The sequence below is a fragment of the Pholcus phalangioides genome, unplaced genomic scaffold, assembly GCF_987345545.1.
Source record: "Pholcus phalangioides strain wild (caught in Gottingen) unplaced genomic scaffold, Ppha-v1.0 ptg000006l_1, whole genome shotgun sequence".
Classification (NCBI taxonomy): domain Eukaryota; kingdom Metazoa; phylum Arthropoda; class Arachnida; order Araneae; family Pholcidae; genus Pholcus; species Pholcus phalangioides.
Window position 1 is genome coordinate 1,225,621 of NW_028301599.1, and position 144,179 is coordinate 1,369,799.

The 144,179-nt window shown below is 36.9% G+C and overlaps 5 protein-coding genes across 5 annotated transcripts; 2 read left to right on the forward strand and 3 right to left on the reverse strand.

Moving 5' to 3' along the window:
• Positions 1-370: 370 nt before the first annotated feature.
• Positions 371-26,412, reverse strand: LOC149085647 (uncharacterized). The gene is made up of 6 exons (XM_089232452.1): positions 26,232-26,412; positions 18,787-18,995; positions 15,190-15,276; positions 11,367-11,444; positions 5,571-5,684; positions 371-790 (listed from the first exon to the last, which is right to left on the reverse strand). The coding sequence occupies exons 1-6, from the start codon at positions 26,295-26,297 to the stop codon at positions 583-585; spliced, it is 762 nt and encodes a 253-aa protein (XP_089088578.1). The 5' UTR covers positions 26,298-26,412; the 3' UTR covers positions 371-582.
• Positions 26,413-33,671: 7,259 nt separating this feature from the next.
• On the forward strand, positions 33,672-52,894 carry LOC149085648 (putative oligoribonuclease). Its single transcript, XM_089232453.1, has 6 exons — positions 33,672-33,843; positions 38,919-39,002; positions 42,983-43,060; positions 46,417-46,637; positions 50,273-50,326; positions 52,548-52,894. Exons 1-6 carry the CDS (start codon positions 33,742-33,744, stop codon positions 52,645-52,647), a joined length of 639 nt encoding a protein of 212 aa, XP_089088579.1. The 5' UTR covers positions 33,672-33,741; the 3' UTR covers positions 52,648-52,894.
• A 3,559-nt stretch (positions 52,895-56,453) lies between these two features.
• Positions 56,454-96,134, forward strand: LOC149085649 (uncharacterized). The gene is made up of 10 exons (XM_089232454.1): positions 56,454-56,708; positions 59,275-59,559; positions 62,146-62,243; positions 67,491-67,522; positions 70,877-70,924; positions 76,822-77,011; positions 80,636-80,857; positions 84,265-84,357; positions 85,929-86,005; positions 95,069-96,134. The coding sequence occupies exons 2-10, from the start codon at positions 59,313-59,315 to the stop codon at positions 95,760-95,762; spliced, it is 1,701 nt and encodes a 566-aa protein (XP_089088580.1). The 5' UTR covers positions 56,454-56,708; positions 59,275-59,312; the 3' UTR covers positions 95,763-96,134.
• A 9,663-nt stretch (positions 96,135-105,797) lies between these two features.
• On the reverse strand, positions 105,798-111,806 carry Ilk (integrin linked kinase). Its single transcript, XM_089232456.1, has 9 exons — positions 111,508-111,806; positions 109,762-110,023; positions 109,521-109,617; positions 109,303-109,383; positions 108,495-108,580; positions 107,463-107,694; positions 107,127-107,348; positions 106,719-106,849; positions 105,798-106,515 (listed from the first exon to the last, which is right to left on the reverse strand). Exons 1-9 carry the CDS (start codon positions 111,594-111,596, stop codon positions 106,369-106,371), a joined length of 1,347 nt encoding a protein of 448 aa, XP_089088582.1. The 5' UTR covers positions 111,597-111,806; the 3' UTR covers positions 105,798-106,368.
• A 10,619-nt stretch (positions 111,807-122,425) lies between these two features.
• Nnp-1 (Ribosomal RNA processing protein 1 homolog Nnp-1) lies at positions 122,426-140,651 on the reverse strand. Its single transcript, XM_089232457.1, has 8 exons — positions 140,469-140,651; positions 138,261-138,340; positions 134,016-134,159; positions 130,978-131,172; positions 130,711-130,775; positions 128,449-128,545; positions 126,933-127,030; positions 122,426-122,735 (listed from the first exon to the last, which is right to left on the reverse strand). Exons 1-8 carry the CDS (start codon positions 140,605-140,607, stop codon positions 122,513-122,515), a joined length of 1,041 nt encoding a protein of 346 aa, XP_089088583.1. The 5' UTR covers positions 140,608-140,651; the 3' UTR covers positions 122,426-122,512.
• Positions 140,652-144,179: the final 3,528 nt, after the last annotated feature.

The following is a 144,179-nucleotide window of genomic DNA, read 5'->3' on the forward strand; positions in this document are numbered from 1 at the left end:
ATTTTAGAAATTTCTGTATTACAATATGGCAGAACTCTGGAAAATTAACTTGTAATAAAGCAACTTATTTAAAAAGGTAAAATCTGCATTGCAAAAAATTTTCACACAGCAACTTTTCTAAGAATTGCAGACAGTATACAATCTTTTAACAGAAAACCAGTTTAAGACATCTGATACAAACTATATAAAAATTACTCATGTTTAAGAATCACAGCAGTATTAACAGATCTGAATATATTTATTAAAATACACAAACTTTACACATTCAACAAAAATCTGTTATTGAAAATTCCACATTCAATTATGATCTATAATTGAATTTTTTAACCATATATTTCAATTTTCATACTAAAAAACAAAATTCTCACAGTGACATTTTAAATGCATAATTTTATTGATTTGAAGAGAAAAAAAACTAGCATACAAATATAACAAGATCAGAGAATGTGATCACAAAAATTGAAAGAAAGAAATCTTCAAATCAATAGTTTTAAAACTTTACAGTATAAAAAAATACCCCTGACATAAAGAACAACTGCATTACACACCATTTCACGAAATAGTTTTCTATAGGTTTTATAGCTAACATTCATGGCGACTTTTCTTTTGTCGAGAGCGAGATCTAGAAGTTTGTATACCACATTTGGAAGATGAAGATGACCTACGGCCATATATTTTCTTTATTTCTCGTCTTGTCTGTTCATAATCACTAGAACTAGAGGTGGGGCTGGATGATAAGCTCGAACTATCACTAGAACTGGAGCTGCTAGATGAGCTTCGTCTTACATTTCTGAAAATATAATGAATGCATCTCCATTACTGCAATATCTACTACATAACTTCAGCTAGTGATAAAGATCTACATGCCTATAGTGTGTTTGTGGTTAAGTTTGCAGTGAAAAGAAGGATAGAGAAAGTATAGTCCCTTTTTATATGAAAGGCTGTTAAAAAGCATAACACTGAAAATTTATAGGTCTATGATTTTGGAAAAAAAAATTTAAAAACTTTGTTTAAAACCAGTGGATTAAATTTAAAACTGATTAATCTGAAAAAAATATTCGTTACAAATGTGCAAAAAACAACTGCACCCACAGTATGTGTCTATATCCCCAAAAAATTACATGTTTGTATCTTGTCACTTTCTCCAGTCAAAAAAAAATTAAGCCATGATATGGGTATTCACTTTTGAGTTATAGATTCAAAAGAACCCCCAATCCATTATGTACTTTGTTATGGGGTTTCAATGAATTTAGATGCTCACTCATTCATTGCAGAAAGCCTTTCTGTCAACATAAATAATGCCACTAAAACCTCTAGATGAGGTATCTGTTTCTTGAATGTCAAGGGAGTTTGAGAAAGGCCAATCAGAGGTCTGTTTTGGATGTATTTTTTTCTCGTTATCAAGTTTGTGGTAGTAGTGTGGCATTGAAAGCAAGCAGATCATTCCTCCACAGCCAGGGAGAACATTAGTAATCAACCATTATCGGCCAAATATTAAATATCACTGCTGGCCTTTCAAAAACAATTTTTACAGTAAAAATTACCATGATAAAACCACAACTGTTCTCTAAGCTTTGACCAAATGGCACTAAAACCAATAGAGCACACATGGAATATATTCACTATTTGGGGCAAATGAGTGACATGTTCCATCTAAAATATTGTCAAAAAATATATACGTCATGCTAAAAAAAGTTTTTTTAATAGCTCTTCACTAACTTCTAATTCATCTATTCCCGCAAAAAAAATGGTTTTGAAAATTCTATTTTAATTTCCAAAAGTATCAATCACAGAAATTTTTATGAATTTTTCTTTTAGCTTTTTCATGTGAAGAATGTTTTTCTCTATGAGCTTTGCAAGAATCAGCACATTATATGAGGCTTTTGTTATAGCAATGAGTGCTGTGTAGTTTCGTCATAGTTTTCCCTTCACCGAAAACTTAATGAAAAAACCTATAGAAAAATTTTACAAAAGCTGAAAAAAACATTTAATTTCAAATAAAAAAGATCCTAACAATAATTTAATTAATCCTAATTTTAAGTTTTCACCACTTGTATACAATAATATCTAAGTTATTATTATCATAGATTACTATTGTGGTATAAAATATATATAGAATAACAAGTTTTATAATTAAAATTCACAAGACGTGTTACATGAAAATAAACCATTTTATTTTCTACATAAGTTACACAGTAGTAAATCTATGGCAACACATAATCCAATAATGGTCACTATCTGTGTATCTCCCCAGAAGAAAAGAACACCTTTATAGCAGTAGAGGGGTGATTATGCTAAAGAAACCTTTATTAACTGGTGTTATACCAAACTCCAGCTAGTTTCCTTGACCCTTACAGCAACAATTTTACGAGATATCTCGTCTAACTTGATGCTTTTTATTTCAGCAATTACAACAAAGACTTCACCTTAAAAATTTCATTATAAAGGCAATAATAAGCCCAAATACCAGCCTTGTGATTTTTTAAAACTAAAATATGTTTTCCATTCTCCCTCCAACCTGTCAAGTCATCTGTCATTGAATAATTATTGGAGGAGTCACCCTTCTTTCAGTATGACAATACAAGGAGAGAAAATGTGTTTTCCTTTCCTTTCAGGAGAGTGTAAATAATAGAAAACATCAGAATTTTTTCTTCTCTGAATTGAGTGGGAAAGCACTTATCAGGAGAAAATCAGAAAAATATTCTAGAAAAAAGTTGAGGGATTTCCATTATGGCAGTTATGATTTGCCCCAAAGTAGAATATGCCAAAATCTGTGACATACGTCGCAGAACAATCTGAAAAAATGTGGTAATTTTCTATTGCAGAACATTTCCAGGCAGCTAAGGGTTTGTTGCAGAACAATGCAATGCTTTGGAGATGATGCGGATTAGTGAAATTTTAAAACTACTTGAAGGGCTAAGGCTCAATTATATTTACTTTACTAGCTATTCGACAGCGAGCACTGAGCAAACATTCAATTACCCATAACTAGTAAAATCACATCATTTTCTTTTTTTATTGTCCTCTTTCTCTTTTGATGCGAGCCAAAGCAAGTAGAAAGCAACCACACCGATATTGCACTTGGGCAAGACCTGTGAGTTTGAGCCCTTTCATATGCCAATAATACAAAAAACAGCAATATTGGGACCCTGAAAATATGCGGGCCTTGAGTACATGCCCCATTCACCCATGCGAGAAACACTGCACCCTCAAAAATGCCAGCGGGTAGTTAGGGCCTATGCCAGAAATTCAAAGAACGTGACACATGAAGAAACATTTTTTTAAATTTCAGCTTCACGTTACAAATTTTATAAAAGAATTTTTACACAACTTTTTTATGAAACTTGAAAAATGTAACCTTGACATGAAAGATGTTTCTCTTGAAAATGAACTTTTTTTTTTGTGGGGGGGGGGTTAAATTCCAGAGAGAGAATAATCCTTGTTTAAAAAAATTTACCCCTCATATTCCTGAAAAATCAAAATACTTTAAATCTGTGTCAGTAGTCTGAGTTGGAGATGGGACCAAGACCTCCTCTCAGAATTTCTGAAAACTCTGAATATCTAGAAAATGACTGAGGGGGAGGACATTGTATTCCTATATTTATTTTATGGTAACTACGTATGTATAAGGAAAAAATTTACAATAAAAGTAGTAACAAAATACAAGGTCCATGATTAGGCTACCCGGTTCGTCGCTGGTAAAAATCTACCATTCCTGTTGTGGATTTTACCGATACGGGTATTTTCATTTAATGAAATACAGAAATAGTTTTAACTGTTTTTTCTTTGTTCTTAATTAATTATCGATTAGGGCTCTAGCCTGGGACCCAATATGAAAGGGTTTTTTTACCCTACAAACTTACTATGGAGGAGCTTGTGAAAACTTCTGGCCAGGGGGTCCATCAAAGCTGCATTAAGAGTGGCTTTTACTTTCAAACCACTATGGGGTCTACTGTAGACCTCAGCCCAGGAATCAAGATCCCCAAACTGAAATTGCTCACTTTTATGGGGGGGGGGGGGGGGGGGGGAAGAAATAAAACACTCTTGCGAAAAAATTGAAACACAGGTTTTGATAAGTAATTCAAAAAATTTCTAGCACCTTGGATTATCTGGAACCTCAAACTTTCAAGTCTTGAATTATCAAGATCTTCTGTAACCTTTTTTTCCTGCTGCTATTATTTTTACCTGTCCCATTTCTTTGACCATTTCAGTTTTTAGTACAGACAATGATTTACCAAAATCTTAATCTAACAAATGTGACTTGTGTTCAGAGCACACATTAAAAAAGTTCATTGTAGCTAAATAACCAACATATGCAGGCTCTGACAATTCAATGCCATACAGTGGAATCCTGTTATAATGAGCTCCAACGGACTGAAGAAATCACTTCGTTATAACAAAATTTCATTATAAAGGAATTTCCAATTTTGACATTTGTTTAAAAAATTTTGTTGTAGCAGAATCTGATTATAAGGGGGAAATTTTTTGTTTTAGATAATAAAAAGAATGAAGTTAAATTTCAAAAATAACAAATCAAGTAGGCATTGAATTTTCTGGATAAGTTTCACTTATTTAACATATTTGAAGCAAATCTAATTTTTTGTGTGCAAGTATTGTGGAAGCCGAGAAAACAAATTTCCTCAAGTATATGCATGCACAAACGTGTGCAATGCTTGAAATATTTTGCATCCAACAGCACATTGTATGTCACATGCAAATTCTTGTCTTTACTCATATGAGTAAACTGATAACTATCACATTTCAGGAATGAGTTTTCTGAAACCATGTATGTTTCTGGTAAATGTCTGGAACAAATGTCCTGTAAAGACAGCTGTATCCACATCTCGAAAATTTGAGAAAGTCCAGTCTTTTTCCATGATCCTATATGACTATGTTTGCCTTTGAAATTCCAACTTGGTCCTATTTTTCAAAAATGTTGAAAGAGCAGACAGATGTGTTTATCTTCTCCAGCATCAACTTGAGAAATGATCTTAAGTTTTTCTTTAATTAAAAACTATTTCCTTCCGAAGCCATTCATTTTGAAACAAGAAATATGGAACATTCCGAATGCTTACCACAGATTTTAGTTCTTCTCACCCCCCCCCCCCCCCACAAGCCATAGAAAAACAACCTTATTTCCCAACAATTCAGCAAGTGAATTATTCTCTAAAACTGATTTTAAGTGATCATTTTTGAAACGTTATGTACACTTTCGTTGATTTTCAGAAGCTTTATGAATTTGTTATATATTGTCTATATAAACTTATTGAAGGAATTAGAAAAGTTTTTGTTACAATGAGATTTTTTCAAAAGCAGTATTCATCAAAACTGGATTCGACTGTACATACATACTATTACTTGCATCACACCACTGTGCGAATTACAATCAAACTTACTCTGATGCAACCTCAAAGTGTATCTCAAGATTAATATTTTGAGTTGCTTTCCAAAAATTAGGTTTGAGTTTAGAATTAAATTTTAGGAAATATTAAACGTGAACTTGATCAGAGATTGTTAAGTTTACTTCAAAATTACAAAAAATTTTGACTGTGAGAAAGGGAAAATCTCACCTTCTTGATCGGCTTTGGTTATCCGAGTACGAGGAAGAAATAGATGATGAAGGCGATGAAGAACATGTTCTCGGTGCGTCAGGATATAGTTTTCTATAACCACTATGGTCCCACCTTTAACAGATTACAAAAACAATACTTGCAATCGGATCAATTCACAATGTAAATTTAAACACAAGTTACTTCATTTGACAATAACAGCAGAGCTTCACAAATTGAAAAAATATTTAGGCGCCAGCTAAATTTCTTAGGAGCCAAGCATGGTTTTTGCTTAAAAAAGATTCTAAATAATAGGATTTTTTACTTTCCTGGGATATAACAACTTTTTTTCATGTTAAAAGATAAATTATGATGAATCAGACATTTTTTTTCCATCCAGACTCCAATTCTGCAACCACATGCAGAAAATTTTAGGGTCCAATACAGATTTGTCAAGTTCTGGTAACAGTCTGTTAATATGAACATGTTTGGCGATAGAATCATGCGAAGAATCACAAATACAGTGAAATCTTGATAACATGATACTCTACTACTACTACTAAACCAGACATGTACCTCGTCTATATTCCTCTGCGGAACCAATTCTAACGAATTGGTACATGTTGGAGTGTATGTGTAGTGAAACCTGGCGTGAAGCTTGTTTCTGTGTAATGCTGCCATCTGCCACCAGTTTTTCTACATAGAGTGAAGTGTAATGATTGAATGATTTATCATTGTAGGCCTGTTGCTCTCCATAGTGAGACTTTTTAATGGGGAGATCGACTCGAAGTTGGGAACCACAGGAAACCAACTTCAGGATAACATGATACTCTGCAGACCAAGTGAAAATATCACTGTAGAGCAGCAGTTCTCAACTTTTTTGACTCACAGAGCCCCTTTTTTTTTTTTAAATAAATAACGTGATCTTCACGTATTCCCAAGGGATCAGCATGATCCATCCAGGGAATTTGTTAGTGTTAGTAGACATCCATGCCAAACCGGGATTCGAACCCAGACTTGCACAGTGAGAAGCTAGTTCCCTAACCACTCGACTGCCTTACTTTTCAGTATATAATTTCTGTGGCGGAGCCCTTTCTGCATATAATTTTTATGGCTGACCCCTGTAGACCTCTTTTTTTTTTTATTCATCTACCAAATTTACTGATTTATTTTATTTTCCTCGAGTTGCCGCGGAACACAGGTTGAGAACCGCTGCTGTAGAGGGATTATCATTATATCAAGATGCAGTAGTTTAATTTAACAGGAATTTCCAAACAAATGTAAAAAAATATATCTTTGTAGAGGGATTCATCGTTATATAAAGTGTCATTGTAGTGAGGTTCTGATATATATGTTACTGCCAAAGTACAAAATCTACCACTCATGGGCGGAGATGGGGGGGGCATTGCCCCCCCAGTGTTAAAGGTGGAGTTGAATGATCTAATGTATATATGAATTGACATCATCTTGCCCCCCCCCCCCCAGCAATAATGACCATGCCCCCCAGACTTCCAAGTCTATCTCCTATGCTACCACTATGTAAAATGCTTAGTTTTGGGCAAGGTACGAAATAAAGGTTTTTAACATTATCAAACATGTAATTAATGTATAACTGATGATTGATCTTGTTACACAAATGTTAATCTGCTTATCAATTGTGATACTGTGTTTTATCTGAACGCACACACTATCATACTTTGCCATAGCATATGAAACTCATCACAGAGAGCATCAAGCCTACAACAGTACAAATATTCAGGCATTCACCTCATAGTTTGAAAGATAGATGGCATCACTAAAAATTCACACAAAACACTACATGCCCCCCTTCCAGACTGTTAAGTACACATGCACACTTCGAGCACAACTCATTTGGTAGTAAAATGCCCACAGCAATGGGCAGAGTTAAACATAAACAGGGGTGGGAAGTGACTAAGTCCACTTTGGAGCAGCAAGATTCAGGATTCGGAGCAGTTTTGGAGCAGCAAATATGGGATTCGGAGCAGATATTTATAAATTGGAACAGTGAAATTAACAAGAATATTTTCGTTAACCCTCAACCCTTTTCAAAATAAAACTGCACTGTCTTTTGATATCAAACATCTTTTCGTCAGATTGATTTTTGTTTTTGGTGTTTTAGGCTTTTGACACCTTGTTTGAAAGAGCAGCGGTCATAAAATTTTTTGCACCCGCCTATTTAAGATGATTTTGCTTACTTACTGAGGGCACTATTTGCTGCCTTGAACAGCAGCACTTCAAATGAGCTAAAACATTTTTATAAGTTTTCAATTTTTTTATACTTGAAAAGATTTTGTTGCAAAATGGGAGAGAATTTCGGAAGAATCAACACGATGTTTGGCGATTCAGCACTCATTATCTGGCGAGATTGGCGATCTGACACTCGTTATTTGGCGATATTGACGATTTAACGCTCGTTATTCGCCAAAGTTTCTAAACTAACATTCGTAATTCGGCGGACATGCGCTTTTTACTCCCGGAATGAAATTTTTTTTCACGAAACATCGGGATTTAACACAATGACGATCGACTACAGTAATTTCTGTTACTTCCAGTGGCGACTTTTTTTTTTAAACGGAAACACTCGCATTTGCACTTTGACGCTGAAAGACATTGCAAACCATCTTCAGTTCGACGATCGCGGATGAGGGGCCGATAATTTAAGGCGGTAGTTTAGATATAGTGGAATAAAACACGCTCTTCTCGGAAAGAATCGTTTCGTAGCTAGCTGGAGCAAAAAAAATTTTTCGTCCTTTCCGAAATTCCGGGCATACTGAAGCAAAATTCGCTATTTGGCGCAGAAAAATACGAAAATACGCTATTGGAGCAGGATGGCGCAAGATATTAGTTTTGGCGCAATTGGCGCAGAGTTCCCACCCCTGCATAAATATAGTACGTAACATCCTGCTCAGTTTGGTGATTTTTTAATGAATAGTATGACAGTAATTTAGCAAAATGAGTGAAATGCTTTAATTCAGGCTACTTTCCCCTATATCACACCATCTCATATACAGTGATACCTCGGCTAACAAAGATAATTCGTTCTGGAGGTTTCTATGGAAAATCATTTAATTTGTTCCAGGTGCTGCACAAAATTTAAAGATATATTTTTTAAACACTAAATAATAGTATAAAAAGACAAAAACTTATCGAAGGGTAAAATGAACAACTTCAAAATTGGATGAATGAGAATTTATGGGAAATGAAATATACTGAAGATTTTTTTATATTTTTACATTATGTACACAACAAGCACTGAAATTTGTTTTATTTAGTCACTAAAGCTGATGTTGAATCAACCTAGTCAAGTTCCTAGGTGTCGCCATCCATTTGTGATTTAAACATCTCATTTGTGTCTCTGTAAAACCTGTCAGTTTCAACACCTCTACATCCTGGAAACCTCCCTACATAGGACAGTTTTGAATGGAACTGACCATGTAACTGGTTCCATTAATCCTATAACATAGTGAGTCCACAATACAGTACCTTAATATCTTGGGCAACTCCCTAACTTGGACAGATTTTAATGGAACAATAGATGTTCGACTTAGACAGGTTTTACTGCAGATGGAAAAGATAAGCTCCTAGAATGTCCAGACCACTGAGATGCTAAAAGTCTTGCCCTGAAAGAACATGTGATCTGAAAACATTGATTTTTTTTTAAACCCTTAGATCATAGTTTTCCAACTTTTTTTGTCCCATTGCCCCCTTCTTCAGAAATTTTTTTCTCCCATCGCCCCCCAACGCAATCTAACCCACAGGATCCTATGTTAAACCCGTAGCTTCTACCGCTCCCTTGGAACATTCCATTGCCCCCCCCCCAGGGGGCGTTAATGCCCACGTTGGGAATCACTGCCTTAGATGCACAAACTGGGTAATTTTTGTCCAAAGAAAAATAGGTCCCTTGGAAGATCATATCATTTTATTCAGTTGTGTGTAGTTTATGTGTTGTGTGTGTGTGTTTTTTTTGTTTTGTTTTGCTGTTATGCAGGGTTTTCACTCAAAAAATTATACAAAATTTGATGGGGGGCTAACCCCCCCCCCCCCCCAGACAACATAATAATCTTCTTTTTTTTAAATAAAATAAAACATTCATAGAATTATTTCGGTATCTAAAAAGATTGACTCAAGCCAAAGAAGAATGACAGAAACGACTTGGTAACAAAAACAATTTTTGGCCAAAACAGTGAGCTAGCAACGACACATAATTTTTTTCTGTCTCTCCTCATAATATATATCACATTCTTTTTTGGAGTCTGTCAACTATCTTTGATAATACACAGCAAATTATGAAGACATGTACGTTTTTACGAATGACGCTATTTCGAGACCACTTTCAAAAGCGCAGTGCAAAATGTGTAAATTGCTACAAGGTCCAATATAAATAGATCAAGGTGAACCGGACAGTTTTACTGTGCACTGTCTATCTTTTTATTTAAGGGATTTGTTCACATTTTACTGTTCAATACCATGATTGTTTTTGATAAATGATGCACTTTCATTTCTAGCTCTTTGCTGAGCTTTTTAAACATTGTTTATGGCTCTGCTTGCCCTAAAAATTCAAAAGACAATCGAATGCTATTGAGTAGCATCAGAATCACGCCAAACCTAGAAGAGCCTATGTATTCAACTGCTTTGTTATGCAAACTATTGTTTCACCTATACTCAAAATGTGCACCATAATTTTGAATGATGAATGTTAGTTATTATCCAAGACTATGAAGTAGTAAATACAAAATTATTTTCCCATCCAGACAGAAGTTTTTAATCACTACTCTACTTGTTCAACCCCCAAACTAAGCAAAAGAAAAATTAATAAACCAAATGGTCCACATATATCCCCTCCAAATAACTTGAAAAATTATACAATTTTTGCTTTGGCAGAATCATTAATTGTAATCTACTATATTTGTGTTATTTGATTCAGCAATATATAATGATTTCCTCCTCAATTAACATCAACTACAAAAATTTTGTTGATAGGATTTGGTAAAAAAAAGTAAGACAAGTGGGAGCACTGGTTGCGTCTTTGTATTGTATTCATATGTGTGAAGATGATAATAAAATGTTGATTTATGAAAAAAAAGATATCTTTTAGCATAGGAGTGAAGAAAGACATTACATCTAAAGGTTGAAAAGGCATTTTCTATTAGCTGAATTTTTCACATTTTACATGAAATGGTTCAAAACTTTCAGACAGAGAAGTGGAGGTACATCTAGAAAAATTTTTCGAGTTAGACATGAGTTAATCTGGCTCAAGTTATAGCAATTTTGATAATGGCATACGCTTGCTGTTTTATTTTAGCACATGCATTCATATCATTAGCCGAGGCAGAAAGACCTGTTAGCTGAAAAATTCGTAAGCCAAGTCATTTGTTAGGCAAGGTATCAATGCATAATACTTGCTGTGCGTATTAGATATGTATGTACACAGTACAAAACCCTGAATAAACATTACCCCTGGGAACATTCTTTGAAATGTTCCCACACACACACACAGCATCTATTTACCATAAACATTAAGGGGTTGTTAGCAACATTTTTGTCTTATTAAGCATCTATATTTCACTGTTCCCAAAAACATTTGAATATAAAAAATAATTTCCTTATTAATATATAAAAATAAAATTATTACTCAGAAAACTGACATCAGCTAGCAGAGTTCTGAATATATATCAGATTCTACTTATACTTCATAATAAGTTGAGTTCAAATGAATAAATGAATATTTTTTCCTCATATTAAAATTCTAACAACATGATAGATTGTATTGACTTCAAAAAAATAAAAATCCCTTACCTGTCTACATCAGAACGATTTTTCTTTCGCTTTTTTTGTGATGGTGGAGATCTGGATCTAGTCATTTGCTTCTTTTTGCTGGAACAAAAATTGAAGAAATGATCAAATAAGAAGTGTTTTACGCAATAGTTTGGCGAAATTATTATTTGAAAAACAATAAATTTGTGTTTCCAAATATTTGAATGACAAAATCCTTCAATCACGCTTGAATTTGCACATTGAAGTAGAACTCTATTATACTTTGGATATGTGCAAACATGGTTTGTCCAATATCATATAATCTGATACGACGAACAAGAATTCTCAGATTGTTTCTATGATACAGTAGATTCTCACTAATCTGGCACACATAAGACTATAACAGTTATGGTTTAAATAACAGTCATGATGTTCTTGTTGCCCCAACCAAGCAATCAGCTATAGGGGATTTGTTTGTTCGAGTTGTTAAGTAAAATATTCTTTATTTTACTAGTGAAATTTTTTCACCTTTATTACCATCAGAAGGGAAAATTTCAGATTTTGATGGTACCGTGAAAAATAATTATCACAGAGAAAACTGATGCTGGTTAACAAAATATTTCAAAAAATGAGAGAGTGTTAATCGAGGCTCTACTGTAATTATACAAACTTCTCTTAAGCATGCAGTGACATATTTTTTACTCTCATACCAACAAGTATCCCATCTGAAAACGCCAAATGCAAAAACTAGAGTACCGCTGAGCCAAATTCTGATTTTACTGCATATACAAAAAAAATATATATATATATATTTTATATAAACTAGTCAGGATAAAAATAGAAAAATGCTATCTGCCTGTTTGGTCAAAGTGTATGGGCACCTACAAATATTTATATGTGATTTCTGAATTCTGGTCTGCATACATTGAAAAACTGGACCCAACCCAATTCATGTCTCAGAGAGATATGGAAAAGGCCTCAAAGAATGGGTGTATCCGGAAATCATATTGATTTTTTGAAAAACAACAAATCTTGAATAGAGGAGTAAGGGGTCATTCAAGTATTATGTCATCATCAATGGGGTTCCGATATGCTGACGATTGATGACAAGGGAGAAGGTTTAGATGATGCTTACGTCATCAACCACCCTTTATGAAAATATGAAATATTCTTAATGCCATAATGTGCACCAAAAACTCACGTGACTTGTGTATGTGACACAAGCCAACGTGAGTGATCTGAAAATGCACCATGGAGCATTTAAATGCTCTGGAATTGTGCCACAGATCACTTAAGCGATCTGTAAATGTGCTGCATAGTTCATTTTTACAAAATTAGGTTTGAGGGGGCAGGCCACATTTGGTCCGCAGGCTTAGAGGGCGGGTCACAATGAATTTTTAAAAAGACATTTTGAGTAGTTTTTTAGTTTAGGATGGTTTAAAATTAATTATGCGCTCATAAAGTACATCAAAGAAGTTCGGTGGCTTTAATTAACCATTTTTTGAAGCAGAAATAGGCAGATAAATAACTTGGAAGTTCAAGAAGGAAAAAAAATTGAAACACCTAACGCCCATCAAAAAAGAAAAAAAAAACCTATACATTTGTTTCTTTCATAATTTGTACAGGAAGTTGCCATAATGGTTTTCTATGGATTTTTGTCCCTCAAAAAAAAGAGGACGATATCACATGATCTAAAAAGCCTCATTGAAGAAAACCGAGCAGAGCCGGGTATTATAGCTAGTTGATTATAACAACATAAAGGTATTTTCTTTTGGAATTGCAATTTAAAAAAATATATTATTTGCATTAAAAAATAAATTTTTGGTCGTCGAGGAGGGAGGCTCAAGCCCCTATGCCCCCACCCCTCGTATGTCTCTGATCCCACCAATATGCGTTAGGAGGCAGGGGTCAGAGCCGATGACGAAATTTTGCAGAGACAAGGGGGGAGGTCAGTTTTGCTGATGGGGAGGACAGGGCCGAAACTAGACAGGTGCACCAGACAGGACCCACCTGGAAGGGAAACCCAAAATGGGCCAGACGGGGCCTAAATTCAAATTCTTGCCCGGGGTAGAGAAATGGATAGCTAGGGGCAAAAGGGTAAAAAATGGCTAAAAATTTGTGACGCGTAATACTTGAACGCCACCCTAAACAATAGCACCCATGTAATGCACATGAAGTTCTGATGAAATCTAGAATCCTAGATTCGTCTTTAAACACGTCTGTGTAGTTAGTCCCATGTATAGTCCCAAAATGGGCCAGAAAAAATCATACACAACACTAAATACGCACTCAGACTGTTAGGTACACATACTTACACTTCCGGCACAACTCACTAAGTAGTAAATTGCCCATGGCGATAGACCTGAGTTGTGCTCGGCTTCAAAAAAAAAAGTTAGTCCCATGTGTTTGGTCATGTGTCCATTCATGTTGAGACGTCTGTATCAAGCATCCATGCAATCATCTCAAGAGTGTCTTGTCTGATTTACTAGACTAAGCAGTACTATTTTTTTAGTGCAGCCACCGCGACTTCTTTATCAAAGGACAACAGCATCAGACAACTTTTAAGTTTCAGACGTGTTTCACAAAGGCTCTTTTTCAATATGCCATATCATGTTTTTTTAGTAAATCCCAGAGCGCCACCCGACAAACCAGTCACGACCCAGGCTCTGTCCCTCCAGGGATATAAGCCTTTTACCCTTGCGGGTTGGATCGCGCTGGGGAGCCAGAGCGCCACCCAGCACGTCTTTACTGGCATCCCAAAAAGGACAGTCATTTGGGGGGGGGGTGCTTTTGTAAAAGATGATCTCCCCATCTTTTACAAAAGCTTAAAAAATACAATAGAAATGGACAAACAAGGTTAAGTACAGTATGGTCTTTGTAAATTATGTTCTTTTCCCCCTTCCTGGAAAAAGTTAAAATGATGGGCCTGATCCCGAGGATTCTGAAGAATATAAGATCAAGATTTTAACACTGGAGAATATTTTGAAGTCTAGATGATTTGCATTTGGCATTTTTACTGTGCACAGACATTGTCTATGACAATTTTTACATTATGTCAGGAGTTCTCAGACTTTTTCCACTCGTGTAGCATCCCTTTTCCCTATTTAAGGCTTATCCGCAGCTCCCTAGAGTTGTTTAACAAAGAATCTCTTCAAAAAATCTTATCATTATGTGACATTACATTTGAAAAATTTGTGGGAGCTTTGATTTTATAAAGATTTCTCGATTCCGCATGGTTATTCTGATGTTCTGACTTTTTATGCCTCGAGCTGTTTTTATCGTGAAGGGTTGCAGACAATTAAATTATGTGCCGATGCTTATGTATTTTGGAGAGAAGCAGCAGTTCAAATTTTTTCTTTAATTCTGATTTTCCAGGACTTCAGTCAGGTTTCAAGGTAGCAGCGATTGATGCACAGAGTTGGCTATAATTTTTTTGTAGAGAATCAAATGAGTCTCTAATGTTGGCTAATATGACCATTTGGTAATATTAACTAACATCGTGGATACAACACAATCTTACTGTGTTGAAAGATGAAAGTCAAGAAATTAATGCACAATTAAACCCTGATTTAATTCCATTTATTCCACAGAATTCTGGCATTATAGCAAGTTTGGCATTGAACCATGGTTTTGCATGTGTAAGACCTGGAAATTGAAGATTTGTTCAATGAAAATTTCTGGCGCTAAGCAGGTTTGGCATGACATCAGGGAATACTATAGCAGGGTTCGACTAACTTGTTAGTGTTTTACTCAAGGTGGCCAATTTATTTATATTATAAACATGTGTATATGCATAGGAGCCTAGTGGCAAATATGTATAACAATCTAATTACAAAAAAGTAGGAACATTTAGAATCATGGTTACCTTTTTTTCTTTGGCACTTTTTGCATAGGCTTTTCACAATCATATTTGATGTTGGGGTAGAGCTCTTCAAAACCACTGTGGTCCCATCTGGAAGAAAATTGCGTAAACTGCTAACCTATCTATATAATTGATTTAACAAAACTGATTATAGCCAATAGAGTTAATAAATAAATTTAAGTTGCTCTCAATCAATGTTAATAACTGCAAACATTGAATAATGACGATTCCTAACATAGGGAAGTAAATGTCACTCATCCATTTTGGAGCTTTCAGTTTTGGAACAGAAATTTTGAAAATGGAGCAGGATCTGGAATTTAAGGAGTAATTTTTCCCTAAAATGCTGAAAGTGTTGCCAAAAATGGTTAGAACAGATAATTCTAAATAAATTTCCTTCACAAATAAATTAAAAAGGCCATTTAAAATTTTTCTGAAGTATCTGTCACTGCTAAAACATACAATATATATTGACAAAACCAATTATTTAACTTTTTTCAAAACGTGCACATGCATGCTGAAAGCCAAAGCGAGAATTTATGCTCCTACCCCCCTTTTCCGCGACAACATAAAATAGCACAATAAAAAAATCACTCAAAATTTCATTTAAATACAACGACCCTCCCCTATACACACTGGAAGCTAGAAGCTCAGGCCACATAAGCTCCACCTCCACCAAGCAACTTTGAGAGAAAGCCGAACGAATTTAAAATAATTCATTAACATTTAAATGCAATCTATCTCTGCATATACCCTTTTAGCAGAATTGTTAAAAAACTTTTTTTGAAAAAAATTAATTCTATTAATGCTATTAGTTAATGCCATAGTTTTTTTTGTTTAAATATAAGCATTAACATTAAAAACAATAGAATTTCTGAAAAATTCTTTTAATTTATTATATAATTACTAAAAATAAAATGTTTATAATTTAATTAACACTATATATTCTCATGTTAATTAATCTACAAATATTTCTTCTATTTAAAAAAAAAACACATTTTTAAATTTAATTATTTTTTGCTTAACTCAATGAATTACTTTGTGTTTGAATATTGTTAATGTTATAATTAACCATATAATATAAAGATGTTTTTTCCAGTTACGTTCAGTATGCTTAATTAGGAAGCTGTTTTGCAAAAACTGTGATAAAAATATATTGAATATAATGTATTTAATGAAGCATAAATGATGCAGATTAATTGGCGATGATTTGCAATATATACAATTTTAGATTACAACTAAAGTTCTCATTTCAAAACACTAGAAAAAAGAACCATTGTCAGAATGACTTGAAAATTTACATGAAATTCCTAAAGCAATGGAATTTTCTATGGCAAAGGGGAAAATACTTAAAAATTTAAAATTAATGACACTGTATTCGTCCAACACGTGGAAAATGTACTCCCACAATGGAAACGATAGCTAGTCAGGCCAAAATGATAACCTAATAATTAGCATTGCATGATTTCTGGGAAACATCACAAAAAAAGGAAGTAATTGAACAAATAACTACTACTTATTCAAGAAATATTAAATGTGTTTTCCACCGTATTCTGGCTACGAGATGAAAGCACAAAAATGCTTGTTCAACAACAGATCAGAGTATGCCATGGTCATGATGTGGATTTGCTTGCACTTCACTAAAGTTTGCAATCCAACCACTGTTTATATGTTCATAGTATTTTGTGGTACCCCCCCCCCCCAAGCCAGAATTTACAAGGTGTCAGGTGAACTGGTGGCCGATCAGGTGTCGTGTCATCCTGTTATTGTTAAAATGGTTCTTCAGCAGCTGCTTTGCTGGTATTGCAATGTGCATCTTGATAAAAGTGCTATCCACACACTGATGCTGTTGAAGTGCCGAAATGATGTGGTTGTACAAAATAGATTGTACTGCTGGTCAAGAGTACAGCATCATCTACTTACAATTTTTTCACTACTTGCACCTTTTTTTCTTTTGTTTTGCCAAATAAATTTCCATTGCTTCAGGAGTATCCAGGCAAATTTTCAAGTGATTCTGACCAGTAGTTCTTATTGCATAGTTTTAGAATCAAAACTTTAATTCTAATCACCCAGTATATAGCTGATTATTTTTCATAAATCTGTTACTGCTATACAGTAGAACCTTGATAGAGGATCAGAATGTAGCCAAAGGTAAGAAAATGTGGTACGAATGAGAAATTTTGGCTTCTGTATAGCTTTAAATAACTAAGAAACTTTATATGAAAAACAAAATATATATATATATATATATATATATATATATATATATATATATATATATATTTCCCCCCCCCTTCTATATATTCAGGCCACTTTTACGAGGCTTTTTGGAAAAAACCACTTGTACCATCTAATACCATTTAAAGATGTACCATCAGAATGTACTCAAGAATACAAAATGTGGTAAAAATTAAAAATTTTGGCTAACAATTAACCAATATGATATTTTTAAAAGAAATAAAATTATATTTAGACCACTTTCATCTGATTTTTTGAAAAAAACCAAACTGGTTTCTGTCATAATCACACTCATTTTAATCACACATTTTTTTTAAAAAAAGCCACTTTGCTAAAAGTTTTAACGGTTTTAACTTAAAACCAAGGTTTAAACGACACAAGCCTGCATTTCAGGTTGTACTTTTGGTCGTCTAGCAACCCTAGACCAAAGCCATAGCATGCCTTCTTGGGGCCCTCCTTGAAAGGGTTATGAAAGATTATTATGCAAAATAAGTGTACATTTTCTGTTCCCCATTCAGTTCAGGGCTTCCGGAAAGTGCCTTGTTTGCACCAGTCTAGTTATAGCCTGCCTAGACCCTCCCTACCAATGTTTTTATCATATCAGAGTTCTTTTGGCATCTATGACGAAACATTCAAAACAAGCTCCGTGGACACACCTGCTGAAAATGCATCTTGCGCATGAAAATCTCCTGAACACACCACGGATCTGTATTAACCTGGGTTCATACTGGCCTTGTTGTGTTGCAAAGCATTACGATGTGTAGCAATGGTAGGCTCAAATCAGAGCAGAAGAGTCTACAACAACATTAAATGGAGAGAGGTGTGAGTGATTGAGCACCTTGTTCCACACAGAGCACCTTCTAGTACCTGAATGACCATTGTGCCAAACAGCAATCTGTGTCAGAAGAACACCGTCCAAATAGAATGTACATGAATAAGCCAATTTCTTTGCAGACTGCATTATTTCTTATGCCGCAAACAGACACATAAGATCAAAGCTGGGTAAAATAAAAGAAATTAGAGGGACTGTTGCTTACAAGAACCGAAATCATTGTGTGTGTGTGAAGTTGTCTCTCAATACTGGTGTCCCCTTCTCAAAGCACTCAATCGACACTGTATTAATAACACGTGGTACATCCTATCCATATTGTTGAAATTTTAAACACTTCGATCATATCTCCAGACAGTAATGGCATATTAATGTGCCACCACTATCAATTTTTTCAACATGTTCACAACATTGAGTCTCACTTCATAGCTCAAGCATCGTGTATCAAGAGCCCGACAAATAGCACTCAATTTGAACTCTTACTACTTGAAAAATAGTTAAATAGTTAGACAAAGAGAAAAGGCATCAAACGTTACTTTTCTAGAGCTTCAGCTTTAGATTTTGCTTTCTCAAGCTTTGCAATCTGCTTTTCCCTCATCTTTTTTTTTTGTTTTTGTTGTTCTCGCTTTCTTTTTTCAGCATGGTGCTTGCAAAGATGGCGTTTTCGTATTACGTCATCAGACACCATCATTGTGAGCCCTTTTTCTAACTCGAACTGCCGCCATGTCAGCTTTTCTTCCTGTATCTGTGATGAATGAACATAAAAAAATTTAAAAAGGAAAATAATCTTTCAAGCTAATAAAGTAGGCTATCAATAAATTTAATATAAAACAATCATTGTTTACTCATTAAATCTAATAATTGCTTACACTGTGGACCAAATTTCTTTTTAGAACCAAAATTTTTCTTTAACCCTTTCAGTTCCGATGGCACTTTAAAATATCACTAACTTTTAACCCCGTAACAGCCCTTACATAAGCTGTAATACCTTACATGTTGGGAGTTAGGATTTTGAAGAATGAAAGCTGTATAACTACTTTAAAATTACCAGATCACAGCAAAAAATGTGGAACTGTTTTTCAAATATGACGAAGATTTATGAATAAAGATTCACTTTCGCGGTCATCATTGTAAGCAGTTATAATTGCAAATTTGCACAGGCATATTACTAAGGAAAAAGTTGAGGTGAACACATAATTTTTTCTTTCCATTTTCCAAACTCATTATGTCCATGTTTCAGTACATGTCACCATTTTTGTAAAACAATATCTATGTTTCAAATACCAAGGAATTTTGTTATACTTATTACTTTACTGACCATGTGACAGTGTCATACAACAACTCATATTGAAATATAATTTGAATGCAAGGTTTTTTTTCAGAACTAGTAAATAAAATCTTGATACAGTGAAGCCTGTGTATAATGATGCTGTCTATAACAATAAACTTGCCTATAACAATATTTTCTTTGGTCCTGGTAGAATTCTTATTTAATAACAAATAGAGCTAATTTTCAAACTGTCTACAACGATAACATGTCTATAAACAATATTTCTTTTAGGTCCCTGCGGTATTGTTATAGAAAGATTTCACTGTAGAAATATACCCTGTATATTAAAAGAATATCAATAAGGATTGTCGTTGCATCTGCAAACTATCATCACAGTGCACCACCAGATTTATACTGTTCTTGATATATTTTGCAAATCCAAGCTTTTATGTGTTTGCGACCAAAAATGTTTATAGTAGATTAATTAGAGATGTGAGGTGAGAATACTCTCAGAGAACTGGATTAAATAATTTTTTCAATCTAAAAATTGAAAACTTTTCTCCTGAATGTAAAAATTGGAGAATAATCGAGAATATTCATTTTTCTTTTAAATAATTTAAATTTTTTACTAATATTGTTTATATTGTCAAATATAAATCAGTTTTCATTGCCTGAAACATTTACAACAAAACAATTTTTGGTATAATCACCCCCGATGACAACTTTTTAGTTCGAGAATATTCTCAGAATATTCTCCAGGTCATGATGAGAGCTTTTAAAAGTTTGGTTATAAAGATTTTGATTATAAAGAGTGTTTTTGGTTATAAGACTTTTGGTTATAAAGGGTTTGGTTATAAAGAGAAACCATTAAATTAAAAAATTATTTTAAAATTAGATAAATTTTCAGAAATAAGTTCACAACACAAAAGAAATTAAATCAAAGTTGATTGATGAAGGAAGCAATTACACAATCACTTTCATTCTAAGAAGATACAGAACTGTCGTTTTTTTCAATGCACAATACACTTAAATTCTGCATCACTCCCTTTTTTTTTAAAGTTGTGTAATTCAGCCCTGTTGGTTTAATTTTCTTGCTTTCAAACTTTAATATTGTGGTCTACAAACTTCAATATACCCATCTTCTTGACTGGAAGAGAGACAGGGACAGAGAATATTCTTGAGAATATCCTCTCAATGGACTACTATTATAAATTACTAAAGAATATTCTTATCAAAAATAATTATTATACAAAAATAATAATTATTATTTTCAAGTTATTTATTGAGATTATTTATTATAATACATGTTATTACATATATTCTTGATAATACTCTTTGGAAAGATTTCAGTAACTGAAGAATATTCTCATCGAGGAGAGAATATTCTCTGGAAGGACTATTATTAATAACTTCACAATAATTCTTATTATTTTCTATAAGAATATTCCCCAGTAATTTATGAAAGTAGTCCTTCCAGAGAATATTCTCAAGGATATTATATGTAACTATATTATAAATAAGAGGAGAATATTCTCATCAAGAACTTATAAGAACATTCTGAAGTTATTTATAGGCCTAATAATAGAGAGTCCTAGCAGAGAATATTCTCAAATATTCTCCTCGAAAGATCATTCTCGAGAATTTTACATCTCTAAGATTAATTAATAAAATTCAATTGGATGTTTCACCTCGATGAAAGTGCTTCGTGCATTAAACTATTGTATATTACACCCCCACAAAGTTTTCCCCTTAGAAATATATGCTACAAATTATGATTTCTTTTGAAATGAATAAATATTGCTGCAACTGCATTATTCAGCATATTTGAATTTGTAATTTTCATTTTTATCATAAGTAAGCTAGTGATGAAGGTACTTTAACCGCTTGCCTGACGTGCCCAAGTCAGACAAAGGTATCCACCTCTTCCCGAAGTTATGCCTGGACACAGTAACTTTTTACGCCTCTGTTTCTGATTTGCCTCTGTGCTTTCTTCCATCAGAAAGTTTTTTTTTTTTACTCATTAGGTGTCTATAGCATACTTCACACCAACGACAGTAGGTGAAAACTTTTATAACTGTATATTTTCAAATGTCAATAGTATGTATTCAAATGTTTCAAATGTCTTAGTATGTCAATTTCTCTTTCGTCATTACATTCTCAAAATTTAAAAAAAAAAGACATTTTCTGCGCAGCATAACATTTAAAAACAGGCAGACAATTGGTTAAAAGCATCACATCCATTTTTTTTAAATTAGTTAGTATACAGTAGACTAATTTTTAGAGAAAAAAAAATATTTTTGATTTTTTAGTTAGAACTAAAACAACCTTTCACGAAATTAACATGATACAGTAGACTCTTGCTAATCCAGCACATATCAGACCAGGCTGTGCCGGATTAGTGGAACTTAATTGAAAAAGCCCACTTAAAGAACTTCTGCGCACAGACTTGAAGTGACATCTTCCTCTTCTAAGCTCGAATGAAACCTGCTTAAAAATGCAGAATTGCTGGACAGGCCGGATTGGCGTGGCTAGATTATCGAGAGTCTACTGTAATTATTATTATTTTCATAATGTGGTACTGAAAAGGTTAAAGCTCTCAAGCAATCTATCCCAAATCAGTTCCACATTGCACCATGTCTTTTTAATCATCTAAGGAAAACAGGAATATGCAAATTGAATGGGCCAATGCTTTTATTCACTAAATGTTTTAGCGATCGATGAGGTTAATCACAACTTTCAATCACAATGTATTAAAATCGATCTGAGGAAGAAAAGGGGTTGTCACCTATAGCTCATACGTAAATCAGGGCTTCACAAATCTGGAAAAAAAAAAATTGATGACAACCAGAAATTTCTTAGCCAAGCACAATTTTTTCGACAAAAATAATCATTTTCCTAAACTTTTAAAGTCAAAAACTTTTGTGTTGTGACTCCTCAGATTCCAATTGAGTAAAAAAAATTGAGCGCCAGGACTTTCTAAATTGCCATGGTGACTTAGCACCTGGGATTTGGCAAGCCCTGACACGAGTTGAACAATAATAATTTTCTATGAAGGTCAAACATGAACACTGTGAACACCATTCGCATTGAATGAAGTAAATCACATTTTTAGCACTGTTTATCAGCGCTATAAAAAAATACATCCTCACAGCTATCAATGTAGAATGCCCAATTGAAGTAGAAATCTATTTGGTTAAACGCCACTGGTAAACCAGGATCAAAAAGTCATTGATTCAGAAAATTTTCATAAGTGAATCACAACCTGACATAATATTACAAATGGAAGTATTATATAAGAAATACCAAAAAATCATTCTTTCACTTGCAAAATGTGAGTGCCGATTTGAGCAAAGAAAGTAACTGTAGGAATTTTTGTGCGAGTCGATAAAAACACATTTTTCACTTTTCCACTCTGCTCATCTTTGCGTGAGGGATTTTATATTAGAATAATTTTGTAGAGAGAGGATTTGAAACTGACTAGTGTGTTATCAAATTAGATATAATATCAAGTGCAATATGCAAAAACATGAAAATATTGCGAGAGCTTTACAATGTTGAGGTGGGAGGCTCGAACCCAATATTTCTATAGGTATTATTTAGATAATGGCAAATATTGAGTGGGCTCAGGCTTAAGAATCCGATACAAGTTTACGCTTATGATAATTTGACATTAAAGAGTTCACAAGAAGTTCATTTTAGGCTACTTGCTTACCTGCAAGTGCATCTCGTACACATTCCTCTGTAGAAATAGAACAGGGTATTGGTCTACACTTCCCTTGGCGACTTCTTCCCGAGGATAAGTCTCCACGGCCGACATAATAGTGCTGGAATGCCATATCTTTTTCACATTTTCAAGGAATTATCGATTCCAGGTGATGCCAGTTCCACAGGATTTTCAAATTTCTAGAACAATCAATTCCAGATGGTGCCAGCACTAGTTCCGCCAAACAGGTTACTGCTTCTGCATCTTTTTGTTATTTGAAACAATCGTCATTCCATTTCATTTCATTCTTCCACGCCCAGATTATTTTCTTCTCCCATCAACGGGCATTGTTCTATTTGTTATCATTTCTTGTTATCACTTTTATGCTCAATCAATTTATTATTTAAAAGAAAGTCAGGTTTTATTTTTCTATGCATCAAGTATTTATTTATACAACAGGAAAAAATATTGTTTATTTATTCAAGAGTCTTGATACCTTATGTTGTGTTGACGTTTAGCCTTCAGGGTCATTGCGTGCCTTCCCGGGATGCCGGGCAGACTTTTCTAGAAGAGGACCCTCCTTGAAAATGTTATTATGACAAATGAGAGGGAAATTTTTATGGGGATCCTGGGGCAGTGCCCCGGCTGCCCCAGCCTAGTTATTGCCCAGTTTTTCCATCATTATGTTTTCTATGCTGGAGATTTTTTTTCTCACCATCCGTAGCATCCGACGACCTTGGCGATTTTTTTGTCAGGCCATGGGATGTGTTTGGCACTGAAAAAATAAGTCTAAAAAAATCAAGTGGTGACCAATATCCCAGCTGTTCTGTGGAATTTCTAACAAATCAAAACAAGCCGGAATGTTTGTTGCGAGTGCTGTGTGGTCCTAAATATATTTATGTTGTCAGAGTTGTGCTTGCTTCATGTTTTTACTGGTGCTTTGCCATCCAGCTTCCATATTTTGAAGTGAAGATGGTGAATGCTTGAATTTTCATGCTATGTAAGTACCGTGATGGAAAACTGTTTGCTCTATTTCTCAAATGGAAGACCAGATCGCAATCGTGCCTCAAAGTTGGAAAACCACTTGAAAACCAACTTCTGCCGACCACCACTATGCCAGCAACAGAGTTACAAACCTGGATCTTCACGAAAGGAGTCCAGCACGATGCCCACTGGGGCCAGGCATAGAGTTACCAGATTTGAGAAATGAGAAGGCCTGCATCCTTATTAACATCACTTTTCTCAAATTTCACAACAGATGGCTCCATTATTCTGACCAGTAAAACCGGCCCCAACAATAATTTTTACCAACTAAAAGAAAAACAGAAAAAATTCTGGGAATTTTGAAGGCTATTGGTCAGTAGGGGAAAAAAACACAAAACACTCATAGCAATGAAGAAATTTTTGCATCAAAGTGAAAAAAGAAGAAAACAGAAGGACAAAAAAGAAGGGGAAAAAAATAATTCCAGAAACCTTAAAAGAAGGACAAAAGCGCGAATTTTCCGAAACATAGGACACTTGAAATAACATAAAAAAAAGGAGGACATCTAGCCAGGCACGGCACCCACAAGGGTGATGCTGACAGGGCCCCCAGGACAACTACAATCATTTTTCATACTAAAAATTCACTGTAGAAGGACCCATGAAAAGTCATTTTGGGGACCCACTAAATATTCTGGCCATGTGGCCAGGAGTTTATTAGACCTTTCCATTTCTGATGATTATTGATTATATCACTCTCTGTTATTCATACGAATGTTTCAACAACTGCAAAGGTGAATACAGTAAAGATGATGCAAAAATTCCAAAAAGGAAATTTGACTGCCTCTGCGGGGAATCAAACCAATGTCATCTCGAATGCCAATTAAGCTGCTGTACCACTATAGAAGCAATGAACTTCTTTTCTTTGGGCTTGTTTGCACTGAACTGAACCATAAATGGACAGTTAAGCCTAACTCAGCACACACACCAACTCCAGCTATATCACATGCAATTTACTGCCGTTAATGAGTTGAATTGGAAATTAAAGTGCCATCTATAATTGTCACCTCAAGCTCATTCGAGAAAATATCTCGTTATCTATATTCTTCCCCAGATTTCAACCTGAAACCTGACGGCAAGCTTTGTGGCGGTAGATGAACATATTATTGTACACCCACACTGAGTTGACCTCTGGCTACATCATGAAACGTTCCGCAACGAGTGATTCCATTTATCTTCTTTCAGTAAAAAAAGTCGCAAGGAAATTAGAGCAGGTGGATATTTGCCATTCGTGTCTTTTGCACTATTTTAGCAATTTTTTTCTTTCCATTTCCCATCATTTCCCCTTCTTGGAAAATTAACCCTCATTTCACGCGTCAATGTCAGAGGCCAACTCATTAGGGCATACAATACCATTGCATTGAAACAATACAATGGTCATTATACAAATGGTTATTATACAATGGGGTCAAACAGGTCACAACAGCACTGCTCACATACTGACATTTGCCACCACATGGTGATTTATCACCTGGCGTGTGAGAGAACGTGGATTCAAATTCCTGTAAATGCAGTCACATTTTCTTTCCCGCATTCATCTTCACATCAGCCAGTTGATACCTTTGTAGCTTGTCAACAAAAACTAAATGAACACATTGTACAAATTAATATTCACTGAACAAATTAATATTGAATTAAAGATTTCACACTTGCCAAATTTTATATATATAATTTATACCAGAGGCTGAGCTATTAAAACATGGATTATTGTCCGGGTTTGATTCTATATCATAAATGATACTAATTTGTTTATACTTTGATACATTGCGCATGTTACGGTAAATGGTTATTATACATTGATAATAACCAGATTTTTTCGGTAGTTATGCAAAATAACCGAACGTTTTGGCCGGTTATTATGGATAATAACCAGATTTATCACATTTATCATAACATATATACGAAGCAAATTACTTTCAGTGAAGCATATGGAAAGTGTTTAGGTACACAAACAAATAAAAACTTACTCTGTTATGGAAGTTAACTGTATTAATAGACTTCTTCAAGAGCTCTTTCCCTGCATATGAAACCATATTATCGACGAAATATCACTGCATGGTCGTTACACACGCAATTGTCCACTCTTATTTCACAACATTCAGGACACCACTGATCCCACTGTCCGGAATATTTCACGGAGCCCTAGGCAAGCTAAGCAAACAGACGATGAAACTTACGATTTTTTTTAATAGCGAAATTCACCTGCTGGCTCATTTACGATAAAATAGTACTGATGATTGTCTGGAAATGAAATTGCGAAGAAGTCAAAGGCGTCTCGTCATGCTTTGCCGCGGAAGTCAAAGCTGCATTAAGAGAACTTTCAAGCGGCTTTGCGCGGAAGTAACGGGCGACGCAATTTTCGCGTCATTCCTTGTTCAGCAGCGGTTGAATAAGGGCAAGAGTTTCAAGCGGCTTTGAGTGAGGGCGTATCGATGTTTGTTTTTTCACAACGTGTTAATATTGAGCCCAGTTGTTTTTCCCTATTATTGCTATCCTGGCATATCAGTTCGTTATGTATATGTGCTTATGATAGGGCAACCACTCAATCCATATAATTTGTAATTTATTTCATGCTTTTCTCTCAAAATCTTCCTTCAAATATATGAGTCGAGAGCTGTTCCCGGTCTAGGGGTTCAGGCAGTGTTTTAGTGAAAATCATGCTTCTGTAATGTGTTCTGTGTAAAAATGGTAATTCAGTGTCCTCCTGATACAGTCCGTGAGAAACCAATACTCTCAAGGGAGTCTCCATTAAAGTGGTGATTCTCAACCTTTTTGGAAGCCTGCGGAATGGTTGATTTTTTCCCCTTAGTGGAAGGCCCAAAGTGGTTGAAGAATTTCTTTATCCAGCTTTGAGAAGGCCTGGTACATGACTAATGGAAAATGAATGAGGGGAAAAATTAAACTGATTTGTGGTTTGGCATTTGAGAAACACTGAATTATAAGACAACGAACCGGTTGTAGGACGCCCGGGACAGACTTTTCCTTAAGGCCCCTCTTAAAAAGATATTATATTAGGCAAAACAAATGTAAACTTTTGTTGACCGTCCCCTATCATTCGGGTCGGGCCCAGGCACAATGCCCTGATTACCCCATCCTAGTTATGGCCCTCCTCCTGGCTTGCAACTGTCCTTGATCATTAAGACTTCAAATGTACAAAGAATTCTAAAATTATATCCTTTCCAATTGAAGAGTTATTGCTTCCGAAGCAGTAGTTCTTAACGTAGGCGGAGATTGACTTGGAAGTCTGGGGGGGGCAAGGTCATTATTGCTGGGGGGGGGCACGATGATGATGATGTCAATTCATCTATACATATATACATTAGATCAGTCGACTCCACGTTTGACTCTGGGGGGGGGGGGCACCCCCCCGTATCCTCGCCCATGGTTCTTAAGTAGTTTTAGGGGATTTGAAATGGAAAAAAATTATGATACAGTAAAACTATGATTAACCGTAAGTTTTTGTTATCCGTCATTGTCTAAAAAAATGCATGGGTACCAACAAACAAGAACCTTTTAAATTGTCCACAGATTACTTTTACACCCATCTGTGAAAAGCTGGAAGTGATCAATTGTTGGTGGCGGAGAAGTTCAGCTTTATCTGGCGTGCCACAAACCCATCACTAACCAGCAGGAGCGGCTCATGAAGGAGGTGTAATTCAAACAAACGATACGTGTTATTGAAAAAGCTATTGTTTTCAGAATTAGACAATCGATCAGAAGAGAATTTGTAGATTTATTCATTGGTAATTATATAATGATCCTAACTTAATTGTATGTCATAGATTTATTACATATGGTTAAATTTCATATGTTAAATTCTCAGTGTTGATTGGTTTCTTTACCAGCAGATAATAAAGGTGAAAGAACTCAGTTATAAGCTGGTGAATAAACGTTTATCTTAATGAACTTTTGGATTGAACATGTTTTTAGAAATAAATTATCGGATTCACACAGGGATACCAGTAGATGGGGGAGACCCAGTTACATTCAAAAAATATCCAGATTTTGACAATAACCTAGAGACCTGGGTAAATCGGAGTAGTGTGGCATCTGTGTCTTTAGTATGCCGATTTGTCTTTTATCCCAAGCTGTTGTCAAGCTATGCAGTCAAAGATCTAAAACTGTCTACTGAAGAGAGAGAGAGAGAGTTGTGTTATTTCTTAGTATATTTTCGTGTTTTCTCATTTTACACAGGGGGTAATGCACATATTTTGAAGCATGACTGGTGATATTTCTCAACAATCTACGGATGACATTTCAAAGAGGATAGTATGGATGGATTCGGAAGCATGAGTGTTATGTTGTCGTTTTTACATCATACATATATATAAGTATGTATGATGTAAACGTATATATATGTATGTATGATGTAAACGTATATATATGTATGATGTAAACGTATATATATGTATGATGTAAACGTATATATATGTATGATGTAAACGTATATATATGTATGATGTAAACGTATATATATGTATGATGTAAACGTATATATATGTATGATGTAAACGTATATATATGTATGATGTAAACGTATATATATGTATGATGTAAACGTATATATATGTATGATGTAAACGTATATATATGTATGATGTAAACGTATATATATGTATGATGTAAACGTATATATATGTATGATATATATAGCTTGGAGACTCAGAAGAAACGGATTAAAAAGTTTGAATCATTTTCTATTGTAAATTTCCGTAAGCTATTCATTTTGCATGAAAGTATAAGAATTTTTTTTCTCTAAAATGCACGGATTTTTGGGGGTCGGCTTATGCACGGGTTTTCAATTTATTACTGTTTTGATGGTCCTGAAGTGGGGGGGGGGGGGTTGTCGGCGTATATACGGTATATATATACCATTTATAGTGTATTTTCTAAAGCCAGGGGAGCCCCCTCCCCTCTCAAATGACGGGCCTGGCTAAGAAGTTTTTAAGAAATTCATTGTGACCCAATATGCTTTAAGCCATATATGCTCAACCCATGGCTATCTGGGTTATCTGATGTGGCCAGCCACTTCAAATCTAATTTTGTAAAAATTAACCAAGTGGCACATTTATAGATTACTTCAGTGACGTACAGCACATTTACATATCATTTAAATGACCTATGGCACATTTACATATCATTTAAATGACCTATGGCACATTTACATATCACTTGAGTGACCCACTGCACAGTTCCAGAACACTTAAGCAGTGTGCGGCACATTTATAGATCCCTTAAGTGACGGACACAGTTTTAGAGCACTTGAGCAGCCTGAAGTATAGTTCTACATCACTTAAGTTACCCGCGGCTTATTCCCAGATTAATTAGCTGATCCGCAGCATATTTACGCGAATCATTTGATTGATGCTCTGCATAGTTCTAGAGCACTAAGTGGCCGAACGCATTTCCAGATCGCTAAAAAGATTTGTGAAACATTTAGAGATCACTAATGTGACTCTATAGAGGACTCTTTAATAGGTTGAATATTAGTTCAGGTGCCCATATAGAAATGTTTTTCTTGTTTTTGGAACTCTGTAAAGATACCATTAAGAATTTTGTATTTTTAAAAAAGGTAGTTGACGGGGTAAGCATCTTCAACCCCCCCCCCCCCCCCGCTTGTCATCAAAAGTCAGCAAATCAGATCCCCTTCCCTATCGATGCTCATGCAATACTTGAATGACCCATAGATGGACATTTACAGACAAGACAGAACACCTAACACAGGGATGGCCAACCTGTGACATGCCATGATATCAGGAGTGGCACATGAATGGTTTTCAATATCAAGGAATGTCTATTTCATTTTTCAAAGAAATTATCTCCAACTTTTAAACAATCTTTTTCTTATGAATGATGGTCTTGTAGGCTGCCAAACTTGTACTTAAACATAAGCCTATGGTCGACGCTCTAATAATAACCTACTAAATAGCTGATGACTTTCTATTAAATGTGTTTCCGTTCAGTTTTTCATCATCAGGTATTTTTGCTGGACGTCCAGTGTGTATGATATTTGGGATCGGCCACATGCATTGTATAATACATTAAAATTGTAAATCCATAAATTTCTTGGGGGCATAAGCCCTCTTACAAAGTAGGGATGGGACAAAGTGATTTGACCCAATGTTCTGCAGCCAAATATCAATTTTCTTAAAATTTCCACAGTTATAAATAAAATTGGCATTTTTAAAAATAAAAAATTATAAAAAATTTTCAAATAAAATTATTGGTTATTTCAAATGATTGATATTTAATTTTAATTATTCAATTTATTATTGAAATAAATATTTAAAAAACTGGTAACTGAAAAATTTTAATTGCCATGATACTGACAATCAAATTCAATGATATATTGTATTTTAATAGTAGTGATATCTTGGCTAATTGAGGTGATCATTCCAGAATCATGTCTGTTAGAAAAAATGTGATTTCCCTTAGTGTTCTATGGAAAATTATTTGACTCATTCCCGCTTCTACCTAAAATTTAAAAATAAGTGTTTTTAAAACAAGGAATGCTATAAAAAAGATGAAAACTGATTGAAGGCTAAAATGAACATCTTGAAAATTGGATAAATGAGAATATTCAGGAAGATGAGAGACACCGCAGACTTTTTAATTCACGTTATGTACACAACCAACACCAGTTATATTCTATTAAAGCTCGTTTGACACAACCCAATCAAGTTCATAAGTGCCTCCATCTATTTGTGATTTGGTCAGCTCATTTCTGTCTGACACTTGCAGATGGAAAAGAAAATCTTTCAAAATTTCCAGATTGTTCAGCATAAGAATGAATTCTCTGGAAACATAGGCTACCTTTTTTTTCAATACATTTTATATTTTGGCTGAATCTTTCATTTTATATGAAATGGTTAGAAGAATTTCAGAAAGAAATGTAGGTACATCTGAGAAGAGCTTCAAAGGTGGATATGAGTTAATTGGGCTCTAGTTACAGTAATTCTGACGATGATTGGTGCGAAAATTCAGCTCATGACATGGCCATGTTATGTTAGTGCAAGGGCGTAGCCGGGGGGGGGGGACTTGGGGGTCTGGTCCCCCCCCCCCCCGAAATGTGAGAAAATGACCGAAAAAAGGGAAAAAGATGGCCAAATCTATTGTTCTGTCACTTTGGTTCCCCCCCCCCCGAAGTGAAAGTGGTCCCCCCCCCCCCCCCGAACGAAATTTCTGGTTACGCCCCTGTGTTAGTGTGTGCATTCATATCATTGAAAATGTTCGTAAGCTGAATCCGTAAATAATGGTTAATAAGTCGTAAAATTTACAACTTATTTTTTTCTACTGCAGATGTTCTTTGCCCCTTTCAGTAGCTCGATACATATTTCTTGTCTAGGTACATCCTTCAGTTTGTGAACTTATGTAATTCATGTTCAATTCCACATTATTGCAGTAGGGTTCTATTTTCAGTTCCATGTTTTACTTAGAAATTCACCTTGACCTAACCTCTTTCACAGAAAGGTATTTACATCCCACAATAAAATATTAATTATAAAAGTAATAATATAAGTGATTTAATGATTTACAAAAGGCATTTCTTTATCACTGCCATCTACTAGGTGATCAAAAAAGCAAAAATTGAATAATTGGAGAAGCATAGATAATGCAGTTCACACGGAGAAAAGATTTTATTTAGTTACAAAAATCTTCATTGTTTACTTGTTACATTTATTGCAAGCAGGTGACAATGACGTCAAATGAATGTTTAATGTTTATAGCTTCATGTGTTAGTAACAAATGTAACTATTTTGGCAATATAATTTCTCATCATTAAAGAAATTCCCTTCCTTTAGTGAGGAAACATCAAGTTCTCACCTGCATACAATTCATGTTGCACAAATGATTGTTTTTTACTTCATTTTTTTTTATCAGGTTTTTGTTTGTAGTATCCAAATTGTTTTCTAGGTTAAGAGTGTTTTTGTATGTTATATCCACTGTGCATGCTTTAAGCGGGTATGTAATTAGAGTTAAAAATACATTGAAGTGAATGGCTGATTACAAATTAGTTTGTTATATACATTGTGTATGTTATATTTAGAGCTCGGATTTTTATGCCCTGAAGATGAAACATCATTGCTGATAGGTTAAAAAAAAACCTGAATTTACCGATCAGCAACGATGTTTCATCTTTAGGGGCAATGAATGAATGAATCATCCATCTTAACTGAACCCCAAAACTTTACTCCAACTCCCAATCCCATCTCGTCTGTAATCACCACAAAATTTGTTAATTGCGACAGTACCCAATTGTCCGGAGAAAATACGTTGCAAAAATTTTGTGTGTTTTTTTTTTTACACAAAATAAAGTGTTCCAGACTGCCATGAAGCTGGGCTGGAAGAGATCTCTTCAACGGGATAAGTCCAGTGACAAAGTTCTGGAGTTCATTCTCATTCATCTTTAAGGACATAAACATCTGAGCCCTAGTTACATCACTTGACTGTATGTAGGCTACATGCAGAACCTGAATTGTTTCTATCAAATTTATTACTCGGAAATAAAAACAATTGAGGAGTGCTGTCACCTGTCTTGAGTAAAGAGTGGATCTAAGCAGTGATGGTAACCTCGTCAAGCAAAATTTCCCGTTTGACTAAATTTTTCCCACACATTCCGAAAATTGTGCTGCCATCTATTGGTGGAAGTATGTAATCAAGTATTTTACACTAGAAAAGCATTGTTTTGCATTTACTTATTTTTTTTCAAAAAAAATTCTTTTGTTTGCTGAACATTCAAAATTTCCCACAAACGCCAAGAAATTTCCCAAGTTGACCAATTTTGGCCAATTTTTCCCACGAATATGGGAAATTTCCCAGGAGTTACCATCACTGGCTCTAAGCATAGGACCAATGGGGGAAAGATCGCCCCTCCCAAGAGCCAGAAAAAAGTTGTCCGCAAATCCGGGCTTTGAAATGCACACTTTTATCATTCAGGGGGAAATTTTTTGGCCGCGTAAAAGGGGGTCCATTAGCTGGGGTTCTACTGGATAAGCTGACCATATTCGCGCGAGGAAAATGCGGGGACTGCCATTTATCGGTAAAATGATGCCAAAAGTAAGAAAAGTTGTCAACTCGTGCTAAAACCATATAAAAGTCGCCAATCGGGGAAAATGAAGGGTTTCTGCAAATTACAATGAATTGAAAAAAAAGACAAATGTGTGTGACGAATTTCCTTATTTTTGTAATCATGATTATCATAACATAAATTCTAAGTTAGGGAGATAATTTTTTTTATCGTTGATTTGAAGAAAAAGGCCAAGTTGAAAATATGTGGAAGACGGAATTTTTTTTTTTTGAGGAAGTTGAAACATCCCAAAAACGCGGGACGTATGGTCATCGCAAACTATTTTCTTATTTACGATGAAATTTTGAGATAGGTCTGATTGTCGGAAAAACCTGTCGAGGTCAAAGTCGTCTCATCCAAGCTTTAATAGGTCGACGCAACTTTGGCGGCCAAAATTAAGTAATCGCTGAATGTTACGAAATCACATGCGGTTGTTGACACTGCCGTTAATCAATATATTTCGAAGCATGGCTAGTGACATTTCAAAGAGGATAGTGTGGATGGATTTAGAAGTATGAATGTTATTCTGTATATATTTTTTTTACATTTTACGTTGTACTTCTAATGAATTCCAACTTCATTTTATTTCATGGCTATTCATTATAGCATTTTGAGCGACAATTCCGGAACTTGTTTATAACACTAGTGGTCATACCCATGGAGGAAAGAATAACAGGTGGTGACACGACCAGCGCGTCCGTTTAGAAAGCATGGAGAATCAGGGTTGCCAGATGAAGCCAGTGATCGTGCTATTGAATGCGGTATTCACCGACATGGTTTAAACCTGTAGTTACAATTTTTGGATAAGAGATCAATATAGATTGGTTAGAAACCTCAATTTAACCAATCCGTGTCGATCTCTCATCAAAAAATTGTGACTATAGCTTAAACCATGTCGGTGAATACCGCCCTAAAGGGACCAAGTAAGCCCAAACAAACCGTGGCTTCCCATGCTTTCCTATGAGAAACATCCCCGTTTTTAAAAATCATTTAAAAATTTACTATTCACTTTAGGAACTCTATTTTTTTCCCCTCAAATTATATGGATATCATTTATACAACTGAACGAGAGCTTTTACAATTTTAGTTATTTATTTCCGAATATTAACTCCAACAACATGGAACCTTTTGCAAAAGTAACCAAAATTTACCCATATCTTGTGCCAAAAAATTTCTTCTCGGCATTTTAATTTAAAAAAAAATTATGCCAAAGCATGTAACACCTCAGTGCTGAGAGAAAGACAATGTTTAAAGACACTTCAACAAGCGGTGTTTGAAAAAATCTATTTTTTTTTTGCGAAAAATGTTATATATAGTCAAACCTCGTTAGTGCGTCACCCAGTTAACACGTCACTCTGCTTATCAGGTCACTTTTTGGAACTCCATCGGCACAGCTATGGCTTACTCCATTTAACGAGTCACTCCAATTAATAAGTCATATTTTTGCTCTCCGAAGAGTGACTCATTAACGAGGTTTGACGTTATATACAAAACCAGGGTTGGCAGGTTTTTGACACATGGCAATTTTTGACGGTTTAAACTGTCACGTCAAACCCCCCCCCCCCCCCCTTCGTCAGAAACCTTTGTCAAAAACAGTCGAAAACCTCAAATATTGCTTTTCGATATAAAAATTCCCATTGGAAATGCACATTGTTGCATGTAATGTTTAAAGTGACTATGTTATACAAAGAATAAATATTTAATATGATTCTAAAATAATTGCCTACTCTCTACAAAATTATTTTGCACAATATATATATATATATATTTTCTTATAAAATATGCAATTTGAATAAAGCATAGCATAAACACGAAAGGGAAAACTATGAAATGATTTGACATTCTCTAATTCACAATGATTCTTGACCTTCCAAAATTTCTTCAACTGCTTATATATGTGTGCATTGATATAAACCATCTGCTGTACTCGTTTTACAGCAGATAAGAGTTTAAAAAAAGGTTTATCACATCATATATGTATGGTGATTTCTGTTATTAAATTATCTAGATAACCACTGATACTTAAAACAATACTCTTGTTGGCATAACATTGAAATATATCTAGCGATCAACATACTAAATTGTAGGATTAAAATGTCATTTAATTTGGCAATGCTAGCTTGTCAAACTTAGTTTATTCTTTCTTTTGCACTGTGATATGGTACATTTACTAGTATTTATAATGCATTAGTTTTCCAATTGAAGCTGTATTCAAACATGCAAAACAAATGCTTTGGGTATCAAGTCTTGTCAGCTCTGCTTTGGTTGAAAATACTCTTTAAAGCTCTGTGAATTTATACACCCTGATCTAAGAAATTTTTAGGTGAAAATAAATTAGTTTAATTAGTGCATTAACAGATGCTGCATGAGAATTTTTATGTGGAATAAAATTTTGGGCAGATCATAAAATTTAAAATATCAAAATTGGTATTTTTCCTCAGTAATTATAATTCTGAATATAAAATCCTTTAATCTAAATAAAAGTAAGTGTTTTGTTATTTAATATATCTATCAAGTTAACAAAAACTATTTGACATCATTGACAGTAAGATTTTGATAGTTTTAATACAGAGTTAGTTTCTGGGGTCCAAAAACATAATCCTGATGCTCTATTATACATATTTTGAATAAGCAGTTCTATTCCACTTAGCAAATTGAACACAGGTAATGAGTACCTTAGATAAATAAACCATAAAATTATATTTTATATGTTCTAGACTCATGTTGAAATATTCAAAATTGCAAATTATAATTAATATTTTGTTTTAATTATTGTAATAAATTAATGTTTAAAAATGAAACATTGTAATATGCCAAAAAGTAGGTTTTTCATCATGTTGTACACCTATTGTGTTCAAAACATTATCAAAAGGCATTCATTTAGGTTTTTGACAGTTTAAACCAGTTTTTGACGTCGAAAACCCAACCCTGTGCAAAACATTAGCATATATAATGCCTTTCAGCTGATTATATTAAAATATTGTAGAAATATTTCCATTCCAGGCAAAAACTTGAACACAGACAATTTTAGATTTAAAATTCAATTCAAAACTGTTTTTTGTCAAATTTTCGTACACATACCACTTCAAAAGCAAAGTAATTGGTACAAAATGAAGAGGAAAAAAAAACAGTCCAAGTGATTTTCCTAAATTCTATAGGCCAGAGAGATGACTTATCACGGCTCGTAAAAAAAGTTTTTTATTTTTTAATATTTTTTTTCTCAATACCACATCTGCATAGTGGTATATTCGGATGGACGACATATATTACCAGTAATATGTATTCAAGAATATGAGAGTGGAACAGAAGAAGGGTGGCAAAATTTGTACAGCCTATAGGCAGCAAAACCATAAATACACGGGTGGACGGCGCTCGAGCGCTTCCAGTACTTTGAGGCACAGGGGTGGCAAAATGCTGTTTGTCCCAGACGGCTGAATCATGCAGTCCCGAGTTGCAAAAATCCTAGCTATGAAGGTGCTCGAGCACCTCAGAATTGACTCAGAAATCAAAATTCCTGATGTAAAGCTTAAGACGAGCGCCCCCCATATGAAGCTCCATTTTATTGGAGCTTCATATTATTTTAATTAATCATATTCCCATAGACATTAATGTGATGCATCAAATTTTTAAAATAAATTGAAGCACTGAACTAAAAACTTATGACGAGTCGAGAGTGAAAAGTGATCTTCCTTTTTTCCAAAAATAAATTGAAAATATATCAACCCCTATATATAAGGATAAGATTTTATTTTTCCCTATAATCAGATCGTGTAGCCTGATCATTACCTGAAGACGCATTAAACAGTCAGGGTGCTTAAATTTATTTAGTTATTAATATTTTAAAAGAATTCAATCCGGCAAAACACATGTTAAGTATAGGAAAAAGAGCTGTTTGCTTGGGCTTACTTGTCAGCCCATAGGGTTGCCGCAACTGCTTCAGTTTTCGTGCCTGATATCACCTTGTATTCTTTCCTCCATGGGTCATGCCCCCCACCTCCACAAGGGTGGGACCTGTTAAATTTCCAATATATACTATACCACTAATTGACAACTTTTTTTTTATCGCCAGATCTGATTTGGCGTTATTCACTACAGAGTTCAGGCAAGACAAAACACCTAAAACAGGGGTGGCCAATCCACAGCAGGCCATTAATTATATCAGGAGTGGTATATGCTTTTCAAAAATTGAAGAAATTCTATTCCATTTTTCAATCAAAAATTCTCCCCAACTTTTAAACAATCTTTTTCTTATGAATGATGGTCTTGTTGACTGAAAAACTGAGTTTTATTTTGTGATGGCAATCATACTCAGATGTAAATTCTATACAATTGAAAAAAAGGAGGTGATGCAAGTGCAAAATATATATATATGTGTATATATATATATATATATACAGGGTCGAACCCAAAATCACTTACACAGCAGCAGGGTATGCCTATTTAAATCATGAAATTTAAATTTCATTTTTTCATCACATAAATTCAATGATATTGAAATAAAAATAACCTGGTATGGTATGCATGTTACTGATATGTGATAAAGTTTGTAATTAAAAGAAGTGTAGAAGATCTTTTTGTGGGGGGTAAATATACACTTGAACTTACTTCCTAGATACAATGCAGAAAGAAAGCTGCTCTATTTCCAGATTTTGTGCATGGAAAACATTACAGAAAAATATAGGGAGCTAAATAAAGTTAAACTGCACTATATTCAGTGCAGTGCATTGCAATGTGGCACTAGAGTTCCAATGATTTAAAAAACAGGAATAACTTTCTGTATAAAGCCTTGCCCTAATTGCTGATTCAAAATAATAATAGATGTTGTACGAACATAGATATCATTGGGCTTTCGACTTTCAAATTTTCGACTTCAAAATTTTCGTATCAAAATTTTGAGTTTTCTTTAATTTTTTTTCTAAAATTTTTGAGTTTTTTACCAAAACTCATTAAATCTGTGAAAGAATAAAAATGTGTAAAATATTAAGCTACATCATGCAAGTCGGAAACACATTCATTGTTTGTGCACGAGACAATCTTGCCAATAGAATTTGTTTTATTTAGTTGATGCTGGGTGGCCCTTTGGTTGTACATTGAGTGAATTGACCTGTCTGCACCAGATGTGTGATACTGAGTTGCCACCACTCATTCACTTTAATTGGGGGGGGGTGGACTCTGGAATAAAAGTACTTTTGTCTACAAAGAAAAATTTCGATCCGTAAAATTAATTTGGGTTCAATGATTTTTCATGTTATATAAACAGATATTTTGGTGTTCGATTGTTTGTAGTTTATTTATTAGTGATTAGTTAAATTTGAATGATTAGGAGAAAAAAGCATTTATGTGATATGAAAATATGCATTCTTAATGATTAACAATATTTGTCTTAATAAGCAGTGAGTTAATTTCAATGAAAAAAATCTGATTTAAATAAAAATGTGATTTTTTTTTAAAACATGATTTTTCATACCCTGCACGCCAGTGTGTGAGCCAGACCCACTGTAGCATTATTTGATCCCCCAGCGCAAAGGTCTGTTTTTACTTCATTTGAAAGTGTGATTTTTTTTATATATTTGTTTTATTTCAATAGATGACTGGATTAGATCCAAGGGTTGATCAAATTCTTGAAGCTGCTTGTTTAATAACTGATGAGCATCTGAATATCATAGCAGAGGTGATTGATAGTTACAATTCATTATTTTTCCATTTCTTATGCATGAATCTTTGAAAGGTTTGCAACTGGGGAGAAAACAAAATAATATGTATAATGTAGACACTTTTTGAGAAAAATTTTGTGATAGACCATGACTTAAAATAATAATTGCATTTTCCTCTCTTCATAAAATTGACTTCTCAATACTAGAACAATAATTCTGTAGTGAAGCTATTTGTTTTTGGTTATTCCTTATGTTAATTTTTTTTTCTTAAAAACTTCAATGAGTTCTTTTCCCACTAGAAAGACACATTCGATCTTGAAGGGCATATAGCAGTCAAAATGACTATAGTCCGTTTCAGGTTAACTTTGCAGTGAAGAGGAAGCTACGAGGGAACCGCATCACTCGTTGCTATGACAATGAAAGCCTCTTAACCTATGTATCGATGCGCGGCCTCGGTAAGGTATGGCTGATTCTCGCCAATCTCCCAGAAAAAAATATTTTTTACGTGTAACGTAATGCTTGTAGAAAAAATTGCAGTCAGATGGTAACAAAAAATTAGCTAATGAAGAAAAAAAAATCATTGTCGATACTTTCAGAAATCAAAGTTGCGGTTTTTTAAATCATTTTTTTTTATTGAAAAGTATCTTAGTAACTCCTATTAACCCGGTTTTCACGTTTGAATTTGGGAATAGCCCCTAATAATAATAATAAAAATGATAAGGCGAAATTTAGAATTCTTTTACTCACTTTTCTTGCCGAAATTTCCGTCGCTCATCCACCCGAACGCACGGTATACGTCGATGCCACTTATTATCACTACAGTTTTAGTCATTTTTCACGGATTCCCATTCTATGGAATCCTCACTTGACGTTGTAGAACTATCTGATTCTCTATTACTTATTAATTGTTGTTGCTCCAACATGTGTTCCATCAGGCCACCTGCAATCCAAAATTCTTCTTCTTTTTCAATAACGTGCTTTATGCATTATTGCCAAAAAGAATGGAGAACGTTTTAGCATGTCTATCTCTGGTGAAAAGAAAGATACAACTGTCACAGAAGAAAAAAATACACTGCAAGCCTAAACCATTGTGGGTCTCTCTCTTGCTTATTTATATTTATCTGGAGAGACACTGAAGGGTCATCTGGAGGAACAGTCTCTGCTGTGGGGGAGGATGTTGGTGTGGGTGAAAAAGAGACATTACTTATGTCAACACCCTCCGCTATCGGCTATTGGAATTCAGAAACCACCCCTATCCTACGAACACGGCAAGAAATAGATATAAAAAAAAGGGAGGGGAGGTCTGGAACCGTAACCTACCCCCATAAAGAGAGCCTCTCACAACGGTATCGGCGCTGTCGTGAAAGAGGGACACTTGCTGTAATCTATGAGTGAATATCTGAATTCGTTGGGGGTTATTTTCGCGAGAAAAAAAAACCTGATTGAATATTTGTCTGGGTGTGTAGGCCTATAACTACATGCAAAACTGAATGAAAAATTGTATCGGAAAAAACTCAACTATATATAACTCTCTCTCTCTCTCTCTCTCTCTCTCTCTCTCTCTCTCTCTCTCTCTCGGAGCAATCAAAAAAAAAAAAGCACGATAGTAATATTGGCGGGGAAAATTTCTTGGAAATCGCGCCAAAATGTTCTTGAGCTCGCCATGGATTTTTGATAATGGTAACCAATATTTTTCTAATTTAAAAATTTTAAACGAATATACATTGGTTCAAAACGGTATTTTTTCAGTATCTTTTTCAAAATCATAAAAAAATTTGAAATATTCTATATAAATGATCATCATAAACCTCCGATGTATGGGAACTATATTTTGCGGCGAAGGAATACACTCTCTACCTTTCTCTCCACTGCAAAGTTAACCTGAAACAAACTATAGAGGTTGCCTTTAATTATAAACTTTTGATTTTGTTAAGTTTTATTTTGTCTGAAATTATTAGAGCCCTGAAGTTTAGGCACTAAAAAAAGGCATTTATAATTTATGGGGGAAAGAAAAAAAAATGACTAAAACTAAGGTATCATGGGGGGGGGGGGCTCTCCAAAAACTAGCTAAAAAGCTGGTTGCATTTAATCCCTCTACTGCTTTAATTACAGTTCATAATAACTGCATTAATGTCCAAGTTAAATGGATTTAAAGCCCAAAATAATATTAGTGGACTCAGAATTAATTACAGGGCCACCATTACCAGATGTGGATCCAGTAGAGAAAATGATCTGTGGCGCTCCTTCGAGTTGCGAATAACTATCATTTATTTGGAATAATCATTGTCATTTCTATAGTTAAAACATATTGGATTCAATAGATACCTTGTTCTATTGTAGTAAAAAAATTCAAGCCCTTTCTGCTCCTACCCTGCTTGTGTGAGCCATGACGTCAACTGATTATCTCTTGGGGCAGTCATTGGTCAGCTATATATATACAATGCAATCCAATACCTGAGTGAAACATGTTATGTAAAGCCAAAATTTCTAATTTTCCTTTTCTTTTATGTATTCATCTGAAACAAAATCATTACGTCTAACACCATCTGGTCAAAGCAGAGTTGATGCATCACAACACCATTTTCTCAGATCATTTATTCGCGTTTAAATGAGGCTCAGGGGCGGTTTTGATGATAATTAGTACAGAGAGATTTTAAAAAGGGCAATCCTTTTGTTCTCAATGCTCAAAATATCCAAGTTTTACATATTATGACCTCTGAAATTCACTAATAAACTTAAAAATATGTTGAAATAGACATTTATGGCAGGAAAATTTCAAAAGAAAAACATTCATACCAAAAATTTGAAAATAGGCAAAAAAAGGCATTTTGCCTGAACTTTGGGGCCTTACTAATTATACTATGGGTGAGTAAGCAATAAAATATGAATTATAAGATGAATGCAATTGCATGATTCAATTTTATTTTTGTTTCAAAACGTCCTTTACTTTAAAAAAAATATTTATATTCATGAACATCGTAACTGTAGTTTCATTCACACATAACACTTTCTGTATTTTTCAATACCTTTGTTACATTAGCAATAAATTATCCACTCTCAGTGGTGTTTGTTGTTATTAGCAGCAAAATTCTGATTTCTGAGCTAATAAGGTTCTCTAGCTTCTTTTTCAGCAAGAAGGAAATCACCTTTACAATTTTTATTCCCCCACCTTACAAATCGATCACTCATTTATTGAGACAAAGTGAAATGTTGTGGAAAATGTTCACACTTGCAATCGGCTTAATACATGAAGTACCTTCGAGTCATCTGATTGACATTATCAACACCATTTCGTGTTTCGTTGTAAAACTCAACAGTTACAGAAAGTTTTTTCCTCTCTATCATTTTAATGCAAGAACTTGGTATAAGAATATTTTCCTTTTCCTGGAAAACACTCAAGGTGGCATGTTTATATGGTATCAAACATGTTTCATATGAAATAGGGGTCCTTGTTCGATAATTTCTTCTGAAATTTCTTTTTGATATTTTGTCATATGTACCATGGTAGTATTATCTAGCTTCAGTTCTTCAGCAAGTATTGGTGAAGTGATCAGTCATCAAGTTCTAACATTTCTACTAGCTTTCAGATAAGATTTAGTGATTCCTACATTTTTGGTGAAACTAAAACTTTTATTTCATCATTAGTTTGACAGTAAGGATGCTTTCAATTAGCCGAAGTGAGAACATCTGCATTATAGGAAATATGTCACAATTTGACAAAATATTTTCTGTGCATGCAATGAATGTGCGTATAATGTTACTGGTCAAACTGGATAAAATATCTAGATAACCAATTTTTTTAAACTGGTGGCAATAACAACAATGTTTCAGTATTTTTAAGAAAAGTAATGAAAGTGTATGTCTGGTTTTTTTTTTCAATGTGAAAAGGGGAGTGAGTATACTAATTTACCGGTGCAGTCCTTCTAGTGTTACAATAAATATAATCCTTCAAAAATTCTTGCAAGTTACATTGTCATCTGAATTTTTTTTCTTGCAGGCTCCCACCGTGATTATTCATCAATCGGATGATGTACTAAATAACATGAATGAATGGTGTATCACACAACATGGGAAGGTATTAGTTGATTTTTATTTTACACACCGGCAAACTGTGTCCTATAATCTTAGCATCTTCTTGCACAAAGGCAAGATTTTTCCAAAGGCAAGATAAAAGTACATTTAAGCTTCTCTCAGTGAGACACTTTAATGGTAATCCTAGGAATGGGAATTGCCTCCCCCCCCCCCCCCACCAGCATTGTTTTTTTTTCTTTTCTTTGATAAGGTTTGTCAAGTAAGAAAAGATTATAGTATCACGGGGGGGGGGGGGGTTGGCAAAGAAAGCCTGCTCTGCTCATCTTTTTCTTGAATCTTAAACAAAGATAATATTCTCAGTGATTTATGAGTGGTACTTCAGCTATGTATTGTTCAAATTTGTTGCTAGATGCCTGTACATAAAAGGGTTGATTTTACGCATTGGGGACATTTATTATACAATCTCCAACAAAAAAATCCAAATTAGTAATCCATGATTCTCTCTCTACATGTTTGGAAAACTATACATGAACATGAATGAAGCACTGAAAAAAAACCTTTTTCTTTATTTTTCAACGTACAAGGTGTACATTATTGAAGTTTCCCCTATTCTGAGCTAGTCTAACTATTCGTAATTATTCATCAGAGAGCTGCAAAATATTGAGAATGTCTTGATGAAAGGATAGGAAACAAATTAAGCTCAAAATAATTAAGTTTCTATATCCACAATTAGAGGCTTTTTTCTCTTCAAATTAGCAGTGCACATGTGAATTTTTTTGCCAACATATGACCAAGCATTTCAAGTTTCATAGCAGGGTATTTAGATGTCTCTTCAACAAAATCATTTCCATTATCATTTGTTGAATTTACCCTTTAAGTAGTTTTTTTTTTAATTTTGCTTATCCATATTAAAACTCCCCCATGATGGAAATGAGTAAATCCTCTGCAAAATACTACCTGTCTTCAAGAAGAATATTTTTCCCCGATCTTGGCAGCCCTCTAAGTGCTTTCCCAGAGAATAATAATAAGCAAGGAAGAGAAATACTCCATCTTTTCATATTCATACTGTATGCACATTCTTATACTCAAAGAGAAAGGAAAAAGTTTCTCTCGCTTTGAGTCAAACTGTGAACAACAGTTGATGCAGCTCACTGGCAGTTGACCTGACAAGTTGAGGGGGGATGGAAAGTGTGCGCGTGTGTGTGCCAAAACAAAAAGCATCAAGTTGGTGAGATATTACCGCTGTAAGGGTTTAATAGTATGATGTTGACTGTACAAGAACATGCTTTACTAACCAAAATCTTTTGCAAACACTGATTCTGTACTGAATGCAAAGGTTTTCGAGCCTTTTGAAAAATCTTTTCAATGATACTACAAATACGTAATTTATTACAAATACAACGCCACAACAGGCAAATTGCCCAACGAGGTGGCTGACTTAAGAACATCATGGATCCCCAAGTCATTTTTTGGAGGCCCTACCTACTACTGCTACACCACACATGCACCCCGCCCACACCCCCGTGGAACCCCCAACGAATCGGTACATGCGGGAATGTGTGTTTGTACGTGTAGTGAAACCTGACGTGAAGTTTTTTTGTGTTTTTCTGTAATGCTTGTTATGTGTAGTGCTGCCATCTGCCACCAGTTTTTCAAACTATGAGTGAAGTGTTATGATTGAATGATTTATCGTTGTAGGACTGTTGCTCTCTGTGGCGAGACTTTTTAACGGTTTAACGGGGAGATCGGATCGCATTTGTGCCTTGAAGTTGGGAACCACAAAAAACCAACTTCAGCCGACCACCACTGTGGGGTTCGAACCTGGATCCTCGCATCGCGAGTCCGTCACTATAACCACTCGACCACCACAGCGGATATGTTCCTAAAGTTCCGTAAACTTTGTGACGAGTACACAAATTTGTAGACAGCTCAGAACCATGAAATTGGACTAACTTGTGTCCTTCAGCAGTTTACATTAAATATATTTGACACAACTTTTTTGCACTTTCTATTAATATTTCGATTTCTGAGAAGTGACCACTCTATTTTTGTTTTAGTCTATGGATTTTTGAAATTTGATTTGGTAAAGAAATGTCCCTCTGCCCCCAGCCCATTTTTCAAATTTTAATATAACTTTCTATCCTAAAACAAAAACATATTCTGTTTTTCAGTAACATATTTTTTATATCTGTATGTTTCCATCTTTCATCTTTTTCATAATTTTAAATCTTTATCAATAGTTTATAGCCAAATGAAAATTTTCCTCAGCTTTTTTTTTTCCATTTGAAATATTTGGAAAGCATTGTTTCAAATCGTACAACATGGTTGCCACCTATCAAATTTTATATTGAGAAGGTTAAGAAGAATGTAGCCATCACTAAAAAACCTATTTAAATCAATTCGATTTGTAAATTAATTCACAAACTGGGTTTATTCAGAAAAAAAGGGGTGAATTTTTTTTATTAAATATCCTTCTCCTATTAATTTTTTTTTCTGAGAAAAATATACTTGAAAATATTATTTTCATTTTACCACGTTTGAGTTCAGAGACATCAATTATTTCTGAAAAGTAGGTGTTTTCAACATGCTTAGTTTTTGATCAGTGTTGCAAAAAACATGTAAAAATGTCTTTCTCCTCGCATTAGACTAGGTAACCAGAAAAAAGTTTTATCATAAGTTAAGGGGGGGGGGGGGGGTAAAAATCCAAACTTTTTTGCAACATCAAGCTGCAATAATGTTTTGTCTAAAGACTTTGTTTTGAAAATGCAACTCATGCTCTAGCAAAACAGAGACAAATTAGAAATTGGTTGTCCCTATAAAATTGACAAAAGGAGGAGCCGGAAACACAATTAAAAAAAGAAATAAAAATTATATTGGCAACAAAATTGTTCAGTGCTTGTGCAAGTTGAAAATAAAATACCAAAGTGTATGGAACATGTTGCAATTGTCAAGCATAGATATAAAATAAAGTTCTGAAGCAGGCAAAATGCCTTGTCTGACCTCTCAACATGGTTGAAAGTTGAATTTAAATTAATTTTTTTCACCTTGAATTTTCAACAAACTTCTTTGCTGACTATATTTTATTCATCAGCAGGTAAAGAATTATCTCTAAGAATTTTCTTGGGTTTTTTTTTCATATTTTTGTCCAATTTCATGAAAGCGACCCATATACCTTGTCAGGTATGTTATAGGGTGTACACATCTGTACATTGTCTGATATATATTTATGTATGTATAACATGAATAAATACAGTCTTTAATACCTCACACACTTTATGACCCCAAGTCTAATGACCCTTCCTCCTAACAAATGTTTAATGAATTTGCCTGTTAATCTGTTTTGCAGGAGTGGTTATAATTTGATAAGAAGTTTTTGAAATTTTTTTTTTAAATTGTTAGACTGGATTGACAAAGCAAAGCAGAGAAAGTAATCTCTCCATCACAGATGCTGAAGCAAGACTCCTTTCATTCATGAAGCAATACACCCAACCAAATTCAAGTCCTTTAGCAGGAAATTCAATTGGAATGGATCTTCAGTTCATCAGATTCCAGATGCCGAAAATCGCTGAACATTTGCATTACAGGGTGATTGATGTGTCTACCATAAAGGAATTATGCAGGTGAGGTGCTGCTCATTTTCAAAAATTATTTGGTTTTTTCTTCAACTTGAAATTATCTCGGATGCAAGTGTACATTGGTAAGATGCCACCCAACTCCTGAAAAAAAAAATTGATTGGCTTGTGTTTTTACTCAGTTCATTCAGTTTCCTCTGTGGTAGTAACAAGAGATTACAATATCAAATGAGGGAAAGGATTTTAAGGCCAGTTTAGCAAAATAATCTAGTAAAGGAGGGTCCAGAGAAGAAAGGCTCAATCACAGCTCTGGGCGCCAAAAACACTTTTATCAGAAAAAAAGTCCAAAATAATGCTTCTTTTAACTTCTCAAGGGCGTAGTGAATGACTCTCTTCCATGTTAGCAGATATGCTGCTATAATTTCCAAGCATTTTGTGCTGCTCTCAGCTTGAAATTACACGAAGTAACTACACAAAGAAAATTTCAGGTGCCAATACCAATTAGTCGCCATGGTAACCTGGCAGCGTAATTACAATCCCTACTCTTTTAGTAACACAGGAAGCATTGGCACGCCTGTGATTGGTTACTGCTAGTAAGAAAGATAGCAACATCACGAGAGGCATAGTTTTGGGTGAAAATGAATTTCAAAGTTCATTAACAAAAAATGAAAGCATTTTTTATTGAATCAGTAAACGATAGCTGGGCACGCGCTTCTCAAGCCATTATTATTGTCTTCTCGATACAAGTGAACCGCATTTGATTAAATCGGAAACAAAAGTAGAAACATTTTTTAGTAAAGCAATAAATGACAGCAAAGATGGAAGAATGGGAAAAAAATTTGGTTGGGTTTCAGACCGAATCAAATGCACAACCTTCATTACATGAATCTCGTACTATAACCATTACTCCAACAGTGGATGTTGGATTCCTACATAATTAAATGTACCTATTGTTAAACGTCGCCAGTAAAAATTTTACCAGGAGTGATATAATAGTTTATCACTCATTTTGGCCAATCTCTGTTTTAAATTTCTACAATGTAGCTAGAAATGTAGGGGATTGTTTATAAGCAACCTGTCATCTGGGATTTGTCCAATTTTGCTCTATCATATTGACAATATTTGGATTAAAATTGAATCGTGCTGCAATTCTTATGTAATTTTAGTTAGAATAATGGATGTCTTTGTCAGGTCTTGTGCAGCTAAAGGTTTTGCTGCACATGTAAGTTTGTATTGTTTATTATCTTGATTAGAAATAATAAAATTTAATTGTTATGTTTACTAAGATTAAATAATTTCATTATCTTATGAAAAATTAAATATAAATATCAAATCAAAATCATTGGCTTAAATTAGTGATGGACAAACTATGGCCCACTTAGAGGTTTTATACGACCTACCACAGATTTCATAATAGTATAGACAGTTTCAAGTTCAGTGTTTTAAAAAAATTCATTTAATGGGGATGTTTTTTTTTATATGGAAAGTATTTAAAATAAATAGACATTGATTTAAAAACTTTTGCATATGCAAAATGTTAGAAATGTAATCGCACTGATTTATGTTATATGTATAGATGACGCTGCATGTCCATGAACCAGTCTTTTTGTTTGGTCCGCTAATAAAAATGTTTGCCCATCTCTGGCTCAATATTATATTTGCTAATTTGGAACATCTATATTGAAAACAAGTGATGTTAGCATATTTTGAATGAATAACTCATTAGCTTATTTTAATTCAGGCAAACTTTGAAGGTTAATTTGAATTTCTTAAATTTATTGCCTAATTTTAAAATGAAATGCTTAATTTGATTTTTCCCTAATATTTTGGATAATTTGAAGTTTCATGTCATTTGCAAAAATGTCTTTCTCCAAATTCCTGGCTAATTTTCCGTCATCTTTTTCTTTTTTTCCTGAAATAACTGATCTGTTCTAAAATATACCATGAAACCATTTAAAAAGATTAAAATCTATAAAATCTGATTTTTTTTTTTTTTTTGTGGCTGTAAGAAAAAATCAATGCTTTTCGTTATTGGTCCCATAAAACTTAATGGCTTTTGTTTTTGGGCTGATATTTTATCAGATCTGGATGACTTCATTAGCACCTGCAGATGGCATATGAAACTATTCAGGAAGTATGGAAGTTCATATATATGTGAGGTGATCAACTCATCTGCCCACAGACTGATCATTCAAAAGCTAGATTGCTGAACCCAGTTGCTTAATTTTTTTAATATTTTTAAAAATTCATGTCTCTCTAGCATTATTGTTCATGTACAGTGGAATCTCAGTAAGTCGAATGTAGCAGAAAAGAACAAATTATCTTTAGTTTGACTTATCAGGAATTCCAATTTCAGAGGGGTAAAGGGAAAGATTTATTAAAATAAAACAGCGCCATAGCAAATATTGTATTAGTGAAACATGAAAAACTACTGGAGAGAGATCAAGAAGTTTGAAAAAATAAGGATTTAATTATACAGCAAAACCTGTTTAAGACTGAATCAATATATAGTCTGTTCTCTCTCTCTCTCTCAATGATTAGTGCTTTGATTTGCACCATTATAAAAATTGAAATCTGTATAAGGCCGAATATTATTTCAGCCTTTTGACATTCCATTTTGGACAGGTTTCTCTGCATTTAATTATTGAATGAGAATATTTAAAAATAAACTAGATGTACATACATACTGTATTATGGAAATGGGCACATGCATGATACTCTTATAAATGAAAAGAATTATAAATAAAGTGTACACAAGATTATTTTCTTTCAAAAAAAAATGCAGTGAATTTTTACTCTGAGAAAGTAATTCACTTTTTGCAAGTAGACAAATGAATGTTAAATTCTGTTTGCTAAATGCTGAATTCTGTTAAATTTTATTGCTAAATGCTTTTTTTTTTTCATTCCCAAAACTTTGACTTAAAGGAAGAAAACCTTGAGTTAAGGAATAATTTTAACACTAAAATACAAAAAGTTCTGAGCCTGGGTGAAAACTTTGACTTATACAGATATTTGAGTTATCAGAGTTCAAGTTATGAATTGACTGTATTTTGGAATGTCAATGGAGCTAAGCAACATTTTTCACCATTCAAAAACATGAATCATACCTATAGTTTAACTCTAGAAAAATCTGTGGTAGGACTTATGGATGCAGCAATTGGTAAAGTATAGAATATAGTCACACTGGATATTCTCATGATGAGGACAAAAACACATCTAAGATAGCAACAGGGTTCGCTTATTCTAACACTTGCAGAAGCTATGTACATGTTAGAAAAAATAAGGCTCGAAAATCACATTTTTCATTTTCTAAATCAGATGATTTTTTTATAATGTTTAAGAGCATCCAAATGAAAATTCACAAATGAAATAGTTTTCATGATCTTTTACATTTTATACAAACAGTAGTTGCAGCAGTGAAAAACAGGAAAAAAAGTAATAGCATTCAATGTTTTTAAAAGTTTTTTGTTTTGTTTTTAAAGAGTTTGTTGGTCCTGTATTGATGAGTTGGATTGTTCAAATTTTGGATATCTCAAATTAACCAAGTTCGACTGTGTGTATGAGAACATTACTCTGAATTCTAGTATTGTTTATAATTGTGTGTGAATAAAACATATTTCCCCCCTAAATGTATTTGTTATTTGTATGTTTAATGAGTTTTCTTGAATCTGGTCGTTTTCAAGGCGGTGGTATCCCAAGGAATTTGAGCAGGTGGTCAAAAAGAAATGCAATCATAGGTAGGTTTTTTTTCCCAAAATACATTTCTTATTGCCTAGAACAGGGTGGCCAGCATGCATACTCTGAAAGGCATGTGATTGTTCATTATAAGAATCTTCTAAATGGCAAAAATATTTTAAAACAAAATTTTGTGCATTGTGTTGCATTACAGATATCTATTATGTAAGAAGGAATTTTCGGTTGCCTGTGAATACTTTTTTTCTTATGTCAATCTATTATACATGGTGTCCTGGGAGTGCTACTTCCCCCTAGCACTGCCTATATCTCATCAACCATACATCTTAGAGGTATGATTCAAATCTAAAAACTGCTCAACAGACATTCAAAAATTATCCTACACCAGTTGAGTGTGAAAATAAAACTGTGTAACAAAATAAATTTTAAGTTTTATATGGTCCCTTATGCTTTAAATTTCATCTTTTTCTAAGTGCAATATTCAAATATTCAAATTTGATAAATGGGGAAATTTTGGGAAAATCATCATTAAATGTGGGCACTGTCATCATGCCAAGATTATAGTGTTATTTTACAGGAAAAAATTTAAACCCCCCCCCCCCCAGAAAATTCTTCGTACGCCTATGAATGTGGGTAAAAACTGTTTTTCTGAATTTAGCGCTGTTCTTTCCTAAATATTTCCTCCATTTCTGGAATTTGAATGTCTGGGAATATTGCTCTTTAAAAAACATAGAATTTTTTAATACAAGATCCATCGAAAGACTGGTTATTTGTAGAGATGAAGATTACAAGGAAGAAAATTCATCACTGCCCCCACGGGGACTCGAACCCTGGTCTCTCGCTTGCCGGACGAGTGCTCTACCATCTAAGCTATGGAAGCAGATAGAATATTTCAACCTTGGAGCGTATATATATGTTGAAAGGCACCGTACATGGACGGCATCAACAATCAACTAATAGCTCGTGAATGACAAAGGCCAACCAGATGGCCATATGCATATAGAAACGTCCTCTCCACTTGTCAATACAAGATTCATCGAAAGACTGGTTATTTTTTATTGTCATCAGGAGAGACAGGGCAACAACTCTAACGAAGTTAGAGCACAGGGGGACTGTATAAAAATTTAGATTCTTTATTTTGTTACACATTGTATTTTCACTCTCAAAGCTGGTAGGGTAGTTTTCTCAGGATAGTTTTTGAATGCCTTTTGAGCATTTTTTAAATTTGAATCATACCTCTACGAGGATAGTTGAAGTGAAGGACACCCTGTATATTTAACTTACAGATCGTAGGTGGAAGTAAACATGAAAGAGTGTGGTGGTTTATTCTGTCCGGAATTTAGATCGAGATTTATTGATCACTTTCAATTTTGTGTTATGGAAAAATATTTTTTGAATCTATCCAGTGAAATAAGTTGTTTGTAATTCTGCTACAGGCTTGCATGATGCCTGGAAAGAAATATGAGATAAACACATACGTGTGCATCAGAAACTGGATGTATCACACCATTTGCGGATCTCAACATTCTTCCCCAGTGTTATTTCCAATTATATTTTTATGTGTCATTTCTACAACTCTGGAAGTCTCTGGTGGACATCTGTGGCAGCATTGTATCAATAAAAATTTCCTTTTTAAAGAAAATACTTTTTTACAATTCCTCTCATATTTTTATAAGTTGGGCACCAGTATTATCTTTACATCATGTTGAAGCTCTAGTAATTGAGAAATTTACCTCTATAAATATGTCTGCAGCAGGTGTTGTCAAACTATGAGACAATCTGTAAATTCACAGCTGTTTCTTCTGAAACTTCACTTTTCATCTAAACCAAAAATTTACTCTGTGATAAGCTATTCTTAAAAAAACACAGCTTTGATAAAAATAGGTCATAGAAAGGTGTTTTTCTTAAGTGCAGTGAAAGTGTGTACAGATTTTGAGAGGTCGAAGAGAGCTTCTTTCTGCAGAATTGTTAAAACTGCTGATCTTGAGATCATGGATATGTTATTATGGCATGTGTAAGCAAATGCTAAGAAATCTCGTTTTGATTTGAATTTTTTTTTCAATAATTATGCGGTGAAACAAAAAATTTTAATGATTATGGGAAAGATGTTATGGATGAATGATGCGATAGTTTCGCTATCCAACACATTTTTAAAATAAATTTTGATTGAATATATATTTTATGCTCAAGGATTTTTTTTTTCCTTATATTTTTCAAGCAATGGTTGTTAGAATATCATTTTTATTTTGGTAATTTTATTTTCAGAGCTCTTGATGATATTAAAGAAAGCATAGAAGAACTGAAAGCATACAGGGAATTGATTTTTAAAGCTCCCGATTGTGCACATACCAAGCAGCAGACATGATAGTCCTGAAGTCCCTAATTTGTTTTCTTTTTTTTCTGATGTGAATTATTTGTAATAAAGATTTATGTTTTGAATTGTTAAAGAAGAAAACAAGTTGCATGTAGGTAGCAGTACAATCGAATCACATTTTAATGAATACCGTTATGGCGAAAATCTCATTTTTAACGAACTTTTCTAATGCACCAGATTACATAGGAACAATGCAAAAATCTCGAAATCCTTTACAATAAAATTTTGCTATAATGTAGTAATTTCTCCAGTCTCTTGGAGTTTGTTATGATGGAATTGGACTGTAGTTTGAAATGGCCTTAAAAGGAAAACACGACAAAATGTTATCAAATTTGGTAATACACTGCTCAAAACAATTAGGGGAGCACATGGTTTTAACAAAATTACGCAAAGATGTATACCGATAAGTAACATAAAATGAATCATCCATAATTTAAAGCCTAGCAGGAAACGGAAGAAGAAAACTTCATATGCAAATCAAAGTTCATGACATCAAAAATCAGAAAAAGGAGATAAGGGCAGAAATCGGGATGTTGCAGAAACGTCTGTTTTACTGCCGTAACTGTGAAATTCGATTGCACAGTATTTTTTTTTTGAGACAAGGTGACTTGAGGACGTCTCAACAACGTGATTTACCGGAATCCATGGCATGGCGTGTTATAGGCAGACTGGAATCCGGGCAAACACAACGTAGTGTCGCGGACGCTGTTGGAGTCGCCAGAAGTGTTGTTGTTGCAAAGCTGTGGAATCTATTCCAAGAAACAGGAAATGTTAGACGTCGACCAGGGCAAGGTCGGCCACGCGCCACTACAGCAACTGATGACCGATATATACTCTTGGCAACAGGACGAAGGGTGTCCAGCCAAACAGTACGTAATCGGCTTCATGAGGGAGGGCTCTATGCACGTAAGCCAATGGTCTGCATTCCGTTGACCCCACGCCACCGTGCGGCCCGAAGAAGATGGGCTGCTGAACATCGAGATTGGGAGCAACATGATTGGAGCCAAGTGCTGTTTACAGACAAGTCCCGATTCAGTCTGGAGTGTGACACCCGAAGTGTTCTGGTATGGAGGGACAGGGACACTCGAAATAACCCCGCATTCGTTCGTGAAAGGTCACAATACAGACGAGCTGGTTGGATGGTATGGGGTGGAATCAGCATAGGCGGACGTACGGACCTGCATATCATTCGGAATGGCACTTTGACGGCCCGAAGGTATGCAGACGAGATACTGCGACCTCATGTCATCCCTTACGCTGGAGCCATTGGAGATTCCTTTGTTTTCCAGGATGATAATGCCCGACCGCATAGAGCTCGTCTGGTGGAGAACATGCTTGAAGCTGAAACAATACAGCGTATGGAATGGCCAGCGTGCTCTCCTGACCTGAATGGACGACGCATTGCTGCGCGACCAAGGCCACCTGTTACTGTCCGAGACTTGCAGATTGCACTTCTTGAGGAGTGGAACAGTATTCCCCAAAGTCTGATCGATAACCTCATCGCATCCATGGCAAACAAGTGTGCAGCAGTCTTAGCTGTTCGAGGAGACCACACGCCCTATTAAAACTCATGCATCGTGTCTAAACAGTACTTTTTTTTTATCGTTTACATGTAACCAAATTGTCATCATTGTAATCATCTTTTCATGTTTTTTCCATATTTTCAAAGAATTAAAGCTTAATTCCAAATTTTTTTTACGTCTTTTTTCTGTATTGCGCATTGATACGCGTGTATTATCCATTTTATGCCAATACGTGGCTGTCTCGCACTGTTTTCTTCAATTTTTTGCTTGCTCCCCTAATTGTTTTGAGCAGTGTAAGTGTGAAAAACATTAAAAACATACATAACATTATCAGTCTTATAATGTTACAAGGTATCAACAAACAAAATCAACATTACCATTGGAGTTTACCACCATCCTGGAGCACTCAATTAATGATGATTTATCATATTTACCTACACGAGCTTGGGACATAATCTTGTTGAATGTGATAAATTCACGATTTACGACCAAAAGTTAATAGTAAGGAGACAATATAATCGGGAGTTTTCCTGATTATACTGTCCGCTATCGAGAGTGTCCGCTAACGGGGGACCGAAATGCTTTAAAGTGATATTGTACGGAACGGGGAATCAGAAAAAGTGTCCGTTAATGGGGATTCCACTGTGTATCTTTCATTACATTTGAATTTTTATTTGTTTTAAAACAGCTTTCTTCAATTAATTTTTTTTGATCAATTAATTCTATTCGGAAAGCTTCATTACCTCCTAGAATCTCTAGGACAGGTATCTTGAACCCCTTGCTCGCGAGCACCATGGTGCTCCCTGAAGCCCTCAGAGTGCTTGATGTTCGTGCCCTATTCGGTGCTCGTGAGCACTTTCCAATTAAACACCTTGTACAAATTGCATTCAAGGATTGAAACCATCCTAATTTTATGCATTTGTATGCGACGCCGCTGTGGTGGTCGAGTGGTTATAGTGACGGACTCGCGATGCGAGGATCCGGGTTCGAACCCCACAGTGGTGGTCGGCTGAAGTTGGTTTTCTGTGGTTCCCAACTTCAAGGCGCAAATGCGAGCCGATCTCCCCGTTAAAAAGTCTCGCCACAGAGAGCAACAGTCCTACAACGATAAATCATTCAATCATAACACTTCACTCATAGTTAGAAAAACTGGTGGCAGATGGCAGCACTACACATAACAAGCGTTACAGAGAAACAAAAAAAAACTTCGTCAGGTTTCACTACACGTACATTCCCGCATGTACCGATTCGTTGGGAGTTCCGCGGGGAAGGGGGGTGTATGTGTGCTGTAGCAGTAGTAGGTAGGGCCTCCAAAAAATGGCTCGGGGATCCATGATGTTCTTAAGTCAGCCACCTCGATGAGCAATTTGCCTGTTGTGGCGTTGTATTTGTATTTATTTGTATGTCAAGCATGCCGTAAGGACCCTATTCTTTTTATGATGGATACAGGCAGTGCTAGCGACTAGAAAAAGTTTGAAGACCTCTGCTCTAGGAGGTAATGGGGGTATGAGGGGTATGGGTTGATGTATTTTAGAATATCGACATCCATATTTGTTATACTCAAAAAATATTTGTTATGGGCATCTTTTTCTCAGCCACCTGGTTGGGCATTTTGCCTGTTTGTGGCCTTGTATTGGTATTTGTATAAAAAACAGGGCCATAGCATACTTTCTCGGGGCAGACATTTTCTGGGGGGGGGGGGCATAAAAAGGAAAAAATGATGCAAAATAAGCGTACTTTTTTTGTGGTAGCCCCCGTTTTGGCTCGGCGCTCCGAGGCTGTGTCTCGGTTGTCCTAGCCTAGTTACGGCCCTATAATTTCTTTCGATGATGAGGAGTGCGGAAACAAAACTGAGGGTACTTGTTTGAATTTATTCGACTGTCGTTTTGTCGCGACATTACGTCTTCGGTCGTAAAGTGGTTATGTTCGTAAACTGAAGGTTGGTTGTATTTTACCATCCATCAACAGACACTTCTCGTGAATGGATGAAATTTCCGGTCTCATGGGCGAAATTTGGGTGTCCGTTATCTAGAGGTTCCACTGTATCTGGCAATGTCACAGTTACAGGCAAAGTGGCTTCGAGATCTTTATACAGCTTTGGTTACAGGTATTCTAAACACAATTAGCATATTTGCTGAACTTTAGCATCAGTTTTGGTGAATATTGGCAATATACCGTATTTGTTGTTCAAAATTCTCGAGGAAATATAGTCAGCCTCATAAAATATAAAGCCCTGTATAATTTATGAAGTCTAATTTTTTCCCCCTTTAATTTAGTTTTTTCGATACGGCAACAGCGATAATTACATACTTGGTTCACGTTTGTTTACGAATTTGTTCTCCCATTTACTTTATTTATCTGTTTGCAATAAATGTTTCAGTTTCGCTTGGTCTTTGTTCGATTATCGCGAATTATTGTTATCGCTATTATTATATGAATCATGATGATAAGTAAATTAGGAAACTGCAGCGAGTGATTTCATTTTTGATTCCGTGAGATAAGCGATAAGCGACGAAATTGTTAGGACAGGTAAGTGTTGGTACATTGAATGAAAAATTGTTTTCCCTTTTAATTGATTTAATCAGTTGATCCTTTAACACCGATGATAATAATTATTAATTAATATAAAAGGCAATCAACTATGGGTCCATGGCCATAATATCCTTGCCATTTTATGATTTTTTATGCATTACCGTATTTTTTCCTGCGTGTAATCCGCGGCGGCGCATAATCCGCACGTAAAATTTGAAGAAAGTAAAAAAAAAATAATCCGTGATGGCGCATAATCCGCAGGATTTAAAGAAATAAATAAAAACTTGTGTTTCAATAATCAATCCATTAGTACGCTAATTAATCAAATTTATTAATGAAACAATAACATTTATACACAAAAAAAAATTTACAATTCAATCTAAAATCTTCAAATGCAGGCTCATTTGAATTGGAATTAAACAAGTGCCACAGCGTGTCCGGAAAATTTGCCTTCATGCTATTCACCGCTATGAAAATTCACTGACAATGATTCGACATGAGTGAATGAATGAGCGAAACCCGCCTGTCACTAGCTCGCTCACTCAGACAACAACGAGGTAGCTCATTCCATCTCTCACTTTCTAAGTCACTCACATACTCACTAGGTAACTGAATTTGTCATTCACTCACAAGATTACTCATTCTACCATCAACTCACCAAGTTGCTCACTCTGTTATACATTCAATCACCTGGTTGCTCATTCTGCCTCTCACTCACTAACTTAGTCCTCCGCTCTGCCACGCACTCAGTCACTAGTTCACGCACCTACTCACAGTGTCACTTATCATGATCATTCACCAAGTCATTTACTCTAGGTTGCTCACTCTGTCACTCACTAACTCTAACCATTCTGTCACTGACTCACTAACCACTGTATCATTTTTGGTCATTCTTCGTGCTCTTACTGGCTTGTGTCTAACTGTCTGTGAATTTTCCCAGCTGTAAATTTTCTGTCGATGAATTGTTGGTCGTTAAATTTTTGTAATGGTGAGTTGTTGTAGATGAATTTTCTGGAGGAGACTTGTTGGTGGTGAATTCTTCCTTAAAACCACACAATAGTTCATCTAATTCGAAAGTGTCAGTGTAACCAACAAGAGAATTTTCAGACTCGGAATCACTGGAGTCTCAAGTTCACATTTCGTGAATGAATTCTTTATATAGTTATTACAGGCATCATTATATATAACCCACTGGCATACCTCAGCATAGGAAGCTTGGCGTAAATTTCCGACTTTTGTACATATAGGAATGAATTCCTTTAGTGAATCTACTTTTCCCAATAGGCTCTAACTTTGCTTTTGTGAACAACCTCTTCATTCCTGAATCTAAAGGCTGTAACTTCTCAGTCAAACCATTAGGTATGACTGAAAGACCAGCACCACAATTTTTACAGGCGTCTTTTTACGTTTTCTTGCATATGAGTTTTCATTAAATCCATAACTAGGAGAGCATGTGACTTGAAAATGCTTTCTTTTCTTTTATGCCATAAACTATTTGGCCACAAAATCATGGTTCCTCATTCATCCTATTGGTGGTTGATAACATAATTTTCTGCAGAGGTAGATAATCTACATTTTTTTAGGTAGAGAAAACTACTGTGTACTTTTTTGAGTAACGTTGGCCCATTTAAACATGAATGTGGTAAGCCTCAGAGGTGTATTTATGGGATGACATAAACAGATGATAGCCCTGGGGTGCGGCAAATTTGAGGAATGAGTGAAGAAAAATCATAAATTTTTGCCTATGCCTAGAGCAAGACTGGACTGTCACCATGGCGTACTATGGATGTTGGAGGTAGAATTTTTACGGATTCATTTTTTTCTTCCCCACAAACGATCTCTGAAAATTCTTTAAAATTTGAACAGACATTCCAATTGTTTATGGTTTTTAAAAAACAAAACGCATATTTGCGATACTGTAGGAATAAAGCAAATTTACCGCACATAGACGCTGTCTTTGAATGCTGGTAAATAGCTGCCAAAGTACCTTAATTTTTGGTGTGCAACCCCCAGGGGGGGGGGGGAAACCTCAAAAATTTAAAATTTTGGTATGCAGCCCTTAATTTATGGCTATACTGAACCAGATGCCCCATAAGTAGATATATCTCCATCTTATTATTCAGCAACCCATAGTTATATCAATACAATATGGTGCAATAAATTGCTTCATTTGTACTTCCAAGTTGTAAAAATACTTTTCAAGATTGCATTGTCATGATAGACGGTAGAACGAGGGAAAAAAGAAAAATTTGGAGAGGTCTTTTTTTTTGGAACTAGGAAAGAATGCATCTTTTCAAAAATTCTGGATATTTGACGTGCCATAGCATGTCAGTGGCATCTCTGGGTCACTATGCGTTGAAAAAGTCCAAAGATGTGGCGTTATTTTAGACATTTTTCTTCACACAAATTTTTTTGGGTCCTCGATTTTTTTTGTGATTTGTCCAACCCCTGGCCTAGAAATCAACATAAATACTGTCTGCTATAAACCAACATTAGATTTATCTTGACAGTTTCATAGGATGTTGACAAAATCATGTTTGATTTTAATTTGGGAATTATTTAGGTGATTTTGGAAGATTGCTGTAAAACTTACAAATCGATATGAGTGAAGACAAAAGAAATGCAAGGGCTGCCGATGATTCTGGTGCATCTCTCGCCGGAACAGACAAAAGACAGTTGGCCAGAACTCAAGGCAGGTATTCAAACGATGATGTAGAAAAAAAATTCAGTTCCGAGAGAACGGGCAGTTTTTCAAGGAGATCTAATCAAGAGGATCGACAGTTCTATCAGAGACGAAAGAAAATGGACTCGATTCCACCGAGAAGAAGACAGCCCAATTATTTTGCAGGTAGTGTATCTGGTCATTGAATGTTTGATGAGTACTTCTTTATGCGTGTTGAATCATTATCTATAAAGTGCTGTATTCTTGGCGTACACAAGCTCTGGCCAGGCATGGGGTTCTATCCAGCCTGGCGAAGTTTTTCCTGGGAAAAAGTGTCAATGCACACAAGCACAAAATATGATTAATACCAAGGCTGACCATATTTCTGTTGTGAAAGTACAGGATATCACAAAAAAGTTCTCAAGGGGAGTGAAGTTGCCCATTGCAGCCAAAACAATTTTCAAAGGCATGTAAAGTTTCCATTTAAACCCGAAAAAGAAAAAAAAAATTCAAAGGCTAACAAAGTTGTCAATTACAGGCAAAAAAATTGTCAGGTAATTAAAGTTGTCATTTATAGCCAAAGAAGTTAAAAATAAAATGCCATTATAATTATCAATTAACAGCCAAAACAATTGTCACAGGTGAGCAAAATTTCTGGTTTTGGAGCCAAAATATTGTTGAAGACAAAATTGCCATTTACAGCTGAAAAATTTGTCAAAACCAAGTTAAATTACTACCTACTGCAAAATTGCCAATGGTGGAAAATGATGTGTACTGCAAGTCAAAATTTAACTTATCACGAAATATGCGTTTGGTAGACGTGAAATGAATGTAATTCTATTTATTTGACTACAATTTATCATGATTGAGTCATAATTATCATAATATAATTTGTAAGTCAGGAAAATAATCTTGATTTTTGATTTCAACGATTCAACTAAGCCTTGTTGAAAATAAGGGGAAAAAACAGGACATTTTTTAAATTAAAAAAATTCAAGAACGTGCAGGAACGTGTTGTGTGTATTTTTATGCATGGCCCTAACATATTTTTGTTGTCAGAGTTGTTTGTTTTGTGTTCTTGCTGGTGCTGTCATCCAAGTTTTATATTTTGCAGTGAAGGTGGTAAAGCTGCAAAGATACCATGGTACCCACAGGGCAATACAGAAGATTGTTTTTTTTTATGAACAGCATTTTGAGATCACATTATTCCTTGTAACACATTTTCTTGCATATAAACTGCTTATTATTCATTAATAAAACATTGGAATTTCTTAATAGTAGAGATTATATACAGCCTCTTCTTATCTACAGTTTTTTTTCCAAAGAGGTTTAAAAAAAAACGTGGCAACAAAAAAAAAAAAAACAGGGCAACAACCGCTTCCATTTCTTTTCCAGGTTTCATTATTGATGAATGAAGTTCTTATACATGCAGATTATATGCCATTTTGGGCTATACAATCATATTTTTCAGCCAAGTAATGAAATTGGCATCGGGATTATAGGCAGAAATTCTTCATTCAAAAACTTTACAACATGCCCTCAATAAAGTGTAATTAGTCAAGAGAAATTTCTTCCGAGCACAGTGTGTTCTTCTCCCTCATATTGATTGCACATGTTGCGATTTGTTGGTGAATGAATTTTTTTCTTCACCAGCTCTTTTCGACAGAATTTTTCTTCTAGTTTTTGTCCTCCAAAGTTTGGATAAATTTACGTTTGTGCCCTCCTTCCCCCCCCCCCCCTCCGCCTTCCGCCGACGTGAAACGAGGTGAGCGCGAGTACAGTGTATGGAGCATTTATCGGAAAACCTTTGTTTTCTCCTTCACTCACCGGTTAAGCGGTGAGCTCAGCAGAATCAACCGAGTTTTGGCGATTCCCAACTATAGTCCCTGCATGGGGTGACCTGGATATTCAAGCATAAGTCTTTAAACATGTTGATGAAAGCCGAACTTGGGAAAAATCAGCTGTGAATATCATATGCGGATTCATCTGAATAAACTTTCCTTTCCTGAAATGTCATAACTAGGGCTAGGATTTCTATAATATTGAAAACTGACAGAATATGCTCCATAAAAAGATCCGCTTATTCTCTAAAAGAACTTGAGATATGCCATAAAAACCTAAAAATATTCCTGTATAAAGAGACTGGCCATATTTATTTGTGAAAATTATGCAAAATCGCCACTCATTGTCCAAAATGATGCCAAAGGCACACAGATGAAATTGCCAATTGTTGCTAATATTGCTAAAAAATTGCCAATTATTTGCCAGGGGGAGAGTAAAACTCTCAATTATTGCTAATATCTCCAAAAAATTGCCAATGGGGGAAATGAAGCTAGTGAAAAGTGAGCTTGAGGGGGAAAAAACCCTTTTCATTTTTCTGTTGAATGCAAAATAATACTCGAAAATCTTAAAATATACCTTAAATTCTGAAAATCATGGTAAATGCCTCAAAATGTCTGGAAAAGCATGAAAAAATGCTCTATCGCGTAATTTGCGAAATAATAAAAAAATATTCAGTCGTAGAAATCCCAGTCCTAGTCATAATAATGATAAATGTGTAATATGGGATCATATTTTTATGGAATTTTTAAGTGCGATAGGAAAACATGGAATTTCTGCATGGCAGTTTGGGGGAAGGGGAAAAAACATTAAAGGGTGTTATATAGTTTATATAGTTTTTTATAAGTTATCAGCTGAAATTGATAACCGTGTGCTAATTTATTTCTCATGCCTTCAAATTCTTATATTCCCCACCCTCAAATATTCTCATAGAAAAGGACAACATGGAGCAACGTCCAAGAAAACCAAGGATGCCAATGAACGAAAACCGAGTCAGATATGTTGCCAGTGAGAATTATAAATTTGAAAAAGTAAGAATTTTTTTAGTTTTTGCTTACCAATTTTCATACTGCTGGTAAAAAAGCTGACAAGGAAACAAAATCAACAATCCACATATGATGTTTGTCACTAAATTTAATCATGTTTGCTCTGATAATGCTTGAACTTTCTTATCAGTGACAAATGTGCCGTAGTGTTTGCTCAGTTGTATTCAACAACTTTAAGGTGCATGTATGCACTCTCATTCGCCTTTTGCCCAGAAGCGTACACAGGGAGGAGCAAAGGAGGTTTATGGCCCTCACAGGTTATGGCCTTCATATAAAATATCTAACTAAATACTCTGTATAAAATAACTATAAAATTTCGAAAATACCTTTGTCTTCTATCCTCAGAAGTTTGATATTTGTCTAGTGCAGGGCTGGACAAATTGCAGAAAAATCTAGGGGCCAAAAATGTTTTTTTACCCAAAGAAAAAGGTACAAAACAATGCTCTTCTTTTGACTTTTTTGGAGCACAGTGACCCTCTTTCATGTTTTCAGATATGCTGCTATAAACTCCAAACATTTTGGTAAACAAGCCTGTAATTTAGTAACCACACAAAAAAAATTTTAGGCACCAATACAAATTTTTTAGTTGCCATGGCAACTTGACACCTGGGATTTGTCCTGCCCTGGTCTAGTGTGCCTTGCTTTTGCTCATTATGAAATTATTCTGTGACAGCCATACACATGGACATGAAATCCCTGGAAACCATTCAAGACGCATATCGTACAAATGTAGATGCATCATTAAATCAATGCAATATTCAACAGTCACAACTGATCATTGTCCCAGCAGCTAGGTTGTTGAATAAAAAAGGTCCAGTATCTCCTTCCTCAATGTTTTAAAAATTCTGTGAACTTCCTCCCTCTTTCTCTAATTATCTTAAGATTGTTTACCTACTGTTATATTATCGTACTTTGCATTGAATATATTTATCAACTGAAAATTGATAAATACATGATTTGCCCCAAATGGTTGTTGATTACATTAATTTACCACCAAAGTATGTTAAAACTCTCTGCTGCACCAAAGTCTAATTCTATCTTCCATTAGTTATTTCCAAGGCTCGGATATTGTTAAATATGAAATATGCCCTAAAACTGAAAGAAAAAGCCCTAAAAAACTGCTATTAATCTAGAAAAACAAATTTCGTTAAAGACTAATTATATTTAAAAAGAATCCAAGAGAGAAAAAATTATAGTTTAGCAAATCATGTGTAAATTTATTCTCAACATTGGATTTCATCAAAAATTGCCAATGAAATTTTTAAAATAAATAATTCAGGATTTATGAATGGGTTAGGAAATCTAAAAAGACTTAACACAAATTTCTGCAATTGAAATGTTTTACATTGAGATAAACTTCTTGACATTAACAAATGTTATTGAGGACGTTTAACCAACCCATTTTTGACCGCTCCTCCAATTCATATGATCAAATTAATTGAATGTATGAAATGAATGAATGTATAATTTTTTTATGTATAGCTGGTTACTTGAATAACGTATTTTAAAAGTTTCCAAAAAATTAGATATTCATTTAGCATGCTTTTCTTTGTGATTAATGCAAATTTCCAATTAACTAACTTTTTAAATATTATAAATTAAATAACTTCATTTTATTAAAATAATTGGTAATTATTTTTTGGGTGTTGCCAACCTGTTAATTACATTATGTTGTTTCTATTTATTTTTTCCCCCGATGTAATATCCCCTCTTTTTTTGTTTAAATCTACATCATTCTCCCCTCCACCATTTGATATTGGCCCATTTTATAACACTATACCTATTTTTTTATTTTTTGTTTTTGCATGTGGCTTTTACCCTCGCCCCCTATAACTTTGTCTCTCTCGCATCAATAATTCATTTATTTTAACTACTACTAACCCACACATGCACCTTGTCCGTATGTATGGCAAAAATCTTGTATATAAATTGATATACATGGTTTTTACCATTTTTACCTTGGTATTTACTGGTTGTTTAATACAAAAAAAAAAGTTGCACAGATGTAATGCCAGTCAAAAATTTATTTAAAAAAAAATCTCGTAGTTAATTTTTCTGAGGGTGGTAAGTCCACTATTCCCCCCCCCCCATCATTTTCAGGGGAACTGCGCCAAAACTGTTCTATTGCTACATGGTGCGTCAAGGCGTCGAATCCCTGTGCATTTGAGCCTATTCTTGTTTGTGGTTCGCGGAGGTACCGCTAATGCACTGTAGTGCGTCAAATACCCGGGATTTAGGAAAAAGAAATATGAAAATTTTGTTCAATGGACGCGTTCTTTCCGAGACAAGGAAAAAGATATGTGGGGGGGGAGACTTTTTTCCAAAATTTTTTCACTTTCCACCATCTCCACAATCGCGTTATCTCGCGACCTTGGAAAGTAGTTTTACTACTTTGAAGTATTCCCCCCAAAAACGGTTCCATGCCGTTATTGGTATAACCCGTGGTCTATCAAAGTCCCTGAATGAATATTCCGAATTTTCCGATTTCGGAGAGCGTTTTTTCTCCTGCTTGTTATATACTGAAAACAACGGTAATTTTGCCGCTGGCAACCTGCGTTCAAAGACAACGTATCTACGCCGTAAATTCGCTTATTTCCCCACAAGATTGCGCACGCGCCTTTGCGAAGAATCGAAAAGGGAATTGTAGTACTCGTTTAAATTACCGAAATTTTTCGGAGATCGTTGGGAAAAAACGGCATCTGCAAAAACTCCAGCTATAGTATCAATAGTTTTGTCGTCTAGCCACTATGCGGTCGTGTGGTTATCATCGGCGGTTGCCGATCGCGACAATTTCACATCGCGAAAATCCGGATTTGGCGAACTGGGCCGGCTCGAGGAAAAAATCTTTACCTGTGCAGAACATATTTTTGGTGCTACTGACCATGGTTTTTTTGGTCTACAAAGCGTTTTTTTTACCCTTTTAACTCCATTTGGCACCCCTCCTAGAGCGGCGCCTAATATGGCCGCATGGTCCGCCCCTGTGTTGGTGGGGGCATGCTCTTAACAATAGTCAAAGGAAGGAATTTGTACTCGGAGCATGCTCATTTTACATAACTTCTGTGAGATACCTAATATATATAAATGTCCTACCTTTCCAAAACATGTTGGAGAGAATGATATGTTTGCACCCTCTATTGTTTTTCAGACTCTCTCTCGTGCATTGCTGGGATGGTACATTACTCCCTGACGTATTGCTGGGATGTTGCTTAACATTGTATCACCAACAGAACTATTAATTATGTGTGATGAATGGGTTGCACTACAATGCAAAGAATTACAAGAAGTGAAATCATTTCAAAGAATAGATAGATATTGGGCAGACATGTTCAAACTTCGTAACCTTGAAAGCAGCTCAATGTTCAAAATTTTGCCAGTTTTGGTGAAGGCTCTTTTATCTTTCAAATATGGTAATGCAGACAGTGAAAGAGAAGTTCAGTGTTAACAAAAGTATGTTTGAACAGTGAAAAATCTGTCCATCCAATGCTTTTGGAAAAACCTTTTGGCATTTCACAGAAAAATTACTCCTTATATTGCAGATATAGTTAGTTTTTAGTTCTGTTCCATTTTCAAAATTTCTGCTCCAAAAATGAAAGTTTGCTGCTTCAAAATGGATGAGGGGCGCTTGCTTCCCTGTATTTTGTACAGTTTTGATATAGTGAATTGGTGTACATCTGAATGTTCTTCAGATTGTACATCTCTGAAGAACATCACTAACCTTATAAATAGCATCAATAAGCTCAACACATTTTTTCTGTGAGGATCAAATTGTGGAAACCAGAATGCTGAAGATCTATCTTATGTATGCCATTTGATACAGATGCTTCCGATTTATACAGGCCTTATTAAGATCTTCTGATTGGAAGCCAAGTTCTTCCAATTTATTGTATTCCTATGGAAAAATCCTGAAATTGTGCTTTGCAAAAAATGAAAAAGCAATAAAAATAAACTGTATAAGAAATCCCTCCAGTCCTTTTCTCAAGAAAAATACAGGCTTTAAATGGGGGATTTTGAATTTGGGAAGTTACAAATTGTCACCAAATGTGATGCCAAAAGTGAGCAAAGTTGCCAATTATCGCTAAACCCCTCTCCCCTTAAGAAATTCCTTTCGTGGGAATTGAAGCTCTACTGTAAATCAGTAAACAATAAGATCAAAGTGAATTCTATGGAAAAACATTTAACATGACAAATGTGTGAGATAAAAAAATTTTCATATTTATAGCCATAATTATAACTTGATTCATGACGTTGGACGGGAAATGAATTGGGAATTAGTAGAAATGTGCCAGCAAAAACAGGCACAATTCTGACAACATAATTACATTATGTAGCCACGCATACACACACTCAAAAAGTTCTGGTATGCACCAATTCATGGGATAGTAAAATAATCCTTTGCCTGATATAATCATAAATGGGGAAACAACGCAAAAGGCAAATACACAGAAAGTAGGAAATTCTTGATACATTTCGACATGCTGTGGGTGTGTCTTCATAAGATAAAATATGATGCTGACCAATGATGCCACTTTGGTTGGTTACCAAATCTTAACTCTCGGTTGCTCAGTGGAAGCAAAGTACATCTGTCCGAATCAAATGTTGTGGTCAGAGTGAAGCTGGTCAGTACCAATCAGAACATTGCATTAGACTAGCACGCAGGCACTCTACCCAGCTTTATTCCAACCATTGACGTTTGACTTTGGTAGACATATTTTCTTTCAGCTGAGCAACTGAAAATTAAGATTTAGTAATGCAACATCAAGTGGAATCCTTGGTCAGCTTAATATTTTATCCTCTGAGGTCACCCATAGTGTGTTTAAATGCATTAAGAATTTTGCATTTCCCGTGTATTTGTCTTTGGTGCATTCCCAAACTAAGAAACAACAATTCATTAGAAATGCAGCACAGGAATGTGTGTGCAAAGTGCCTGTAGCCTACAGTTAAGTAGTAGTAGTAGTAGAAATGTGCTGCTCAGGGTTATCTCTCTCTCTCTCTCTCTCTCTCTCTCTCTCTCTCTCTCTCTCGTGGCCATAATAACTTGTCATCAAGTAATATTCTGATAAGGATGAGTGTGTTCGAAACCTGTGAATATATTTTGGTACGGTAGGTGATTGGTTTAATTGCTTGTGGTGCTATGTTTGTAAAACTTGTTACTCTTATCATTCATTCATCTTGTTATTTTTCCACACATGAAAATTTTTCATTGGTTGTATTTCTTTTTTCCTTTTTTTTCAGCTGGAACCCAAATATGATCCGATAGAAATAAAGTGAGTTTCTTCCAGTCATACATTGCTTTTCGATAACTATCTTTTGAATTAAGAAGTTAAAAGAATGTATGTATTACATAAATATTATATTATGAAAGATTTATACCAGTGTTTCCTCAAGTTGGAAATATCACCTCCTGGGGGGGGGGGGGGAATGGAAATTACTGAAAGGGCTACGATAACAGTTAGAGATAAAATATAGAATCCTATGGGATTGCTCAGGGAAGAGGAGGGGCAATGAGAAAAAATTTCTGAGCAGAGGGGACTCCTGTCTGATTATAGACACTCATAGGACTAAAGTATGTTGGATAATTGAGGTGAAAATGAAAATGTACAATTTTAGATAGCATACAAATGCACAGGTGGGAAAATCAAAATTTTCTTCATGAAAAATGTGACCAAGAAGCTGTTACTTTCTTCAAGATTTCATTATTGATGGATGGTGGCGAGCGATATGGAAAATTTTGCATATGGGGATTATATCATAGCTGCCAAGTCTCCCGAATTTTTCGGGAATCTCCCGAATTTTAGCTTCATTGCTCGACCTCCCGAAAAGTTCTTAAATCTCCCGAATTTTTACGAAAATCACAAAAATCCCTAATTGTCCCTACACATTCCCTACTTCATTAAAAAAAAATCCCCGCTTATGAAAACAATCCCTAAGAAATTTCTTGTGGGGCATGAAGCCCTTTTTTTTTCGAAATGACGTCACACGTCGTAAATGGGGAAATTCCCTTTTTAAGGAAGTTTTACAAACCCTCTGATGGTAACAAGAAAGTTGTTTGTCATCCTGCAGGGAAATTTCTTAGCAGCTAATAGTCCTGGATAATAATTGAAGATTCTAGTGACGCGTATATGGTCAAAATTTCTTTTGTTGAAGTTACGTACGTGCAATATAACAAAGCATGAATACTGATAAGCAAAAACATATTTAATCAATTTTAAAGATACTTATTCCGATGAATTTCCTTTCATCAAACGTTCCAGAAGAGGGCGACTTTTCCTTTTTGTACAAGTTGTGTTACGGACATAAACATCGGTCATGGGAAGACTGACATAATCACTCATGTGAAATGAAAAAAAAAAACCATCAAGCAAGTGTCACAAAAAGTCAGTGTTCTTCAAAAATTGACGGTGTTTTCCTTCATCTTCCGATGATTTTGGGGTCATTCGCGCAGAATGTTTGTTCACAGCGTTTCTGATTGAACACAATATTTATTTTTACATCACTGAAGTTTTGGCCTCCAATTTCACTTGTTTTTTGCGTAGGAATTTTATTTCCAAGGGTTTAACTTCCATGTGAGTAAAATCCCTATTTTAATTTGACTAGTTTTTAAGTAGGGATTTTATTCCCTACGCTTTAACTTTTATGCTTGGAAAATCCCTATTTTATTTGGAAAAATCCCTATTGTATTTATTAGGGAGTGGTTTTAGCATAAAATACGGGTTCGCGCGAAAATCTCCCGAATTTTCATTTTCAAAAGTTGGCAGCTATGTTATATGATGCTACAGACTATATGATTTTATTAAGAGAACAATGAAATTTTTTTCTGCAGATTATACTCAAGAAAATATGATATACCATAAATAGTCTACCAATTTTGCATACCAGCGCAGGGGGGGGGGGGATATAGATATATCAATATGTTTGGCTGTTCCGCCTTTAGAGGCATATGACAATATATACAGGATATAGATAACTGAGCATGCTAGATAATCAGGTGTCAGATAATTGAAAGTCTTCTGTATTATTAAAACATACAATTTAGTCCCTTATATTTCAAGCAAATATGGCTGGACCTATTTCTGATACAAATAAATATCTCCATGTGGCGGTTTCAGTGCTAAAATAAGGCTTGAAGCTAATGAAGGATTAAACATAGCGAAAGTTCTTCTGTTTTATTGATAAAATTCAAGAAATTTTATTCGAAAAATTATTCTAACTTTTTCTTTTAGTTATTGACACCTTGTGTTGACTGTATCATCGCACAAATAGCTTTGGAAATGCATGTGTAAAATGTTATTTCTATTTTGTATAATGCAGATTCTACTCTTTTTCCAAAACAAAATTTTACTCAATGTGCTGTCATATTTTTCTTTTGGAAACAAAATGGGTACTAATCGAAAAAAATATTTTCCTGTAGTTGGGGGGCTTGATTGCCCCAAAGCAAAATGTTGTATGTTGTTCTGCAGCGAACCTACAGCTGACTGCAAGTTTTCTGTGCTGAATTCTCCATGATAATGTGTCTAACACAAAAGAGTTCTTTTTTAAAATTTCTTCCCAAGATTGTTCTGTGATGCACATCTCAGTTTTCGGCACATTCTGCTTTAGGGCTCGATTGGATGTAAGAAGCTTTTTTCCTCAAAATCTGGGCTGAAATTTTAGGAGTGACTACCATTTACATTCCACTTGTTTCCTTACCTTCTTATCCTGTTCAGACTAGTCATAAAATAATTTTGCTGATATACAAGCCCCTAACAGTTGCAAAAATCAAGTAATGCAAATGAAATTCAAAATATAAGTATTTCAGATTAGCACTCGAGAATGAAAAGGGAAACAGAAACTTGTCTCTCATGGTTACTTGGTTACTGTTACAACAGCAAAATTTTGAAAAATTCAAATGATAATACTCGTTTTTATGCACTACAGAGTGATTGCCACTGTTAAACACAGTAAATGGCAGTAGGATGGTATCTGTAGCATAACAAACACTGGCGCTATAACCAAAGGAACATGTGGAAACAACCAATGTAGCCAACCATTATTGTCACAGGAAGACCCCCCACTGAGGGATTTGCACATCAACCCCTCGGTGAAATCTTTCTTTGCATGCATCCTGCACAGGTGTTTATGGGTGCTACAGGTACCATTCCTATGCCATTCATGGTTTTTCACTGTGCTGATGATCACTTACATGCATAAAAGTGGTTGCCATTTGAATTCTTTTGAAATTTTGTTGCTGTGACCACAGCTGCGAGAGCTGGGGTTTTTTTTTCTATACATTCTCAAATGCTAGTTTGAAACACCTGTCTTGAATTTCATTTGCATGAGTTGATTTTTGTGGCTTATTTTATGACCATCCATATGCTCAACAACCATAATTTATACAGTTATGAAAGGAATTAAATTTTTTGTGTGAGTATTATCCCCCTGAAGGGAGCATGGAAAATTGATATTCATTAAGTTACTTTTGTTGTTTTTGCTTCCACTGCAAATAATGAGCAAATACAGAACTTTTCTTTTAATAGTTACTAAATTCAGTTACTCTATTTTTTTGGATCATCTGTCATATTTGTTGGCATGCATTTTATTTGAATGGTGTAATATATATATATATTTTTTCACCACTTCAGGAAATCTGGATTGCAGGTTTTGAGCGATACCGAAAATGGAGAGTCAAGGTGTGCAAAGTTATTTTCTTCCATTTTAAATTTGTTTTCTCGCATGAGCAGCCCTTCCATATTAATGAATTATATACAGGGTGAACTGCGAATAATCTGCTGAATGAAAATGAGTGATGGACGAGCCCAAGTAGAACATAAAACACCACAGCAACCTTGCCCTATCTAGAACTGTTTTCGAATTATGGTTGATAATAGATTATGAAAGAATAATGTGTCGGGTCTGAAATACCCAAATTTGTGCAGTTTCTAGAAGACCTACATGCAAACTAAGCACGCATTTGGAAAGAGCAGAAAATATCCTATAAGCTGTGCACTGTGCCGCCGCCAACCTTTGCCTGAGACGTAGTTGAGTGGGGGACCTGACAAAGGTTTTTTGAAGAAATCGTTTGTTAAACTACTGTGGAACTCCAAATAAGCACTGATTAGGGCAAGGGGCGCCGCGAGGTGGAAAGTTGGAAAACTGCTGCTATAAGGTTTCACTATTTCCATCAGGATGTCTGGATTTAATGGTAACCTTAGACTCTTTCGAAAGTTGTTGCAAAGGACAATTTTTAGAAAATTTGACCAAATTTGGCCATAATTTGATTTTGAACCTTGCCAACTTTTAGCGCTTGTAGCTTGTGAATAAATTCATATATTTTGATGGAAGTGGTGTCATCTTAAAGAATTTTTTCTGCTCTTTTCAAATATGTGCTTAGTTTCGTATATGTCTTTCAGAAATGCACAATTTTTTGTTTTTCAGACTTTACACATTTTTCTTACGTAATCCTTTACCCACCATTTTTTAAAAATGGCTCGAAATAGAACAGGGTTTGTGTTGGGTTTTATGTTCCAATTAGGCTTGTCTATCACCCACTTTCGTTTGACAAAGCAGTCCTTGTTCGCCCTATATGTATTGCAGTTTCTGGCCATTGAGTTGGAGAAAAACCATGTATCTAGCCCACAGACTGAAAACGTTGTACACCCCCTGTTATATTGGGGGGGGGGGGGTCTCATTATTCGTGAACCTATCTAGTTTTTTTGTGATTGAAATCATGACTTGCATTTAGCAATTTGAATAATATTTACATTAAAAACTCTTGTTGGTTCTTTAACCGTTTGAGCAGTTTTTGAAATGTCCTTGATCCACATTATGACTGCCACATTGGAAATCACTATACCTTCTGAAAATTTCTCTTTTCAAGAAGATTTTTTTTTTCCCTGATTGTGTGTGAGCTGATGAAAAGTGCTCCCCCCAAAAAAAAGAAACCAAGAAAATTGATTCAGCTCATCGCTTTTATTTCTCTCACTATGATACAAGGCACCTCCAATGAAAGGTGCAGCTTTCTAAAAAGATAAATACTTTTTTGGAAATGAAATCTTCCTGTATTGTTTACACTGAGCGTATATGTCTTTCCGGTGCTGAAAGAAATCGATTTTCCTCGCTCTTTCTGTTATCTAACTTTCAATAAAAGCTGACTCCGCCTAGTGACAGTTGATCGAATGCTGGGGATGGGAAAACATGTTTTGACTAAAAACAGCTTCAACACGTTTCTAGCACTCAAGATATTTTGGGGGCGACTGAAATAAAAGAGATCAAGTTTGACAAGATTTCTCGGAATTGCTGCTAAAGGAGTTAAGGTTTTGATGAGCTCACTGTTAGCCACAAACGAAACTCATCGATGCCTTTTAATTAATGTGAAAACCTTGTGTAACTCAGTTTGCTTCAATTTTTCAGGAGAAAAAAAAACCACATTCACGCTACTAGAACTGCTAGTATGAACTACAAGGTTTTCAATTTTAGCGATACATGGGACAACTCTCATTCGTGATGATGTGCTTTGTCTGATAGATTAGATACAAGATCTACTTTCTGTAGATGCAGAAACCTTATTTTTGGGAAAAATTTAAATACAAGGCTTTCACACTATGCATCTAAGAGCTGCCAAGCCTCTCGGATGTTCTGGGTTGTGGCTCAGAATTTCTACGCCATTTTCCAGACTCTAAATTCTGGAGATATAAGAATTTTTTGCAACTAAATACAAATGCAACACCACAATAGGCAAAATGCCCAACGAGGTGGCTGATAAAAAGATGTCCATAACAAATATGGATGTCATACATTTCAAAAATACAGCAACCCAATTAAAAATGCAATTACACAAACAATATAAACTGAAGAGCCAAAAAAACTGGTACAGGCATGCGTATGCAAATAAAGAGATATGGAACTAATCAGAGTACGGCGCTGTGGTCGGCAACGCCTATATAACACAACAAGTGTCTGGCATAGTTGTTAGATCGGTTACTGCTGCTACAATGGCAGGTTAGCTAGATTTAAGTGAGTTTGAACGTGGTGTTATAGTCGGCACACAAGAGATGGGACATAGCATCTCCGAGGTAGCGATGAAATTTGGATTTTCACGAGTGTACCGTGAATATCGGTAATCCGGTAAAAAATAAAATCTACGACATCGCTGCGGCCGGAAAAAGATCATGCAAGAACGGGACCAACGACGACTGACGAGAATCATTAAACGTGACAGACGTGCAACCCTTCCACAAATTGCTCTAGATTTCAATGCTGGGCCATCAACAAGTGTCAGCGTGCGAACCATTCAACGAAACATCATCGATATGGGCGTTCGGAGCCGAAGGCCCACTCGTATGCCCTTGATGACTGCACGACACAAAGCTTTATGCCTCGCCTGGGCCCGACAACACCGACATTGGACTGTTGAGGACTGGAAACACGTTGCCTGGTTTGACGAGTCTCGGTTCCAATTGCTTCGAACTGATGGACGTGTACGGGTATGGAGACAACCTCATGAACCCATGGACCCTACATGTCAACAGGGGACTGTTCAAGCTGGTGGAGGCTCTGTGATGGTATGGGGTGTGTGCAGTTGGCGTGATATGGGACCCCTGATATGTCTAGATATGACTCTGATGGGTGACAGGTACGTAAGCATCCTGTCTGATCACCTGCACCCATTCATGTCCATTGTGCATTCCGACGGACTTGGACAATTTCAGCAGGACAATGCAACACCCCACACGTCCAGAATTGCTACAAAGTGGCTCCAGGAACACTCTTCTGACTTTAGACACTTCCGCTAGCCACCTAAATCCACAGACATGAACATTATTGAACATATCTGGGATGCCTTGCAACGTGCTGTTCAGAAGAGATCTCCACCCCCTCTTACTCCTACAGATTTATGGACAGCCCTGCAGGATTCATGGTGTCAATTACCTCCAGCACTACTTCAGACATTAGTCGAGTCCATGCCCCGTTGTGTTGCGGCACTTCTGCGGGCTTGCGGGGACCCTACACGATATTAGGCAGGTGTACCAGTTTTTTTTGGCTCTTCAGTGTATATACATGATAAAATATTAAATGTATTACTATTGTAAAAAAGTCTCTACTTTTCGGGGGGAAAATAATTATTCCTATAGAATTTATTGGGGGAAAAAGATTTTTGATTCCCGAAATCATATCACAAGCATAATGTATATTATGGCCATTGTGTCAACACACAAATAAAAATTCATTTTGGGAGTGGGAAGACAAAATCTGCCAAACAGAATGCTCCCACATAGCCTTTTGGCATTGAAATCGGAGACTTGCATCAACTTGGACAATATGTCCCATTTTATCTGTATGTCCGTTTCTGCCTGAATGTCAATTTTTTTTTTGTTGGCCTGATTTGGCAGTAGTAATGACAGGTAATTTAACCTAGTGGTTGGCGATTATTGGCAGCTTGGCATTAATCGGCAGTGGTTTACAAAATGTCACATTTTTTGCAAAGGGGAAAAATCCCTACAATTTTACTTTTATTAACCCCCTTTTGCATCAGGCAAACTGCACTGCAACTGTAAACAATGTGAAGCAAGACAAAAGCACTACATCCCTGGATTAGAAGAGGCTGATGAAGAATCCCTATATTGTTTTTCAAAAATCCTTTTTATACACTACTCAAAACAAATAGGGGAGCAAGCAAAAAAGTGAAGAAAACCGTGCGAGACAGCCACTCCAGACTGAATCGGGACTCATCTGTAAACAGCACTTGGCTCCAATCATGTTGCTCCCAATCTCGATGTTCAGCAGCCCATCTTCTTTGGGCCGCACGGTGGCGCGGGGTCAACGGAATGCAGACCATTGGCCTACGTGCATAGAGCCCTCCCTCATGAAGCCGATTATGTACTGTTTGGCTGGACACCCTTCGTCCTGTTGCCAAGAGCAACCGTCTTTGCAGCTGCGTAGCATTCTATGTTCTGTTTCGACGGGCTGTTAACCGTACATACCAGTCATCAGTTGCTGTAGTGGCGCGTGGCCGACCTTGCCCTGGTCGACGTCTAACATTTCCTGTTTCTTGGAATCGATTCCACAGCCTTGCAACAACACTTCTGGCGACTCCAACAGCGTCCGCGACACTACGTTGTGTTTGCCCGGATTCCAGTCTGCCTATAACACGCCATGCCATGGATTCCGGTAAATCACGTTGTAGAGACATCCTCAAGTCACCTTGTCTCAAAAAAAAATACTGCGCAATCGAATTTCACAGTTACGGCAGTAAAACAGACGTTTCTGAAACATCCCGATTTTTGCCCTTATCTCCTTTTTCTGGTTTTTGACGTCATGAACTTTGATTTGCATATGAAGTTTTCTTCTTCCGTTTCCTGCTAGGCTTTAAATTATGGATGATTCATTTTATGTTACTTATCGGTATACATCTTTGCATAATTTTGTTAAAACCATGTGCTCCCCTAATTGTTTTGAGCAGTGTATTTATTTCTCTATGGAATTTGGATCTGCTAATTGGACCTTCCTAATTCTCATTCTCTAAAGTTGGCAGCTATGCTCTATTCACTGTATATTATTTCAAGTTAAGTGAATATAAATTCAGGGAGAATGTAAATGTTTTATTTATGTAATATTGTTGGCTTTCCAAAGGCCTATACAAGAGGACGCGGTGGATTTACACATTTGACAAGAAATCTGAGATCACGAGAGAATTAACAATAGTAGAGGAGAGCTTGTTCCATTCAACTATGGTATTGGGAAAGAAACTGTATTTAAAACAGTCTGTGGAGCCAAAAATAGGTGTTAATTTTTGAGTGGTGAAGTCTATTGGAAACATAAGAATACCTGATGTATCAAAATTTAGATGCCCATGAGTAACCTTATAACCTGCATGGCTAAGCAGGAGATAAGTTGGTGAGTAGCGATTGGGGGGGTGGGGGGATTAAGTTTGAGTTTAATATGGGAAACAGCAGCAGTCATGAATAAAGCAGGCAGATTTATTTTGGATAGATTCAAGTTTGTCGATATTGCTAGTGGTCTGGGGGCTCCCAGACCTCAGCTGCATAAGAAAGAACAAGCGAAATATAAGTTTGGTAGCAGACAAGTTGAATGTCACGAATAGAATGCTTGAGGTTGCGGCGAAGGAAGAAAAGTTTATTTAGACATTTCTGGTAGACATAATCGATATGATTATTCATGAGGTGTGTGTGTGTCAGCCGAGATTAGGACATGCAGATATATAAATTGAGAAACTTGGGATATGGTAACGTTATTGATTGAGTATGAGAATTCCAGGGGGAAGAGTTTTACGAGTAGTTCTCATGAAAAATGTTTTAGATGGGTTGATAAACATATGCCAAAATGAGCACCAGTCTGAGATGGAAGCAAGATTGCATTAGAGAATTGCTTGATCAAACTTGTGATTAATTATGCGGTAGATTACGCTGTCATCAGCAAAAAATCTAGTGGTGCAGTTGAGGTTTTCAAGGAGATTGTTTATATATATTTAAAATAATATGGTTTTTGCATATAATTACATAATATTTTTTTTTTCCGACTGTGAATATGAACTTTGCTTTATATTTGTTAAAATTTATTTTGTTTTCAGAGTGTACTATTATCCAAGTTTTTTGGCTGCAGGGAGAGCCTATTCCCTTTTCTCAGCCTTGAAGGATGATACCGATTGGTTTCAAAAGGAGGTTTTTATAAATGGAGAAAAGTATCCACAGCCAAGGCTTGTTGCATGGTATGGTCCTCTGCCATATAGCTATTCAGGAGTAATCCTCACTCCTAGAGAGGTTTGTGGTGTTAAACTGGTAATAATATGTAATACCTCCATCCGGGAGTTGGCAACCAAAATTACTTGATGGCTGTTTTGTTTATCAAAAATAGACTCTGGTGTAAGGTGCAAGACCCATTCTGCCAAACCTTCAGCACCGAAACTAGGGAGGGGGGGGGGGGCAATCGCCCGAGTGGCAGTTTTAGGTGGGAAAAAAGAACACCTTTATAAAATTATCAAATTTTAAAGTTGTGAGGGCTGCTGAATCATGTTTGCCCTGGGTGGAAAAAAAATTAAGATAATGATTAGTTCGACTTATCGGAAATTACAAAATATGAACAGATCTTCTAAATTGTTAGTTTAGTGGTGAAATTAAGTTCTACCTAGAATGATGGTATTGGCTAGTTTGAGTGATACATAGAGATTTTGCAATAGTACGATTACGAAAAATAATGGAATATACTTTTTTCTTATACAAATAGAAACTTTGGAGGAATTAATATTTAATCATCGTGTTTGCTAGTTTTTAGTATATATTTTGTACTATTCAAAGCTGCACCTATGAAAAAGTTTATCGTATATATACACTGGTGGAAAATAAGATCCCAACACCAAGAAGAAATTACTTTAGAGGAATGAAATTTAGGCAAAGCAATTGTCTAAGTAACATATTTATTTGATTAAAGTTTCAAGGTCACAGGTTAAAGTAAGTGCGAGAAAATGCATTTCAAATGGGAAATGGTGGTGCATTAATAACTGCTGTAATCGCCATGATTGTGAATGCAAGCATACAAGCGTGCATGTGTTGTGTCATACAGGTGCCGTTTGTCATTTTGTGGGATGGAGTTCCATGCCTGTTGCACTTGGTCAGTCAAATCAGCAACGGTTAATGCTGGTTGTGGATGACGCTGGATTTGTCTTCCAATAATGTCCCATATGCTCGATGAGAGAAAGATCTGGTGATCTCGCAGGGCAGGGCAACATGTAGACACTCTGTAGAGCACGTTGGGTGACAGCAGCGATATGAGGACAAGCGTTATCCTGTTGGAAAACACCCCCTTGAATACTGCTCATGAATAGCAGCCCAACCGGTTCAATCACCAATCTGACGAACAAATTTGCTGTCAAGGTACTAGGAATAATGACGAGAGTGGTGCTGCTGTCATAGGACTTCACTCCCCAGACTATGAATACTGGTGTAGGTTCAGTGTGGCTATGCCGCAGACAGCTTGGTTCCACGCGCTCACCTGGCCTCTTCCTTACCAACGTACGACCATCACTGGCACCAAGATAGAAACGGTTCTCATCTGAGAACACAAAAGATACCCACTCCGCCTTCCAATGAGCTCTAATTTGGCAGTGATTTGGAGTTAGTGGAATGAATGCTACGGGCTGTCTGGCTCAAAGATGTCCCTCAAGTAATCTATTGGTTACAGTTCGCTGTGTCACTCTGGGGACAACAGCAGCTCTAATTTCTGCTGCAGATGCAGTAGGATGTGCCACAGCCCGGCGGTGAATATGGCAGTCCTCCCTGTCAGTAGTGGCCTGTGTGTGGCTTGACCAAGGTCTTCTTGAGACAGTGCCTTCCCGTGACCACTGCTGCCAATAATTATGCACAGTGGATACATCCCTCCCAAATCTTTCTGCAATATCACGGAAAGAAAATCCACCTTCTCGTAGCCCTGTTACACTGCCTCATTCAAACTCAATAAGCTGATGATACTGCCTTTTTTGTCTCCTTAAAGACATTCTTGACTCAAACGTAGCTCACAATGTCCAATCCGGATGATAAATAATGCTCTCACAAAGTTTACATGGCGTATTTAAAGCAAACGCGAGTTGCATGATCATAGTGGTGCAACTAGTACCACTTTTATTCGTCTAGTGCGAAATTTGAATGAGTGTCATCTTTCAGATGTGCAAACACGCCTCCCAAATTTCATTTATCTAACACAACTCCTTCTTGGTGTTGGGATTTTATTTTCCACCAGTGTATTATTTGATCAACATGGTATCTCTATGGATTTTGCTGCTTTTATTGCATTGGTATGAGTATCAAAAGTTTTGCCTTCTTTGAGAGGACATCAAAAAGACATTGAAATGACGAAGAGCTTCTTCATTTTTCATTGGCTGACTTTATATTATGCTCATCAATATAATATGCTTCAGAGCATTATCATTCATTGGTGTTAGTATCAACAGTTCTACCTCTTTTTGGGGGACGTAAAGAAGTCATTCCCACAACCAATATAATATGCTTTCTTTGACATAATAATCCTTTTTTGTGTGAAGATCGTAGGTTTATTCATCAATTGATTAGAACATCAAACCTGACAAACTGTTGCCATGCAATACATGTAGCTAGTTATTCAGTACATAGTGAATTACCTGGGAAAAATGAGCTGAAACACTTCACAGCTGCTGATTTTGAAGCCATATCAGATCCCCTGTTGCTGGTGAGTAAAGAAAGTCGAGGTCTTGAGTATTGGGCTCAGGAGAGTCGAAATCGAGTAGAAGGTAAATAATTGACTTTACTGTGTGTGCGCTGTGGATGTTTTCAATCAAATAAATTGCCTGTGCACTATAGGATCGCCATCAAGAAACTGTCTTACGTATATGTATACTCTACAATGATGTTCAGGATTTGACAGCGGTTTAAGATTTTTTTACTTCGCAAATGCAATCTCTTCGCAAATTTCTTAAGTGCATTATAGTTCAAACCTTGTCAGTAGACTGCTGTGAAAATGAAGCAGCAAATTAAAAGAATCACGATCAAAACTCATTTTACAGGAACAAGACATGAGATTAGTCTGTCATAGCAAGCTATTTTGTCAAAAATTCTAAAAGAAATGGTATGTGAACAAAGAATTATTACAAAACTAAGTCGAAGAGAATGAATAGATGCTGTCTTGGGCTGGGATTGCACGATAAAAGTTTGATAAAAACACAATGAGCCCATTGGTTACATTCGAGCAAATGTAACTAAAATGCTTATTGATCAAATTTTTCAAGTTTTACTAAAGAACGTCTACAAAACTTTTATGATGTAATCCTTGTTTTAAATTATTTTTCTTTACTAAAACTTATGTTACATTTTTTTTCTATTGGGGTCAAATTGACATAGCTTTCTGTCATTCTAGGTAGTTTGAAATTCCAGTCGTTCTAGGGTTAAGTGCTATTTCTTTTAAGATTCATCTCATACCCAATAAGTTTGACTTGGAAGTAGAAAACTTTGAGTGCAGGAAAATTTTTTACACTAAACTAATATTGGAGGTTCTAGAGCTGCGTGAAAACTTAGACTTAAGCAGATGTTTGACTCATCATGAATTGACTGTGCTTCCTTTTCCTAAAAAATAGTCACAGAATCTACCCCAAAATTGCATTAACTTCGTTGTATGGAATTATAAAAATGTGCATTATGTTTTGAATAATTATGTACAATAATTATGCTCCCATAAGCATTATGAGGATTTACAAAGAAAAATCTTCATAAAACGCAGCCTTGTAGTCCACGATAAAGAAAGGGCCCCTGATCTTACTTATCATTTATGATCCAGGGGTTGCCAACCTCTGCTTTAATCTGAATAGTAAATATATAAAATGTTTTAATATTGGGGGAATCATCAAGAAATTTCTCTTCTAGTTTTCAGAGACTGTGCTAGAGATCAAGTATGAAATTGAGCAGCAGCTCAAGAAAGAAGGCATCGATGAGGAATTTAATTCGGTTCTTCTGAATCTTTACCGTGATAACAAGGATAGCGTAGCTTGGCATAGTGATGATGAGTTGAGCATGGGCATCTGTCCTACAATTGCTTCCATATCTCTGGGTGAAGTCAGACGTTTCGAGATGAGAAGGAAATCTTCAGTAAGATTTTTTTTATAGTAGTACTGTTGAACTGCCTCGTTTTAAAAATTTAACATTGTATATTAAAACCTGCAGACCTTCTTTGAAATTATCTACATGGCCGGTTCTGAGGAGAAAGTTTAAGACTGCGGTTTTGACCTCATACGCTTTTTTTTTGACACAAAATTAAAGTGTTCCAGACTCTGCCACGAAGCTGGGCTGGAAGAGATACTGGGCAACGGGATAAGTCCAGTGGCAAAGTTCTGGCGTTCATTCATTCATTCACCTCATACACTTTCTTTCAAACAGGGCACAACACTGGTCTATTGCCATGAGTGATTTGCTACCAAATGTGCTGGAAGTGTGCATGGCATGTTCACCGAACAGTCTGAGTACCTATGTGGTGTTATGTGGGAATTTTTAGAGCTGCCATCTTTTTTCCAAGCTATAAGTCGAGTGTAATGTTTATTTGTACTGTTGTAGATCTGTAGCTCTCTGTGGTGATTGCCTAACATTCATGCCTTTAAGTTGGGAACCACAGAAAACCCAACTTCAACCGACCACCACTATGCCACCTGTCAGTTTTGAAACCAAATCCTTGTGATGTGAGTCAATCACTATGACCACACAAAGGCATAATGATTCCATATACTGATATACACACTGTTTACCCTGCATGAGTGGAAAGCAAACTATTGTGGAGAATTTTTTTTCTAACCTATTCAATGTTTGTCCTCATCAACATTTTAAAATTTTGTAAATTTGCCAACATATACCTAATTGTTGTAATCTTCTCCCAACATTAATTGAGAAGCTTATTTTCAAAAGGGAACATTTGCATTTTTTGCTAAATTTTGTGCACATTTTAATTTTAGAAATGTTTTGTTTTGAAAGAAAATTAGTGGAAATGTTACTTTTTGATTCAAATTGGAGCTGGTCAAATCTGAAAATTGGCAATTTCTACATCACCTGTTGATTCCAGAAGGGTTTAACTAGCTTAGGAAAGTACCCTCATCACTAACATAAGAAACATGATCATTCTATCATGGAACCTCCCATAATGGACACTCCTATGAGTGGACACCTTCACTGACGAACACAATGAGATGGGACTCAATGCAGGGCCGTAACTAGGCCAGTCACAAATAATGTACATTCATTTTGCATAACCTTTTTTCCTTTTAAGCCCCCTCCCACAAGAAAATGTCTGCCCTGGGGTCCTGAGCATTCATGCTACAGCCCTGACTCAGTGTATCTTATTATCCATTAACGGACACTCTTCATTAGTGGACAAAATTTTCGACCTCGTGGGTGACTGTTATCGAAAACTTCTGAAGCATATGGTAAAAGCCCTTTATTATTTTTTAAGCCAGCCCTTTATTAAAATTACAATGTAAAGTAATTACCCTTTATCAAAAGGGGAACATGTTCCCCTTTGATAGAAATGACTAACTTTACATTGTAATTTTTGCCAAAAAATATTCTTGTTTGAATAATCAAGCTTATCCAAAAGATTCATAAACATTAAAAAGCACATTTTGGAAAAATATGGAAATGTTCCCATTTTTGAAAATGAGCTCCTCAATTTGCATTTTAACAATGGCCCCTATGTCACTTTCAAAACGTATTGTTGTTGTTGACGAGTTTCAAAAGTGATCACTGCTACTACTTGTTAGTTAATTTGGTTTTATCTTTTATGATGTATTTATTCATCTTGACCAAGGATGCTTCAAGGCACTTCAATAACTGTTAACAATCGTGAAGGCATTTAACCCGTCATCTGACCAGTTCATTTCTCTGTGGTGAACTTCCCACGGTGCCCTTTTTATGCAAATGTGTGCACATTTTTCGTTTTTTGGAAGTTTGAAGATAATAAAATATATTTTTTTGATTGAATTTTGTGATGAATACAGCAAAACAAGTTCGTCACGTTCTTTACATTGTGATGAGAAATTGCTGTGTTTTTTTTAATGAGAAAAAAAAATTGTAAAAATTACTAATTATTATTTTTAAAAAAACAAACGGTTTAATCCCGTTTTAATTTATGAATCCTGTTATAGCAAAAAAATCTTGTTTTAACGAACACCTTTTTAATCCCCTAGATAAGTTTACATAGGAACAATGCAAAAACCTGGAAGTACCTTATAATGAAATGAACTCTTAATAATTAGCAACAATGTCGGCATGGGTTGTTCAAGTTGAAAATGAATACAGGAAATATATCTCTTTTGAAATATATGGTTGTTCAATTCCATCTGCTGGCGAGCAAATAATGTACAAGGGCGCGCCCTAGGTTGCTGTATGGCAAATTATTCCGTCATATATATGTGATATAGACAAAAAATCAGCATGGTGTCAAATGCAATCTTAGGCAGCCACAGTTACATATGGCTGCGGCATCATATGCCGTCGTAGCCAGAGAGAATATGACTGGCTAAAGGAATACGGTGAATTGAAGACAGCCTACAATGGCAAAACCTTCATTCATTACACTTCACTCATAGTTAGAAAAATTTATAGCAGGTGGCAGCACTACACATAGCAAGCATTACACTGAAGCAAAGTTAATTGGGTTCATGTTGGATTGTTTTCATTTTTTTTTTCTTCTCCATGCACGTGTGGGAACCGGTTGTTCCGACGCTGTATGCAAATGGGCGGCGGCGTGCTCTCACCCTCACAGGAGCACAGATATATAGACTGGTTTTTTCTCTACAGGTGAGATGTCAGTTTTTTCCTCATGTATGTATGTCAGGATTTGATTTGTTTCTCCCTTTTGGCCCAGCTGTATTTTTGATGAACGTAAATGTTTTTTTTTTTTTTTTTGCAACTTTTTAGAGTTCAAAGTGAACTTCCGATCGTTGTTTTTCTTTCTTCAGCTCACGGCACGTTCTGCCCCCAACAGTTCACAACGCAGACATGCACATTCCAACAAGCACCAATTCGTTAGAAGTGCCGCTGAGGAAGTTGATGAAGTGCATGTGTGGTTTAGTAGTAGAGTAGTGAATTGAACACATTTTAGTTAATATAGCAAATAAGTTTGGAATCGAAAAATGCAGACATGGTTTAGCTCATTGGAGCTGTTGCAAAAGAATAAACTAATGAACACTTGATAGATTTTTACAAGTTGCCAAATAAGTGGCTGACGAAGGGAAAGCATTAGGTATACAGCCACGCAGTTGTTACTTCAGAAACATTTTCCGTGAAAAATTTCTCTTTAATACGCAAAAAAGCCTGGTATGATTTATTTTTGTTATTAAATTTATGTCAGGGAAAAAAGATCATGCTGCGCGCTCAATCTCATTTAGACATTTTTTCCCCAAAGCCAATTAAAATATAATACAAAAACGTTAAACTCAACCAACATTTATGAATCACAGAATTTATTATTCCTATCAGAGAATGATGATTTTTTTTCTTCAACATCTCAGAAAGCATTGCCCAAGAACTATGCAGAATATGTCGTAAATCTGAAGCATGGGAGCCTAATTGTGATGGATGGTGTTATGCAATTAGATTGGGAGGTGAGTTCATGTTTCATTTATTGCGTTTTTCTTTTATGATATGGATTATTCTCTTGTTCAGCAGATCATCTATTTCAGGCATCTCCAACCCGCTGCTTGCGAGCAACACTGTGCTCCCCTACACCACAATTAATTTTTTTGTGAAAAAAAATTCAAAAATTGGTGGTGTTGCCATATTTTTAATTGTGTTAATGAAGATTAACTCTATGTTCATCAATTATAGTGTTGCAAAATAAAATGCAGGATGGCCTTAAAATAACTTTCCTTGCTTGGAGGCATCTGTAGCTACAACTAATGAGCAAAAAAAACCAAATTTTTTATAACAGACTGTGGAAGGCTTGGGAAGATGAATTCCACAAAAAAAAGTGATGTGCAGAATATGCGCAATACTGATTTTATACAGATAGAAATGCAGCATTTTCTATAAGATTTTCCATGCAGTACCATAAGGCCTATCGATTTGGGGAGCTATTGCATGAGCCCTTAGACCACTATTTGTTCCTGTGCTGTCGAACACTGCAGTAGCAACTTCTGTTGGTGTATTGTCTGGCACTGCTTTTCATCCTCTGCCAGCTCTAATATCTGACGATCCAGTTTCCTCGAATTTTCTAACCATAGATCTCAGTGTTACAGCAGACACTGGGTTTTGTGAAGCCTTCTAAATTCTCTAAGAGCCGCCATGACATTACACCATCTAGTATAGAACAGCTTTCCATTTAAAGCGCATTGAGGTAAGGTAGGGCGCATATTAAGTACAAACCAACAGTCAATCAAAGAACTACCAACTGACTGAATGGACACTCTTCCCTTTTTAAAAGGAATGAGTGGCACTGGTGTCATGTACGCAATAGGCAATTTTCATAATCGATCTAGATATGCAAATTTCATCATCCCTACATGACAGTAGCGCTGAAATCTCCCCTATTGGTGACTTTTAGTTCTTTTTTTTTTTTTGCAGAATTAATCTCTCTGTGCTTTCCACATTCTGTTTAGGAAATTTGGTATCATTTCGTTCATTAATTTTACCTGCAGATGCCTCCAAACGGGAAAGTTATTTCAGGGCCACTCTATTATATTATTGTTCCTGCCAATGAATAGAGTATAAAATTATATCCAGGGGGGGGGGGTCTGTCGACTTTTTTCAATGGTCCTGTTTTTTGTGAAAATGGTAATTAATTTTATGAGAAATGAGTAATTTTTTGTGAAAAGCCAAATAATCTAGTTAATGAATCACTAAAGAAATGAAATGGCAAATTTATGATTGCATTAATTTGTAATTTTGCGAATGATTCATTTTTCGGATCCAGAATTCTGTGAAGGGTTTGTTTTTCTGATTTGAAATTTTGTGAAGGGTCAGAAAAATGGACCCAAATTTCGGCTGGACAGACCACCTGATATCACATGACTTATAATGCATAATTTGCTTGTTTCAGTTGAAATCAATGGTCTGTAGCGAAACTTTTTCGTGTGAATAATTTTAAAATTCATTTTGCTTGTAAGTATTGGCTTTAATTCTACGCATAACTTCATTTCATGTGCTTTAAAAAAACTTTTGTTCTCTTTTGTAACAGCATAGAGTGCCCAAAGAGTATCATGACAAATTGCCAAGAATAAATCTTACTTTCCGCACAGTTTATGCTATAGAAAGGTATTTTCAATTTTTCATTTTTCTATATAAATTCTATAACAGCTTCTAATTCTATAATAGCGCTGGACAAATCTTGAAGAAATCCCGGCGCTAGAAAAAAGTTTTTAGGGCCCAAAAATTTTTTTAGCCCAAGAAAAAGGTTCAAAATAATGCTGCTTTTGATCAAACATGACCCCCCCCCCCCCGGTGTGCGCCTGATCCCACCAATATGCGTTAGGATTCAGAGGGGCAGAGCTAATGATGAAATTTTGCTAAAAGGGGGGGGAGGTCAGAGTTTTGCTGGCTTTTGCTGACGGGGGGGGGGGGGCAAAAAAAATTTGCTTACGCAATACGGGAATGGCTCTTTATATGCATAACATTTTTTTAAGAAACCAAATTATTATTTTTTCATGATTTAACCCCTTAAGAGGCATTGACGTGTTTTCTCTCCTCCTTAAAAGCCTCTTATTTTAGCATTGACAGGCCCAGATATTCTGTGAAGTTGATCTCTCAATGGAAAGCTTATACCCCTTAGTTTGCACCTGCTGAAAATCGGAAGAAAGCCTACTTCGCATTAACTAAATAGTGCTTTAGTGATTTCTGCTGTGCTGCTCAAAAGAATTAATTTTCTTCAAATTCAACGATATCTAGTCAGTCATTTAAACATGATGAGATTAGTTTGAAAGGTTAACATACAGACATTCCTTCTCAAAGTGGACTCATTGAAGTTCTGATTACTTTCTTTCTCCCCACTTTAGACCTGCCTTTCCAGTTCCCGCCTCCAATGAGAGCTTTCATCTTCCCCCACCAATCACAAAAGTATCCAAAACACACCCATACTCCCTATCTTGGCCGCCAAGGGGTTAAATCTATGAATTGACATTATAATTTTTTTGTCATGTGCAAAAGATTAATTATTTTATCATGAAAAAAATTATCCCAATCATGGAAGTTAGATTTTTAACATGACGTTAAACAAAATTAAGTCTGATGCAGGCCGCATCAGATAACCCCTGGGCCTTTATGCGATTTACCATTATATGGCTTAGAGGGTAAGTCGGAATGAATTTATTAAAGATAAATTTTGAATTTGTAGCCTTCAAATAACATTGGAATTAACAGAAATTGATTATAACATATAAAGGTATTTTAGTCCTAAATTTCAATTAAAAAAATTTTTTTCATTAAAAAATAAGTTTTTGTTGTCAGGGGGTACATGAGCCCCCCCCCCCCCCCCCCGTGTGCGCCTGATCCCACCAATATGCGTTAGGATTCAGAGGGGCAGAGCTAATGACGAAATTTTGCTAAAAGGGGGGGGGGGTCAGAGTTTTGCTGGCTTTTGCTGACGGGGGGGGGGGGGGGGAAATTTGCTTACGCAATACGTGAATGGCTCTTTATATGCATAACATTTTTTTAAGAAACCAAATTATTATTTTTTCATGATTTAACCCCTTAACCTTCTAAACGGTGAAGACTCATATATGAGTTCGAAGACAACTACCGTCATTTCGGCCTGAACTCATATATGAGTCCGAAGACAACTACCGTCATTTCGGCTCGAACTCATAAATGCGTTCGCCAAGAACCAGTTCCTTCCCCCGTCTCATTGTACTGTAAGTGACAGGTACACAGTGTCGTCAAACTGCCCCTTCCTGCAACAATACAGTCCTCTCCTCCCCAAACTTACCAATGTTTGAAAAGAAGAATAGCTTATTGAGAAAAGAAGGATTACTTGGTTTGAAAAGGGCGCAAATACCCACGTTATAGTTGAAAAAAAGAAAGAAAGAAAAGGAAAGTTTTTACCTGTAAATTAGAGATTGTTAATTGATTTGACAAAAATATTTATTATTCGTATCTATGAATATATATTCAAACCTATGAAATTTAACCACTGTTCTGAGGTTTATTCCGAATCCTATAATTCATTCATCATCCACGCAGAAAAAACTACAGCTTGTGCTAAGAGAACAAATTATTAGTTCTTCCTCCAGTTATTACTAATTATATTTGTGCTAATTCACTCGTTAGTAGCTTGGTTAGGGCAGCGGTTCTCAACTGGTGCTCCGTATGCATTTTCCAGGGCTCTGCGACCGGTCAAGGAAAATGAAATGAATAAACAAAATATGATAAATCAATTAAAATGAAAGGCCCACGGAACTCCGTGAGTGAAAAAAAAATTAAGAACCGCTGGGTTAGGGTATGTTCGTGTATATTTTTTAACGAATGTTCTGTATATCATTTGTTTTATGTACTATGATTCTTGGGCAATTTAATGTTCTACTGAAATTGTCACCAAATTATTGAAGCATCTCATGGAAAAAAAATCTCCAGCGTGGCTTCGTTAACCTCTTGAGCAGGACCGTCATTTGGGGGGGTCAGGGGGGGGGGCGTTGCCCCTCCCGGCTTTTGAAAATACACTAAAAATGGTATATATATATATACACACACACACACATTGAGTGCATATGCTTTGCCCCCCGTCGTTCTCGTTGGTACGTTGCGTCGTTTCAAAAGCCGTCCGTTGAACAACGTTCTAAACGGGTTTCGATATTTTTTGCTTTGAATTATTATTATCTACTCTATAATATAAAATCCCAAACTCGAAAGGGCCTGTTTCTAAGCAACAGAAATTAGTGATGATTTTATGTAACGAAAATCTGTTACGTTTTTGGGTTACGGAAGTCGGTTACAATTTTGGTTCAAGTTTTCATTTAACTCTTGCATATCGGGACCAACTCTTGCATGCCCCCCATCGGGACTAATTTATGTGTATGTACCGAGAGGCTCCCACTTCCTACAGTAGGGACCCCTAGGATGGGAGAGATAGCGGGCCCCAAACCAGCTTTTTCACGGGCCCCTCTGTGATTAATTTATAGCGTGAAAAATCAAAAAGTGATAAGAATCGTTCCAGCCCCTGTCAGCCCTGCCCTTGTGGGGGTCATGCCGACATTGTATAATATACATAAATCACCGGTGCTCCCAACATACGGGGTCTTGGTACCTTGGTACATTGCACATGTACCTTCATGGGGAAGTTAAAAGGTTTAATTTCCAGAGGCCCTTGATGGACCTCATTGTTTTCTTGCTGCTTTAAAACTGAAAAATTTCCGATAGCAGAAGCTGAAGATATTTCCAGTCCGGAATTCGGTCCGGAGTGATTGCGTGGGGCGCTGGATTTTATTCGTTGGTAAAATGAATACAAATGAATATTTTCCATGGCCCTCACAGGGGTATACCCGATAAGCTTCCGAGTCGGGGACCCCGTTTCATTTTGGGGGCCCAGGATGAATCTTATTCTCTTCTGGGTCCGACGTATTTTGTTGGGGGCGATGGGTTTTATTCGTTGGTAAAATTAATACAAATGAAAATTTGTCGTGGCACTCGCAGCTGTGGACGTCGGAAAAGCTTCGAGGTCGGTGACCAGGGCCGTCATTTCAACTTTTTCCGGGGGGGGGGGGGGCAAAGGACATGTACTGAATATATGTATATATATACCCCCCAATGACGAGCCTGTCGGGGGCCGATGTGGAAATTGATAGGTTTCATTTTGGGGGCCCTGAATGAATCTCATTGTTGTCTTTTGTTTAACATTGTGGAACTTGCAACAGCTGAAGCTTGAGATAAATGTATTTTGTAAACGTATTTTGTTGGGAACGATGGGTTTTATTCGTTGGTAAAATGAGTACAAATGAAAATATTTCATAGCACTCGCAGCGGGGGATGACCGACAAGCTTCCAGGTCGGGGGCCCCATGTGGAAATTGACAGGATTAATTTTGGGGGCCATGGATGAATATAATTATTTTCCGTGGAATTTTGCAACAGCGGAAGCCCGAGATGAATCCAGTCTGGGTCCCTCACTAAAATTCAGCGAATTGGAGTCTGGGGACCCTCGTAGAGAAGTTTTTCTGGGTTACTTGATGAATCACATTTGTTTTTTGTTGCTTTATTATCTTAAAATTCAGTAAGCTGATGCTTTCACGTGTCCCTTTCCATAGCACGCTGATGAAGTGGGACGACATAAACAAGATATGTTGGGAAGGGAAGGGGGGGGGGCAGAGCCCCCCTTGCCGCTCTGCTATATCTTAATATAGCTGCTATATCTTAATATACTCTGCTATATCTTAATACTAGGGGGCAGAGCCCCCCTAGTATTAAGATATTCTTATACAGGGTGCATGCCATTTTACTTGCGAACCAGTAAATTCAGACTCGTAAATACAGCAAAATAACAGGTGCTTGAGTTTAAAAAAATCTCATCTCTGTTGTACTTTCAATTGTCTATTGTGTGCCAATACAACAGCTGTTTCATCGGACTTCTTAAAACTGGCTATTCTTCTAGTACCCACAGTAGGTACAACAGATAAGTGTGCACAAAATGACCATGGTACAACGAAAATAAATCCAAAATGAAAGAGAGAGAGAGAGAACTAGCGAACGCTTTTTCTCAGAAAAGGAACTTGTATTGTATCAAATAAATGCCGAGCCAAGTTGGCAAACCCCTTTTTTTTTGACAAAATGGTTGATGCAAAGATGGAATGTCCTGTTTTTTCTCCTTTGTGATGTCACTAATAGTTTTCTTTGTAAAGATTCGCGATCCCCAAAAAAAGTTGAGGAATGTAAACTTCCTGGAAAATGTGCAGAAATCTCTCTTGTGATAAGATTATCTGCCTTAGGCGGAGATAACCTTGGAAGTCTGGGGGGCGCGGTCAGTATTGCTGTGGGAGCAAGGTGATGATGATATCTATACACATATACATTAGACTAGTCGACTTAACTTTTGACGTTGGGGGGGGGGGGCGCAGTGCTCCCCATGCCACCTCCCCGTATCTCCGCCCATGTGATCTGCTATTTTTTAAATTCGAATTCAGTCATTTCCTTGGATTCCATGCCATTTTTCACAAAAATAAAAAATACCAAACTATTACTCGATTCTCGAGTAAAATGACTTCCCCTCATTCAGTTTTTCGCTCGATATAATCAGATAACTCAATGATTTTTTTTTTTTTTAAATAAAGTATTTTACATTGACTATTGTTCATTTTGAGGCATGTTTCTTTAAATGCATATTTTTGCACTATAAATGCGTTTTCTTTTTTTAGCATATTTTTCATTTCTGACTTATTTCTGAATTCCGAAATGGACGATTTTTTCTTTTTTTTTCCTGGGTGTATTTTCTCTTAGGGAAATTTCCGCACTTTAAATACATATATAAATAAATAAATAAATATATTTTAATTATACGTATATTTTTCAATAACCCCCCCCCCCCCCCACCACATATTCTGAGCCTTTAGGGCAGGCATATTAACGCATTTTTAAGGCACATATTTTTATATTTCGGCATTATAATATGAGTGTTTTTGCTTCTTTTTTTGATTTGTTGGAACACTCCAATTCATTTTTTATCTCTTTCAAATGCATATATAATTTTTTTTTTCAATTTTGCGTGCATTTTTCATTTTTGATGCCATAATTCGGGATTATTCGACGATGGTTTAAATTTTTCGCATATATACATCCTTTCCAAAAAAATTAGAACACCCAGAAATTTACGAGTTTCCTTTTCTATCATGATCATATTATATGAGCTTTCATATCTTGAGCATATCGGTGGCAAAAAAAAATTCATAAAGTAGATTAAATGCGTCGTAAAATACCAAATTAATTTTTTCCTCTTTGTTTCAAAAAATTGGAACACTCCGAAAGCTGTTTGAGAAAATTAGAACATTTGGCTTAAAACCTATTACTGTATTACATGAATATTTTCATGCAAATTTACATCAACTTGATCGAATAAGTGTTTCATATCTTTCCTCATTATGTATGCAAACCTACAATCATTCAATGTTCGCAATACGGGTAGAAAAACGGGAAATTTCTGAAAAACGCATAATTACGCATGTATTTGCAAGGACTGTGTGTGGGGGGGGGGACGCGTGCTGATATCGTACGAATACATTGTATTTGTACTGTGGCCATCTTTGGTCTTGGCCATGGATTTTATGCATCAAGACATTCAATTTATGAGTGTCCGGCACAGACCCGAATCGGGCCTCAGCTATAAATCCCATCTTCGCTATCGGCTCCCCGATAGCGGTTTGCAATTGATCAGTTTTTATTAATTTATTTATTTTATCCCGAGTCCGCAATCTCTTGATAAAATTAGTATCAGGTACAATCATCAGATATCACGAAACCATCGAAATATCGATGAGGTTTGATACACATTGGCGAATTCTTGGTACTATCTGCGTTTTTCATCTTCAACTGAAGTCTCAGTGGAAACAAAAAATAGAGGCCAATGGATTAGAAGGCATCTCTGGATGGAGGTGTGAACGTTAGGCTCTCTACCTTTTGATTCCAGTTGAAGACGTATGGTATGGAGAAAGATCATGATTTTGACTCTTTCTAAGCTATTACTTAATTGCTGCAGCAAGTCACATAGGTGGAAAGATGAAAATGTAAATTACAACCATACCCTTAATTTGAGCTTTCCAACTTGAGCTCTTTATGAACTGCTCTCGTAAATTTCTAGGGTGTTCTAATTTTTTGAAAAAGATCGGGTATTTTTATTTCATGGTATAATTCGACATTTTTAAAAATGCAGATTCAACTTTATTCTTAGTGCATGTTTCATTCGGGCTCTAGTTACAACTTTCTTTCACGTTTTGAATTCCAGAAACTTTATTTACTTCGAGTATTTGTGTATTTAAACTTTTTCTCAGTATGTCACTGTGTGTTTTCATGTATTTTTTTTTTGTAAGATGATTTAATGCACCAAATTTATATATTTCAGAGAGAATTCTTTTATTATATTCCGATGCAAATGACTGTATATCTAATATGCGTATTCAATCTCACTAAACCTACGCTCATTTTTGAAATTAATTCCACGATCATAAGATATCATGGAAAAAAAGAAATGAATATTCAAAAAGAATGTGAGTAAAGCATTGAGAAGCAGTTTTATACCCGAAAGTTTTGATAAATTAATTATTTAATGATGTTCCAAGGTTGGGAAGTAGCTGTAGTTCTGCTCGAATAGATTTGTATCAACTGACAAATATCAGTTGTTACAATGCCTTGCCTCGAATAGTAGTAATTCCAACAACACTGATTTAATCAACGCACATTATTTACGAAAAAGCTTTTCGATTTTCAAAAATAATTCACATTTTAGGTGAACCTCAAAATCGCGAGAACATACTTCAACACTTGCAAATTTAAAAAATACAATTAAAATATTAAGGGGCATATATATAGAATGCTTCTCGAGATTCAGAATATTTATAGTGTTCAACTTGAAAATATTGGGACATTTTCAAATACCTAGTGGATGGATTAGTAATTTTTTAGTACGCTGTGACATTTCGTTACTAAGTTAATCATATCAATATTTCACAAGCGAAAGCAAGTAAATTTTATTGCCTGTTAAAGCTAATCTATATTGATAGAGTTATTTACCATAGAATGCTGAGCATCTATAAACACGCTACAATAATTTCGTTCAAAATTTTGAGTATATCCCGCCTTTATGTGTTTTTTATTTAGTTCGGAAAATAGAAAAACTTTGGAGAATGAAAGGAGAAAGTACATTTCTGGGAAGAAAGGGTCAATCACCGGGCGTTACCAGCCTGTCACTTCGGTTCAGCCCCCTCTCGACGGCTTATCATACATGCCAATTACCCATTGTCACATACTGGGGGGAAAGCATTCTAGAATCACGTGACCCTGTGGTCATTTTGAAAAGATTTTGTGAAAATAAGTAGCTTTTTTTGAAGAGGTTTTGTGTTCGACCCTGAGCCGTCGATAGGGTTAAGAGGCATTGACGTGTTTTCTCTCTTCCTTAAAAGCCTCTTATTTTAGCATTGACAGGCCCAGATATTCTGTGAAGTTGATCTCTCAATGGAAAGCTTATACCCCTTAGTTTGCACCTGCTGAAAATCGGAAGAAAGCCTACTTCGCATTAACTAAATAGTGCTTTAGTGATTTCTGCTGTGCTGCTCAAAAGAATTAATTTTCTTCAAATTCAACGATATCTAGTCAGTCATTTAAACATGATGAGATTAGTTTGAAAGGTTAACATACAGACATTCCTTCCCAAAGTGGACTCATTGAAGTTCTAATTACTTTCATTCTCCCCATTATAGACCTGCCTTTCCAGTTCCCGCCTCCAATGAGAGCTTTCATCTTCCCCCACCAATCACAAAAGTATCCAAAACACACCCATACTCCCTATCTTGGCCGCCAAGGGGTTAAATCTATGAATTGACATTATAATTTTTTTGTCATGTGCAAAAGATTAATTATTTTATCATGAAAAAAATTATCCCAATCATGGAAGTTAGATTTTTAACATGACGTTAATCTTTGAGTTATTTTATTTTTCTTCCATTCACTCAATGAAGTTCTGCCCACTGTATCAAAGGCTGTTCAGACAGGTGGCAGGATGGCAAGTTTGATACCTTGTCAGAATATTCCCTGGCACAAAGGTACAACCAGAACTGTGATAAAACATGTACAGAGTATAATCTGTTGCCACCGCAAAAAGTCCCCCATAAATACAGTTCAGCAACTTCTTACCTGTGGATACATCGAAAAAGAAACAAACTGAATAGTTCTGTTCAGAATCTGCAATGAATCATAGGCGTGGCTCTCATGTGCAGAAAAGGACAGCGGAAAATAGTACACTGTGTTTTGGCCAAAAATTGTTTTTGTTGTAAAGTAATTTCTCTGTTATTTTGCTTTGGTTTGAGTCAATGTTATGACTCAACCAAAGTTATGTTATGTATACCAAAATTGTGCTTCGAGTTTTAAAATGATTATTTTTTTCAATTATATGCTATGATTAAGTTGTCTGGGGCTCTGTGATGAAAATTAACAGTGCAATCCCAATATTGACAAAAATGTACATAGTGCCATTTACCTCCAGCACACAGAATTGTTTTTTTAGGGTGTATTTTGACAATTTTTAGCACTCAATCTTCTGGGCTCTCGTTATAATGTAGTATGTGTGAATGTGCTTAAAAAAGGTTGTTTAATTGTGTGATTATAATTTATTTCACCTGATTACAATTTTCAGGTTACAACGACCTTTCGGCCGAGTAAACGTGGAAAAGTCCATTGAAGAAAAAGCCAAGTCAAAAGCCGCAAGAACACAAGAGCCATTCAAATATGAGGATGATAGCTTTCCTTCTTTGGGGAGTCACAAGAATGAAGATGAGACAAATCCCAAACCTAATCAAGAGACTATCACTTCAAAAGAAACGGATATGGAGTGTCATCGGGACAGAGAAAATGCAAAGCTAAGAGGTGGCGGGATAGATAAAAGAGGTAAACAGTTCAAGAATCAAAACATTCGAGACTACTCGAACAGTTCATTCCAGTACAGATCCGGAAATCGTAACATGAATAAAAACCGAGACGGTCGTCCAGGTCATCGCGGTGATAAAGTTGATCATAGTAATAAGGATCCAAAAAACTGTAAATACGTGAGTGAAAATGGAACAGAACACTCTGGCGAAGCGTGTGCGGGGACGAGCAAAAGTGACGATGAGCACGGTAATACTCCAGCAGTTCAAAGACTCCAAGAACTCAGAGAGTATTTATCGGGGGCATCGAATGAAATTCAATTCAGCGACAGAGACAAAGGTGAGATTAATGTCCTGTTAGAATTTGCAGGCGAGTGGAAATATTTACCCGGCAGGTTGATAGATACTCTAGTCAATAGATTGGAATTTCTTTTGAATGATCTTTCCATTTCTGCGGAAAATTAGTTCCTATAAGCTTGTGATGCTGATGTAAAATTTTTTATTGAAGTGCCATTATTATGAAGTGCCTTTATGCATGTATTAATGTTTTTTAACCGAAAGTATTCCCACTGATGATGCCGAATGTAAATAAATCAATGAAATTGTTAAATTTTTTATTTTAAAAATCCTTTTTTCGATCTTTGAAGTGATTTAATGTTGAAATGAAAGATTTCTTCTATGGTTCACAGTATCGATTAAAATTAGATTATCATCGTTGTGTCAAAATGTGAATTTCAGGCATTATATTGTTACATCTGTATACATATGTTTAGTATGGGGGATTGATTAGTTGCATGTTTTTGGAAATAAATTACCAATTATTGGGTTATCGTGAAAGCTTTTCATGTTTTTCTTCTGGTTTGTGTATATGTGGGGGAGGGGGGGGGGTACTTCTATTCTTTGAGCATGATTGTAGATTGTAGTTGGTTTATGAAAACTAGGCCCCAGACATTTTGTCAAGTGAGTGGGTGGGTGAATGACAGACTGAGTGACCATGTGAGTCAGGGTTTAAGCTGGATAAAAAATTCCTTTTGCAAAAAAGCGAAAATGAGGGGAAAAGCTTTAGCAAAATGCTACAAGTACAATGCTAAGGGGCCATTCAAGTATTACATCAGCAGATTTTTAGGCATTTTTGACCCCTCCACCCCTTGTAGGCAAAATTTCGTCAGCAGCTTAGAATATTTCATACCTTCAAAAAGGGTGGTTGTTGATCTCAGCAACTTTCAAACCCCCCCCCCCTTTTCATCAAAAGTACGCAAATCCGAAATCCCCTCTCCCCCCCCCCCCCCTGATGCTGACGTAATACTTGAATGACCCCTAATGTAATGATTGATGGTTGGATGTCTACTCGTTGTGTACCTCATGTACGCATTTTTGCGAAAGTGGCGGCTACTTTTTTCGCATTCTGAGATTTTCTTTTGCATTATGCGAAAAATGCGACCGTAGCTTAAACCCTGATGTGAGTATGCATAACTGTATGTAAGAGTGCATATGTATGAATGACAGTAAGAGTGACTAAGCAACCATTTCAGTATGCGCAAGTATGTATGAGTGACCAAGTGAGTGGGTAATTAATCGTATCAATGACCAAGTGAATATACAATCAAGTGACCATAAAAGTTGAGGGAGCAATTGAGTGAGTGTACATATGAAAGACTCACTCACCCACTTGATCACCCATTCACATGTCCCTGCATGAGGCAAAATGTCAGAGACATGTTCATCATACCGGCAGTTGACATAGATAGAAGGGGAGTGGTTTCTACCTGAAAATGTTAGAAAATGACTGATATGATTGAGTCTACTGTGTTGTCAGTTGGGCCAACCCCCCTCCTCCCAAAATATCAGTTGTCCTATACCGAAAGAAATTTCTGGCTATAGCTCTGCTTCGAGGTAAACTTTTTTCCATTTTAAATTTTTCTTGGCATTTCTAAAAGTTACAGAAATGCCAAGAAAAAAAGTCATTAAAGGTATTAAATACAGATAATTTTATTTGTTTAAACAAATACAGAACGTTTTAGAGACTGAACATGACTTGTGAGCCCTACACAAAACATAAGGTGGTGTAAAATGTTTAACCCTTATATACATCTTCATAGAATTTAGTTGCTTCAAGGCAAAAAGTTATAAAATTAAGGTTGTCCTTAGACTGTAATTCAATAATTGCACTCTTGGAAAAAATTTTAGGTGCCAATAGCATAGCTGCCAAATTTCTGCTCCATCCCCCCAGACTCCTGAAAATGTATTTTATCTCCTGAATTTCAACTGTGATTGTAAAAAAATCCCCCACTTCTGAGAGGAAAAACATTATTTCCAAACAATTCACTCTGGGAAAAAAAGTTTAGTTTTTAATCCCCGAAATGATGTCATAAACATGATATAAGTTGTCCCCATTGTGTCAAATCACAAAAAAAAAGACACATTGTTGGGGAAAAAGACAAAGTTTGTCAAATGGTTAGCATCGGCTTGGTCTTTCAACATCCAAAATTGGTGAGATGACTTGTATATAGTTTGACCAAGTCCTGTTTCAGGCCCGATTGTGATTTTTTTTTTTTTTTGTCATGATTTTATTAGAAAGTGGTAATGACAAGTAATTTAACCTACTGGTTAAGGATGATTGGTGACGGCGCTAATCTTCGGTGGCCTGCAGAGGGGAGGTAACCCCTAGTTTCACTTTTGTTAATGGAAAATCCCTATATTGTTATTCAAAAAAAACCTCTTTTATATTTGAGTTTGTTTTCAAAAGGGAACATTTCCACGTTTGCTAAATTTCAGAAGTAAAGAAATCATTTCTCCGGAATGTGTTTGCTTTACGAAAGTAGAAAATGGCCCAACAGGAAGCATGTAGGAATGGTAAGAAGCATATTTAAATATTATGTTTCTTGATCAACATTCCACGCTTAAATTTTGGAAATGTTCCGTTTTTTGGAAAAAATTAGTGGAAATGTAACTCTTTGATTAAAATTGGAGCTGGTCAAGTCCAGAGGGCTTGAAAGTCAGAAATGATTGGTGTTGCCCAAAGTATGCGAGTCATTTCTCTGTACAAGCCATAATATTTACAAATATTTTCGCCTGACCGTACGTCCTTTTTTGAAGTAGTGTCCCGTTTTTTTTAATCTATTTGATTTCAGCGATGACCCGTTAATTCAAAATGTTTTTTGAAGGTAATGAATTCAAAATGTCTCTGGGACAGATGCCCTGAGTCCCCCCCATAATATTCACATAAAACTGTGAAATTCTATTATAAACTGATTAAGTGGTGGAAAATGGGTTTAATCATCAATCAATGATGGTTTTGATCATCAATTCTTTAAAACCATGATAATGCGTATTCTGAAATCGAATAGTTCTATTGTATGTATACGTTGCGGGTCATTTGAGTGAAGTGGTTTCAGAATATTGAGGAAGCTTACATTGTAAACAGAAAGTGATACAAATACATAATGCAGGGGTTCTTGAACTGTGTGCCGCGGCACCCTGCAAAGGTTTTTCAAAGAGACTCTTTGTTAAACTGATCTGGGGAGCGGCGTATAAGCGTTGATTAGGAAAAGAGGTGCCGCGGGTGGAAAAAGTTTGCGAACCCCTGACATAATATGAGTGTATAAGAGGCCTCACACATCCTCCAACGCTGCCTGCGCTGAGATCTTTGACGGGGCCCCAGGCCAAGTGATTTTTCAGAGGCCCTATTAGGCAAATTATCGAAAGTTTCAACCAGATCTAATTTTTGCGAGGCTTCTTCTCTTGGACCCCCGAGCCGTGCCTGGGTTTGCCCATTCTTCTTCGACGGCACTCCCGCCCTTAGGGGCCGTTCAGGCATCAAGTCAGAAAATTTTTTAGCCATTTTTGACCCCCCCCCCCTTGTCAGCACTGCCCCCACCTTCTAATGCATATTGTAGGGATCAGAAACGTACGCAGGAGGGGGGCCAAGAGGGCTCGTGCGCCCCCCAGACGAAAAAAATATTTTTTAATGTAAAAAACATTTAAAAAACCTATAATTTCAAAAGAAAAATAACTTTATATGTTATTATAATCGATTTCTGTTAATTTCAATGCCATTTGAAGGGTAAGAACTCAAAATTTAAAAAATTTATTGCGACCCACACTTTAAGCCATATATGGTAAACCCTGGACCAAATGTGGGCTTGAAGGTTATCTGATGTGACTTGCCCCCCAACCCAATTTTGTGAAAATGAACTAAGCGGCACATTTACAGATCGCTTAAATAACCCCTGGCACAATTCCAGAGCATTTAAGTGGCCCATGGCACATTTTCAGATCACTGAAGTAAGCCTGTGGCACATTTTCGGATCATTGAAGTAAGCCCGTCGCACATTCAAAGATCACTTAAGTAACCCGCGACACAATTCCGTAACACTTAAACGATCCCTGGCACATTTAAAGATCCCTTGAGTGACATGTAGTACAATTTTAGAGCACTTGAGCGTCCCCAGTGCGGTTCTACATCACTCAAGTTACCCGCGGAACATTGCGAGATTATTTAAGTGATCCGTGGCCATGGCCCCCACAAGGGGTGGGCTGACAAGGCTCCAGCCCTGGGGCCCGGGATGATTTTCATCATTTTTTGTTTTTCACACTATAAATTTACCATAAAGGGCCAAAAGAGCACTTGAAGGATCCGTGAAACATTTAGTGATCGCTGAAGCGGCTCTGTAAGGAATTTATCATTAGGGAGAATGTGAGTTCAGGCGCCCACAATATATCCAAAGGTTTTTTCGTTTTTGACGGACCGAGTAAGATGCCATTAAATGTATTTCATAAAGGGTGGTTGATGACATAAGCATATTCCAAACCCCCCTCCCCCTTGTTGTCAGCAGATCGGGAACCCCCTCCCCCATCGATGCTGACGTAATACTTGAATGACCTTAGCTAAGGGGCCCGGTGCGTCTCAATAGTTTCGGACACGAAAAATATCTGCCCGATTTTATATATTTTACTTGGGGGTAGGAATCGCCAGGGCGTAGTGGGGGGGGGGGGATTGGGGGTCTGGTCCCCTCCCGAAATGACCGAAAAAAGGGAAAAAGATGGCCAAATCTATTGCTCTATCACTTTGGTTCCCTTCGAAAGAAATTCTAGCTACGCCCCTGAGGAATCGGCATCCATTATTTCAAAATATGCAAGAATGCTGTGAAATATCCATACATAAAATGTTAAATACACAATTCAATAGATTAACACAAAAACTAGCGAACATTCAGCACTGAAGGTAATTTTAAACTAATGAAAGAAAATAAAAAATCCTGAAACATAAAAATTTTGGACTTGATGAATTAAAAAGTAATTGAAAGAAATAATTCCTGCAACAATTCAGAATTTACGGGGGAAAAGAATTTCAGAATTGATGAAAGAAATAACTCCACAATTGATGAAACTTCAGAATTAATGCAAGAAGTAATTTCAGACTTCATGACAGCCTCAAGTAGTTTACCTTGTGTGCGACGGCCCACAAAGCACGGTGCCCAGTGTTACCGCTCCTGTCGCGCACATCCCTAAGAGCGGGTCTCACTTTCACAGCGGAAATCACTTTTCGTTATTTCTCTTTGACAGCCTCAACCGTTTGTCAGTAAATATCTGTTGTTTAAATTTTGTTGCCTGGGCTATGCCCTCACATTCCGTTGGCTGGGATTTTTTGGCGGCCCGAAACAGAAGCGGATTTAAGGGCGGGCACACCCTGGGCCACGTAAAACCCAAACGTTACACTTTTTTTTTTAATTTAAGGGGTCCAGCGCTGCAAATGGGGGGGGGGGGAGCAGACGGGATTCGTGCCCCGCGCGCTAGACCCCGAGGGGGGGGGCACAAATTTCATTCTGAAACCTCGCTTCCAACATAACAAGGAGGCGTCAAAATGCGTGCTTGCCCCGGGTGACCAAGCATCTAGTTGTGGCCCAGCATAGGAATCCGTATTGCTGTAGAGCCGAAACGATTTTTTCCCCCTCATGTGTGGTAGGTATACTGTATATCTATTCAAGGATACTAATTGTATGCTATCAGCGGCTCTCTTTTCGCTGAGTAAAATAACACCGACATCTTCAATATTGTTAATTGAACGCATGTGTTGAATGGGTCTGCAAAACGATTTTTCCTTTTCCTATAGAAATATTTGGTTCCGAGGGGAAAAAAAAGAAGCTTATTCCCCTTTGAAGTTATGCAGCTCGGCGAGCAGCACAGATGTTTTTCCAGTCTCCAAGGAACGTGGGATACTGAGTTTTCTCATGGCTATTGTCTTCAGGTCATGTTCTGTGGTGCCAACAATGGCAAACCGTGAACACGCAAACAAGACGGTCATCTGGTTGTCATCAGAGAGCCCTGTAGGGTATTTTAGGGGAAAAGGGACGGAGAGTATGGAAAAATATTTCCCACCCTTGCTGTGTTGTTTGGGTCTCAGGAAGACGGATACTCAAAAATACGAAAAGAAAAAAAAACACAATTAAAAATGCTAGTTTCGAGGGGGAGGAGAGGATCCCTTCCTTGGGACCTTGCAACAAAACGAAGGATTTTCAGTGTGATAAGGGAAAGAGGGATCCTCCAAATTCTTATAATTTACAATTGCGGCTGGAAACCTTCGTTCTGGAACTCTAGGAGGGTTTTTCATCTTCCCCCTTGTATGATTTTTATGCTGAGAAATTAAAATAATATGTATCATAATAGTGAAATAAACCAATTAGTTATTCGTGGAAAGGCTTGAAAAATGAATAGGTAATGAATATAGTGGCCCGGCGGTTGAGACACTGTTTTAGACGATAACTTCATGGTGATAATTAAAACGTTGTGTATCTTTTCTTTTTATTTGAAGTCATTTATGTATTTTTTTTCCCTCACAAATTCTCCCTCACACTGCCAGAAGTCGTGAAAAATGGAAAAACAAACGTCGAACCATTTCTCCTTCCTCTTTGAATCTCAATATACAGCATCTCATTTCACTAGGATGTTTTTTTTTAATACATGTTTCCATGTCTGTATTTGTTTATTTAAACTTATGTTGAGCTTTGAATTTTAATGTTGATAATAGCACAGGAATAAACGATTCTGTAGTATGATATTTTTTTTTTTTTTTTTGCGGTACAGACTTCAGATAACAAAGCTATGCCATTATTGCATTTATTAATTATTTTTTGTTTTATTTTGCAAGTTTCATTTTCTCAGCGACTTTTTTTTGTACTTTTTAACTACATCGATGAGACTATTGATTGATGCCTTTTAACCCTTTGCACGGCATAATAGCAATAAGCTTCCTTATGATTTTCAGCAGTAAATGAGTATGTAAAGTAATGAAAAAGTAATGGGTATATAGCACCTTTTTCAAAGTGTGCGTCGCTGTTTCTAGGGGCATCGCCAACCTTTACGTGGAGTGTCGTGGCGAGCTTGAGATTTGTTTATGCTTTGAAGAAGTTCTTTTATACGGGAAAATATCTATTAATCTATCCTGAAGAGCCGCTGACGAATCATGAATTAGGCAAAGGACCCGTGGTTGACAAAAGTTTGTGAACCATAGGAATAGATTGGGAAAATGTTCCACTGAGAGAGGGATTAACTTTACAAAATATTTGGGCTTGCCAATATTGCTAAAATAAGAAGGCGAGACAAGGACGTCGGAAGTGTTTCGAAACTGTGGGTGCTCATCTTTAGTTCAATATCGGAAATCTTCATTTCTGAATCAATTCTGGGGGTGCTCGGATCCATGCCACAAATTACCGTGGGTGCTTGAGCACCCCCGGCTCCGACGCCATTGAGGCGAGATATCTTGTAAATGCCACTCAAAGGGTTGAGATCCGCCTGAAATCAGCGATGAAACGTACTGTCTCAAGTCTATTGCTGTGACTACCGTTGTGGAATTGAGATTCTATGATGCTTATTTTATTCTCATGCTTAATGGACATATAGGGTGTATGAGAAAGTCCCTTGTGCCTGAAATGACTTGTAAACAAATAGAGCTACAGCAATGCACCTCCTTACAAGGAAAGGGTCACACGGATATGTCTTCAAAAATTTTAATTAAAAAAAAAAGCGCTTTCAGTGAAATATTTGAGCTATGTTCAAATGTTGATTGGTATCAAATGATTGGTATTGCTTTAGCAACACCAGCAAATATGTTCCGGCGTCCCTGCGAGTTGCGCTTGTTTTGTGCTGCCGTCTGTCTTCCATTTTGTGTGGTACAAATGGAAATGCTTGAATTTTCACGTCAGTACCGTGTTGTAAGTCTGCCGTCTCTCTGCGGAGAGACTTCAAAAAGTCTCTCAAATTGGAGACCGGCTCGCATTCGTGCCTCGAAGCTTGAAAAACGACCTCAACCGACCACCACTGCGCTGTCAACGGGGTTCGAACCTGGATCCTCAGGATAAGAGTCCACACGACTGCACAGCTCCACTGACTGATTCAATTTTGCATTACATTGACAGGATTCAATGCATCATGTTCTCAGCCACCTCGTTGGGCATTTTGCCTGTTGTGGCGTTGTATTTGTATCATACTGTCTATTAAAGGACACTCCTCGCTAGTGGAAAATTAACGATGTGAATTAACAAAATAATCTTTATTCCGTTTTGCGACCCCTAAAATTTAGCGGCCCGGTGAGGATGCGCCTTTCACAGCTGCCCAAGTCTGGCCCTAGACATGTGTAAAACCCCGGAGCAGCCCTGTCAAGGACCTTTTCTCTTTTCACAAAAGTGATAAATTCTTCTAGTTGGATCTAAACGGTCGACATGTCAACGTATCAGTTGACCGACTGAAGCCAGCGTATTTCCTAAGGAACCTCTGTCCGAGGTTCATACCAGCAGATCCGGTTGGCGCTTACGTTTTCCACAACGGTTAAAAGTTGATTGACATCGTTGGAGGAACTATCGGTGATCTGTAGCGGGGATCGACCTGTAACGCAAGATTGTTCTGTGGAAAGAAAAAGATTATTATTTGTCGTGTGTGCTGACTGAAATAGTATATAAGACGACGCTAAAGTGCTGTTTTTTCGCTCATTTTATTTTTAGTACTAACGCAGGTCATCATGCTCAGCTAGTCGTTTTAACGTCTTTTTTAATATTTACAGCTAATTTTTTTACGCAAAATGTTTTTTGGTTTAAATTAAAAAACCTAATTAATGGAGTCTGAATATTGCCTCAGAAGTTTCGTTTTTTACTACAAAAATACACCATAATCTCGGCTTAAGAAGGGGTCCGGCACTAGCCATTACCTCCTAGAGATACATGTATCTATATAGGAGGTAATGCACTAGCATGTGGGGCCATGACGAGCTCAAGTGATAATGCTGACGTCTAGCTGGTGTTGTGGTGGCGAATATGTTGGCTAACGCATTCGCTGTTATACAAATGTTCCTTAAAAAGTTTTTTGTTTTTAATATTGAGATGTTCCCGTCTTTGTGAAGTGAAATTTTTACGATTTTTCGAGGCATCGTTGGTCATTACCGGCATGGCCGTAGCGTACCGCCTCGAGCCCTAGGGCAGACATTTTCCTGGGGGACCCTTAAAAGGGGGAAAAATTATGCAAAATAAATATACGTTTTTTTATGGGGGGCCCCAGGTTCACAAGGGGTGCAACTAGTGATGAGCTCGCTCGCATATCTAGGCTTCCTCTACTGCTTTTTTTCTGCGTTTAGACATCACTTGAAGCGGCAAACAAGTAATGAATCCGCTCTCCTTTATAGGCGACTCCATGATTAGCTTTGTTTTACATATTGTTAGCGACCGTGTTTCCCGAGACATTCCCGTAATATATTATGTAGTAATCTTTTTTTTTTTTCGCATTTCAAAGAAGCCAACTCAAACTTTTATTCCCAACTTGTAATCAAATCTACATTATGGTAGTTATGAATATTAACTTTTATTTACGATCATTGCGTTCGAACGCCTGTGGAGTGAATTCAAACACGTTCACTGTTTTCTTTCCTCTCCTGAAGCTTTGCTGCAACCTTTATAATTCTTTTTCATTCTGGCTCTTGTATACCCTGAGTGATCCCCCCCCCCCCCAAAATGATGTACCTTACGCGTGAAAAAAAGTCTCTCTCTCTTACTCCTTATAGGTGGCAGCACTGAAATATCATACACAAAAACACTAGCTACACACTCAGACTGTTAGGTGCACTCACTTTGTTCCAGACTCTGCCACGAAGTTGGGCTGGAAGAGATCTCAGCAACGGGATAAGTCTGGTGGCAGAGACCCTGGCATTCATTCATTCAGCTTACAACATGGCTGTGTTATGTTAATGCATATATCCATGTCAAAACTCTCATTAGCCAAGGCTGAAAAACTGGGGGGGGGGGGAGGAATCGTAACACCTGGCATACACCAATTCATTAGAAATTCCTTGGGGGAGGGGTATTTTATGAGGTGCAAATGCGATTTAATAGTATTAATGTTGAGAAAAACAAATGATTTTAAAAACCACTAACTGCACTGCTGATTCCATGAAATACAGTAAATAGAAATTCAGTGACAGAAAATTCAAACAGTGTAATGAAAAATATTGGCTTTCAATTTAGTGAAGACTTGCTCTGCTGAAAAATTTATTTACAGCTAACAAAAGCTCAAGAAATACATCGGATGGGCTCATTATAAAAACCAATGAGATAAAACTTTAATATAACCAAAAAACTTCTGCTCATGTTAGAAAGGAGGAAATCATATTTAAATTAAAACAAATTTTCACACAGAAACTAAAACATTTATGGTTGTTGCCAGATGAATGTCTAGATGTTCATAAGTTACCTCTGTAAACTCGTTATTTTGTAAAAAAAAAAAGAAGCTTCAGTAATAAATGCCATGAATTAGAATTATTTCTAGCCTCTTTTCATACTCAAACTTTGCAGTGAAACACAGCTTAAACTCGAACCTTATTGACAATAAAATTTAATTTTCAGTACACAATGCAAAAAATTTAATTTTATTTACACCAAAAATACTCTGTGAAAAAACACGTTATTAAGCAAAGTGTGAAATGCATTAGATAAATATTGAAATTCATAATTATAACTTTATACAGTCTATTTCAAAATATATTGGTACGAGATTCCTTTCTGGGATTTATTTAACCTCTTTAATGGGAGTCTTATTGCTTCATCTTTTCTAGTATAGGTAGAATCATGTCGAAAGTAGGTCTTTTGCCTGGATCTTCATTCATGCATATCCTGATTAGACGTCCCATATGCTGAGAAATTCCTGGTGGTATTGTGACACGCAAATCTTCTAAAGCAATCTATACATAAGAAATTTCGAACGTAAATTTTATGAAAGGGCACAAATAAAATGTTCAAAATTTAATGCCTGAGAATGTCTGATACTGCACAAATAAAAATATGCAAGGTTGATAAATTTATGCATTTGTGACTTTCAATCATATTTTATCCATTGGCTTCTCGCAGAGGCCTTAATGAGAGAAATACACTGATTTCAACTTACTTTCATTCCGATCTCCATCGGAGAAAGATCTGCGAAAGGTACTTCTCTGGTGGCTAGTTCCCACAGCAAAACAGCATAACTCCACATGTCAGCAGCTTTAATGTTGATATCTTCTTGCTTTTTTTCAAGAGCTACAGAAACAAGTTTGCAAACCAAAAATTATTGGAAGTCTACTTTTAAGTACATTGGTAGTAATTTCATCAGGGTAATTGTAATTGAGGGTGCCGCTATAACAAGGAAAAAAGTACCCTAGCTTATTATTTTTTATATTTATCTCAAATTTTTTTTAAACGTGTATTTTTATTATTGCTATATAATTTTAATTGACCCAAGCAGTTCAATATTATAAATATAATACATTGATTAAAAATAGCATTTTGAATCATGAAAATATAAGTTCGTATTTACCTTCGGGTGACATCCATGCTGGACTATAAAGTTTCCCCTTTTCTTGAAATGAAAACTTGGCATCAGCCATATTTATTCTAGCAGTCAAATCATCATCGATCATAACATGCTTACTGCTCAAATAATAACGAGGAATAACAGGTTCTAAGGTGTGCAGAAATGCCATCCCTCTTGAAATGTCAATAGCAAATTTCAAAGCTTGAGCAGTGTCTACTACAATACCTATATACAGGAATGAAAATCATCTCGATTTTACACTATGCGAAAAATACAAAATTGAAATATAGCCAAGCTAAAACATTAGTCAGTAATAAAAAAAAAAAATTAAATTGATACCAGTTCCTTCATGCAGGACTGTGTACAAAGACCCAAATGGCATATACTGATTAATGACAATAAGGCTTGGTGAACAATTGCTGCACCCAATGACAGGCAAAATGTTTGGATGTGAGAATATTCGTAGGCGTGGATACTCTTCATTGAAATCTCTAGAAACACGAGGTGCAACTTCTCGTACTTTGAGAATTTTTGCAATTATGTCATTTCCTTGCCATGTTCCTCGCCATGTCTACAGATAGAGAGAAAAATAATAATTTTGAGGGGTGCTTTTGTTTTGGGGAAATAATAAGCTTAGCAGAGTTCCTACTGTCATTGGCGAATGTTAGTTACCCTGTTATAAAACAATAACCAATGTGGCATACAACATGGATTCTGAAGGAAACCATGGTTCAAGCAGTGAACAAACTTGAGTTTTCTATGTACTTTGTGAAATAAGGTAGGCAGTTTTACTCCTCAAGCTGTCTCTCCTTGGGCTTAATGTTTTCTCTTTCATCCTACTGTCAATGAGACTAGCATATTAGATAACCAACTGCCCCATATTAAGTTCTTTTTAATCATTCCAGCTCAAAAATACTTGATCCTCAATGTAAATAAAATTACCATAAACACTTTGGCACATATGCCCCACAAAACACTTTCAAATTTGCCAGGCTTTCCAAAACGATTGAGGAAGAAAATATTTCAGCGGAATAGCTTCTGGCATCTGTTGGTGACTTTTGAAAGCATGAACAGAGGCGAGAATAGTACTGTTAAGCTATTTCAGTTTATGTGCATAGTGGTTTTAAGGAAAGTGTTGAAACTTTGTGCTGATGTATGAAATATGTGCAGCTGTGGATTTCCAAATAAGTTTATTTGGATGCATAACTTATTGTAATAATTTAGTGAAAAAAAAGAAACACTTTGGATGCCACTAAGTTTTAATGTAGAATAATTTATTTTAATGTATAATTAATTAATTTATTATTTAATAAATAACTTTAATGTAGAAAAAAAACAGGATTTCGTAAAAAAAAATTCATTGCTACTTACTTCTCCTGATGGGGTGTTGGCCATTTTAACTTGAAAGCTTATCTCTTTCATGTTTATACCAGAGTGTCTCGACAGCGTGGCATCACCTATTTATATATACTTTTTTTATTGGTTGAACAAACACAAAATATATAATGCAAAACATACAACTTTTTGACCCAAAGGAATAAAATCCTTCCACGAGTCAATGATAAATACATTTTCTAGGGTCGTCTCTATTAATCAAGGTTCTCAATATCTGAAGTGACTCAGAGAGAACTTATTTCTTTCAGTTAATTGAGGTTCTACTGAATTTTTCCAACTCCTGATATTGATCATATTGCAATAAAATTAAATTTTGAATTTAGAGAAATATATTGGATTTTCCACAACTATATCTTATAATAAAGGGGGATTTTTAAAACATTCGTATCCTGTGAATTCAATGCTTGCCTTATATTGCATCAAAAAATAAGGATTATAATAAGGATGTTTTTAATATACATGCAAGTTATTTCATTCTTTGTGATAAGGCTCACTCACTGTTTAGATCATTTCTCTGGTGTGTGGATAAAAAAAAAGTTAAAGCAATACAGTTGAATTCCATTTTAACAAATACAGTTATAGCGAAAATCTTGTTTTAATGAACACTTTTCTAATCCCCCAAATAAGTGTACATAGGAACAATGCTAGGTAACCCTTTATAATGAAATTTCATTTTAACAAAGTGATTCCTCCGGTCTCTTGGTGTTCGTTATAACAGGATTCGACTGTATTTAGTGAGAGTAGTATTTTTTAAACTAAATTTTCAATCTGGAAAACCACTTACGGGATCTGGTTTTTGTCCCCATGAAACTCTGATCACGAAATGGTATTTTCTTAGTTTCTTGACCTAATTCAACGGCAAGTTCTATAAGAAACAAAATATATAGAATAAAAATTATACATTCAGAAAGAAACTATGAAAATAAATACCAATTCCACTAAATAGAATTAGCTAGAATGTAATTTTACAGAGTAATTTTTTCTACAAAATAGAATGGTTACCATGTAATTTTTGTGCCATTTGACCCTTACACTTATCTAAGGGAGTTTCCCCATGCTTATTGCATATTGAAACCATTGCACCATTGTTGATCAAATCCTGAAACAAAAAAATTAGGAAATATCATCAATATCATCAAAATGAACAGGTTAATGGATCTAAAACTACCAACATTATTTCTCGCAAGCCAATTAAAAACTATTCATAAAAAAAATTTACAGATAAGAAAAGATAAATTCATGCCTCCGCAATTGCTTGGTAACCCCAGAAGCAAGCGTAGTGCAATGGTGTATTTCCATGTTCATTAACACAGTTTATATCCGCTTTGTTCCTTAAAAGCATGTGAAGAATATCCCGATGACCATGAGCTGCACTAAGATGTAGAGCAGTATCATCACCCATGTTTGTGGAATTTATTCTCGCTCCTCGCATTATAAGCATCTCCACTATATTAGAACGCCCTTCTTTTGAAGCCCAATGTAACGGGCTAAAGCCATGATCATCTCTAAAAAGTATTTAAAAAGTAAAATCAATCAATAGCATCGATTAATAAATACAAAACAGAAATCTATATGATAATGGCTGGAAAGCAGATAAGTGACTAATATACAGTGTACTTTTGAAGTACAGTAATACCTTGATTACAAATCGTGTTAAGTATCATCAAGCCACACACGAACATTAAAGGAATAATATATAGTATATACTCGTGTATAAACCGACCCCCTCCCCAACTTCAGGACCACCAAAACCACAATAAATTGAAACCCGCATATAAACCGACCCCAAAAAATCTCTGCATTTCAGAGAAAGAAGTATTATATTTTCATGCAAAATGAACAGCTTACGGAAATTTACAATAGAAAATGATTCAAACTTTTTAATCCATTTCTGCCGAGTCTCCAAGCTCATCGTAATCCATTAGATCATAGGTGGTGCGGTATCTTCGTTTTTATCTTCATCTGGGCTGTCATCACCATTGTCACTTTCAAAGAGGATATCATCTTCAGTTCCGTCCATCGCATTGCTGATGCAACACATTTTGAAGGATCGAATGATAATTTTGGTGGAAACAGAATTCCACGCCTCATGTACCCATTGGCACACTAGGCCAATGTCAGATTTGTTCAAGGGGCACCACTTTTTTTGTACTTTATCATCGGAACTCATCAATTCGATCCACAAATTCCTCAAGTAGTCTTTGAGAGGCTTGTTGACGCTCACATCCAAAGATGCTACAATCGCTGTTAGCCCACCTGGTATCAAAGGGGCTGTTCAAGTATTACGTCATCATCGATGGAGGGGCGGGGGTTTCCGATTTGCTGACAAGGGTGGGGAGGGGGTTCGGATAATGCTTACGTCATCAACCACCCTTTATGAAAATATGAGTTAGGATTCGGTGGGGCAGAGCTGATGACAAAATTTTGCCGACAAGGGGGGGAGGGGGTCAAAAATGGCTAAAAATTTGCTTACGTAATACTTGAACGGCCCCAAAGCCAATGTTATTTTCGATTTCTTTGCCTCGGCTTTGACATTATCAGTTCTGTGGGGTTTGAACATATCCCATGACAAAAATGACTACTGATTGGGAGGTCGATATTTTCTCATCAAAAACTGACCCAAGTATAAGCCCACCCTCCCCGACAGACCAGTCACGACCCAGGCTCTGTCCCTCCCGGGATATAAGCCTTTTACCCTTGCGGGTTGGGTCGCGCTGGGGAAGCCCACCCTCCCCCGCACTTGAGGGAACGAATTTTTCCACACAAAAAAAAACTCGGCTTGTACACGAGTATATACGGTAATTAAAAGAAAAGTCTTAAATTTTGGTCCTATTCGACATTTATACGTATCTTTATTTACAAAATTTCACCCCCGACTTCCGCGATTAGCGTCGGCCCCACCTATAGCGTAACTTCGGTGAATTACTGCATAATTTATTAACTATGCGATTGAAATGAACTAATTAATGTATAAAGAACTTGTAGTTACCCTTGATTACAATCGTGTCCCGTATCATCAAGCCACACACGGACATTAAAAGAATTACCTTCCCTACACCAATGGAAAATATCTTCCATTTTATAAAAATTTGCTAAGGTAGTTGCCAATGTAATCTTTACGAAACACAGATGGTTCAATTTTCAATGCCGCCAACGCCTACGATACGATGCCATTCTCCCAATTCCTTTTATGGAATATACCCTCTCAAGTCAAAACAAACCTACGCTACGAGAGCATGGGCGTAAAATACTTTAACCAATGAGATTTAAGACATCACAACCATCATCAACATCGACTTTTAAAATTTTACTTGCTAAAAAAAGGAAAAGTTTGAAATTTTGACTGTTATTTGAAAATAGATAGCGAATGTCACATGATGGATTGAGGATTAGGCATTCAAAAAAAAATTCCAAAATTATCTTCAAAAAATGTTTATTCCAATGACTATATTCCTTCGTGACATATACTTTCCGTGACCATATGCCCTGTGTCGCTAGGGAATTGGGGCCGTTCAAGTATTACGTAAGCAAATTTTTAGTCATTTTTGACCCCCTCCCCCTTGTCAGCAAAACGCTGACCCCCCTCCCCCCCTCTTGTCAGCAAAATTTCGTCATCAGCTCTGCCCCTCTGAACCCTAACTCATATTTTCATAAAGGGGTGGTCGATGACGCAAGCATTATCCAAAGCCCCCTCCCACCTGTCATCAAAAGTCAGCAAATCGGAAACCCCCCCCCCCACCATCATCGACGATGACGTAATACTTGAATGACCCCTAAGCAAATTTTTAGCCATTTTTGACTCCCCCCATCCCTGTTAGCAAAATTTCGTCATCAGCTCTGTCCCTCTGAATCCTAACCTTAGAGGAGAAATAAGGTATATAAGGTAAGGGGCCGTTCAAGTATTACGTAAGCAAATTTTTAGCCATTTTTGATCTCCTCTCCCCCCCCCCTTGTCAGCAAAATTTCGTCATCAGCTCTGCCCCTCTGAATCCAACTCATATTTTCATAAAGGGTGGTTGATGACGTAAGCATTATCCAAACCCCCCTCCCCCCTTGTCATCAAAAGTCAGCAAATCGGAAACCGCCCCCCCCCCCAATCGATGATGACGTAATACTTGAACGGCCCCTAAGCTTATATATCTTCTCAATGATCATATTGGTGGTATCAGAGACGTACACGGAGGGGGAGGGGGCATAGGGGGGCTCCTGCCCCCTCCCACGATCAAAAATTTATTTCTTTTAATGCAAAAAAAATGTTTTTAATTGAAATGTCGGAAGAAAATACCTTTATATGTTATTATAATCAATTTCTATTAATTTCAATGTTATTTGAAGGCTATGAACTCAAAATTTATCTTTAATAAATTCATTGCGACCCACCCTCTAAGCCATATAGTGATAAATCGCATAAAGACCAGCGGACCAAATATGGCCCTGGGGGTTATCTGATGCGGCCTGCTCTCCTCAAACCTAATTTTGTAAAAATGAACTAAACGGCACATTTACAGATTGCTTAAGTGTCCCGTGGTACAATTCCAGAGCATTTAAGTGGCCCCCGTGGCACATTTTCAGATCAATGACCCGCGACACAGTTCCAGAACACTGTGATGGACATTAAAGCGATCTGTGGGACATTTAGAGATCCCTTGAGTGACATTTGACATAGTTTTAGAGCACTTAAGTGGCCCCCAGTGATGTTTTACATCACTCAAGTTACTCGCGGCACATTCTCAGATTATTTAAGTGGAGCGTGTATACCCAGCACCTCCTAGATATAGCAGCACCTCCTAGGGATAGAGGGCCTCTGCACTGTTTGCCATAAACGTCATTCAGACTACGTAGCAAGTTTGCCACATTTTGAAAAGCAGCATCCTATTTCGTTTCTTCTCATTTTGGCATAGAATCTTCCTGATTGGCTCACAAATACCGCATAGTGATTGGATGTGGGGGCATAGTAATCGCCAATTCTGAACCCGATCATTCCTTTCCCTCACAACGATGATACTGGCACGAGAATTTTTTTCCCTGTATATTCTGAGGGAACATGGACTACCTACTGACGTCACTAGCAGAGTGCGAATGCCTTATATCTCTAGGAGGTGCTGGACATAGGCCTCTGCACTGTTTGCCATAAACGTGATTCAGACTACCTAGCAAGTTTGCCACATTTTGAAACATAGCATCCTATTTCGTTTCTTCTTATTTTGACGTAGAATTTTCCTGATTGGCTCACAAATACCACATAGTGATTGGATGTGGTGTATAAAAATCGCCAATTCTTGGCCCGACCATTTTTTTTCCCGCACAACGATGATACTGGCACGAGTAGGGAATTTTTTTTCCTGTATATTCTGAGGGAAAATGGACTACTTACTGACGTCACAAGCAGCGCGCGGAGGTCTTCTATCTCTAGGTGCTGCTGGTATACCCCCTACCTTTGTATTCCTCTTAATATTCGGAGGAGAAAAAATGCGTTTTCGGAGATGGTACCAAAAAAAATCCCTTTTATCCTTATATTGTCATAATCAGTGCGGATACGGATAGCGTTCTTGATAAGTGGCGTGCATTTTTCAGTCTACACCTATACGGTAAGGCAACCTTTCATTTCAGATGCTGATGCAACTGTCGTAGCGGATACAATTTCCCCATTTTAATGTGAAAAAAAGTGAGGGAAAATTGCGCGATACATATAAAAAGCGGAAAATATAAGTAAAATCATTCAAAATTGCACAACTTCGGAATAAATTGAAATTAAGTCATTCGTTAACTTTACCCGAATAATAGTCAAGTCAAAGAAATTAAGAAAATTGTATCCTTCTATTTTGTACTCACTTGCTAAGGCGTAATCTCATGCGTATTTTAAAAATTTTTTCGTTCAAAATTATAGTCGCGACAGTATTATTTCTTTCAAGTGTTAATTGATACACAAGGGCACTGAGAATTCGAGGTAATAGAAGTGAAAATTTTTTTTAAACTTTCAAATGAAATTATTCGTAGTAATAAAAAGTAGCAGAATATGGTGACCCGTGATTCCCCCCCCCCCCCAAGACGATAAAAAATTTAAAATATTTTAGTACGAAACCCAGGAAATAAAAATAAAAAAAATATTTTATGTGTTGTTTTAATAAATTTTTAAACTCAAAATACCGTACTTTCGACAGTTAATAGCTCAAAACTCCTCTAGAAGAGATTTCTTGTGAGCTCTTTCTCAAAGTCGTTGTGCCTCCCCCCTAAAAGTTGGTCCTGCCCAGGGCCGGATTAACTATTAAGCAAAATAAACACGTGCTTAGGGCATCACAAAAAATGATCAAGTAGCACTTTTTTTAATTTGCATTTTTTCCCCCAGCATCAACTATCCGGTAAAAAATTCTAAAACTTTAAGAGCATTTGATTGTAGAATATCTTTATAGAAAGATTGACCAGGGCTGTAACTAATTCAAGGCAGGGAGGGGGGTTCTGGTGCGCAGGCTCTGGACCAAGAAGGGTAGTAAGTTTACTAGTCTTTCGTTAAAAATTATGGGAGGGGGCGCCAAAATGGATACAAATTCTCCTAAGTAACAGGATAAATTTTAGTTTCTAGTTGCGGTTGTTGAGGTTGACACAAAAGCAGAGAAACTAATTTAACTGCAAACAAGAACTTGTGTCAATGCTCAGTATTTGAATTGAAATTTTGCTGTATTTCCATAAAGTACCGTAAGCCCAGAGCTGTCTCAACAGCATCCAAGGGCGTTGCAGGGGGGGGGGGGACTTGGGGGTCTGCCCCCCCCGTAATATGAGAAAATGACCGAAAAAGGAAAAAAAGATGACCAAATCTATTGTTCTATCACTTTGGTCCTCCCCCCCCCCGAACGAAATTGCTGGCTATGCCCCTGTCAGCATCATACGCCTCCGGATGAAACAAACTTTTCTGAGGCCCTCTCCCCCACTTAGCTACTACTACTAAACCAGACATGCACCTCGTCCACATTCCTCTGCGGAACCTCTAACGAATTGGTACATGTTGGAATGTGTGTGTATGTATAGTGAACCTTCCGTGATGTTTGTTTCTGTGTAGTGCTGCCATCTGGAATCAATTTTTTAGACAGTTTTTTTACTCAACTCACAGAGTGAAGTGTAATGAATGAATAATTATAGCGTGTTGCTCCTCTGCGGCGAGGCTTTTTAACGGGGAGATCGGCTCGAAGTTGGGAACCGCAGTCCTCCACTTAGCTGCCTACCTTACTTAATTTTCATACTTACTCATTCCAAAACTTTAACCAGATCAAATTTCCATGAGGCCTTCCGGCAATCGATGTTCCCGAGCCGTGGGATCATGGGAAAATGTGGGCCTTCAGTGAAATTATTTTTCTGAATCGCCCGCCCCCTACTTAAAAATTGCTGACCAATTTACACTTATTCGGGAAAATTGTAAACAGATCTAATTGCCATGAGGTCCCGGGAGGTTAAAAGTAAAGGGGGGGGGGCACCAAAATCACTGTGTGCTTAGGGCGTTCATCTGGGTTAATCCGGCCCTGAAAAAAAGCCCATAATTTTATGCGTATTCCTCGTCAGAAAATGTGTTACTTTGGCCCAGCTTAACCCTTTCTGCGGTTTCATAATTTTATTGAATTACAACTGCCACATTCTCTAGCTTTAAAGCCAGTAAGCTGTAAAACTTAGCTTTTCAAATGTTGCGGGGTGTCCAGTCTGTTCTGACATGATGGGGGAAATAAATAGGGATATGTGTGGTTTAATAGATAAGGGGACATTCAATTATTAAAGCAGCAATGATGGGGGAGTTCGGATTTACTGACAAGGAGGCGGGGGAGGGGCGTTTGGATGATGCTTACGTCATCAACCACCCTTTATGAAAATATGAAATATTCTTAATGACATCTGAATTGGTGCGCCAAAAAACGAGGAAAGCTTTTCGATAGTTTGTGGGCACCTAAAGTAACACCCCCCCCCCATTGATAAGTTCCCTACAGAGCCACTTTAGTAATTTCGAAATGTTTCACGGATCCAAGTGATCTGGAAATGAGTCCGGGCTGCTCAAGTCCTCTGGAACTGTTACGCATCACTCAAATGGCCCGTAATTATGCCACGGATCACAAGCAATCTGGGAATGAGCCGCGGGTAACTTGAGTGATATAGAACCGCACTGGTTGAAGCTTAAGTGTTTTAAAACTGTGCCACATGTCACTCAAGGGATCTCTAAATTTTCCACGGGTCACTTAAATGCTCTGGAATTGTGCCATGGGTCACTTAATCAATCTGTAAATGTATCGCTTAGTTCATTTTCACAAAATTAGATTTGAGGGGCAGGCCACATCAGATAATCCCCAGGGCCATACTTAGTTCGCCGACCAAGAGTTTGCCATATATGGATTAGAAAAGGTGGGTCTCATTGAATTTCTTAGAGAAATTCTGAGTTCTTAACCTTCAAATAGCATGGGAATTAACAGAAACGGATAATAATAACATATAGAGGCATTTTCTTCCGAAATTTGCATTAAAAAATGAATCTTTAATTGTCGGGAGGGGGGGGGGGGTGCACGAGCCCCGCTGCCCACTTCCCCCGCGTACGTCTTTGATCCCACCAATATGTGTTATGATTCAGAGAGCAAGAGTGACGAGCTGATGGCAAAATTTTGCTTACGGTATACTTTAAAGGTTCGTATACAATCAACCAATTCAATGGATTTTTAGAGAATAAAGGTATTTAAGAATTTACCAGAGTCTGTAACTCAAATTTCCCAGCATGCTGGTCTCAATTGCTATTTGCGGGGGAGGGGTGGGGATGCGGTAGTATAGTAGAAATAGCTGAACTCTCTGTGAAATGCCACATCTTTTTTCAAGACCCCTCTTCTGATTTTGCGTGTGCAGGTTCCTCCCCGAACTGTGAGAACAATAAACTGAGGAATAGAAATACTCTCTTGCTTTTTCTATTATTTATACTGTATATATGCACATATTCCTATACTACCCTCAGAGGAGGAGGGGGGGGGACCAGTCTTTCTCCTTCTGTTATCAAACTTTCAGCAAAAGCTGACGCCACCCAGTGGCAGTTGATGTGACAGGTTATGACAAACATGTTCTTAGAAGCAGAATTTTTATAAAGCTGATTGTGGGCTGGTCATTGCTGAAGTAAGAGTGTTTTAAAAATGTGAGATACAGTCGAATCCTGTTTTAACGAATACTGTTATAGCGAAAATCGCGTTTTAACTAACACTTTTCTGATCCCCCGGATAAGTTTTCATAGGGTCAATGCAAACACCTGCAGACGTGCCAAGTTTTGAAATCCAGAAATCCGGAGATTCTCCGGAGGGGGGTACCCCCCCCCCCCCCGACACTCATAGATTCGATCAAAAAAAAAAGTTCATAAAAAAAATTAAGAAAAAGTTACATTCCCCCCCCCCCCCCCCCCCCCCCCGCCAAGGCAGGTTCTGCATTGCCCCTGAGCAGAATGTAATTCCATGTCAGTCTTTCCATACAGAATAGAGAAATCACATCCACCAAACTTTGTTAGTGCGTCACCCGGTTAACGGGTCACTTTTTGGAAGTCCCAATTGTCCTCAGGCAGGAATTGACACAGCTATGGCTTATTCCGTTTGACGAGTCACTCCGCTTACTAAGCCATATTTTTGGTCTCCCAAGAGTGACTCATTAACGAGGTTTGACTATACATACTGTTCATAAAGTATAGGTGTTTCCTTTCGTGGATACCATCAGTGAATGATAATCTCGGGTATACGAACTCTTAAAACTTTATATAGCTTAAAGTTTTATATTTTTTTTCTGAAGATGTTTAATCGGAAGAAACGATTTAAAAAAATTCAAAATACAAAGCTGCCGACGTAAAAACGTGTTTCCCGCACGGCTGTTAATAGAATACAATAACGATTATACAGGAATATCGGCAACCAAGGTCATGCCCCTGATAAATGCTTGCCGATAAACGCTACGAAAACGAAGTCGCGTCTTTGCCAGTTGCTTAAATGCGGTCAGAGAGACTTTTTTTTTTACGGCTGCTCGATGGAAATGACTACGGTAATCATTGACGCCACGAGAACGTGAAAGCTCGCGTAAAATATAATTTTCTGCCAAAATCCGGAGAAATTTTAACAAATCCGGAGAGTTGGAGGAAAGATGAAAAATCCGGCGTCTCCCGCCTAAATTGGGAGAGTTGGCAGGTCTGCACCTGGAATTCCTTTATAATGAAATTTCGTTATAGCGAAGTGATTTCTCTGGTCTCTTGGGGGTTCATTAAAACAGGATTCGAATGTATCTCGTAATTGTTGCTGAGAAGGTTAACATTCTCTCAATCAGCCACAATGGTGGTGGAGTGATCATAGTGACGGACTCGCATCGCGGGGACCCGGGTTCGAACCCCACCGTCGCATTAAGGGTGGTCGGCTGAAGTTGGGCCAACTTCAAGGCACAAATGTGAGCCGATCTCCCAGTTAAAAAGTCTCGCCACAGAGAGCAACAGACCTACAAACAGCACAAATGTAATTCAATCATCACACATCACTCACTTCCCTTCTGAAACATAGATGGCAGCACTGAAAAATCAAGCACAACACTACATGTGCACTTAGACTGTTAGGTACACACACAGTTACACCTCCGGCACAACGCATTAGGTAGTAAATAGCCCATAGATGGCGATAGACATGATTTGTGCTCGATTTGAAAAAAAAAAAAAACCTCTCTCAATCAACTCCCATTTAAATACCCTTTATGCAAACACTGCACTCAGGCTTTACCTCCCTCTTAACCAGATCACAGCCCGCCGCTCTGTCTCAATGAAGAGACTTTAGCAGGTGGTTGACGAAGTTCTCGGCATACGCTGGAAGCTGTATGTGTTATGAAATTTGATTTTGTGCAATGATTGTTATGTATATATAGTGATGCCATCTACCATGAATTTTTCTAACTATGAGTGAAGTGTAATTGTTGACTATTTGTACCATTTGTAGGCCTGTTGCTCTCTGTGCAGACACTTTTTACTGCGGAGATCGGCTTGCATACAAGCCTTGAATTTGGGAAACACGGAAAACCAACCTCAAACGACCACTACTTGCGACAATAGGGTTCAATTCCGGCTTTGCCCAATCAACTTGCATGACATGATGTTTGTGTTCTTTTGTAACTGGACCTTTAATTCCATTGATGTAAATGTCACACAGCATGTATGAAGTTGTATATCCTCACGTAGCTTCCAAGATAGCTAACAGAAGGCAAGTGAATGTCATGTAATGAGGTGATTGGGTTAAGGGACCTGTATAAAAATTTACATGTATTTTCTTGAAATTCCATTGGTTGATATATTAGTTGTCATGATACTTCCTCCTGATGAACAATTTCACAGACATTATTTGTCTTGTGCAGAATTTTGTGCATTGGATATCCATTTCTTATTAAAAAAAGCACTAAAATGCAGCCAATTTTAGTCGTAATTTTCTTTTGTTGCTCTATATATCAGCAGTGCCGTCTTAACGCATGGGCCCACCCGGGCACGGCCTGAAGGCCTCAAGAGAAGAGGGGCCTCACAAAACTAATTGAAATTTTTGAGAATTTTCCAGGTAGGGCCTCAGAAAAATCAATTGGCCTGGGGGCCCATGACGATCTTAAGACGGCCCTGTATATCAGTGCAAGATTTTCAAATAGATATATCTTATATAGGACCCAGTGTAGTATGCAACTCTTTGGCATCATATGTTAAGGCACAATCGACATCAGGAAAAACATTACTTCATTGTAATTATTGCCTCTTACAATTACAGGAGAGCCCCCACCCCAGATATTAGCATTTATATTTTTTAGATAACTATAAGTGGTTGAGGTATTAGCCATTAATTGGGCTATGGCAATGGTTCTCAAAGTGTGCATCATGGCTCCTAGGGATGTCGCAAAGAATTGGTGTATTGATCTATATATGCCCATTCAATGATTTGACGTGTGTGATTCTTTTCTAGGCTATTCTGTGGAGCCATGAATAAAAAATGAGAAGGCCAAGGGAGTCAAGAACTTTGAGAACCACTGGGCTATAGTAAAAGTGGACACCCTATAAAGAAACAAAATCAAAATACCGTAAAACCTTGTTAAGTCGTCACCCGCGTAAGTTGTCATTTCTCTTCCAGCTCTCTTAGACAACAATGTTATTAAACCCTTGTTTACTCGTCGCTAATTTCGGTTAACTTGTCACTATGAAAAAGTTTGAGAAAGAGGAACAGACTATTTTTATGGCTCCCATTAAAATGAGAGCTTATTAACAACATTACCATATGCTTAAAAGTCACCATGAAATCCTGTATACATAAACAAAACAGTTTAAGTAACAAAAGTCATGCCGGGGACTCTTCAAGCTAGATCTCATTTCTGCATGGGTTCCACTGGAGAAACTGTAAGATACACAGGCTCTGTCGCAAGAAGCAACGTTAGCACTTCGCCCCCTCCCCCTGGGGGGGGGGGGGACCAGGGCATTTCCAGCAAAACCAAAATTTATTGATACGTCAAAGATTATATATAGTGCAAGGAAATCAAAAATTATGTAAATCGAAGAATCAAATTAATCAAGTTAAAGTCAAAATGCAACGGGCACGGATAATAAATTATCATAGAAAGCATGTACTCTACTAATTTAGGGCTTGAAATTTAAACAAAATATTTTTGTTGAAAAAAATAAGTCATTCTTTCCCAAGTTGCGGTCTTCTGGTTACTTTTCCCAGCCCAGGGCCCCTCCACAAAGTCAAAAGTGTTTGAGATTACTTTTTTCATAAACTACTGGTGAAGAACTAAAACACTAAAATTAAATTTGACGTATATCTGTAAAATTAATGTGCAATAGTGTTTCCTATTATGAAGAAAAGCTAACTATTCTAACAGTTGCTCTGTTAGTCTAAATTAAAAATTGCTAGTATATAAATCAAAGTATACAGTACATTTTACCACAATAATTTAAGTAAAAAAAGAGATAAAAAAAGATAAAAAATTGCTATTATTTTTTCTTTCGCAACCTGTAAATTTTATTAATATTGTTATTTTGATTCATACTTTAATAAATCGCATATTACTTTAAATTTATACGATTTTCACAACACTGCACATTACAACTGACGACACTCCGCTTAAGCCGTCATAATTTTTCGCTAACTTGAGGTGACGACTTATCAAGGTTTTACTGTAGTTGGAAGTCAGAATTTTGTTAATGGCCATCTTAGATGATTGCGGGAGGGGGGGGGGGGGGGCGGCCTTATCTCATTTTTTTAAGGGAGGTAAAACTTCCCAAGAAAGCAAATGACGGTGTTGTTATCTATGGTTTATTGAAGATATAACTTGCTGTTTCAAGAGCAAGGGAATAACACAGTTCATGCTTGATTTCACGAGCCTCCAATTTACGAACTGAACTTTTTATGAAGTAATTTTCTTATCCCAAATAATTTACCTTTTCACTTAAACGTCTTTTCCCATTTATGAGCTATTTTTCACATCCATACGGGTTCATAGAAACGAGTGCCGACTGTAGCAGGATGAAAAATTAAAAAAAAAATAAAAACTGCCTCACACGTGTGCCGGACTCTGCCATGAAGCAGGGGTGGAAGATATCTCGGCAAAAGGGATAAATCCAGTGGCAAAGTTCTAGCGTTTATTCATTTAAGTCCATGGTGTGATAAAGACAAATAGAAAAAGCACAGACTGAGAAGATTCTTTTGCATTTTGTATTAAATATTTATAATGTAATGTTAGAAATTAACGAGATATAGACAAATCTAAGGTCAGACTTGAGTTCAGACTAGTATCTGAATTCAAAAAAATAAATAAATATAAAAGTATAAAATCGCCACATTTTACTAAAATTCAAAGTTTTCAGAAATTATATTTAATTTGTAATTGAAACCATCAGGTGGTAAAAAAATACTTATTCTGATTGGAACGATATTTTAATTACTCCAGTGAGAAATATGTACAGTTTTGAAAAGTCATCACATCTCCTCCTCTCATCACCTACTTTACTCTAAATACATTTCATCATCCGAAGAAATGTCTTTCCTCTTCCTCTTCTTGTTCTTTCCCTTTTTCCACATTAATTTTTCCTGCCTGAATTGCTCGTCCTCTTCAAACAGCTCCTGCCCTGCTTTTTCAATTAATTTCTTGCGTACGAGAGGTGCTCGCTTCTTTTTTAGCATTTCAATTCTTTCGTTATTCACAGTTGGTTTGTTCGGTTTATCATACCTTATGAATGCAAACAAGAAATTTTCATGGATTAAAAAATCAATTCACAAAATTTGGTTTTCATATTTGAATTTGAATATTATTAAAAGCATAAGATTCCACCGTGAGTAAAACATAAAGCCAACTAAACGATTTCAAATTACGGAACAATCAACAGTAGGAAAAATAGCAATTATGATGAAATCTGTTTCCATTTATGATTTATTTGTGCAAAAGCCATCCATTACTTTTTTTCTTTTAAACCAAGCATGACTCTGGTCGATTGTCATAGGCAATTTACTACTGAATGAGTTGTGCCGAAAGTGTGCCCATGTATCTGCTTGCCTGATTTCCTATCTAGTGTTGTGCATGATCTTTCGTTGCTGTCATATATTTTTCAAACTAGGAGTGTAATGATTGAAATATTTTTGTCGTTCTGGTGCTGATGCTCTCAGTGGCTACTACTACTAAACACCACATGTACCTCGTCCATATTCCTCTGTGAAACTTTTAATGAATTGATAAATGTTGGAATGTCAATGTCCGCCATTTGATTATTTTTGTCGCACCATGGTCAATTTATGCACATGAGGGCTAAGACCGGGACCTACAATTTATTGCTGATTCCGAACGGCAGGCTTGTTTTTTTTATACTCATTGAGAGGTTGGTGCGCTAACCTCTTGATGGGGGACTCCCTGTGGTAGCAATTTTTTGCTGCTGTCAAGTCACAGTTTTCTGTTGTACCCCTGTGTCAAGAAAGTTTTCTGACAAGGGTGAATTGGGTATCGAACTCACGACACCTCTAAACATCCATTGGTACTTTAGGCGAGTATCTTATTGACCTGGGCTACCACACCTGTGAATGTCCATGTGGTGAACCTAACATGAAGCTTGTTGCTGTGTAATGCTTGTTATAGTGCTGCCATTTACCACATCTTGAACTATGAATCTCAGTGGCTTGACATCTTGACTGAGAGATCAGCTCACATTCACGCCTTGAAGTTAGAAATCACAGAAAACCCACCTCAGCGACCACTAACTGTGGCGCTGGTGGGGCTCTAACCCGGGGCAGAGTCTCCGTCATCAAAAGAAAATGTTCTAATACCACTGTTCAAGGTGCTCAGACGTAATTCTAATCCTACAGGGCAACTCAATCCATTACTGCTGTTTATGCAGGATGAGTTCAGTTGAGCTCCAGGAAAGGAACTCACCATCATTATAATCAGGATTCTCTTCGTTTTTGGAACAGCTACGACCAAGGGTAGTTTGGTTTAACAAATGATGGCAGCATACTTTTCATGTAGAAAAAGTTTCTAGTCTCAAAGCTACAGTATATGGTCTTTCAAGAACAAGAATGAACATTAATACATCACATCATGTGACAGGATGATTTCATTTTTTGTTTGCAGCTAAAAATGGTCTTAAGAACTAACACAGTGTATCACAGTTTTCTTATTTGAATATTTCAGTGCTATTTTTTGTGAGATTAAAAAATGGCTTGTAGCACCAACCTAAATTGCATCGAGGGGACCCGGATTGGCTAAAGCTGGTTTTTTGTGGTTGCTAACTTTGAGGTGTTAAGCTCATGTTAACTCTTCAAAGTCCAAGATGGCCGAAAATGGCCCAGATGGGGGGGGGGGGGGGGGGGGAAAGGATTGTATGTTTTGGATTTGTGAAGGATGAGGAAGAAAATGAAAGATCTCGTCAGAGGGGTGATAACCTGAAAAACAAGTCTAAGTTGCATAGAATGATGAGGAGTAGTAAAAGGAGAAAAAAGAGTAGTCGAAAATTGGACGAGTCTACTTTGAGGGGGGGTAAAGAATGTGTGTTCCGAGTACATGTATAGTGTCATGACTTAAAATCTACAAGATCAGCTTTGCGACAAAAGGAACTTTTTTTTAAAAAAATTAGTTAAACTAATGACACAATAAGTGCATTTATTTAACAGGACTGTAAGTGGATTTGTACAACTCATCTAGGAAGTCCCTGTGAATCAAGTTTCGGTTTTGAACCATAGCTCAAGAATCATTGTCTTATTACATTGCCCTCACTTCACTTCTAAAATATAGATGGCAGCACTCGAAAGTCAGATGAAACACTAGATAGACACTCAGACAATTAGGCACACACATACTTATAAACTGAAGAGCCAAAAAAGCTGGTACTGGCATGCGTATGCAAATAAAGAGATATGGAATCAATCAGAGTATGGCGCTGCAGTCGGCAACGCCTATATAACACAACAAGTGTCTGGCATAGTTGTTAGATCGGTTACTGCTGCTACAATGGCAGGTTATCGAGATTTAAGTGAGTTTGAACGTGGTGTTATAGTCGGCGCACGAGAGATGGGACAAAACATCTCTGAGGTAGCGATGAAATTTGGATTTTCACGTACGACCATTTCACGAGTGTACCGTGAATATCGGGAATCTGGTAAAAAATAAAATCTACGACATCGCTGCGGCCGGAAAAAGATCATGCAAGAATGGGACCTACGACGACTGACGAGAATCATTAAACGTGACAGACGTGCAACCCTTCCACAAATTGCTGCAGATTTCAATGCTGGGCCATCAACAAGTGTCAGCGTGCGAACCATTCAACCAAACATCATCGATATGGGCTTTCGGAGTCGAAGACCCCCCCTGTACCCTTGATGACTGCACGACACAAACCTTTACGCCTTGCCTGGGCCCGACATTGGACTGTTGAGGACTGGAAACACGTTGCCTGGTCTGACGAGTTTCGGTTCCAATTGCTTCGAGCTGATGGACATGTACGGGTATGGAGACAACCTCATGAACCCCACACGTCAACAGGAGACTGTTCAAGCTGGTGGAGGCTCTGTGATGGTATGGGGGGTGTGCAGTTGGTGTGATATGGGACCCCTGATACGTCTTGATACGACTCTGACAGGTACGTAAGCATCCTGTCTGATCACCTGCACCCATTCATGTCCCTTGTGCATTCCGACGGACTTGGACAATTTCAGCAGGACAATGCAACACCCCACACGTCCATAATTGCTACAAAGTGGCTCCAGGAACACTCTTCTGACTTTAGATACTTCCGCTAGCCACCTAAATCCACAGACATGAACATTATTGAACATATCTGGGATGCCTTGCAACGTGCTGTTCAGAAGAGATCTCCACCCCCTCTTACTCCTATGGATTTATGGACAGCCCTGCAGGATTCATGGTGTCAATTACCTCCAGCACTACTTCAGACATTAGTCGAGTCCATGCCACGTTGTGTTGCGGCACTTCTGCGGGCTCGCGGGGGCCCTACACGATATTAGGCAGGTGACCAGTTTTTTTGGCTCTTCAGTGTACTTTCGACACACTAACTAGGTAGTTGCCTTTGGGAATAAACTTCGGATTGAAAAAAAAAAGCTCAAGAATCCCTGGGTGTAAGTAGATTTATGCTACTTAACTAGGAATCTCCACGCATTTTATAAACACTCCTCTGTGGAATGTCTAATGAATTGGTGCAGGCAGGGATGTATGTTCTGAGTATATTTATGACAGGATTTCTCTAACACAGGGGGTTTTTAACTTTTTTTCAGCCGCGAAAGGTCAGTTTTGCAACTCAAGGAACTTTTTTTTCAAAGTTAGTTAAACCAGATAAACGATATAATAAGTGCATTTATTTCACAGGAACATAAGTAGATTTCTACAACTCATCTAGAAAACCCCTAAAAATCAAGTTTGTCTGGGTCATAACCCATAGCTAAAAATTCAATGAATGTAAATGGATTCGCACGAACCTTCTCAGAAGCCTCTGCAAATCAAGTTTGGGTTGTGACCCATAGCTCAAAAAGCAATGGCTGTAAGTGAATGTGTATGACTGATCTTGGAAGTCCCCGTGAATTAAGTTTTAGTTGCGACCCAAGAATACCTGGCCGTTAGTGGAGATTTGAATGACCCATCTCGGAAGCCACTGCAACCTAAACTTGGGTAAGAACCCCTACCCTAAGTATTCATGTTGGTAAATTCTAGAACTGTAATTACGTTTATTAAATTCCAGCATAAAAATCTATTAATGAATGAAGAAAAATTTCCCCCTCCCATTACCTTACATTGGTCTAAAACAGTATGGATCATATACTTCAAATTTTTTTTCCAAGAGTAACATGTTTCAGAATCCAATAACATCACTATGATTGAGATTACCAAGCAAAACAGACATCATATAAGAATGTGAATTACACTCACCATCTTATGATACCCTGCATATATTTAACATTAATTTTCTTCAGACCATCCAATTGGCTCCATTTTTTAACCAAGTTCTGGATCAAAACTGGATCAAACTACAATGAAAATAACTTGCTTGATTTGTGTACTTACATATCATTATTAAATAGGTTTTTAGACATATCGACTGCTGTTTTGTTTTGTTCAGCCCAATATATCGAAAAAACAGATATTCTATGGATTATGTCGAGGTGAACTCAGAAAAAAAGTTACCTACACTGCCAGGACACGAACCCAGGCCTTCTTGCAAACAGAGCAAGCATGATCTAATGCCTCTACTTCAGTGCCTTACACCACAGTAAGTGAAATAAGGAAGGCAGAGGGTCGTGCCCGTGCCTTCACTGGTGTAGATGGTAGCATGCTTGTCTGGTTTGCAACAGGGCTCGAGACCCAACGGAGCCCAGATGCCTTTTTTTCCAGAGTTCAAATTCATATAATATCCAGAGAATAATCTTCAGATTTTATAGTCCTCCAAAAATGAGATGAGACTTGGCTATGTCATTTCACATTGAGAATAACTTGTCAGCTACAAAGCTTTCATGTTTGCCACCTCCTTCTAGAAAAGAATATAATCATCTGACATGATGTAACAAGACATAGCTGAGTTCATAGTTGCCAATGCTTCTGATTTTTTAGCTTTATGGAGAGATTATCTTCTCCATCTAATGATCTTGTCTTCTGGAGGGAAACCAGATTCTTCCAATTTTTCGTATCTTAGAAAAATTCCTAAAAACCTTCAAATTGTTCTTCTCTTGAAGGCTAAAGAAAGTACCCTTTCATTCCTTGTAATCCCAGGCTGACTATGTTTTTCTCAGCAAAAGTATGTGGAATTAGGATTCAGGAATTTCAAAGGAAATCAAAAATTGTTACCAAATATGATGCCAAAAGTAATCAAAGTTACCAATTATTGTTAAAATGGACAATGGCAGGTAATGAAGAGCTACAGCAAATCAGAGTGGATAAAATGAATACAAAAAAAAAAAAAAAAAAAAAAAAGAAAAGAAAAGAAAAGAAAAAAAAGAAAGAAAGAAAGAAATAAAAAGAAAAAAGACACATACCAGGTACAAACGCAATATTCGAATAAGTTGACAAAATAATTTTAACCCTTGATTTCAGTGACAGATCAAAAATTCAAGTATTTGTTGAAAATGCAGAAAATAATGGGACATTAAAAAAAATCAGGACAGCGAAAAATATGGGAACATTTGCAATTCCGAAAAATCCCTAGTTTTCCCTTTTACTTTGCATGACATTAATTTCTTCGGTGGAAAATATTTCATCACGTGATAAACTACAGATGTTTTAAGTCTCGGAATGGGAACTTATGCAAGTCTTATCTCGTGATTGGGGGATATACATCTCATGCATGCATGAAGATCAAGGAATGTAGACTTTCCATGATTTTTCTTTTAAACTCATTTCTGAGGGCATTTTTAGCTACAACTGAATTAGATACAAACTTGCAATCACTTACTTTCAGTGTAGGGAAATCCCCATATACCAGCTTATCGACATTTTGATTTAAAAGATACATGAAAATATTATCTTTCACTGCCTTCAAAAGAGCCACACTGAAAAAAAAAAATTAACATTATAATAATTAACATAACAGCAATGCTGTGAGCTGAATTTTCACACACACATCAGAATTACTGTCTCGATTAATTTATATCTGCTTCAGAATCGCTTTCCAGACATACCTACCTGCATTTCTGTTTAGAAAGCTTTTGAGCCATATCATGTAAAATGAATGATCAAGCTAAGTGATAGACAGACAAATTTTTTTCCTGCACACATTCTTTCGATGCAAGACTCTTAGCATCAAACTGATGGTCTAGACCAGTGATTCCAAACGTGAGACGCATACTCAAAAAGGGAGCAATTTGATTTTTACAGAGGTAGTTTGAGAATGAGTTTTCCTATTTTGGCTTGTGTGGAACTTTCCAGAGCTCTGCACCATTATATCAGTTCAAATTTATACATTTTAAGCAATTTTCTGCTGACTTCTTTCTTTTATTTTTATCTTTCAGTGTTTTCTTTGGAAGATGTTCGACCAAGGGTAGCTCTCGGCCCGCTCTAGGAGGGCATCAAATTGAAAAGGGGGGAAACAAAGCAAACAATTTATTGTCCATAAAAAAACCATGGTCGGGATGACAAAAATAGGACTTTAACAGGTAGAGTTTTCCCTTGAGCTGCCCCTGGATTTGACATGGGGTTCTTTGTGTTTCATGGACAAATCAGCCCCCTTGTTCTCTCCAAGGATACCCAATTAAGAGAACCACTGCTTTTGATTAAGTAAATGACCTTTTTGATTCCTTCAACATACACAGGAGTTTACTTCTGAATAGAAAGAAGTACAAGCAATGGCCCAAAGAGACAGAACTATGGAGGGAGGCCAAACCCCTGGGTTGCAAAATTTAAGGCTGCAAAGTAACGGATGGTTTCTGCATAACAAAAGAAGAAACTTTTCACGACGTTTCACAGAGGGTGTGGGTGGATATTCCCCCCTCCTTTGACAAAAGTTCTAGTTATGGCCTTGATGAGGGAACATCTCGATTTCAGAGATACTTAGGTGGGGCATGGCCTGAAAAAGGTTAGGAACCGCTGGTCTAGACATTTTAAGAAATTGTCTTTATTCATATGCATAAGTCTGAGACATAGAAATGAGCTGACAATAACACATAAACTCCGACAATCCAGACTGGTTTGTGTACATAGTATCAGATGGAAAAGATTTTTGGTATCATTTTCCTTTAAATTCTTCATCTAATTGCCAAGCTGTTAATTTCAGCTTTTGGTCAGTTTTCGTTTTTTTTACAGCACATCTTAGTGTTTTAAAATTTATTTTAGAAAACTTATCTTTGAATTTCGGGCGGACTTAATATACAAATTATCTTTATAAACCCAGTTATGACAGTAAATGACTATAAATATACAGTAGAAGCCCTCTTAATGGTCACCTCTCTATTACGATCAAATAATTTTTATTTTAAAAGCTAGAAACTGTGAATTTGTATGTCAAAATGATTGCTCACTATTTAGTCTGCATGTTCTAATTTCACCTTTTTTTTTGTTAATTCCAAGAAAACACCTTGAAAGATCAGTGGCGTTTTGTGAAGAATGGTAAATATATCACTATGAAAAAAGTGCCTTTTGTTTATGTATATGCAAATACAACATTCATATTAAGTTCATAACATATCCCCTTCCCCTGCATTGCCTAGCATGTTGAGAAATCGAAATCACAAATTCTGGATATTTCTAAATATCTGCACTCTAAGAATTCACTGAATTAGCTGATTTGAACGTTTTCTTTTCTCTGCATAGTAGGATTCATTCTGTTCTGCAAACTGTGTTGAGATAGTTTGGGATTTATAGTTGACCTTTGATGACAGAATTTTGATTCTTATTAAGAATGTCAGACGCTAAAGATATTTGTAAATTAGACGAGTGAAATAGCAATTTATATGCCAGGATCATGTTTATGAAATTGAAATGAGCAGAAGGGGGAGTAAAGAATTTCTCTGAAAAACATGTTGATGTGAAACAAAAGTGTTTAAATGTTATTATAATCTCTGCACACGCAGAAAAATGTGCAAAAACATAGTATCTGTGTTTCATATTAGGTTGACGATAATTAAATTAGAGCAATAAGTGTAATTGTAGTAATCTGTATCGCATGGAATGAGTATATTGATTTTAACACTCACACACAAGGCAATTCAACAATACTTACTTCTGTGAGTACGCCAACACACTGCAGAAAACTAGAACAAACTTCTTTACTTTCTGTGGAGTGAGCTGAAAGAAAAATATTGGTATAAATATCAAACATTTCCAACATGGAATCATTACAGAAAATGCTTAAGAATGTAACAGAGAAATAGTAATCAATCTTGTGGGGTAATAAAATACTAATTTTGCTTGTGGTAGGTTCACATTACTAGTTTAATGCTGTTTAAGTGGGGCACAAATTTGTTGAATAACATGAACAAATACCTACCTCTTCAGATCCAACTCTTGTTAGTTCTTCCATGAAGATGTCTATTATATGAAATCTCAGACCCATCGAGCAAGCAGAATCTTCTGCACTTGCGACATTCTTCTTCAAGATATTTCTGAAACTTTTGATGACCCCAACTTTCCACTTTGCTTGTTTTAGAAACACGAAACATTCTCTCAAAAATTTCCTCACAAACTAAAAAATTGAGAGAAACAATTTCTTTTAATAGTATCAAAAATCAAAATACAGTGGAACCTTGATAACTCCACATGGCCCAAGGGGATGGGAAAACATGTCCAGTTAAAGAGATTTCATTTTACCTTTAACAATTTCAAAAATCGTCTATGCACGCATATGTGTTTGTATATAGTTGAAAAATTCTATATTTTGCATTATCTACAAATTCATAAATTATTTTGATCTGCAATTTTCTACAAAAAATTTTTGTATTGAGAATAATTCCAAATTAAACATATTTGATTCATGGAAAATCAGCTATTTGTGAATGAGTAGTACAATACAATACCCTTTTTCTTGTCATTTAAAACCTTCATTTCAGCTTTCTCGACCATCTCTCATTCAAAAATTTCAGAAATTATATTATTATCTGTGGCTTTTATAAGTCCACAGGTTGAGTTTTCAGGTTCCAAAAAAAAAAGAAGTAATAATGGGAAGTAACACTACCCAAAGACTTGTGGGGGGAATCTTCAACACATAGCAATCAACAAACAAATGGGAGAAACAATGGAACATAGAATTTTCGAATCACATGAAGACTAATTTTGTAAATTTTTTCGAACTGATGAACACATGGACCATTTCTAAAAATGAATTGTGATTACACTGTATAAATCATAGTCGGCTTAAGCAGGATGTGGTCATCATGTGTTGAGTAAGTGAGGTCCCCCCCCCCCCGCCATCAAATTTAGCATTGTGTCAATCATGCAAATAATGTGTCAAGCTACTGGGGTTGCCGGGTTATCATTTGATCATTTTTGTCGCACTACAGTCATTTTCTGCACACGAGAGCTAACTAGACCGAGACCTACAATTTATTGCCGATTCCGAACGGCAGACTTGTTTTTTTTTGTTTTTTTTAAATACTCATTGAGAGGTTGGTGCGGCAACCCCTCGATGGGGGACTCCCTGCGGTAGCAATTTTTTGCTGCGGCCAAGTCGCCGTTTTTTGTTGTACCCTGCGTCAGGAAAGTTTTCTGACAAGGACGAACTGGGTATCGAACTCGCGACACCTCTAAACATCCTTTGGTACTTTAGGCGAGCATCTTATCAACCGGGCTACTGGTGAGTTATCAAGGTTGCACTTTATTATAGCACTCTGAACATACAGTGATACATACCTTGGCTAATGAACATTTCAGTTGATATGGATACATATATTAACATAAAACAACTGTGTTGCGAGCTAAATTTTTGAGCTAATAAAAATAAATCTAATGAGTAGGGCTGGGATTTCTATGACTGCACATTTTGCTATTTTTATGCATTATAGCATTTTTTTCACGATTTTCAGTGATTTTAAGGCACTTTTTCATGACTTTCAAAATTTATGACATATTTTCATGTTTAAGAATTATTTTGAATATATCAGCATAACAATGAAAAGGGTTCTTTTCCTCCCCAAGTTCTTTCTTCCCAAGCTTCATTTCTCGCAATTGGCGATTTTAGCAATAATTGACAATTTTGTTTACCTTTGACATTGTTTTTAACAATCAATGGATATTTTTTGCGACACTATCAGCTACTATTGGCAATTTTGTGTACCTTTGGCACCATTTTTGACACTGATTGACAATTTCCCGTATTTTTTTTTTGAGCAAATATGGTCAGCCTATTTTATAAAAACATATTTTTGGTTCATTAGGGCATAAGTACATTTTTTAGGTCACAAAAATTCTAGCCCTATTAATGAGTAACTGCTGCTTAAGCAAGAATTAATTTATTTCCACCTCGGAATTGCTTTCCAGATATATCTATCTCTTACAAAAAGATTTCGGACTTGTAAATAAAGTCATATATTTTGAAATCCAAAATTTTTCAATCCCAGGCATCAAGTTGACTAGGAAATAACTACTGCCGCCTAAAATTTTAAATGCATTATTGCTAAACTGAAAAATAAGTATGACAACATGTTTTTGATTTTGTAATAATGTGTCTTCCAACATGAGGAGGAGCCATAAAAAAAATCCCAGAAAAGTAAAAAAAAAATAATTTAGAACATTTTTTTGGAAAAAACATGCTTGGCTCTTAGAAAATTTGGCTGGCGCCAAAATGTTTTTTTGATTTGTCCATCCCTGAGCTATGGTATCACTGTATTTATATCGCAATGTTGAAACTTGTTTTTCTTACTGCCAATATTCCATCTAAGAATAAATAAAACCATGACATTAACACATGTTTCAACCTACAATCTTTGCAACCCATTGGACCAATGAGTATGATGCCTGAACGATAGGCTACTTTAAAAGTTCGTCAGAGCAGGGCAAATGCTCGAATTAATTTAAATGGGTAAAAATGGTTTCTAGGCTTCAACAATCACTTTCGGAATGTTTACCGTGGTTCCCCAGCAATGCGTTTCAGACATGCTTATTCCTTTATAATGGTTCGCCACTTCTTCAATCCTCCCAGTAATTGAAAAAAACTCAGGCAGCGCCAGGTATTGTAGCTAGCTCCAATATAATTTTAAAAGTATTCACAGAGAGAGAGAGAGAGAGAGAGAGAGGGGGGGGGGAGAGTTTTCTATCTCTTTCTTTGCATGTAAAGTTACACAAATCAAAATAATAAAATAAACAGCTAAACCAGCAGTTCTCAGCCTTTTTTGACTCACAGAGCCCTTTTTAGAAAACTAATTGCTGTGGCAGAGCCCCGTAGGGCTTTTTAAAAAATTTATTTCTCAAAAACGACTGATTTCATTTATTTTCCTCTAGTGACAGCAGAGGCCCCCTGAGAAGTGCACACGGAGCTCCAAGGGCTCCCCAGAGCACGGGTTGAGCTAAAGTAAAAAAACTTGCAAGACTAACCATCATGAATTTTTCGAGACGAAATTTATCAATCCCAGACCATTCACGAGCCATCGTTTGGAAAAAAACGTCAATGTACAATAATGAATATTTCTGCATTTTGAAGCAGTGAATGTAATTACTGATGACAGATGCTTTGTCTTCCTGAAAAAGATGAATAAATACAGTGAACAATCACAAAAATAAAAATACATATACAGAACACATGATTGGCAATAGATAAAAAAACACAAAGAAAAACGACTACATTCCAAAAGTTTATGGAATGTCTTTTTATAGAGAGAAAATGAGTACAGTTAAGATCTGTTTATACAATGTTTCTTCCAAAGTAGCTACTACGTGCTCACATTTCCGACATTGTTTCCACAAAGATTACACTGTCAAACTCGCTTATAACGAATACACATATCAAGAATTTTCACTAGTGCAAAGTTTTTCCCATGTCTCAGGAATTTCATACAGCTAATCTATGCTATTTTGATTGCTTATAACGAAAACTTATTGATTTCAGTCAAGTCTCTTACAAATTTTCACAAATTTCTTTATCTTATTTAAATCTTCGTGTTGGTGAATTTATCTATCTACAATGCATGCGTACAATTGATAATAAAAATAACAGCTTTCTTTCACATGCTCCCCCCAATCCATATTCCACTGCGGAACTTCTAACGAATTGTACATGTTGGAATGTGCATGTACGTGTTATGAACCTGACATGAAGTTTGTTTCTGTGTAATGCTTGTTATGTGGGAATTTGCCATAAATTTTTCTCACCACAACGAAAGTGTGATGATTGAATAATTGTACTTTTTTAGGCCTGTTGCTCTCTGTGGCGAGATTTTTCAACAGGGAAATCGGTCAGCATTTACACCTCTAAGTTGGGAACAGCTTTCTTTACCCACAAGACAAATTAGAAGGGCGTTTTTGAATACTGCAAAAAAAAAGCTCCTTTACTTCATTTTTTCCTCTGCTAAATTTTATTTCACTTGCACGAAACCATGTTAGGAAGAAAAGCCTGAAGTTATTTATATCCTCCAAAACACCTTTAGAGCACATTTACCAATTTTTAACAATATTCAGATATTGGTCATGGCCCCCACATTCTGCACGGCACTTGGTCAGACGTTTAAGGACCCTGTTATACAACAATTTTACAGCATGGAAAAAAACAAAAAATGATGAAAATGAATGGAATGATGCCCATTCCAGGCTCCAGTCCCAGAACCCTGTTAGTGATTGGATTATTTCGAGCTGATCGAGCTACCCACAAACACTACACATAAAAATATGGCAGAATAAATAAATCTTTGCTTTATATAACCACAAAAGGCAGAACAACTTACAGACTTACATGCAGGCTGCCAGCTTCATTCTGATAACAATGCCTGACTTGAACAGATATATGTTTTTTGCCAAGCAACCAGGAGTTAAGATTTGATAACCAATCTAAGTGTGATCCATGCATAGGCAGAAATAGACTTGGAAGTCTGGGAGGGGGGGGCATGATGAAGATGATGTCAATTCATACATGCATATGTACATTAGATCAGTCAACTTTACCTCTGACGCTGGGGGGCAATGTCCCCACGCCCCCCATATCTCCACCCATGGTGTGATTCCAGGGACTGCATAAATGCAGTCAATAACGATCTCATGCTATAGCAACCATTCTATTACAATGACAAGTGCAATAAGTCCAATTTTTTTACATTCATCCCATGTTATTTTTCATCCAATATAGTGACCTAGAAAGATTGTTCAATCCAATACAACATCCGAATTCAGTTCTGCCAACACTATCTATAGAAGAAAGCCTTGACACAAAACTCACGAGGTCACTGAAGGCCATCTCACCAATAGCCATTGGATATAGCAGGCCGATGCATGCACCATCTTTACCCTTTTTTGTAGTACACTGGTGAAATAAATTAAGAGAATTTGCATATTTTATCGAATTTCATGAAAAGAACTGAACTGAATGTAAAACCACTGCTTCTAGACAAAAATGGAAATCTTGTATGTCAAATACACAAGTGTACACGTGTGTGTAGGAGGAGCCAGTAGAGAAACAGGCTTTATAAGCGCGCGTAAGTTAAGACGCATTTCATTCGCTAGCACACCTCGGCGAATTTCTTGGTCTTATTTTGCAGCAATCGGTTAATTTCAAATTTTAACAGTAAAAATGAGTAACCACCAACGTTTAGATGATGGAATGAGGTGGCGAATTGTGGGGGAGGCTAGAAGCAGGCCAATCTCAAGTCCAGATTTGTAGAGAGTTCAATTTAATGCCCAGTGTCGTGTGTAACTTATGGAAACAGTTCCAGGATACTGGATCCATCGAGAGAAAGCCAGGGCAAGGTCGTCCAAGAGCCACGACGGCCAGAGAAGATTGCCATTTGTCGATTATAGCGAGGCGTAACAGGAGTGCTACAGCTTCTCAGCTCTCTCGTGACTTAGGCTTTCAGCCGCAGGAACCCATGTATCAAGGGTGACTTTCCAAAAGACTTCATGAGAGAGGGTTGTTTGCCAGAAGACCTGCTGTTTGCGTCCCGCTCACTTCTACGGACAGGAGAATCCGTTTATCATGGTGCAGAGAGCATAGAGATCGGAGTATGGATCAATGGGCAACCGTTCTCTTCACTGATGAGTCCCGGTTCAGCCTAAGCACAGATTCTCGCCGTACGTTTATATGGAGAGAACCAGGGACCTGCTACCTACCCTCTAATGTCCGCGAAATCGACCATTATGGCGGAGGAGGTTTAATGGTCTGGGCAGGCATCATGTTGGATGGCTGCACACCTCTCCATGTCTTTGAAAGAGGCACTGTGACTGGTGCAAGGTATAGGATGAGGTCTTATAACCCTATGTTTGCCTTTTCAGGGGTGCAGTTGGCCCTGAGTTCATTTTAATGGACGATAACGCGAGGCCACATAGAGCTCTTCTGCTCGACGATTTTTTTAGAGAGTGAGGATATTCGCCGGATGGATTGGCCAGCCAGATCTCCAGACCTTAACCCTATAGAGCATGTCTGGGACACTCTGGGGAGGGCAATTGCAACTCGCAACCCCCCTCCGGGAACCATCCAGGGAATGATAAACTGCCTTATTTCAAGCATGAAATTACGCCGCGAGACCTGTATATGTGTAAGAGTGGACCATACCCCTTATTAACCCATTTTTTTGTTTTTCTGCAACCGCTGTTTCATACCTTCCGACTCCAATGAGTGTTACGCACGATCATGAGTGTGTATTACAATTATTGAATGGTTATTTGTTTTGTATTGTATCAATGTATGTACATATCAAATTTCATTAAAATCGGTACAGTAGTTCTAGAGATAATCGACCAAGTCCGCAAATTCTCTTAATTTCTTACACCAGTGTATATCAATGGGCTTCTTCAGTGTTGAAGATGTAAGCCCCACCGTCGCCACAGTGGTGGCCAGCTGAAGATTGTTTTCCGTGGTTCCCAACATTGAGGCGATCTCCCCGTTAAAAAGTCTTGCCGCAGAGAGCAACAGGCCTACAAACAGTACAAGTATTCAGTCATTACACTTCACTTCTGAAATATAGATAGCAGCACTGAAAAATCAGACACAACACTAGATATGCATTCAGGCTTAGGTACACACACACACACTTTCGGCACAACTCACTTGGCAGTAAATTGCGCATGGTGATAGACCTGAGTTGAGCTTGGTTTGAAAAAAAAAAAAGTGTGTTGAAGATGGCCTCCTTTGTCACAAGCTTTGTGAGGAGGCCTTCTTCTGCAGGTGATGTTGGTTCTGCCCGTCTTTTTTCGTAAAGAAATAGAAAAAAAAATTGTTTTTCATTTGCTGAAATCGTACATGACATTGATAGTTTATTAGGTACCTTAGCACTGAAGGAAATTCGGTAATAAGGTGTGTTTGTGTACTCTGTAACTACTTTTTTTTACCGTTCTGTTGTTTTCTAACCTGATACATTTTCTGTGTAACTGCTTACACTACAGCAAAAGGAATAATAACGACCTCTCAATATAATGTTCGTTTTGCGTGGGAGGTGGAGTCATTGCACCAAATGTCGACTGTATCCCCACCGCTCCTTAAGACAGCACCCATAGTGTGTCAAAAATGAATGCATTTGGGCCCCCCCCGCACTTTCCGCTGTTCTACTTTTATGAGACAATAATAAGCCAGCGGGAACTTTGGACATTATATACACTCAGTAAATAAGATATGATTGGAAAAAAGAAAAGGGGAATTACTTGAGCCAAAGGTTTGTCCAAGTTCCAGAAATAGTAGAAGATCCCTTTCCATAACTTCAACATTCCATCCTCCGTGAATGCTGTAAAATAAGTTCGTTAAAAAGATTGATTTTTTTGTTGCATTCTTCATAACCAACAATAACAGTTATCCAGTTTCATACAATGAGAGACATATTCTTCGTAAGCATTCGGTGTTAAACTATGCAGGATCTTTCATAAATAGAGGTACAAACTTCGAGGGGAGGTGGAGAATAACAAAAGGATTGAGAATTTCACAGGAAAACCCATGGCCAGAAACGTCATCGTACGTCGCTAGGTGGTGCTGTTCGTGACATTGCTGAAGAAAAGAAAAATATGTGTTTTTTCCGCAGATTCGAGTGATAATTGCCACAGGAGGCGCATGCAACGGCACCTAACAGGGAACTGGCAAAAGAAAAGACGAAAAATTACACATTTCCCCTCCAGCACTATGAACAGCATGGCTTAGCGATGTACGATAGCGTTTCCAGTCATGGGTTCCTGTGCAATACTTTTGACGTTCTCAACCTCCCCTTAAAGTTTGTATTTCTACTTATGGGACACCCTGTATAGCCAATGTCCATTTCAGCATTTAGACATCATCATACAAAACTTGGCGACCAAACCAATCGCGACCTGTGACAGTCGGACCTAACTCCGGTCAAAGCTCCCAATTGCTGACAATGCAACCAGATGGCAACTTATCTGAGGATGATGTCACTCTCTGCTAACCATACAAAGGTTTTTTTTAACAGCTGGATAAGTTGCTATATGGTGGCATTGTCAGTAATTGTGAACTTTGGCCTGAGTTAGGTCTGACCATCCATGTATAGTCCCGTTCAATGTACACGAGCTCCAAGGAAAGATTGAGATATTCATTGCCTCTGTAGTCGTGGTCCAGGGCATTCACCCGGAAAGTAAAAGGATGTGGGTTCGATTCCCTGCAGGGGCACACAGTTGGATTTTCTTTCTTTCCTAAATATATTTTCGCGTAAGCCAGCTGTTAAAAAAAGCCAATGCATGGAATTATGGATAGCAGATAGTGACAGCATCCTGGGGGATCACAATACGGCACCACTTTCCGTCGGGCGTAATTGTCACACTGCTTCCAGAGAAGTCCAATGTGCCATGCACTGCGTGTTTTGCCGATCTTCTCTTCCTTTCTGCCGTTTCCTTCCTCTTTTCTTCAGACTAGAGCATGCAGGCAATAGAACAGCTGATGCGCCACGCTGGGAAAACTCAAACCGATAGCATGAAAAAGCAACATGTTTTTGTTGATACGAAAGGGTCTTATTCGGTTAACATGATGCAAAAAAAAAAACAAACTTGCCCTTAAGCCGGGTTTTCCTAGGAGCAGGTCTTCTACAGTGCGTGCAGCGTGAAAACACTGATTGATTGAAAAACCCGAATTTGGTGTTTTTAACCAATCAGCATTTTCACGCTGCACACAGCGCAGAAATTCTACTCCTAGGAACAGGTCTCCCGTGCCATTTGCAACGTGAATCGAAATCTAGATAAAAAATTTCTTTAGCAAAAAAGCGATAATCGGGGTTGTGGTGGGGAAGGAGGTAAGCTTTAGCAAAATGCTACAATGCGGATGAATGATTTATGGTTGGATGTTTTCTCGTTTTGTATCTTCTGTACGTATTTTTGCAAAAGTGGCTACATTTTGCGAAAAATGTGACCGTAGCTTAAACCCTGCTCACCAATAAGAAAAGCAGTATGACTGTCTCTACAAAGAGCAACGCGACAGCACTTTACGTCAGGCGTGATTGGCGAACTGCTTCTGGAGGAATGAAACGCGTCGTGCGCCGCGTGTTTCACCGATGTTCTCTTCACTCTTGTGTTTTCCCTTCATTCCCTTCAAACCGGAGCATGCAGACGACAGAGTAGCTGATGCCGAGGCCATATACTTTAATAAAGTCGCCCTGATCTGATGCGCCACGCTAGGAAAACACAAACGCGTAGCGTCATTACGTAACACGTTTCCTGCCGACGCGAAATGGTCCAATTCGGTTTACGCTGAGCAAAAAAACCTATTCCTAGGAAAACCCAGCTTAAGCGGGATATTGCCCAGGGCGGTAAATTAGAGGAATGAGAGAAGGGTCAAGAAAAATCTACTAGAATAGAAGGGCGGTAAAAATCATAGATCCGTCTTAAGTAATAATAATTTAATTGATGTAATACCACCTTCGGCAGCTGAGGATTTGGCTTCCAGCCATTTTCCGACTTTCTTCAGAGCTTTATCGTTGATTGTCTTCTGATTTGATGCGAGCTGTTGAGCGAAATGCACCTCGGCGGTAACTTCTATCTCGTTACTGTTCGCCATGTTCCCGGAAAAGTAAACAAACAACTACAAGCACGTTTTTTTTTTCTGTGGTTGTGAATGGAAAGCGACGTAGCTTTTTTCACCTTTTTCTCATGAGCGGTGATTTATTGCCCGAGAAAAAAGCGCATATAGATGACGCTTTGAAATGTCAGAATATTTAATTTATTTTTCTTCTCTACGAAAAGGTCGAATAATGTTTCTAAATTTTAACGGCATGATTAATATAAATTTGAAAAAAAAATATTGAACGCTCCCATATCGATGAGTGCAATGAAAATGCATTTATTTTTCCCCGGTTTAAAAAATTTCAGGGTGAGGAATGACATCCAAAAAATAGTCAGACAAATTTACAATGCAGCTGACCATATTTTCCCGTCATTATAAAAACAAATTAATAAAGTGTAATTAATTTACATAGAGAGACGGCTTTTTTCTCAGCCCAATCTATAAAGGAAATAGATATTTTCTAGACATTATATGTGTATGTGCTGAGGTGCAATCAGAAAGAAAAGTCATCTGGACTCCGCTGAGACTAGAACCCACCTTGCAAACAAGGCATGCATGCTATCATCCACACCAGTGATTCTCAACCTGGGGCTATGCGGCCCTCTTGCGGTTCTGGGATATTCTAGGGGGGGGGGGGGCACGGGCATAGGAAGAGATTGACTGCGGGGCAACGTCATTACTGCTGGGTGGGGCACGATGATGATGATGTCACTTCATATACATACACTTGATCAGTCGACTCCACCCTTGACGATGGGGGGGGGGGGGCCCGTATCTCCGCCCATCGAAAATCAGATGGAAGGGAAGAAATGACAAGTAGTGAAGGGAGAGACAGAAACATGTTTAGAAATAAAGTTTTCAAGTGAAAAAAAGTTGGGTGGGGGGGGGGGAAATATGACTACTTTCAGAATCCAGCAGAGCTGTCCATGGAGTCAGAGCCATCTTAGCCCATGTGGGAATGGTTTGGGGTCCACATGTTCATAGAGCTTACGTGATGACATCTGGTACTAAGATTTTTGAGTGTAAATATGTAAGCTGTTAGTGTTACGGTTACTTTCACAGCTATGTGTATGACCCCCCCCCCCCCCCCCCCCCAGAACATCACTTTTCCCAGAAACCGAGGATGATGAAACAACCATACACAGAACCCCCCCTCCACAAGCAGGGTCGCAACTGGGGGGGGGGGGAAGAGAAGCAGCATTTTTAGTGCAACGGGCACTGAACCATAGGGGGTGCAAATTTCACCCCTTAATCTCACCTTCAACAATATAAAGGGAAGCCAAAATTCATGCTTGCCTAGCAGGCTAACCAAACATCTAGTTGCGGCCCAGCCCACAAGTACCCCTGAACCATCACTGACCTGTAGTCCAGGTAAGTGTGCACCCATAGTGATGAGCCGGGGGACGACGACTTATTGTATAGGTTCGACGGATTGTCTCGTATTTTACACAGACCTATTTTTCTTAAATCATCCCCCCCCCCCCCCAACTTTTGGATCCGTGCCTGACCCAGGTTTCCAAAGATCGATCTTATTTATAAAATTTTACTGACGTTAATATACCGTACAGAAATAACTGTTAAAATTTTGAAGCAAACTTAGTTTAACTGAAATTATTGCTCAAAATATTTATTAATATCATACTACATTGATTTCTTCTATGTGGCGCATTAATCACAAACCGGTCATCAATTTCAATCGAAGAATCACAACAGTTGTATTTTTATTTGATAGGTGACAGCAGTAGTTCCAGTTCAATGATATTTACATGTAATATAATGTACAATGATACACGATGTAACGATAAATCTCTCTACAACGACATTTTTTCAAATCTCACTCGAGGCACTCCCTTTATATCGCATAGGTAATACCCCTTTGCGCAACATGAAAATGAAATTTTGAATCCTCTATTTTTCAATGACGCAATATTTTTGTGTCGCAAAAGTGAAGTAACGTGCATAGTATTGTATGATGTATCCTCTTCATGTGTGTAATGCGAATTTGAAATTTTTAATACTACTAAACCACCATATGCCCCTCGTCCATATTCCTCTGCGGAACTTCTAACGGATTGGTACATGTTGGAATGTGAGTGTCGATAAGATACTCGCCTAAAGTACCAAAGGATGTTTAGAGGTGTCGCGAGTTCGATACCCGGTTCGTCCTTGTCAGAAAACTTTCCTGACACAGGGGTACAACAAAAAAAAAAACGGTAACTTGACCGCAGCAAGAAATTGCTACCGCAGGGAGTTCCCCCATCGAAGAGTTAGCGCACCAACCTCTCGATGAGTATAAAAAACAAGCATGCCGTTCGGAATCGGCAATAAATTGTAGGTCCCGGTCTAATTAGCCCTCGTTTGCAGAAAATGACCGTGTTGCGACAAAAATGATCAAAATGATCAAATGGAATGTGAGTGTCCGTGTTGTGAACTTAATGTAAGGTTGTTTCTGTGAAATGCTTGTTATATATGGAGCTGTGTGCCCTTCCATGAATATTTCTGACTATGTGTGAAGTGTAATTATTGAAGATTTTACTGTTGTAGGCCTGTTGCTCTCTGTGGTGAGACTTTTTGACGGGGACAAATTTGATGTCGCGCAAATACGGCTCGCATTTGCGCCTCGAAGTTAGGAACCACAGAAAATCAACTTCAGCCGACCACCACTGTGGCGACGGTGGAGCTCGAACCCAGGTCCCCGCGATGCGAGTCCGTCACTATGACCACTCGATCACCACAGCGATGAGGGCAAAAACTGTGTCGTAAAGGCAATTGTCGTGAGACAGCATCCTGAACGTCGTGCCGATTAGGTATCTGTTTACGAATCAGCCCAACTTTGATGGCTGGACAACGAATGGGTAACTGTCCCGTAGCAGTCAACTACAGTAATTTTTCTATGTATCGTTATAATAGCCTAGTACGGAACGAGGCAGTATTGTATCTGAATTTTGTGTAAATAAATTGCCTCAGCCCGGCCGAGAGCGCGAGGGGAGCGAAAAGATCGCCACTTTAATCTCTTCCATCGTGGGTAACAGACAGTAAAGCAATAGGACTGAATTGTTTTCGGTACTTATGATGATGATGGTGATACTCCCCCTTCTCTACTCGTGCTGAGGGATTGCTCTCACATCATCGAAAAACGGAATTTCCTGTATTCCTCTAGGGGCGGGCCGGGGTACCAATTATTCGTAAGCCCACTTTGCCCCCCCCCCTTTCAGTTCTGGCCCTGCTTGTGTATACAAATTTTTCGAGTAATTTTTTTTTTTCAATAGGCATGTGGTGTACAAAAAAAATCACGAGCCAATATTATTTTGTCTCCCCCCACCCCCGATGAAGTTAAAATTTCACAATAAGTTACATCTTTTTAATTGTCAGCACAACAACCGAATGAAACAGCAACAGTAAGAGCTGATGATTGAACAGAAATTACTGGGCCAACTAATTAGTCATACGCATAGGGCGATAGCGAGAAACTTCTCATTCTAAATCGTGGCTTCAAAGCTTATTGTGTGAATGAGCTTTCTTCATAAGCTTATCAAAAGCATCTTTACTTCTTCAAGTTTCGATCA

Bases quoted from the DNA above. Each gene is read 5' to 3' on its own strand.
- Nnp-1 (XM_089232457.1), bottom strand. From the start codon at position 140,607: ATGGCGAACAGTAACGAGATAGAAGTTACCGCCGAGGTGCATTTCGCT. The intron at 134,160-138,260 runs GTAATTCCCCTT...CATCTTTTTCAG, and splicing joins TGGACAAACCTTTGGCTCAA to GAAGACAAAGCATCTGTCAT. The intron at 128,546-130,710 runs GTAAGTATTGTT...TTTTTTTTTCAG, and splicing joins GTGTTGGCGTACTCACAGAA to TGTGGCTCTTTTGAAGGCAG.
- Ilk (XM_089232456.1), bottom strand. From the start codon at position 111,596: ATGGAAGATATTTTCCATTGGTGTAGGGAAGGTAATTCTTTTAATGTC. The intron at 109,384-109,520 runs GTAACCATTCTA...TGTTTCTTATAG, and splicing joins AATGGCACAAAAATTACATG to AACTTGCCGTTGAATTAGGT. The intron at 108,581-109,302 runs GTAAGTGGTTTT...ATATATAAATAG, and splicing joins GGGGACAAAAACCAGATCCC to GTGATGCCACGCTGTCGAGA.
- LOC149085647 (XM_089232452.1), bottom strand. From the start codon at position 26,297: ATGGTTTCATATGCAGGGAAAGAGCTCTTGAAGAAGTCTATTAATACA. The intron at 18,996-26,231 runs GTAAGTTTTTAT...CATTCATCACAG, and splicing joins CAGTTAACTTCCATAACAGA to ATACAGGAAGAAAAGCTGAC. The intron at 5,685-11,366 runs GTAAGGGATTTT...AATCTGTTAAAG, and splicing joins AATCGTTCTGATGTAGACAG to GTGGGACCATAGTGGTTATA.
- LOC149085648 (XM_089232453.1), top strand. From the start codon at position 33,742: ATGTTACGAAATCACATGCGGTTGTTGACACTGCCGTTAATCAATATA. The intron at 43,061-46,416 runs GTATTAGTTGAT...TTAAATTGTTAG, and splicing joins GTATCACACAACATGGGAAG to ACTGGATTGACAAAGCAAAG. The intron at 50,327-52,547 runs GTAGGTTTTTTT...TTTTATTTTCAG, and splicing joins AAAAAGAAATGCAATCATAG to AGCTCTTGATGATATTAAAG.
- LOC149085649 (XM_089232454.1), top strand. From the start codon at position 59,313: ATGAGTGAAGACAAAAGAAATGCAAGGGCTGCCGATGATTCTGGTGCA. The intron at 62,244-67,490 runs GTAAGAATTTTT...CTTTTTTTTCAG, and splicing joins AGAATTATAAATTTGAAAAA to CTGGAACCCAAATATGATCC. The intron at 80,858-84,264 runs GTAAGATTTTTT...TCAACATCTCAG, and splicing joins AGATGAGAAGGAAATCTTCA to AAAGCATTGCCCAAGAACTA.